The following is a 143,271-nucleotide window of genomic DNA, read 5'->3' on the forward strand; positions in this document are numbered from 1 at the left end:
GAGTTGTATCTTTTTATGATGAGCCGGAGTCCTAGGAACCAGGGGACGGGCTTGTTAAACCCTTCAATGCCCAGCCAGTGGGTCAGACCTGAGGGGACTACCTGGGGTTCAGGATTACAGCTGAAGTGGGGAGAGGCAGGTGACTCTGGGCCCCAAACCTGGGGGATCTGCCAACCTTGGGCAGTTACTGTCAGAACTGAGCTCAATTATAACACAGTGTCTGCAGACAGCGGGAACTTGCTTGGTATGAAAACCCTACACTTCTGCTGAGAGGTAAACGCAGAAGAGGAAAGTTCCCCTGTTCTTCCAGGGAATCATCGCCTCCTTGCTTTGGAAATCCAAGCACAACCTCCCCACTTCTAGACCTCCAAGAGCCCCCAGCAGAATGCCTGCCTTGGCATAGCAGGGTCAGAACTGGCAGGACTCAGGTTGTCTGGGGTGTACCTCTTGACACCCTCACTGGAGACTTAGAAACACGTAGGACAGATGAAAGACCCAGGATCGGTGCATACCCCCAAAGGCAAAATCCCAAGGTGCCTGGCGCATCAGCTGCTCATTCCAGTATTCCTCATAGTCTTTCAGGGTAGTGTCTAGAGACCTTGCAAACGAGTGAGTGCTTAACCTCAGGCGGGCCCCACAGAAGCCTGGATTCCTCCTTACACTGTGTCAGCTCAGAGCTGTGTAGACCCTTGTGCCTTATTTCCCAAGAGCTCAGTCCTGTGGGACACCGACCCAGATACACCGCCTCTTTGGTCTGAACAAATGCAGCTGGCCACCACCCAGCTGGCTCCTGGAGGCTTAAATAAAAGCTGGGGGTGCATTCAGCCTGGGAGTGGGTGGGTGGGTGGGATTTTCCATTTCAGTTAACTGGTTGTGCACAGGACAGAGGTTACAAGCACAGGGCCTGCCTTCAGAATCCAAGTCAGAGGTCTGCTGATTGCTTAATAATGCCAAGAACGGCCTCAGTGTGTGTCAAGGCCATGGCCAGACTTTCCTGCAGTTTTATTAACTTTTCATATATCAGAGGCGAAAACAACTGCTCTGTCTACTCTGCTAGTCATTTTCTGCTTCTGGCATCTGATTTCTTGCCCACTTCCCAGGCCTTTCACGGAGAGGCAAGCTAGAGCTGAATGGGAAGCCGTGACTCTAGTAGTTTTTTCCAGGAGAGGCAGGATTCAGACAGAGGCTGTTCATGGGAACAGCCCCTTGACCTTCCAGTGAAGCTATGATAAGCAGGCCCCACGTCTGGAGACCCACAGATGAGCCTGGGTGACTCTGACAGAAATGAGTTAAGCAATGTCGTCCCTGGGGCCCACAGCCCAGCTCCGGATGTGAGGCGCTAGCAGACACTGGCCTCCACAGCCACAGTCATGGCCAACAGGACCAACGCCTCTGTTCCGTACCCCAGCTATGAATATTACCTGGATTACTTAGACCTCATTCCAGTGGACGAAAAGAAGCTGAAAGCCAACAAGCGTAAGTTGGAACCTGGGAAGGCAGCCAGGCAGAGGCTGGGTCCTAGATGAGGCGGAGTTCCTGGTCTTGTCTTTACTTTCTAACTCCAAAGTCTCACCCGGCAGCGATAATACTGCACACACAGATGGGAAGGAATCAGGCATGGGACTCAGACTGTACCTATAACTTTCAGTAGTAAGTTTAAGAATTAACTTGCTATAAACTAAGAAGAATGTTCCTTTTAAAAATATGCATGTATTCATTTAGGGGATGGGGGTGCCACGGTGCATCTGGGAAGATCAGAGGACAACTTGGGGAAGTTGTCTCTCTCCACCACATGGGTCCCTAGCATGGAAACCCAATTGTCAAGCTTGGTAGCAAGCATGTTTAACCCTCTATCTTGCTAACCCAGCAGAATGTTCTTTTTTTTTTTTTTTTTTGAGCAGAGGATTGAACCCAGGGCCTTGCGCTTGCTAGGCAAGCACTCTACCACTGAGCTAAATCCCCAACCCCAGAATGTTCTTTTAAGACCAATGCACATGTGCACACACATACTTACTTTTACACTTTATTTTTCCATTCATTTTAGTAGTGTATATGAATTGTACAAAATAATGGGTTTTGCTGTAATGGTTTCATACATGTAGATAGTGCAATTTCTTATTTTTGTTTCTTTGAGATGGCGTCTTATTATTTAGCTTTGGCTCCGTTGGTACTCCTTATATAGCACAGATTTTGCTCAAACTCACAGAAATCCTCCTGCCTCAGTCACTCAAGTGCTGGGACTACAGGTGTGCATTGCCATGACCAGCTATGGACTTTGATCATATTCAGCCCCCTGTTACCCTCCCTCACACCTGATTCCTTCCCCCGGCCCTTCTTTCCCCCAAATAGCTGCCCCTCCTACTTACGTGCCCTTTTCCCCTCACCCTGTGATGCTGGGGACTGAGTCAAGCCCTCCAGCTCTCTGCTACACCCCCCACCACACACACACACACACACTTCTCTTTTTGAAGGTCTATTTCTTGATGAAGGTGTTTTGTTTGGGACTCCAGTAAGCTGGGTGAGTTTCTTCAAACTGCAGAGTTCACTTTTTCTCACTGTCCATATTTAGAGCTGGGAGAAGTATTCCTGCCACCGCTAAGGTGGACGTCATAATCTCTGCTAAATTGCCGACAGCTGTTGAGCAGAGGACAAGCATGAGTTAACATCCGTCTCTCATCTGCTTTCATTCATCTCTTGAGCAACTTGGCACTTTGTGGACGATCTTCCCTGATCAGTCCAGCTATCCAGTCAAGGTCAAAAGTCAGCCAAGGTGATGAGCACACAGGCACAGCCCTGGAACTGTGCTCTTGGCGGGGACCTGACTCTGCCTACTCCATAAGAAGTGTAGATATTTCCCCCACTGTAAATGAATTTCTCATAGGGATGGAATGATTTCCATATGGAAGGGAGATAGCTGGTTATATTTCAGCTCAAAACAAATAAATGCTAGTGTTTAAGACAGTAAGCACAAGCCAGGCAGTGCCCCTGAGAACAGTCTTCTAGAATAGCCTGTCGGGCGGAGTTCCGGTTTCATTTCCAACCTGCAGTATTCAAATGCAGGTGCCCAGCCATGTTTCCTGAGGACTTCCCTTGTTCCCAACACTATAGGAAGCCCTCTGTGGGGGCAGGAGGTTTGCTGTGCACTAGACAGCTCTAGTGCAAGGTAGAGTCGTGCCTTCCGGGGGCAGGGTTTTGCACACACGACTCACAAGAAGGAAGGTCTGATCAGAGGGAGAGTGGTAGGGGCTGAAAACACACCCACTTGTAAATATTCTCACAAGTTCAGAGCCCAAGGACACGTGTTGACTGCACAGAAAGTAGGTTTGCCTTCCGATGGCTTTGTAAGACAGAACACTGTTCAGATGCAAAGCTGAGAGACCTTCAGACAATGGAACTTTCTGAATGTGGAAGATGTCCCCTCGGTCACCACCTGCTCAGTAAAGCCGCTCCACTGTTTTGGGTGGGAGGCTTGTTGGCCGTCTTACAGTCTGCGAGCTCACTCAGCCTTGCCTGATGGTTTAAGTTCAATTCCTGGGACCCGTGTGGTAGGAGGAGAGAACTGATTCCCACAGGTTGCCCTCTGACCTACACACACACACACACACACACACACACACACAAATAAATAAATAAATAAATAAATAAATAAATAAATAAATAAATAAATAAATGTGGAAAAGAATATATTAATTTGCAAGCTGAGGAGACGGCTCAGTGTTTGTAGCAAAAGCATGAGAACCAAAGGTTGGGTCCCTAAACCCACATACAAACTGGGTATGGAAGCCCAGATCCGTAATCCCAGAACTCATACGGCAGGATGGGAAGCAAAGAAAGGAAAAAAATCCATGGATACTCATGAGTTAGCTAGCCTGGGGTACACAGGAGCAATGAGACTTTGTATCAAATAGGGTAGAAGGCAAGACCAACAGTCATCTGACCTCCACATGTGTGCCATGACATACACATGCCTTCACACACAATGTTAATTTGCATTTGAAGGGCCCTAGTTTCTTAGGAGGTCAGTTCTAACAAAGGAGAGAAAGGAAGTCAGTACTGAGCTGAAGGCTGTGGGCTGCCATATGCCAGTGACAGGTCAAAATCCTGTTAGAAGCACTTTACAAGGACGTGAGCCTTGTAGTTCTCAATGCGGCTCATGACTGTTTCATAGAGATGTGTCAACCCAGTAGAATATGCAGAGAGGCTTTGGAAGAACCCATCAGAGTTGGAGGGTTTGATTTTGTATCTGTCCCTTCTTGGCTGCCAAGGTAAGAAGAGAACCAATCCTACATTCCGATCTTACAGAGACAAAGGAATTATTCTGATCAGATGAGTCTCCAGTGACTGGCTAGTGTTCCTGTTCAGAGGGCAGTGGGATGGGTGGGGCCTCCTTCAAAAACAGCGGGCTTTAGTGCTCTAGTATCTACCTCCATGGTCCACATGTCTCCTTCCCTTTAATTATGGGTTAGACAGAATTTGTCACAGTACAAACTGACTTCTGCTGCTGCCCTGCCTCTGGCAGTTTCAATAATGCTGTCTATTCACCTGCTTCTCCAAGAGCTCAGGGAAGGAGAGCAGAAACACACCGTTCATCAAACTCTTCCAAAAACAGGGAGCTCAATGGACACATAAAACAAAGGCTGCATAAGACTCTCTTCTTCCATGAGGAACATCAATTTCAGACTTTCCCCATGATTTCAATGTCCTCAGCAAATGGTCCTCAGCAAATTTCAATGTCCCATGCACATGACATAAATCCTGAAAGTGACATTTAAAGAAAGATGTCACAATGTTTGCTTTGGAATAAACTTTCATCAAATGTCCTTGCAAGGCATGACACTTGAATGATTCTGTTACTGGAACCCTTTGATTTGAAACTGATTTAGACACCCACAGCCCAGTTTCTGAAACATCTTTGGAGAGAAATGATGTGCAAGTTTTCAGGGTGATTTGTTTCTGGGAACTAGTTAGAGGAGGGCTCTGAGTATTTGATTAATAGATAAACTTGGGGGAAAATCTCTCTGTGGTAGAATGAGCTTTCATTTGGATTTGTCTTTGTTGTTCTGGTGTGTTCCAGGAGAAAGCCACGGTAAGGACCACTGATGGCAACTCACAGGAGAACAGAGGCAACACAAGTTGGTGGCTCTTTTACACAAGGGCCGGCCAGAGTAGGGTGGTGAGGTGGCCCCACGAAGTCCTTAGGCACTAGGTGACAGGACTCACTTCTCTAGCTTTCCTGAGACATGTCACTCAACTCCATGCTCCAGGCTTTGCTGATGACTTCACCACCCACAGCTGTGCAGAAAAATGGAGAAAGGGAATAAGAAAGGATGCAAAGTACAAGAAGTCTAGCTGTGGCTGGAGGAGGACGCCAGGGCCAGTTCTTCTCATACTCCACTAGATAGAACCTAGCTGAAAAGGAAGCTTGGAAATGTAGCTTTTATCCCAGGTAGCCATGAACCCAGACGAAACAGGGGTAGAGAACAGACCCTAGGATTGATGACTAGCACTCTGTGAGGTCAGAGGACAAGGTGACACTGCATCATTGGCCATAAAACCCTCAACAAAAACAAGGATCTTAATTCTCCTTAGAAATCATAGGCACTGAAGGAGAAACCATACCAGGGACATTTATTTTGTTCAGTCATCTGAATACTTAATATAATAGGCACTATTGGAGACAAACAAGATTTAGAGATGTAAGAAAATGTCAGATTGACCGAGATCATAAATAGGAAATGAAAAGGTCACAATGTGAAATTAAAAGCAGTCTGCCTGGGCTTTTTCCATTTTGCTATTCCCCAACAAAGATAAACAAATAAGCAGCAGCAGCAGCAAGAACTGAAGCCGATTCCTACCAGAACCCTGGAAGGTTGGTGACATCAAACAGAGTTCACTCACTCTTGCTCATACACTGAAGCACCTTCTCTGGGGTGGTTTAATTAACTCCTACGATCATACACTAAAGGTCCAGTCAAGGCCTGAGGGGATGTTGAGCAGTAATGGACCCTCTAAGAGGTGGGGCCTAGCGAGAGGCGGTGAGGTCATTGGCAGTACGTCCGTGATGTGAGCAGTCTTATTCATCATATGCTCTGCACCATGGCCCCCAGCCTCACCAAAGCACCAAAGTGACACACTGAGCAACCCAGACTCAAGTCTCTAAAACTGTGACCAAATAGACCGTGCTCCTTTTAAGCGGTGTGTGTGCTTCAGGGATCTCGTTACAGTGTTGTGCAGCTGGCTGACACACTCAGGTTCGTCAGGGAAGTCCTATACCGTAAGGTGAAGCCCATCCGTGCTTGCTGCAATTTGCCTTAGAAGTGGGGTCTTGCTATGTGGGCCAGGCCAGTCCAGCAGTCCTCCTGCCTCAGTTCCCAAGTATCCGGAACTACAGCATGCAATGCTGCACATGGTTCAGAATCTGGTGAATCCTCTGTGGTGTTCGGTTTTTCACAGTCCATAGTGCAAACCAGGAAAGGGAGGAGTGGAAGGAGGGTGGAAGAGAGGAGGGAACTAAGGGAGGGAGGTCAGGGCAGAGCCGGAGGAGGAAAAGAGGAATGGAAAAGAATGGGCAGGCAGGCAGGGAGAGGAAGCTGGGGGCTCTCTGTATATTAACTGGTTTCATTCCCAGCCCAGCCAGGGGTTCTTTGTAAAAACAAGCCCACGGGTGTGAGAATCTCAGATGCTGGGGATGACGGTTCTTGCCCTTAGAACAAAATGTTCTCTGTGAACACTCAAGATGAACTTTCAACAGAAGAGGAAGAAACTACTATTTTTCTTGGCTTTCTATTTCAAAGGAACATGAGAGGGAATTTAGCATGGAAATTGACTAGTGGCTGCTCATCCTCATTTTGGTCTGACAAAATTTAAATTTCACTTGTCTGTAGGCAATGAATTCCAGGCAAGGGGTCATCTCATTTCCTGCTTGGTATCAGGGATAATGACCAGAGCTCTGGCAGAGGGTTGAGAGGAATGAGGTTCTTGTCTACTAACTGCTTGAAGCTGTTTCCTGTGAATTTACAAGGACCTGTGGACCTCAAATTTTTCATCGTTTTTATGAAGAGGAAAAGAGAGCATGTCCACAGAAATCAGAAATACCCATCCAGAAGAAAATCCCAAATGAAAGTTTCAGAAAGCATATGCTCATACCTGGAAGATTACGAAACAAATTGTAACTCTCTGGAGTATGGGCATGTAACAAGGCATGCTGAGAAAGCCAGAGGGGTCTTTTGAAAGGATTCTGTATAAACTAGCTATGTTGTGGATAAGGAGGTTTTTAGTGTAGATGAGAGAGAGAGAGGACAGCAGCCAGAGGCATTTGGAAGAGTCTAGAGCAGAGAGAAAGATGTAGATGAATGGCCAGCAGATTGGACATGGCCAGGGTTATCTTCAAGAGGGGAGGGAGAGAGAGCTGCAGGGAATAGAGAACAGAGAAAACATAGAGAGAGGCAGGAGCAGAGCGAGAACAAGCGGGGATAGCTGGGCTATAAGGAGAATGAGTAGCTGGGGCAGGGACGCCCATGTGCTGGAGGGAGTTTAGGGTAGGGAGGAGGTGAGGAGGGATAGGGTCCTGGCATGGACTTTGAAATGTGGAACAGGTACTTGCAATGCTGAGGGACCTGGGGGCCAACACAGCATTGATATGTCCCTCCTGCTATAGGAAAGGGAAATGACTCCTTTTGGCAGATTCAGAGGAACTTATCCAACTGCCAGAAATCTTCCTATGGTCAGGTTGAGCTCATTTCTGGATATTTGGACTTGCCTTTTGGGGTTTGGGGAATTGGAGTTTCCTTTGGACTTGACATGTATCAGCTTAGGACATCCACTATGACCTCGTCTCCCACTTCCTGGGAGCCCATAGGTCCCCTTAAACTGTTGAATGTTTCTTAGCTTAGGGGCAGAAAAGGGAAGGATGCAAGAGCCAGCTTGGGCCTTTGCCGTCCTTCCCTTCCTGGAGTATAAATGCTGTAAAGGCTGATAGATTACAAGGCAGGGGCCTGTGTTCATTCTACAAGCACAGCATCTTTTGTGTGAGTGTGTGTGTGTGTGTGTGTGTGTGTGTGTGTGTGTGTGTATGCAGTACAATGTGTAAGTGTGCATATACCTGTGTAACCAGAGTTCAGTGTTGGGTGTGTTTCATCAATTGCTTGCCACCTAACCTATTGAGATAGGGTCAATCACTAGCCCTTGAAGCTCAGCAGCTCATCAGTTGGCCTGGCTGGCTGGCTGGTGATCTCAGGGGATAAACTTGTTTTCACCCCCTAATCCCCAGCAATGGGGTTACAGATGAGCACCTGGTTTTTCCATGCATGCCTGGGATCTGAGCTCAGGTCTTCCTGCTTGTGCGTAGGCTCTTTACCAGATGAGTCACCCCTGTCCTAAGCCCCATTTTTGACATTAACTGTTAAGGTCCAGGGTGTGAATGTTACAGCTCTGGAGGGAGAGGTATCCCGACTTGACAGGAAGCCAGGCTATACCTGGGGCCGCACTAGGACAGCTCTGGAGGCTGGAGCCGCAATAGGTATCCTGACTTGTCGGGAAGTCAGGTGGTACCTGAAGCTGGGGTGCAGAGGGGATGGTCACCCCGCAGGGTATAGCAATTCTGTTCCTCTCCTAGAGAGAGCCCTTACAGCTGAGCTTTGCTCCGCCTCCCCCCCTCCCCCAAGGGGTTTTCCCAGCAGAGCTCTGGTTCTTCTCTCTGGCCCAAGATGTTGCTTCGTCCACTTCACTCTGCTCAAGGGGAAACCCCTGCAGAAATGTAGCACTCTCCCCTACCAGCGAAAAGTTTTACTTTGTTCTGCTCAGCCTTGCTCAGTCCTCCTAGTTTCCGCAAGTTTTTTTTTTTGTTTTTTTTTTGTTTGTTTTTTTTCTGCTCAGTGCCCCTAAGAAATGTCTCAGAATGAAGATCTTCACCCAAGACTCTTGAGAGAGATTTATTTGGGGAGGAGGAGTCCAGGAGAGTGGCTGCCTCTGTCGGGGTGGGAAAGCAGTGTACAACTGAACAGGCAGAGGGGCTTATATGGAGCTTTTTAGGAGCAGAGTTTCTCCAGGGAGATTTTCTGCCCAGGGATTGGTTAGTTTCGTTGGTCAGGGGCAGAGATGGCTCTGATTTCGGGGTCAAACTGTGTTTCGTTCACTGGTCCTTTTTAGCCTTTTGGCTCTAGCTTTAGGGCCAGGGTGTGTTAGTTTCACTAGCTCTGCTGGGTTTCTCTGGCTGGCCCCTTTTCCCTACACAAGGTCCACTTTTACAAATTTTTGTTTTTGTTTTTAACCTGTCTGAGTCATAGGAAGCAGAGATGACACTTTTCAAATATGGCCAGTGCTATATATCCCCAGACTGAAATTATTTTAAAAACAATTGGGCATGTACTAAAAGTGGACAGACCTTTCTCTTGTCCTTATCCCCTCAGAAGACAGCAGCTGTTTGTTTGCATGCAGTCATGTTGAACAGAGTCATCTGGAGATGATTCAAGTTGTGGTAGTCTTGTGCAGGCTATATGCACATACAATGTGGCTTCCATAATGGACATGAGCATCTAAGGACGTTGGTACCCTCGTGGGGGTGGGTGGCGGGGGACAGGGGGGCAGGGCTTGGAATGGCTGGAGAGCCTAAAAAGCAGGGATGCCATTTACAGCCAGAGCTCCACTCCCATCTCCATTTGGATGACTTACACACACCTCACACCACAATCATTCCTTTGGACGGCTGCTCACTTTTTTGTATAACATTCATAAATATCTTTTGTTTTGATATGACACATGGGCCCTTTCGTTTATGTTAGCTTTCACAGCTGTGTAGCATTACAATGCACACTAACAGAAGGTTGCCCTGTAGGGCTCGGTGTGCTTAATAAGTACTTGTTGGATGATAGACTGTCTTAGGGTTTCTATTGCTGTGAAGAGACACTCTGACCACAGCAACTCTTATAAAAACATTTAATTGGGAGTGGCTTACAGGTTCAGAGGTGTAGTCCATTACTGTCAAGGCAGGGAGCATGGCGGCGTGCAGGCAGACACGGTGCTGGAGAAGGAGCCGAGAGTTCTACATCTGGATCTGTAGGCAGCAGGCAGAAGAGTCCCTGGGCCTGGCTTGAGCATCTGAAACCTCAAAGTCCATCTCCAGTGACACGCTTCCTCCAACAAGGCCACACCTCCTCCAACAAGGCCACACCTCCTCCAACAAGGCCACACCTCCTTCAACAAGGCCACACCTCCTCTAAGGCCACACCTCCTTCAACAAGGCCACACCTCCTCTAACAAGGCCACACCTCCTTCAACAAGGCCACATCTCCTCCAACAAGGCCACACCCCCTCCAACAAGGCCACACCTCCTCTAACAAGGCCACACCCCCTCCAACAAGGCCACACCTCCTCCAACAAGGCCACACCCCCTCCAACAAGGCCACACCTCTTCCAACAAGGCCACACCTCCTCTAACAAGGCCACACCTCCTCTAACAAGGCCACACCTCCTCCAACAAGGCCACACCTCCTCTAAGGCCACACCTCCTTCAACAACGCCACACCTCCTTCAACAACACCACACCCCCTCCAACAAGGCCACACCCCCTCCAACAAGGCCACACCCCCTCCAACAAGGCCACACCTCCTCTAACAAGGCCACACCTCCTCCAACAAGGCCACACCTCCTCCAACAAGGCCACACCCCCTCCAACAAGGCCACACCTCCTTCAACAAGGCCACATCTCCTCCAACAAGGCCACACCCCCTCCAACAAGGCCACACCTCCTCACAGTGCCGCTCCCTGAGCTATGGGGGCCATTTTCATTCAAACCACCCCACTACCCTTCAGTAGTCTCTTCCTGTCACTCATTGAGGGGTGTATAGATTCTCCCAGCTTGAACATCTTGTCCTGAGGCTACCATGTAGTTCTCATAGCCATAGGTAACCACCCCAAACCCACCATAGTGACTGTTCCCCCAGCTACCTGTCAAATGATACTGACCAGAGCCTCAGAGACAAACCCTCCCGACCTGCCAGGTTCTGCACAGGATGGAGGAGGCTAAGCGTGTTCCCTGGTTTCCATTTGCCCAGAGCCACACATCTGGCCATGGTGCTGGCTACAACAATCCCTGAGAAAGGGTCACTAGCCAGTTACACCCTGTCCCAGGCCTCAGTCCACTTCTCCACAGGGGTAGGGGCCTTGACCTTTAACAGGACCCATTGGCCCTGTGCAGTTCTCCTGGGTTTCTGAGAATGGAGTCCCTACTGCGGCCTGTCACCAAGGCTCTGAGAGGATCCTTGTTACCAAGCTGCACTCAATGAAAGGGAAGTCATGAAGTCACTACTCAGGATTCTTCCTCCAAGCAACAGTGCAGCTGGAGAAGGCTTGTGGGGAGTCCCAAGATTCTATTTAGTTTGTCATCAAGTGATATCACCCTAAACTGAGGAAAAGCTGCTTGCACACTTCCCTTTCTTTCTGTGGCTGTTACTGGAAACCTTCCCAGTCAACAACTGGAAGAGACCACTTTGGAGACACTGGCTCTGGAATGCCTGGTCTCCTGACTTCTCACTGAGGACGGTTCTGCTGTCAGGCTGACACAGCCGATTCTGTTCCTTCCTGCAGATTCCATCGTCATCGCCTTTTGGGTGAGCCTGGCAACTTTCATGGTGCTCCTCTTCCTGATTCTGCTCTACATGTCCTGGTCAGGCTCCCCGCAGATGAGGTAAGTAGGGAGGCGGGCGTTTGGACAAATGCCCATGTGAAATGGTAGTTGTGTAGGGCATTCGCCCAATGGGACGATACCCAGTCATGCTAAGCATGGCCTAACAATAACCATCAGTAGTTCCACAAGTTTGTGAGTACAGCCTGTGATGTTCGAAGTGGAACCACCTAGTGGTCCACGGCTTAGCAGTTAAGAGCACTTGCTATTCTTCCCGAGGACCAATGGGTGGCCAGCACTCACAATGGGCAGTTTACAACTGCCTGATATCAAACTCCAGGGATCTGGCATCCTCTGCAGGCCTCTTTGGGTGGCATACACTCACTTTGACACACACACACAAACACAATTTTCTATTTTTTAGAAATCTAAGAAGACCCCTGAGACCCTGTGTGAGGACACTCCCCTCCCTCCACACAGATGGGGGGAGGGGAGAGGCAGACAGGAAACAAGTCTCCTATCGCTCCTGAGGCACCTGAAGAGAAGAGCTTTGCTCCCCTCCCGTGCCATCATTTTGTAGCACGGTAGCCACACGAGAATGGTCCTCCAGCTTAGCTAGTCCTGGCCCCTGCTCACCCCGTGCCACTTACGAGGGAGCTCCATCCCATTTTGTGAATAAAATCCAACACAGGCAGAAGCAGCAGCCAAGGTTTATGCCAGGCAGCCGTGTTCACTGCCCCCAGCACTTCCGTGGCCTGGAAATCCAGAAGACAGGTATCCTAGTTAGAGACATAGTCAGTGTAGCCGTGAAGGAGCTGACTCGCTCGGGTCTGTGTAGGCCGCTGTGTGAGCAGAGACGGTACAGAAGCAAGAACGGCACTGAAGGAAGGACTCCAGGCCTGGTTCCCAGGGGCGCAGGGCAGGCATGGGGGGCAGGGGAGCCTCCAGCTGAGAACTACTCTCTAGTCAATCCCTTTGATGTTCTCCTCTGTTTGCTCTGTCCACAGACACAGCCCCCAGCCCCACCGGATATGCCCATGGAGTCACAGCCTCAACCTCCCCTTCTGCCTCAGGAGAGCCTCCCCGCAGACAACGGAGGAACCAGGAAGCAGAACTGGCTCTGAGCAATGGTTACAGCAGCAGAGTCCCTCTGCCTCACCCACTGCACCTCTGCCTCTGCCCTGGAACTAGGCTTGGGATAGGGCTTCCCAGGGTATCAGCTGACCTCAGGAACAAGCAAGGGGGTATAGTGGTGAGCCTGGAGACAGAACTTCTTCTCAACTGTGGGACTGACAAACTGATACACTCAAATCAACATGGACCATTTACAATGAATGTAGCAAAAACTGACCAGGTCACAGCCAAGTCTACAGGGAGGATCATCACACATTGATAGTCCGGCTACAATGCAGAGGCTGCCCCGACATAGCTGATTCTGTTGAACATGCTTAATCTGTTTGCTGCTTACATCTGTTTTGGGATGCGTAGGAAAATAAAACATGGACCAGGATACAGAGTACTAACCTTTGCTTTGCCTCTGTCCTTCCTTCTGCCTGAATACACTTAGCACACAGGTTCTTGAGAGGATGCTGGGGAAGCCTGCAGACCTCCCATGTGCTCTCACTGACACAGAGAGATCTCCAATATACAACAGTGTGTGCCCTCCCAGGCCAGCTCCGCTGGATCACACTTTCTCTTCCCCAGAGCCTTTTTCAAGATAGAGCCCAAAGAGCTTGTCAGAAGCAGGGCCTTAAGCTAGTGGAACCAGCCAGCCTCCAGCACTGTCCCAGAACGTTGACTTCTCCAAGCTAGCAAGTAGCTCCCATTTCAGACGCCGCTTTCTGGGACCATGGCTCTGAGAGCCCCAAACAACTGGGTGTCCAGTACCTAAAGCCCTGGTTGAACAGAGATAGCACGAGGCCCAGAAAACCGGCAGCTGCACCTGCCAGCACAGTCAGGAGCTGGTAGGCTCTGTTCTTAAAATGATGGCTTCCCTTTCCACCACAGCCTTCACGGTAAGGCAGCTTCTTGATACTGACTGGGGTGGAGCCATGCCAAAACCACGATGAGCAAACCCCTGTGTAAAACGGTGCCGCATCTGCACACAGCCTGCCTGCTGAGCATCACTTCTGGCACACTTTAACCATCTCTAGATGCCCTCTATCCCGTGCAATGGGAAGTGAGGGACGCGGTAACTGCGCTGCCTATGGAACGACAAGGCAAATCTTGACATCAGGACAGAGGCAATCCATTTCATATCACAGCTGCAGACTGTGGGTCTAGAAGGCTGCCTGTGTAACCCCATGCCAGGTGTGGAAGACCACGTAGGACCCACTTGCCACAGGGTGGGGGCCAGGCGTGGTCTCACCAGGCTTGGGGGAGGTGAATCTAAACAGACGGAGAGAGCAGGCGCGCTCCTGAGCTCAGGTGCAGCTCTGCCCTGCATTGCTGTCACCACCTAGGGCAGCATCTATCTCCCTGTCTCCAATCTGCACTGGCCACAGACTGCCAGGAGAGGGGAAGGGAGGGAGCATGACCCATGACCTCTCACCATCTCCTATCCAGGGTCAAGGCAGAGGAGGCTGGTACCATCAGACTACATGTGAGCTCCCCTCACAGGAGCAATCAAACCCCACCAAGTCACTGTGACCCATGAATCTAGGGGACGGCTGAGGGCTGGAGCTTGTGAAGAGCTGTGGAAACTTGAGGTCTGGTGGCCCCACTCTGTTGCTTTCAGAGGCCTGGGCTATAGGGACACGCTCCAGATCCTGTCTTTCCAGCCACTGTCCCTCTGCATGCCAGTCAGAGGGACCATAAGTGGGACAGTGTCAATAAACCGTGATCTAACAACACTTTCCACGTCAGTGTCCTTGAGCTTTTGTCCATTCCCTGTCATTAAAGGTAAAGGGCCCCTGTCCTTACACAAGCCTGTCTGTGTGACAGGACGACACACAGGTGCACATAAAAGTGCAAACATTTAAGTTGAGACCAAGGCACTCTCAGTACTACATACACCACACACGACAAACTAAATCACCAGCTCACAAATGGCAGCTAACACAAGGGACCAGCGTAGAGAGTATTTCATCAGCAAAATCTACGAGATTTCATACTGACCTCTACCAGAGACAACGTCTACTAACAGTGAACCATGAAAGTTAAATTCTGACATAAAATGCAGGTCTCCGAAATAAAGTTTGTAAAATGAAAGCAAAGGACAAAGCGACTCACAAAAATGGCTATTTATTATCAAAACATTATAAAACTCAAAATCCTCTTTGAAATATAACTTAGAAAAATAGACTGTCTCCCCAAAGTAGAGGTGAAGGCATTTTACCTTAGGGGTGTAGTACAACATACTTGAATAAAACAGCAAACAGACAGGAGCTCGTCCCCTAGGTCACAGAAGCTACTCCTAGGACTTCTTACAGAGACAACTTTAAACATCTGTTGTGGGCATGTACAGACACAAGGTTTCACATTTCAGCTTTCACACCATGAATCCTTACCAGCACCACTTAGGGAGCTTCCTCAGCCAGGGGCTCCGGGACTCAGGGGATGGCAGCCATCTGAACCCTCCGGGACTCCGGAGATGGCAGCCATCTGAACCCTCCGAGGGCCTCATGGCCTGGCAGTGCCCCAGTCACTCAACTCTGATTATAAGGTCAACACCCAAGCCTCGTGTTGGTCAGTTAAGGCCTCTTAACTTTTCCTGCTGGAAAACAGTTGAACATATCAGTTCACACCTCCTGGAAACCTTGCCCTAAGCTTTCTGGAACCCACTGGGGTGCTGGTGGGCAGGGGTGAGTCAGGTGTCTGGGTCAAGGAGTCAATTGTCCTGCACAGCACAACAATGGCCTCCGCTTCACCATGTGGCCCGTCCTTTGCAGCCTCACAAACCATTCTGACATGATGGAGGAAGGTGTCTGGCTGCTGGGCCCCCAGCCAGATGTCCTTAATGTACAGCGACACCAGGAATGCTGCGGGAGCTGGGGAGAGTTGGATAAGGCCATTAGGATGTGCACTTGCTCAGACGAGAACAAACCGCCCACCCACGATGCATAGGGCTTTGGACAGCTGCCAGATACACTATGCCAAACCTGGGGAAGCACAAGTGAGCTTGTGGATAAACAATGAATTTCCTCTTGTGCTACCCTTTCTCATCATTTTTCAGTTTACTTTCTTCTGATGATTGTGTATCGACCTTAAATACTCCAAGTCCCATCAAGGTCAGAGGCCCCATGCCCAGCGCCATCACTGACTTGGCATTTATCATCTCCAAGGGCATGTTTAGGGAAAGGTGAGGTTCACTCTGCTCCTTCTGCTCTCAGGTGAGGTCGCAGCTCGGCCTGCTGGCCTTTCCATTCTCCCAGATGGAAGACACAGCTGCCACTCCATCTCACAGCCACCACAGGGCAGGTCACTCATCCACTCACCTTTGCATCCAAGCCTCTGGATGCCAGCTGAATGCCAAGCATGAACTGCATGTGTGGGCATGTGCTCACGTGGGTATATCCATGTGGTCATTGTGCAACACAGCAATGTTTTGCTTGGGTGACTTATGGTCAAAACACCCTCTGCTCTGCAGGATGGAGTGTCCCTAAGGTGCTGAGGGGGTGCCTGTCATCATAAACACGAAGGAAGACCTGCTCTCCCTTTACATTCACTCTGTAACTCCCAGTCTTGCTGAGGGCCCAGCTAGAAATCAGAGTACCAACTTGAAGAACTTTCTAACCCACCCTCTCCCACCCGCACGTTTCTCTAGTTCTGACCAAAGAGCCCACATTACCTCGTTGGGTTTCATCCTTTTCGTTCAGATAGTCAAGGCACAGGGCCTCCACCGCTGGATGGAAAGGGTTGTCTATTCGGCCCTGGGCTACCAACAACTGCAGCATCACAGAGCTGAACTCGCAGGCCACATCCTCTGCAGGCTCTGCCAGGCCCTGGGTACTGCAGTGGTGACCATACAGCCTAAAGATGCCACTCTTCACAGCACTGTCCCTGAGAAGGTCAGCCACCACCGCTGGGTATGGCAAAATGTGTCTCTTGAGCCAGTCAAGGAGTCTTGTGGCCTCTGCCCTGCTGAGGGGGTGCTCAGCCAATGACTTCAGCATCCAATTGGCCACCAAGGAAACAGCAGCATGTGTAGAGCCCAGTGTTTTACTTCTGGGGGTAGCCTGTCCGACAGACTCCTGAGTGGGTCCAGGGATGGTCACAACTGGCCCCCAATGAGTCAGTGTGGCCCTCAGGAGGTCTTTGCATGTCTCCAAACTAGACGCTTCCCGCTCAGGCTCAGCAATCTCCTCCACCTCTCCATGCCTCTTCTTTCGGCCTCGTGGGCCTTTGGCATGGGCAGCTTTCACAGGCTTGTTCTTATCCTTGAGCATTTCTGTTAAAGACAGAGAGAAAAGGTGAGGCTAGGGTTGCCACATCCACACAGAGTGTGTGTGTGCGTGTGTGTGTGTGTGTGTGTGTGTGTGTGTGTGTGTGCGCGCGCGCGATGAGGGTGTTGGGGAACAAACTCCGGCCCTTTGACGGAACACTAAGCACTCTTTAGCTAACTTAGTATTTTGAGACAGGGTCTCTCAGAGGACCTGGGCTTACTCATCTGGCTGGACTGGCTGGCTGAGCCAACCCCAGGCATCTACCTGTCTCCATCTCCCCAGCATGGGGATTATAAACATGCTTTGCCATGGTCAGTTCTGTGAGTTCTGGAGAGCCCACTTATGTGTGTGTGACAGTGCTGTATAGGCTGCACTTCCTCCCAGGCCTTCCCAATCTGTTCTTCTGACTTCAGAGCAGAAAACAAGGTGAAAAGAAGCCACTCTCAGGTACCTCCCTTACAGGCGATCGAGTACCTCCTCACTCATATATTACTGTTTGGATCTCCTCCATCCCCCGAAGCCTTTGTGTTTTAGGCTTACTCCCAATGCAGCAGTGTTGAAGTGAATGGTTCAGGAAGGTCCTGATCTTGTGGGCGAAGGGATTAATACACTTATGCACTTATAGCTTAACAGGCTATGGGGAGATGTGGAAACATTGGAAAGTAGGTCACTGGCAGTGTACCTTTGAAGGTGTATCTGATCCCAGGTCCCTTTTTATCTTTTTAGGTATTTTGTCACAGTGCCATAAAGCTAACACATTTGGATACTGACATATCTAAAGGCAAAAAGGCCACCAGGCACTGGGGCTGAAACTCAAAGTCCCCACTTGGCTCTGTGCACGTCAGCTCTGAACTGTGGCTGAGGGAGGGCAGTGAGGAGGTCTAGAACTCACTCATGAGGTCCTTGACTTGGTGCTGCTCAATGACGGCTTTCAGGGCTCCTTGGAGCTTGGTGTCTCTTTCAATGAGGCTCCACTTATATAAGAGGACCAGCACGTCTGGGGTGGAAAGCGTCACCTCGTTCACAGTGAACCGGCCCATCTCCCTGAAGGTCTCTAGGACGGCGGCCCGATAAGTCAGCACAGACTCAAGTGTCCAGAAGAAGTTGATGAGCTGGGCGGAGGCCAAGGTGGGTCTGTTTGGAAGTCAAAGTTACAGACTGAGAAAAGCTGACCCTGTCCTGACTCAGGGTCAGGCTCAGGACAGTCAGGGCCACACAAACTACACTTCTTTTGAAGGCCAAACCAGTCAGGGAAGAGGAAAAGTGAGGCACTCTGGAGAGACCTGGAACCTGAGAAATCTCTTGGAAAGCTAAGCTAAATGGGGGAAGCCAAGAAGGAAGATGGGGGCTGGTCAGGGCCACGGGAGTGCCACACAACTCCACCCTGGGATGCTGAGTCCTCTGCAGCTCAGCAGGCCCTGGTCAGGACCACCTCACAGGAAAGCCTGAGTGGAGGAAGGACAGCTCTCCAGTCTTTTCATGTCATCTGCTACACACAAGGTTGGATGCTAAACCCTCATTCCCAAGGACCACGAGCTGTCGGGAGCAATGTGCCAGACAACCCCAAAGCAAGAGGTCTGGTTGCCAGGCAGTCTTAACTTAATTTGGGACAACTGAAACCAACTGCCCTGTTCTTATCAAAGAATGCCTCCATTCCGAGCCCCATTCTGTCCCCCGACACACGTCAACTCCCAACATGAGAAATCTAAGTACACGTTTTCTCCAACACTGACTCTGAGGAGAATTCAGCTCCCAGTGGAAACTAGCACCCGATTCAAAGAAGCTGCCAGGACTGATGAGCTCGAGGATCCATGTGCATCTCTGCAGGCTGAGAGGTGGTGAGGACTGGCTGAGGTAAGGTCACAGAAAACATGCTCTTCTGTGGAACCTCATTTGTTCAAGAATGTGGGGGTGTGGTGGGGGCGCCACCTAGATGTTTTTCCTGCTAAAATGCCTAGCATGATGCACTGTGGGCTCTACCAGTCTGCTAGGCTTTCAGGGCCTCCGTGAGAGCCGTGGAGACCGAAATGAAAATGAGGATGGAACCACGACACGTCCTGGTGCTGGTGCAGCACTCCGGCCCCATGCACGCACGGCTCAGGCTTCACCTGCCGGGTGCGGGAGAGGTGGTGACCACAGGTGACAGAGAGGAAGAAGCAGCAATGGCCACTACTGCCTCGACTTGCACAGCAGAGTACCTCACGACGGGCTCACCTCAGGTGCTTTGTAAGCGCGATGAGAACATACAGGAACTCGCTGACCATGTGCAATGCAAGCATCTTTTGGGACTCATGGGAGCCAGGCTGGCAAGGTGGCTGGCCGCCCTGCTCCGGTGCTTTGTTGCCCAGGTTGGTCACCCACAGGGTGTGCAGCAAGGAGATCACGTTGGAGAGCAGCCGAGTCTCCACAAATCTGAAAGCAAACATGGCAGCAGGGGAGCCAATTTGTGAAGCTGAGATGGGGGCCACAGAGAAGGCCAGAACGCCAGTGATAGCCCTGCCTTCAGTAGTCCGATCTGTTCATCCCTCACCACAAAGCACATGTGCTAAGTAAAAACAAGGTACCTGATGTAGGAATGCAGCATCAAGCCAGGATGAGGTCGCGAGACCACTTTCTAACCAGAAAACTGTCCCAAGTCCCTGAAGTACAGTAAGAACGGCACTGTGGATACAGTAGCAACTTGAGCTATAAATGAAGTTATTATGGGACAGGCTATTGGCCAATTATGCCTTAAAAAAAAAAAATCTGAAAGTCTTTAAGTTATTGATGTTGGAAGATAAGGTTTAAGCTGTTTCTTTCTTTTAGAAAGATTTTATTCTATTTGTCTTTTTGAGGTAAGGTCTGGCATGGTAGCCCAGACTGGCCTCGAACCCCCTGAAATCCTCTGACACAGCCTCCTGAGTGGCAGGATTACATGCACAAGTCATGAAGTCTGCACAAGAACCTTTAGAAAAGTATCTCTTGAATGCCAATGTCTGGCAGTGCTTATTCCCAGGTATGAACACCCAGTTTTTATATTAGGAGTAAAAGATCATTTAATCTAAGCTTTGGGCAAAAATAAATCAATGAAGGAGCATCTTCGGCAACACCACGCTTATGATGTAACAGTGCCACAAACCTCTTGCGGATGAGGTGCGGTACCCTAAGAAGTCATTTGGTGTGGTGGCAAATAGGATCTTAAGTACGCAGAGTTCCCAGGGCTGCAGCTTGCACATGTGCCCTGGAGTCAGCTTCTCAAAGAGCTGAAATTACTTTGGATAAGAACAAAAAGACCCAGTGGCCCTGGCATATTACAGGTGCCCTGTCACAGACAGAGCCCTCCTGACAGTGTGGCTGTGTCAGGGGCCCCAGCCTTCCACAGACTCACAGTGAGGGAGACGACAAGAAATGACAGACACCTTCTGTCCAATCCTCCACACTGTAGCACCGGCTCCTCCCTGCCCAATCCCCCACCCAGTGCTTAAGAACTCATCTACCTTCACTGGGCATTTCAACAAGCCTTTCAGAACCAGAGGCTCAGGTGACAGGATACTGTGTCAAGCCCTCTATAAAGCTGACCCCAGTGGATGAGTGTGATATAAAGACAGGAAGGCCAGTGGGGTTCTGCCAAAGCAGATGCTGCTGTGCTTCAATCCAAGGCAGACAAGAGACACTGAAAAGCAGGAGTTAATGGAAGAAAGGTCCTTTGGCTGTTACCAGGAGCTGGGCTGCAAGCTCACAGGAGTATCAGTAGGCCACCACTATTGATACTTAAATGCTTAGAGGTATCATGAACACATAGCTCATGCAAACAGTACATACCTGCTCTCAAGGATGTGTAAAATCCATGTTAAAAGGCTATAGTCACGGATGACTTCATAGGCAGATCTGGTGATGTGGGCAACATTCTGCAGAATTTCCAGAATCCAATTCTGCAAAGTCCCAAAAGTCACTCCTTAGTGGACAAACTTACTCAACTAAAAGTGAATCTTCCTTCCCACTGTTTTAACTTTTAATATGGTTTAGATAGGGACTCACACTGGTCCCAGACTCCTGAGGGCTGAGATCATAAGCACTAGCCACTAGGCCCAGCTCCAAAAGAGTGATTTCAAAATGCATCAGTATGCAAATGACAGAAGACAGACTCCCAGCAGTCAGCAGGCCTTGGAGAGAGCCTCACTTCTGATAATCCATCATGGAACTGACCCATAGCAGACATGCACCATGAAAACCACATAGCTCAGATACATGACAGTCCAGGTGGGACACAGTATAGACCCCAGAATTTCCAGCCCAGCTGTGACCTGCTGCCCCTGGGAGCCCATTTTGTCCTCTCCACTAAGAAGGGAGACCGTCAACACAGGACTGTCCTTAACTGCTTCTGAGCAGCTCAGAATTCTCTTACTATAAAAGTAAAGTTGCCATGCTCAAATTCCACTTATCACACTGTGTTTCTTAATCCTGACTGTTACCCCCACGTCTTACACAAGACAGAAATAAAATCTGGCCAGGCTAAGAATTAATCGAGGCACCTCAGTCTTTTCCCATTACTTCTTTCAGCAGCTTGTCTATTTATTTAGAAAACATAGAATCAGCTCTTGCTCCCGGACACAGTGAGGGGTCAGGGCAAACTCAGATTCCTGAGGGGTGAGGAAGGCAGTCCTAACTCTCAATTCTCCCCAAATCAAAGGCAAATTAAGAATTAAATCTTTAATTGAAATTCAGAGTGCCATTTTAAAGCTTTAGTGAAAACCGTAAACTGTCATTTAGTTAGATGACATTGACACTGGACAGTCAAAAAAGATGGATCCAGCCTGAGATAGCCCTCTGGAGCTTATACATCAGTGCATGGTGACAGGGGAAGGGACGCAAGAAGTTATGACCTCACAAAACAACCGAAGAGGCCGTGTGTCCGGTGCTTATACTTAGGGACTACATACAGTGGCAACTTTTGAAGAGTCAGCACAGGAAAGGCAGGAGGGACACTGCAAGTTCAAAGGCAGCCACATGAAAATCAGACTTCAGGCCAGCCAGGGCTACAAAGGGAGACCGTGTTCCAAAAACAGAAAGAATACATCGCAGAAGAATAATATAACTGATATGAACTAACAAAACTGAACACACAGTGTGACTGTCCACAGGCCAACATTTACTTATTTGGAACATGGTTCATCTTATGCATTCCAGGCTGGCCTTGAATCCTCCTGCCTCAGTCTGAGGGCTGGGATCCTTCTGCAAAGGTCTCCAGACACCACCTGAAAGCTGGGAGCTAGAGGGCTCCTGTCACTATGTGGTGCAATTTGCATCTTGGCTTTTTGGCCAACTCCACAGGCTTATGATCAGCAATCAGCACCTTTCCCTTGGTAAAATAAAGAGGCAGAGACCTTTCTTCCTATCACCAGGGGCATGGTAAGAAAGCCACAAAGAAAACTACCTGTCAGGGGACAGACAACTGGGAGGACCCCAGAGCACAGTCCGCTGTGCAGTGGACCCGAGGAACATGCTCACCTGAGCCACTTCGTCACACAAAGGGCTGCTGAAGAAAGACAGGATGATGTGGAGCACCCCTCTCCTGGAGCACAGCTCATAGCACTGCTTGTCTCTAATCCCCTGCCGCAGGATTCCCAACACCCATTCCTGCTCCGTTTTTTGCTAGGCCAGAAAAACAAGAAAGCACTGTTAGGTAAGTTACAGCCCTTTCGTTGGACACTCAAACACCACTGTTTCCAGGCGAGGGCAACAGCTCTGGCCTGACATCATTAAGAGTCTCATCCCATCCTTGATTCCATTATCAGCTCAGAAATCCAAGGGCAAGTCAAGTTAAACGCTGAGCCATGTGTAAGTGGTGGGAGTTTTACGGAAGGGTATGCAATACTTGGTCCAGGGACTCAGCAAGGAAATACACAGGGACGCTTAAGGAAGTTCGAGAAGTGCCAAGACACAGGAGCGTGTGTGTCTGGCTTTGGGGGCAGCACAAACGGTTCCTTCCTGTGACCTTGCTCTGCACCGTTTGTGCCATGGTGCTGGGGACAAAGGAGATGTAGCGGCAGAGCACTCCTGGTCAGGAGTCTCGGGGGCCCTGAGGACTTGGCAGCACTACCTGGAAGTCAGAGCTGTAGAAGAACTGGTAGAAGCCCGGCAGTTTGTCCATGTTCAAGTTGTCGTGGGAGAGCAGGAACTTGCTGATCTTCCAGTACATGTGCTCCTCTGAGAACACAGGCAGACAGTCACTCACAACCTTGTGGCACAGGCTGGCAAGGATATGAACTAGGGATCAAGCCCTACACAGCAGAGGTTCTGCTTCCTTCTCCTCATTACTAATCCCTACGAACCAGAATATGACTGGAAACCCAAGACCACTTCTGGTTTAGAAACCATTCCTGGACTTGGCCATCGACAAGAGCCCAGGGCCCACACTGCCTACTTTGAGTCTCTCCTAGAAAGGAGCTGGCCCAGGAGGGAGGCTCACTCAGACATCTGGCTCCAGAATATAAGGCAGGGATGGTACCCTCCCCCTCTCCCTGCTGCACTGTCAAAGTCCAGCTGAGGGGTCACTGGTCACCAACACATGACCTTCCTTGGCATGAGGATTGGTATGACAGCCATACCCAGGCACTATGGGCTCAATGGAGACTACAACCATGAACATCTGATCTCTGCTCTATTTTCTCCTAACAGCAAAGTGATAATTATTTAACTCCCTCCACAAGTTTCCAAGGCAGGGAAGGAAACCCATGTCACACAAGTTCTATGACAGATGAAAACCAGACCTGACTTCTAAGAGTAACTTGATTGTACACTTGACTACACACTAACTGACACACTATCTCTCCTGGGGGCCTCAGCTGGTGAGGAGGTGGGAGTCAGGTGGGGGCTGTTTTCTCAGCTGAGATTATGACCTTGCTAGACTAACAGAGCCCTGGGGTCCCCAATGGTACCAACCTTCTATTGGTTTTTCTCTGATTAACCCACCAGGGCCTTCTGGTGAATCGAGGCCTGTTACTTGTGTGTCCTTTCAGAGGTGGCCCTGTTCCCCATGAGCTGTGCTATAACATCCTGGGTTATCCAGCTGAGTCCCCGGAACCACACACACCACGGCCTCTGGTAAGCATGCTCAGTGAGTGATAGTGTCAGCAGAGCAGCTGTGAACTCAGATGCGTGTATGCTGTGCAGGCAACCTACAAGGCTTTGAAGTGCACGACTCCTGACGTCTCATAGCAGTCCTAGAGGCAGGGGGTGCTCTACAGTGAAGCCCCGTGGGACTGGCTCCACCAACCTTGGCTCTATGTTTCTCCTCCCCCGGAATCTACGTGGGTACCTGGTTTCAGGATCTGTAGCGCTGCCTTGGCAATGAAAAGAGCCACGGTAAAGGGGAGTCTCAGGTTTGGAGCTTTAATTCCATTACGGACAACATCCAACAGGTACAGAACCTGAACAGAGGGGAAAAAGATGAGCATTTTCAGAATGTGTCTGTTTGCTCACAGCTTTGCAGGGAGTGCCTGCTCCTGCTGGCCTGGGGACAAACAGGAAGCTATAGCAGGACACTGTGCGCCTTCCTCTTGGACTCCCTAAGGTCCAGTCTGCTCCTGTTCTGCTAGCACCATGGGGCGTGGGCTTCTGGGGTCAGATGGTGTGGGTAACAGCTGCCTTCACCACTGAGTTTAGTGAACATTCAACAGAAGGCCAACCATTGTGTCTAGCCACAAGAAAGCAGGGTGCAGGGGAAGCCTTCCCAGTGGGCCCTGGAGTTAGAAGGCAGGCTCCCAAGGTTGAGCTGGGCCTGAGCAGGGCCTCTCACTCACGCCTTTTCCATACTCTTCCTCCTGCCCCAAAGCCTCACCTGCACCTCCACAGATCTATCCAGTTCCTACTCACTTGGGACTGTTCCCGGAAGCGAGCCCCCTCCAGGTGTGAGTAGTAGGCTGCTAGGACAGAGTAGGCTGCAGCTCGCATCTGGGGGTCATGGCTGCTAAGGGCTGCGACAGTCAGACCCAGAGCATTTGAATCCAGAAATTTTCGACAATCCACCACAAACTCTACAGAAAGTAAATTATAGCATTAAACACATGATCCAAATTTCATGATTCTTGTACAACCTACAGGATTTCTTTTACTTCCCACCAATGCCAGCTGTTCGGGCTGGACACAGAAAACAAGCGTCTCTCTCTGACTGCTGAGACTGGACAAGAGTACATTCTCTTCGGTGGCAATGAGTACTGTTTCTACAACACTGGCCAGTTCTAAGCACAGATGCCTCAAAGCTGAGAAGAGCGAGGGCAACTCCAAGACTCACTGTGCAATCTCATGCGTGTGTGGCAGAATGGGACACCACGAGGGGCCTGCCGTCCAGGTCCTACCTTGTCTAGCCCTGGGCCTCTGTCCCACATAAAAGACTAGAAGGGACTGAAAGTTGGGAAACTCAGCCAGCAAACCAGTGGGATCTGGGCCCATTCTGTACACAAAGGACTCCCTACCTCCACTCTGAAGACAACCCTCCTTCCTTTATTCTTTAAACACACAACAAAACTCTCTGTAGAGGGTTCACCAGGCTTAAACAAAAGCAATGGTCAAAACGTCTGCTGGGGCTGGGGGCCTGGGCACAGCTCAGTGGCAGAGTACTTGTCTACCGCACACAAGGCCATGGGGGTTCCCAGCATTGACAGGATCAGGGACAGCCTGATGGCTGACATCCCTTTGCTCTATGTGAGGCCTCAAAGAGCAAGACAGTTGGATCACATACAGGGGAACCAATCCCGACAGCCCAAGGGCTTGACGCTCACCAACAGAACCGGTGTCTTGTCAGCTCCACTTTAATTGGAACTCAGGACTTTCCCCGAGGAACAATTCTGTCCAAGAACCTCAGAGAAGAGCTAGGTTTCCCTTGGTGAAAAAGAGTAACTTGGTGATGGTTCCCCATAAAGACGCTTTTTAGATTGAGTGGTCAGTGACCCGATCAGGAACTAACAGAAGAAAACGGAAATGAGTGTGTTCTATGAACACTCTTGGATACACTATCAATGTGATCAATTTAAAACTGGAGCAAAGATGGCATACGCTAAGACAAAGCCGGAGAGAATGAGGACCCAAGCAGCTTCTGGAGGAGGCTGCTGGGATGCTGGAGATGAAGTTGCTGTGGAATCATTCTTTTCATACACTGTGAATATGTATTACTCTCACTGGTTTAATAAAGAGCTGGCTGACCAACAGCTAGGCAGGAAGAGCTAAGTGAGAGAGCCAAACTGAGAGGATGCTGGGAAGAAGGTGGGACAAGAGAGTCACCGCCAGACGCAGAGGAAGTAGGACATGTACAAAATGAGGTCAGGAGCCACATGGCAACAAGTAAAAAAATAGGAATCGGTTAATTTAAGTTCTAAGAGCTAGTTAAAACCAAATCTAAGCTCTCGGCCGAGCATTTATACTTAACAGTAAGTCTGCATTGTCATTTGGGAGTGGCTGGTAGGACAGAGCTGAAAGTGCACTGCTAGGACCAGGATCAGAACAGGCCAGTGACTCAGAAGACTGCAAGAGAAACTACGGAAAGCCAGATACAGAGAAAACGATCTGAACCCAAACACAGAGGAAAAACATCGTCGGAAAGCTGCAACGGCAGTACTGAGCAGCAGGGCAACCTGCAGGCGGCCAGCAACCAGGGAGGCCTAAAAAGAACCTGGAGACGGGGGCCATGCTTCTCTCAAGCCAACCCCGCTGGACTGTCAGTGCAGGAACTCCAGCAGCACAAGTCAGAAACACAACTGAAAAACCGAAGTAAAAAGAGCAGTCATGAGGGTTATGGGTGACGAAGAAAAGGTTTAAGAAGAGCACAAAAGCCGAGCGTGCCGGCTGGTTTTATTAACCTGACACACGCTGAAGCCATCTGAGAGGAGGGACCCTCGAGTAAGATCGGGCTGCAGGCAGGCCTGTAGGCCATTTCTTAATGAGTGATGGATGGGGAGGGCCCAGCCCATGGTGGGTGGTGCCATCCCCTGACTGGCGGTCCTGGGTTCTATAAGAAAGCAGGCTGAACAAGCCATGGGAAGGAAGCCAGTAAGCAGCTCCCTTCCACGGCCTCTGCATCAGCTCCTGCCTCCAGGGTCCTGCCCTGCTTGAGTTCCTGTCCTGACTTCCTTCAGTGAAGGACTATGATCTGAAAGTATAAGCCAAATAAACCATTGCCTTCCCAACTTGCTTTTTGGTCATGGAGCTTCATCGCAGCAATTGAAACCCTAACAAGACACTCAACTCAGAAAGGAGAAATGGTCTATGCTCTGGTTAGCCTCTTACACATGCATGAAGCAAAGTCATCTGGCTGGAGAGTAAACTGTGATCAACTGCATGACATGAGCCCTAAGCAACCACACTCACCCTTAGCAAAGACAAAACTGAACCAAGCTATGATTTCATTACGTATACATGGTGGACATACTCCAACTAAACCAGACTCAAGTTCCTAAGTTGTAACTTAGCACATGCCGCTTAGGAGACCCCACTTGATGGTAAAGCACAGACTAGGAGCCAAGACTGGGAAAAGAGCAGTCAGGTGATTGTTCCAGTAACTTACAGACTCCATTTCACAATTTCTAACCACTCAAGAATTTGGATGTGGAAAAAGAACTAAAAAGCTTTTTAAAATCATCAAACTCTAGATAAAATGAATACTGCTCTGGAGAACAAATGTATTTAAAAGATAGTTACATAACAAATATTCATGAATAGAGTATGTTTGGGAGAGAGGACAGTCTAAACATTTAATTTACACTCAATGAGGAAAGCTAGAACTCTGATGGCTGGGATAATTTTAGTAACTACCAACATTCTAAGACAAATGAATTTTCCATGTGGCCATGAGGAGAAACCAACTTCCTATTTTGTGACTTTCTCGGCTACTCTATGGTCTTAGCTTCGTACTTATGGAAAAGAGCTGCCCTTGGGTGCTGAAAATATAACAGGTTATTGAAAAGTGGCTATAAATGCTATTCTGTTTTAAGAACCCTTTGAACAGGATTTTGACCTTCTAAAACCAGCTTTAAAATTCTGAGATGGCTTAGCCAGGACAAAGACTGAGGAAACATCAAAAGCACCCAGGTTTAGTGGACATTCGTGGTCCTGTGACTCTGCTCCAGGAGCACCAGGAAATGTGCCTCAGCCTCTTTTTATACGACATCCTCAGTCATGAACTGCAAAGGTTCTTCACAGAGAGCAGAGTCCCAGGTCTGGTGCGCTGGGCCCCAGGCAGTGGCACACAGCTCGCTCGCCCTGTGCCGGCTGCCTTGGCAGCTCCAGCTTGTCTAGCCCAAGAGCTGCTGTGGAAAAAGCATCTGTCACTGCCACTGGTAACAGCCTTGGCTGGCCCTGCTGCTTGGCTAAGCACTCAAAGTGGGCAGGTAGTGAGGTTAGGAAACAGGCTCCCATTCTCCACAAAGGGCCGGAAGTGGGGCAGTAGGACTGGAGAATCACAGGCCTGACTCAGGACAAGGTCAGCAATACCTGGCCATGGCAATACCTGGCCACGGTGGAAGCACAGACTGCTGGGGCCAGGAGCTCGTGTACACACACACACACACACACACACACACACACACACACACACACATTTTTTTTAAATAAATAAAAAGCCATGCCTAGAAGTCAGATGCAGAAATTTTTTACTGTGTGCCTTAAAGTTTTAATTTTATATCATCTAAATTTTAAAATTTGAATGCATAATCCAACACTAAAAATAATTAAATTCTCAATTCTGGGAAAAAAGAACAATATCCCTTGTTCTTCCAACAAAAACAAGGTCTTAAGTATAGCTAAGACCTTGACTGTAACATTAAAGAAACCCATGGGCAGGCAAGATGGCCTGGAGGATGAAGGCACTCGCTGTAGAGCCTGGCAACTTGGATTTGATGACTGGATTCACACTAAAGCCCCAAACCATCCCCTTAAAGTTGTCCTCTGCCCTCCACGTGTGTGCTGTGGCACGTGTGCACAACATCCCATGCACAATAATGACCAATTACAAAACAAACCAACAAACCAAATATTATGACTGAAAGGGAGAGAAAGCAGATCGGCTCAGGGCTCTAGGTCCAAGGAATGATAAGGTGGACTGTGCCCCTATGCCCCTAGCAACATATTCCTAACAAACAAAACCCTGGAAGAATAGTTTTCTGACCCGGGACTGACCTGGGAGCCATGAAACCAATTAACAGCAATCTGACTGCAGAAGGCTGGCACACTCACCTGGCCTGGTCAATTCCCCAAAGAGATGGAGAAGAAAGCAGGGGTCATAGAGGCTGTCGAGGTCCACTCTTACAGTCTTGTCCTTAAACATCAGTGGCTCTCCTGCGTCCTGAAACAGCCCAAGCCAACAACATGCTCATGGATGCTGACCATTTGAATGCTGACCCCACTGTCAGAGATCATAAGCCTAAGCAGTTCTACAACAAGCAGAGTTTTCAGGAAACTGATCTTTGAGACTTACTTCAAGACAAGCTTGGGGGGGCGGGGGGTAATACAGAACAAAACCGTGTGACCAGTGTGGTCCAGCTTCGGTATGGACACTGGAGGTCCAGTCTGCACCTCTGGACAAAATTGGAGTGGTAACAGGGAAGGGATAAGAGCAGCACCACACCTCAGTGGGCAGCAGCCTCCGGTCCTGTGGGAAGTGCAGGATGGTCTGCATCATCCGTTCTGGGTCCAGCAGGCGGAGGATGTCCCCAACGCTTGGCTGCTGCCACAGCGACTTGCCTAGGCTTCGGCATGTCTTGTGATGTTCCACAGCTGCTGGGCCCCACAACAGAACTCTAGAGTCACAGAGGAGAGCAGACTGGTCACAGGACCCACCAGAAACAGAACTGATAACCACAACCCCAACACCAAGACCCAAGTGCCACTCGGGGTAAGCATGCACACTCGATCACTTAATCCTTAAAACGCCTCTGAAATGGACATGGTGAGGGTGCGGCTGAGGTGTGGGGGTTCAGTGGGTGATGGCAGCACAAGTCAGCACCCACACACTACTCTTGGGGTATGTGGCCAGACTCGGAGTCTGTCGCATGCACTAATTCACGGAATCGGTGTGATGACCCCACAGCTTATACTGCCTCCTTCTGTGCAATGTGGAGAAGAGGTACTGAGGGCCAGGGAAGCCGCAGGGCCACTCGCTTGCCCGCTGGGGAGCAGCAGAGCAGAGGTTCCACATGACGGGGTGTGGCTCCAGCAGGCTAAAGCAGCTAGCTTCAGGATGTTGACCCCAGGCTGCCCACAGGAGGAACCAGCCCATCAGGACCAATGCACAAGTCTTTAGTTAGCCCTGCCTGGAGAACCCACTCTGTGCAGCCCAGTACTCTCCTGCAGCTGCCCACTGAGGCCCACAGGACATGGCAACTACTAGAGTGTGGGTCTGGTTCCTGCCAACACTTCTGTGAAGGCTCTGTTCTTGACTTCGAAGTGTGCACCGTGGCACGAACATGCTATGCATATGCCTACATTTATACAAAATAAGGAATATATATGTTGATAATAGTTTAAGACAACAACAGAAAGGAATGAGATGTCTCGGATCTAGAGCTCCCTGGAGAGGGTCTATGTCACTGGGCCAAGTGTCCCCACTGTCCTTTTGTTCATGACCACCTGTCAAGCCAACACTCACCTGAAGCTGATGAGGCTGAGGTGGTTCTGTTCATATGCGCGAAGGAGAAGTAAAATCTTCTGGTCTAGAAGACAAAGGAAGGCCACTTGCAGGAAACTGAACCCTCAAATACACAAGAGGGTACACCCACGAACCCCACCCACATAGCCTGGCCATCAGGTCCTCCTCACCCAAGACACTGAGGGTGGCGCTGTAGGTCCCAAGAAGCACGGCAAAGTGGCTGCTCTCACAGACGGAAGGGCACATCCTCACCACTGTGGACATCAGGTCCACCAGGGTTTCTGGAGGACACACGGACATAAGCACTAAGGAGACACCTTCTCAGACAGTGGGGGAGGGTGCACTGCCTGGGCCTGGAAGCTGGCACTCTCCTTCCAGAGGAAGCCTAGATGGGGCCTCCATCCAGTCTCCGCCCCAGGATCGCACGCATTCTTGTAATAAATACATCTTCAGAATCACCATCCCTCTAGGGCTTCACAGGGCTTCGGCTCGGGGTCTACCTACCCGTTCCCCACATTTTAAAAAACCTCAGATTTTAGAACCTAAGCACACTCCAGTTATGCCGACACAATCTCCAGCAAATATACTCCTGCCTGCACAAGGTGTGGAGCCCACTGTACTTTTTAACTCCCTGCACCAATAATTTGCATCTAACAGTTTCGTCTTTAACCAGGCTGTTTAGGACAGACAGACCCTGTTAATGCTCACCTTGTCTCTAAACTGCTGCTTGGAGTGGGCAGGAGCGCTCAGACTGTGTCCTGACATTCCAAGCAGTCTACACTGCACTCTGCATGCTGACGGAGGTGGAGACACAGTGTAAACCTGGCTGGAGAAACTTCTACAGCACCACCAACAAAGTTCTAGCTCTTTCTGCTTTCATTCAACGCTCCCTGCAAGACCCATGGGGGCTCCACTCCTCTCCGGGCAAATGTCCACACTTACTTTCCCATCCCTCTCCTAACTCCCAGACTATTAACACCAGCTCCAGACAGGGCCACATGAGCCCCCACAGAATCTCTGTACACCAGACAAAGCCTTCAAAACCGGGGGCAACTTCGGTGTCACTTGTCAGACAGAGGAGCATGTCTGGCCCCTGGATTTGATAGACACAGATTCCAGTGCTGCACTCTGAAAACGAATGGTGCATGGCTAGCCGAAGAAACTAGAAGACAGCAGCTGCCAGTGAGCTGGGAGGGCAGAGTGTGGAGCACCTTGAACTCGACTGTCCAGGTTTTCCTGTTCTTCCGACGTCAGCATGGTTGGCAAGAACAGAGAATGCTGGGTGAGCATCATGTGGACCACTGGAAGCTGGACAAGTTTTGTGTGCACAGAGCTTTCGGGACTATACAGGAGCTTCATGGCATCGAGCAGAGTCTTCAAAAAGGTGAGGTCCTGGTACCGAAATCTGGAGGACACGCCAAAGGGAAAAAGTGTCAGGAAGGGAAGTTAATTTTTTAAAGAAATAACATTTGTTCTTAGAATTCCAAAAATACAAAGCTGACAATTTTACAGTGGCTATGTATACATTCATCACCTGGTTCTGATCCTATCTGTCCACCATGACATAGACATCACTGAACGGGCTGACACAGACAAGACGGCTACATCACTCGCTACACAGCCTCGTGTGGGATCACTATCATATAAAGGGTGGTCTTTGACCAAACCATCTTCTGTGGCACATGGCTGAACTTTCTCTGTGGCACAGCTATCAAAAAGAACGTTCTGTTTAGCTGAATCGGCAGGCAGAAGCCTGAGTGTGAGGGCAGCACTCTGCAGTGGGCCCTACCAGGTCAGCCTCCCTGGGTCCTTTGGCCATTTGAACTACACCAAGCTCTTTGTCTTAAATCCCTTCAAACCCACTAAAGGGAGAGGTCTAGGAGAAATTCTTATAGCTCTCTCTCTGTCAGCTTAGGATGTCCCTAGACTTGTCATGAAGAAACAGGAAGCACTGTGCAGCACCAGGAGAGTGGGGCTGTGCAGGGGAGAGTGGGGCTGGGCGGGGGCTGTGTAGGGGAGAGTGGGGCTGGGCAGGGCTGTGTAGGGGAGAGTGGTGGGTAGGCTTGAAACAAAAGTGGTATGGTGGTACACACCTGTAATCCCAGCACTTGGGAAGAAGGCTCAGAGTTGGAGGAAGCTTGGACTGCATAGAGAGACGGTCTCAAAAGGTCAAAAAAAACCCCAAACAAACAAATAAGAGAAGAAGAAAAAGAAGAGGGGGCTGGAGAGATGGCTCAGTGGTTAAGAGCACTGGCTGCTCTTCCAGAGAACTTGGGTGGCTCACAACCATCTGTAATGGGATCCAATGCCCTCCTCTGCTAAGTAGAGGAACATGCAGACAGAGAACTCAAATACATACAAACATAAATAAATAACTCTTGGAAAAAAAAAGAAGAAAGAATAATGATGGCAGTATTGAACCTGGAACCACCCCTTACTTCTTTCTTCTGCGTGTCATTTTCTCTGGATGTTGGACATCACAAATAACCAGGAACGGAAGATTATAGGCACCATACATCATTTCATGATTCTCTGCACACCCAAACTAGAGTGTGACCACAGCAAATGCGAGCGAGGTCACATTAATGCACACATTCCCAAGTGTGCAGATCCTCCACCAGCACTCTATGTAACATGGGGGAGTCACGGCAGGGGTATAAAGGTAGGGAGGGTTCAGGGAATAGCCTAGATGTCCTCCAGCAGGGACCTGCTAAATAAACTGCTGTACACTCTAAAGACGGAATTCTATCCAGTAGTGAAAATGGATGACTTTTAGTCTGTATGTTTTAAGTTAGAAACACCTGAGTAAAAAGAAAGACCAAAGACAAAGACTGATAGGAATGTTCAAAGTGTCAAACCCATGCAATAACACATCATGCCGTGGATACACTCTGCACGCAGAGGCTGGTGGCCACAGCTCAGTAGTGTAAAACACTTGCCTAGCATTTGTAAGGCCCTAGCTAGGTCAATCCCCAGCACTGAAAAAACAAAACTACAAGATAAACAGAGCCCTGGAGGATGACAAATGCATGGCTGGGCACAGAGGGGAGACAAGGATCCATTAGGAATAATACAGGAAACTGTGACATTCATCACGTTTGAGGACAGCTATCATCTCTACACTTCAAATTTTCATTTTTACTTTGTGAGTGTGTGTGTGTGTGTGTGTGTGTGCACACACGCGCGCGCATCACAGCATGCATATGGAGATCAGACCAAGTGAGTCCTGGGCCAGAATCAAACTCCGATTGTCACCCTTGGCAGCAAGCACCTTTATCCACTGAACCATCTCACCAGACTATTTGGTTTTCTTGAGATAAAGTCTCATGCAGCCCAGGCTAGCCTTGAACTTGCTATGGAGCGGAAGAATGATTCTGAAATTCCTCCCAAGTGCTGCATTACAGATATACGCACTATCACACCATTTCCATGTTTGGGTGTTTGAGGTGATTTTCTTCTCTGTAGACAAGGCTGACAGCTGCGCTGTGACTGGTACTCTAATGACGAGCTAAAGAGACCTGCATGGTTGGAGCACCACGTCTTTAGAAGTGGCACCAAGAAAATCAAATCAACTTACTTGAGTCCTGTCTTCACAAACTGCTGCCAGTCACCAGGGTCAACCTCTTTAAGCTCATGCTAGAAAAAAGCAAGCAAAAGTGCACGAGAAACATGTCAGTGAGCTGAACACACTGAGGCTGCCCAGTTTCGGGGGCAGCAGAACTAGCTCCAGTTCTCTCTGACTTTCTGAAGCAGGGTTACCGAGAGCCTGCCGTCCTTCCTACTCAGTCTGTCATCCCCCTGCAGCTGCTCCATTCACCTACTGCAGTCCCTGCTGACACAGGGGCAGAGACAGGCCAAAGATCTTACAACAAAGATTGTCAACTTACAGCAAACAGAAACAAAGTACCCAAACACACCCGCTTCGTTTGAGACGGGGTCCCATGTAGGCAGCCTTGAACTAACTGGAGATGACCTGGCCCTACTTCCTGAGTGCTAGGATTACAGGTCTGAGCTACCATTCCATTTATTCGGTGCTGGTGATGGAACCCAGGGTTTTGTGCATGCTGAGCAAGGGCTCTACCCACTGAGCACAACCCCTTGTTTTGTTATCTTAAAAAAAGTAGTACTGAAATTTTATTAGCACACCCATGCACACCAAACATGCAAAGGGACATTTCCCGAGTGGTCCTGTTGTTTCCAGGCCTGCCTTTTCAGACAGCACTGGTAGATTTGCAATTAGCCTTTTCCTTAGGAACCAGTGCAGAATACTCAGAGGACATGCTCAACCACCCCAGGAAACAGTGTACCAAGGGAACATGAGGCACAACACTGGCCCTGGGGCACAGCTAAGCACAGGTCACTCATGTCACTGCTCCCACCAGGCCAGCCATGCACGGAGACCTCAGTGCCAAAGACGGCCAAGAAAATCACTTGCTCTTTCGGGGATTCACCAGGATGAAACTGATCACATGTACAGAGGACTGTGGCAGTCAGTACTGAGCCTCACAGGGCCTAGAATAATCTAGAAGACAAAAACCTCTGCACTGTCTGTAAGGGAGTGTCTAACACTTAAAACTCAGTTCTATCTCAATACTTGCATGCAGAGATCTACCATCTCTAGGATATTCATGCACCAGATATGGTGGAATGGCCTTGCCATGTTTGCTTATTTTCACATTGCCGGTCTTCCTGGGGCTGGTGGTAGGGTACTATGGATAGAGTAGGGACCTACAGGTGCTAAGCCAGCACTCCACCACTCAGCTACACCCCAGCTCTGCACTGCTGATTTCTGTAGTTGGTATGTTTGTTAGCTTTATAATCACAAAACCCAGTAAATTTACATTGTCATGGTAGTGGAGGGAAGGGTGATAGACATCATACATGGAATACTACTAAGCAACAAAAACCCAGGTACTCGCTGGGCAGTGGTAGCACACGCCTTTAATCCCAGCACTTGGGAGGCAGAGGCAGGCGGATCTTTGTGAGTTCAAGGCCAGCCTGGTCTACAGAGGAGAGCCAGGACAGGCACCAAAACTACACAGAGAAACCCTGTCTCAAAACAAACAAACAAACAAAAAACCAGTTACTCCTTCCCATATCTGTAAAGTACTACTTAACCAAGAAAAGAAACACTGAAGGGTACACACTGAAGTCACGCCATGTTAGGTTCCCATTACTTTAAATTCACAAACTGTGACACAACAAATTAAGCCTGAAAGTACAGGATGTTAAGTTCATATAAATGTACATATATAATCACTTCGTGATTCATAATGAACTCACAAATAAAAACACCAAGCAGCTAGAGTATGGTAGCCACTCAAACCCTTATCCAGTCCCAAGCTCTACACATCTCAATGTACCTCTGAAGCAGTACAGCTTCCATTGGGGTTTACAATCAACAAGTGTATGGTGCATGCCTGGAAGCTATACGGACGGCATGCCTTTGGGGCTACTACTAACTTTTAGGATACTATTTCTATATGGAAACATAACATTTTAAAAGGGGTACTTTAATAGAAGGGAATAAACGTGGACCATTTCTCAACTTTATAACCACCACCAAGCTGCAGACAGACAGATGGCTTACTGAACCCAGTGCTTAAGAAACTAGGGATGGAAAGCCTATAGGCCATCACAAGCCAACTAACTGCTCAATCCACCTTTTCAAAAGGTCCTAAAATCAGCTGTAGGGAAAAAGGCACCATGAAGTAAGAATGACAGATTTCTGACTGGAAACAAAGTAATCCAGCAGATAGGAAGGTGGTATTATAAAATAGTTTAGAAAAAACTAAACTGTCCGCTTGAATTTTAAACCTAGTGAAACTTTTCCCAACTCATCCTCTGCGGCCTGCCTTACCCAACACAGAGCATCACAGAAAAGATAAATCCAACACACTATGCCTTATGCACAAAGGAGCAAAAACCCCTAGCGAAATTTATTAGCAAATCAAATCCAACAACATAAAGCAAGGCTAATATGCTATGATCAAGTAGTTTATTCCAAGAATACAAGGCTGGTTTAGCATTAACTAATAAAATTCACCCTATTAACAGACTAATCAAAAAACAGACATGGGCTGGAGAGATGGCTCAGAGATTAAGAACACAGACTGCTCTTCCAGAGGTCCTGAGTTCAATTCCCAGCACCCACATGGTGGCTTACAACCATCTGTAATGAGATCTAGCGCCCTCTTCTGTATACATAATAAATAAATAAATCTTTAAAAAAACAAAACAAAACAACAAAAAACCCCAGACTTTCTGTAACATCTCAGTAGATGAAAAAGAATCTGATAAAATCCAACATCCATTCCTGACAAAAGACGGCTTACAAGTTCAGAGCCCTCCCACCAACTCTGCCCCGGACGTCAGCCCTCCTTTCCTCTGAGGCCTCCTTCACACACACAGTTTGGCTTCTCTGGCTCCACGCCCCTCGGCGTGTGCAGGGTCTCTACGGAGAGTCACTCACCAACAACCGGCTTACTCGGAGCAGCACCGGCTTCTCTTGTTCCCGGGGGTTCTCATCTCCTGGCTCCCTGCCACTGAAGGACACGGCCAGCCACTGCATACAGGACCCCAGAAGGGTCTTCCTCCAGGCCCTCAGCTCTTCTGCTGACCCCGCCAAGGCTTCTGAGACAGAGTCGGCCATGATCCAACTGCAGCAGGAGACAGGTGGCGGCAGGGTTACGCTGCTGAGGGCTGTCTGCCTACTCTCGGGGCCACTGCGACTTCACATCACACTGTCAGTGGGCTCAGCACACCAGAGAAAGGACAGTCTCCCCAGACCCAGACTCATGGTGTGTGTGTGTGTGTGTGTGTGTGTGTGTGTGTGTGTGTGTGTGTGTGTGAGAGAGAGAGAGAGAGAGAGAGAGAGAGAGAGAGAGAGAGACTGAGAGATTGAGAGATTGATTCACCAGGTATAGAATACTGGGTTGGCAGTTATTATCTTTTTTTTTTTTTTTTAAATTTTTAAATGTAATTTATTTATTGGTTCTTGGGGAATTTGACATCATGCACCCCTAATTTCGCTCACCTCCTGGTCCCCCCATATACTCCTCTCACCCCTGCAGTTCCCCCCAAGAGAAAATTAAAAAAAAAAAATCAAAACAAAACAAGCAAGCAAGCAAGCAAACAAAAACAAGAAGCAAACGAGCAAATCCCTCTTTCTTCTCCTCCTGTCCGGCCTCTCCAAAGCCCTCTTTGTCGTCCTGGAGGCCCTGGGAGCTGTGGTGTGTCACACAGTATGCCCTTCTGTTCTATCAGTTTACCAGCAAATGTTCATTGCAATGAGTCACTGGACTTCTCCAGACTCACTCTTAACCAGGGTCTCCCCACCTCGGATCTAGTGACATACAGAGCCTGGTGCTTTCTTTGGAAGGCTGTTCTATCAGCAGTTAGTGGCACTCTGTCCCCTCGACCCTCTGGAGACCAGAGAGCACACCCCCTCACCTAAGTGAGACACTGCAAAACCACGCCTGGGGGAAGCCACTCTAGCAGAGCGCTGCTCTCAGGCATCAGCCCAGCCATCCGCACGCAGAGATGCACTTCTCCAGCCATAATGGCTGCCCCAGTCAGACTGTTGTTCCATCTACCAGCACAACAGGAGGACACACTTTTCGTTAACCGTTTTATACATACCAAAGAGAAAAGTGACACTAACAAGGGAGAAACCACCCCATGGCTTTGGCTGTCATACCTCCTGTGACTACTCAGAGTCCGAAGCAAGCTGGGTAAATGGTCCATGAGAACATGCAGATCTTTGGTTCTTGCAAATGGAACGAGCTGAGCCAGGGACTCCAGATGCAGCTCATGTTTGGAGAGTCCATCAATATGAAACAACCTGTCTCGCACTTGTCTCCATAGGGCCCTCAAGACAGGAGTGACAGCAGAATGCACTAGGCAGACACAAAGCAGAGGTTACTGTGCACAATGCAGGGCACCTATGGACACGTGGTTGCCTGCGGGGAACCTCCCATTAGGAAGCACTGTCAATAACACAGCACAAAGCAATGGGGAATCACCTTGTGGAGGTGACTGGTGCCAGACCTGAGGCTCAGCAGGGGGAGAGAATTGGATTCAGACTGCTTGGACTCAGTATGAACTTACCAACAACTTTCCTGAAGGAGAGGACAGTGTAATGGGACAAAGGATGGCTTAGCCCCTCAGTTACTTCTGCTCAATCAGAAACAGCCAGAACACCCCAATTACTGCCCGCCCTACCCTGCCTTTCTAATTAGGAATGGCTAGGCCCCTGGAGCTACACCTCAGTTCCTAAGGTCAAGAGACAAGAGAAGCTTTCTGATCCTCAAGAGAAATAAGGAGGTACAGAACGGTACCATGCCCCAGAACACAAGTGACAGGGTTTAAGATGGTAAGCCATTCCGCCTTCCAGGCAGAAACTCCTTGCTGCTCCTTCCATACCTCCTGATGGCCGCACGAAGCATCCTTGTGTCCTGTGCTGGAGATACACATGGATAAGGGGGAGGAAGTCGTCCAGGTGCTCCTGCAGCAGCCCCACACCAGGCTGCCCACACCACAGCTCAAACTTTAGCAGGTGGGTGCTGCTGTGCCGCAGGAGCAGGCTAGCAATACCCAGGGCTGCCTCTGTCCGTCGGAGCAAGCAGTACTCAAGCAGGTCGGCTGGGACCGCAGGGGCCAGCACAGGGTCTCTCTGCAGAGTCTGAAGGAATACAGTGTCCAGCTCATGCTCAGCCAGAATGGGGAGCAGAGCCCCCAGGCCTCGAACATACTCGGCCCACCAGAGGAGCTCACTGCTCTGCAGCTGATCCTGGGGGCTGCTCGCCAGCAGCTGTACCAGTGTCTTTCCAAGACTGCTCAGCTGCCTCTCCTTTCCTGGAGACTGCATGGCTTGCTGGGCCAGCAGGTGGGCCTCTGGCAAGCCCAGCAGGGCCAGGGTGACCTCTCGGATCTGGACACTTTCCATGTACGGATGCAGCTCCCGCAGGGCCTCCAACTGAGGCAGGGTCTTGGGTGCTGTGGCAGATGTCACAGTCCTGGTGCGCAGCTCTCTCAACATACTTTGGGTGATGGCTTCTGAGTACTTCGCCAGGAGGTCCAACCGGCCCAGTTTATGGAGAATGGGGGAACTTGCCACCAGTAGCTGAAGGACACCAGCACTGAAGTGGGCCGCTAGGAGCTTCACAAGGATGGGGCTAAGCGTGTGTGGAGGCAAAGCCTTCTGCTCCAGGGCCAGAAACCAACTCTCCAGTGTGGGGTGTCTAAGGACGGCCACCAGCAGCTCCTCAGTTGTCTGAAAAACGAGGTCAGGAGCACACTTCATGTGTGACACAGGGCAGAGAAGGCCACAGCTACCTGAGAGCACTCTGTGTCCACAGGGAACAGCAGGGACCTTCGCAAACCCGCTCTGTCTTAGCCCCAAGCTTGGATACCACTCTCGGGCAAGCCTGCAGTGTCCTGCCACACATGTGCTACAGAAGGGCCTGTCAGCACAGGACACAGCTACTTGACCCTGACCCTGACCCCTCAAGAGGTTCAAATAAGAGCCCTGGGCTGGCAGGACTGGAAAGACAGAACCCAGACTAAGCTATTACCCTTGGGCAGGGATCCAGCATCTCAGCCACAGCTTTCTACAGTTCTCTGTTCTCCTCTAGTAAACACATTTTTAAACTCAGAAATGGACAGTCAGTATCTGCAACCTGTGGGAAAAGGGGAAGAGGTTCTGGCGGTGGTACCTTGTTAGCAGCCAACTCAAGTGAAGCCACAGACTCCATGTCCAAAAAGAGATCAGACTCGGCACGGGCGGCCTCTGCCTTCTGCTGGTTCTGGGCATCCAGCTGCTCAGAGTGGACAACCAGGTGTTTAAGGAGATCCAGGAGGAGCTGCAGGTGGGTCGGGCCCACACTTTTGCCCAGCTGTAAGAGACACACGACCCTCAGACAAGGAAGAGCTGACCAGCCAGCAGAGTACTGACTGCCAGGTCCTGTGGAATCAGCAGGAAACTGGAAGGGCAGGCCAACAAGGCAAGATTCATACACAGTTTCTAGGGTCCTCTCACACGGGAGACTCTTCCTCCAGGACTGTGAGGCAATCTCCCTCACCATTCTTCCCCAGGTTAGCCAAGCTGTGCATAAGGACGCACTTGTATATATACTCGCTGTTTAGGGGAGCATGGGATAAGGGGACCTTGTCTTCCTAAACCTCAGTGAAATACAAATGTTAACTTTGGCTCAAATAAAGGGAAAGATGGCTCAGCAGGTATGGGTACTTGTTACCTAGTGTGAGTCCATCCCCAGGAACCCCCACACACACACTGAAAGGAGAAGACTCAATTCTTAAAGCCGTCCTCTACCTCCACATGCATGCTCCTGCACATGTACACAAACAAGCACATGCTCATAAACAAACAAGCACATGCACATAAACAAACACATGCTCATAAACAAACACATGCACATGAACAAACACATGCACATAAACAAACACATGCACATAAACAAACAAGCACATGCTCATAAACAAACAAGCACATGCACATAAACAAAAAACACATGCTCATAAACAAACACATGCACATAAACAAACAAGCACATGCACATAAATAAACAAGGTAATAAGTGAATAAGTATAGTAAGTGTGGGTTTTTTGTTTTTTTGTTTTTTGTTTTTGCTTTTTTAAATAGGAGGTACAGGTCAACAGCAAAACCCAAACTAAAGAGCTATAGAGCCCACCAGCAGCAAGTTAAAAACAGTGAGCTACTGGACTCACAAACCATCAAAGTACAGGCCTGGCTCTGCTGCCACTGCTGGGCTACCACAGGAGGGACCTTGTCCTGCGTACGCACACTGGCCCAGACAGATGGGCACCGCTGCCCGCAGAGGGGCCAGCACAGGAGCAGCAGCTGGGTCTGCCTCTGCACAGCTGCCCGCAGAGGGGCCAGCACAGGAGCAGCAGAGCCAAGAGCCCAGGCTCCAGAGCTGGGGTCTGTCTCGTGGCATATCAGGACTCCTGTCCCTGCGTGACCACTGTGGTACAGACTCAGAGAAGAGCACTCTCTGCAGGTGGAGGGCTGGGAGGAGGGGAGGAGGAGGAGAGGTACTGACCTGGCTGAAGTTCTCCACAGTGCTCCTGAGGTACAGCAGCACCTGCTTGGCTGAGCACAGCACCTGCTGCAGAGCTAGACCCGGAACAGCAGCCAGCAGCTGTGTCTGAACGTTCTTGTCCCCAAGTGTGCGGCTCTCATACGCTGTTTGCAGCACGGTGGAGAAGCAAGAAGATGAGGTGGGGCCATGGGGCACAGAACTGCTGGGTACCTGCAGTGGCTGAGGGATCAAAAAGGACAGAATGGAAAAGAACTTACCTTAGAAGCAAAGGTGCACACACCGGCAACAGCTGGGTAACATGTAATGAAGGTAATGAAGGCATTTCACACTAAACATTTGGTGCAGTGTGGTGCTGCACTCAAGGAAACCCCAACACTAACAGCCTGATGTCAAGCCAGAACGTGCCTGCCAAGAGTGCAGAGCACCTAGCGTTCGGTATGAACAGACCTTTCAGTGAGGAGCCGACTGCCACCAAAGGGGGTTTGATCACTGCTGTTAACTAGGAAAGTACCACCCAAAGCAAAGCCTGTGCAAGCTACTGCCTGCCCCGAGTACCTTGTCAGAGGACAATGAGTAGAAGGAAAAGAAGGATCCAGAACAGTCCTGTCTAAACAGAAACGATTCACTTACCACCACCAAGCTGCTGTCTAAACCTACCCCTGGGACTTTAGAACACTTGACTTCCTTCAGCTAATGAGCTCAAGGCCACTGTGTACAGATGTCCAGTGGTTCTCAAAGTACGGTCTGAGGACCAGTGTGGCCACATCATTACTTGGGACAGTATTACAAAGGCGGATTCTCAAGATCCTGCCCCATAGCTGCTAGCTGGGTCACATTATGGTCAGGGTCTGACAGTCAGGTTGAAAGTCAGGTTGAAATAAACACCATGAAGGGTGACTCCCAGCTGTGATCACTCCGCAGAGGATGGACACCAACACCAGCACACAGGAGGAGCAGGACTGAACTCTACTGCCTGCTGACTGGTGGGGACCATGCCTCTGTGCAGAGGAAGATGGCAGTGGCGGTCTAGACATCAGCTCTGGAACCAGACTCATCAAATCCTGCCCCACCATTAATTGCTGTGCAAGTTCTCTGCACCTCAGGTTCCCTATGTGTATATAAATGGTGATCAGCATCTTGACCTATCTCTCAGAGGTGGTGAATCAGAAGGTTTAAAATATACATGGCACACCATTAACATGGCTACCATCACAAGACAAAGGCCCTAAGCTATCTGCATTCTTAAGCACGCTGAAATGGAGTGAATCCATACAAATCCACAAGATTTACTTGGTGCCCCAGACTGTTTAGACACAACATCACAGCAATTTCCTCTCCCAGTTTTAGCATGGAGCTCATGGGGGTATTGAGGGGCAGGTCTGCTAGCCGAGCACACTAATGTCTGTAAGCACTCCACTTTACTGAGTAAGGGGAAAGAGGAAGAGGCCACTTCCTGTCCTAGGCTGAAACAGTGATGAACCAGTTACGATCATTAGGGAGCTGCTCCACTCACGCCAGCTGAGCAGAGGAAACGGGAAGGTTCAGCTCACTCTGTAAACTACACAGCATCTGGACCATGCACATCTAGCTATAGCATCATGGAGAAACACTTTGGAGGAGCAGTGAGTGCAGCTCACCAAGACCTCTTGGGCTTGCTCAGGAATCCAGAGGCGGTAGTATCTGTGAAACCGGGCGAGCTGCTGACGGCAGAGCAGGCTGGCAGTCTCACACTTATCGTAAGCCTGGAGCAGAAGACACAGAGCTAGGGGGTCCCTCTGGGTATGGAGAAGGTCTGTCAGCACCGCAATCAGATATGCCAGGACGCTTTCCCCTGCAAGGGATTGGTGGGCGGGTTAGGGAGGAGAGGTAGACTGCCTCTACAGCACGCTGACGCAACCGCTTCCCACACACACCAGACTCAGGGAGACTGAGTGCCAGCTCCACGAAGGGTCAAATGCCCACACAAGAAGGTACACGCTCCTATGGTATCCTGGCTTCCAGTTCAATACATAGAGGGCACATGCATGGTCTGACATCAGGTCCTCCGGCACATGTACAGCTAGACCAAAGCTACCTGTGGCTTTCCTGTGCCTTCCTCTGCCTTGTCACCTGAGTCCCTCTCCAGGCACAGCACTTGCTGCTCGATCAGAGGCTCTGGGATGACCAAGATCACCTTCCCCAGTGCTCCTAGCTACATGCCATCAGATGGTATAGCTATGAGAACAGCCTATATCCCTGGGCCACGTCCTCGAAGACAACCACCACGAGAGCCACCTGACCTGGACTGGCCTATGACAAGGTCAGGAGACTTTGATCCTCAAACCATTGCCATGGGGCTTCACATGTTATGGTAAAGTCTGGGTACTCCAGACTACTATGATCTGTGAGTGCTCTCAGGTCTAAGATACTTGGGAAACCCAACAGATAGCCAAGATTCATCCTTATTCCGACAGCAGGACTGAGCAGCACCGAGAAAACCTCAAGGGGATAGCTAGCTGGTTCCATGGAGCCATGTGAACACATTCTTCTAGACTCATCCCTCAAGGGGATAGCTGGTTCCATGGAGCCATGTGAACACATTCTTCTAGACTCATCCCTCAAGGGGATAGCTAGCTGGTTCCATGGAGCCATGTGAACACATTCTTCTAGGCTCATCCCTCAAGGATTGCTCTGCCAGTAGCCTGGTCGCCTCAACATCCGTCCCTGTGCTCTGGGCCCCAGGCTGAGGTCCCATCGCTCTGGGGAATCCGAATGTTGGCTCTTCATACTGGTATCCCAACCCCAACCTCCACAGACACTCTGACTAGGCACAGGTACCTGCTTTACTTTCTGTCCCAAGGAGCAGCTTATTCCTGGCTTCCAGAGCTGCAGGAACCAGAGCACTGAAGGGGAAGGTGAGCAGAATCATGTCTTCATTTAACAAGAACCCGATCTCCTCATCCAGGCCCTCGCTGCCTTCCACCAGGACATCCACCATGTCCAGCACATCTGAGACAGAGGGAGAGGCTAGCTTAGGAAGGAGCCACCACAAGATCCCACTGTAAACAGCCCAAGACAGCCCAACTTCTCTCTGGGGAAAATGCTTCCTAGAGGTTGACAGATGCAGACACTCCTGCAGTTTTTAAGGCCCTTGATGAAGCACAGGTACTCAGCTAAGGTGGTAACTACAGCCCAGGGATGTTACCACAGATGTCCAAACAAGCAAGCGGCACCCGAGAGGGCCACAGCACAGACCAGCACCTGGGCATCTAAGTTCAACTCTTGAAATTGCTAGGAAGTCAATGTGAGAGCCAAAGTGACTTGGCCTCTCTGTCCCCAGCTCTCTCAACTGTATATTAAAGAAGGACAGCTCTACTTCCCTCACCTTAGAGCTCTGAGGAGGTTTCTGCGGTTTCTGTGAGATCTGTAAAGACCTAACAGTGCCAGCGCACAGCAGACAACAGACAAACAGAAACTCCCAGCAGGTAAGTTCTCCATACACAGCGCAGTGTGGAGTAGCTTCCTCTCCAGAGTTGCTGAAGGGCTCGTACTTCACACAAGGAAATGAGCTGTCTGCACTCTGCCCGAAGCCTCGGCACACGCCTCATTCTGTCTAACTTGCTCCTGTAGCCCGAGACTCGGAGCACAGGCAGTAGTCTGGGCACAGAACCTACCATCGATGTGGGAGATGGGAATGCTGACATCATCGGCGTCTTGCTTCCCCACAGTGGCCTGCAGGGTGCTGGCTTCCTGGACAAACTCAGAAGCTTTGTCCGTGTATGAGTAAGGACTCACCACCAGTGTCAGTAATATCTAAATATAAGAGGCAGGTGAGGACAGTCAAATGTGACAAATAAATAGAAAAAAAGTCCCAAATGCCCTTGGTCAAAATTAAAGGAAGGAAGAAAATGCTAAATGTCCTTATTATTATTATAAATAATAATAATAATTATTATTATTATAAATAATAATTATTATTATTATTATATATACAATATTTAATAATATATATATAATATTAGTAAAAAAAATTTTTAAAGCTTTTTGTTATACAATTTTAAAAGGATCTCTTCCATTCTAGTTACTTTGTAACTTGGCTTTTTGGATAACCTTATTCCTTCCTGCAAAAACAAACTTCCCAAGTGAGAACAAGAAGCATGCAGTAGCATACTGCTATTTCAGATGCTAACATTGAGTGGGCTCTCAGTGTCAGCAGGATTAGGAAGTGAGTCATGGCAGGAGCCTTCTGGCATGGGTGCATCTAGAAAGGCTCAGTTTGGTTGAATCAGCTGCCCCAGAGCACACTCCGTTCCATGGAGCGATGCACTCACACGCTCCAGGAACTGAATGATGGTTTCCTTGTGCTCTTCTGAAGTGCTATCTAGGTGCTCCAGCCACAGCTCCAACTCTCTCCACGTGTGTTCGAACACACCTGTGTCCCGAAGAATCTGTTGGCGGCAGAGGCATGCAAATGTCAGAACAAGACCTGCTTTCTGTGCAGCTGCAAGCTTCACACCAATGTGCCGCCAGGTTACAGCGGGCTGCATGCACCAGCCTCATGTGTGCTCCAAAAGCTGCTCTCCTAGGATGGAAGCCCACTGCTGAGGACATGACTCCAGGCCCCGTTGGGAACAACACAGTTCCTTTCTCACTGCTCTGTACTCCCTTTCCTAAACTTGTAATAAGAAGGAGAATGAACCAGGTGGTTCTTGGGGAACTGTTTTTATCTGGATTTTCACAAAGACCAGATAAGCATGTGTCATGACCCCTCACATGACTCAACCCTTAGCCTAAGGGAACTCCAAGTCTAGGATACCATTCCTACCAGGGGAGAGCTTAGTGAGACAGGATCTCAATTTGCCAATATGATACCCCTAAAGGTCCTCTGACATAGGAGACTCAGGGGCTAAGTGCTATTGTGGCACAGGCCCTGCAACAGTGTGCACCAAACACCCCGACTGTCAATCCCACCTCTGCAGCTACCAGTCATGACATCTGGCTGGGGTGGAGCTCACAGCTGAGTGGTCGGTAAGGGAATGGCTACACAGGGCAGGGACTCAAACAGGGTGGCCTTCAAGCAGCTCAGACAAGAAGCGGAAAATGCAGCAACATCAGCCTTTCCAGGAAAACCGCAAAGAAACACCGGGGCACTCCAAAAGCACTGGCTGCCACGGTTAGTGTTTCTGAGACAGGGTGTGAAGATCTGGCCTCAGACCCCCTGAGTTAACTACAGGTGAGTACTATGATGCCTGCTGGTCAAGGGACCCTGGAAAAGTGAGTGCCACATGTAGGAAAGAGAAGAGAACCAAGTCCTCACTCCTGCACACTGCCTCTGCAGACACCTGAATATAGGCGATGGACAAGGTCACAAAGTTGGAAAGCCTGGAGAAAGTCCAGCATGGGAATGAGGGACAAGGTAGAGCTCAGAAACAGTTTCCATGGGAACAGACAGTTCTCTTTCTGACACCCTCCCCCACACGGACACACAGTAAATACATGAAAACATTATAAAAATTCCAAATGTACTACACCCCAAATAAGAACCCACACAAATCTACTGTTCTCCTACCACATTCTAAATCACCCCCATAAGGAAGGCCACGTACACCCTTGTCAGATGAGAAACTGCTGCAAGATACTGACCTTCATGATCAGAAGTTTAGTGGACGACTTGAGCTGTAAATGGCCACTGTTCACAAACATCTTCATCAACAGGTAAAACACTGAGCGCTCTCCTCCGATGATTTCTGCATCGTGGCCTTCCTAGAGTTAGGACATCATCTCAAGTCGTTAAAATGTACAATTAACAAGGGCACTACTTGCTGAGAAACATGTGACTGCATGCCCAGGACACTGCCAGGCCTTTCACTTCATCTCATTTCAACTACCACTCAGTGAAGAGTGCTGGATCTCACACATAGAAAACCTCAGGTTAGACCACTCATTCAAAACCTCCAACAGCCGTGGTAATGAGCCAGCAGTAACAACACAGAAGCATTTCAATGGGCTGCAGTTCTAGGATCTCCATGGAAACGGCTCACTGAATCCTCCCTTCAACCTAGGAAGTGGTATGTATAGCTGTGACCTGACTGACTCCTAGAAGTCAGAGTCGGAGAGCTAACTATGTCCTGGAAACCAAGCTCTGGTGTAGACGCCGTGCCCAGGTGGGAAGTGCGGAGGCCCCTCAACCGAAGCAGCATGGCTGTGTTCCACCAGGGCCCTGTGTAGACACAACCAACCACTCAGCGGATACATAACAGAGCCCTCCAAAAAGGCTTCCAGATGTCGAACACATGGCTTGGCCCAGAGCCTGGGCCACTCTCTGTCCTAGTCACAGCCCTTGGTGATGAAGTGCTGGAGATAACTGGTCCGGTACGCACGCCACACAGAAGATGTGCTTTGGAAACACGGGTGGGTGGAGCTCGGAGGTCAATTAGCGTCTTGATGCTGCCACTTCTTCCACACCAAGAGGCCTCTTCCGGGGAATTCCCATGGACAAAGACTGTGGTGAGTGTGTCTTGGTGTGACCGTTCTTGTGACACTCATGATACCATACCACAGAGCACCAAAGGAAAAGCTCCACAGCACTGTGTCACTTGCCGCCCTCTGCCTGGTGCCTGCTTCCTGCCTCCATCCTGTCATCTGCCATCTTTAAAGACTCTTCTGAACGCACTGGGCAGCACATCTTCACAGCGGGCTGTCTCAAAGGGCTCACTTCTTGACATCAAATACGAACGACAGTGTGGTTATCCACTAGTGTCCTGCTAACTTGGGGAGGATACGTCCACCCTTTCACTTGTACTTCTTCCCCAGGAAACAGGAGCATAGGGACAAAGCTTCTCTTCTTCCATCCTCTATTTCCTCTAGAGATAACAGGTGTCCTGGTCTCTGCCTGTCTTTCTAGTGATCTGTGCACATACACACGTGAACGAATCGTTTTGTGAGAATGCAAGCACATGTGCACACATTCATGCTTGTATTCCCCTTCTAAACATTAATGATATCATTAATTTTTCTTTTATTGTCTCAATGACACATCTGCATTGACTCCCATATTCTACATATAAGCTGCCCGCTACTCCACAGCGTATTATGATTTGGATTGCTGGTGCTACCACGAGGCCCAGGTTTCTTGTATTTAAAAACAAAACAGTGTGAAGAGAAGCGGCTCAGTGGCGTAACCAGCAGGCACGGGCTTTGGGCTCCAGCCCTAGCACCAGGGTGGAAGAAGACAATGTTTCCAACTTCCTACGTGTAACATCAAGATCTACTGATCTAACGACATCTAACATGTCACTTCAGGATAGAAATTGCTGGAGGCTGAGAGGAGGGCTCAGGGCAGCACTGCCTGGGCCCACCACACAGAGCTGGAGCACTGCGGAAGTATCCTGAGCACTCTGCCACCCCAGCACCTTGTCTGATGTGGTTTGGGTGGAGAGGCCAAAGCACAGCCTGCCACGTGGTAAGTCCTTATACAATTATGAGTTGTCCTCAACTCAGAAAGAGAGCATCATGCAAATACACACAGACCCCAGGGCTGCAGCACTCTTAGACTTTTCTGGAAATGCTGTGTGTAGAAACGCCAACATGTATTTCCATGCTACTGGTTCCATATAAAAATTGTACATAAGAACCAAGCCATTATACGACCTGAGCTACTCAGAAGCACACTTAACCTTGTTGGTCATGCCCTCAGTACACAGCAGGAACGGATCTGGGGTTCAAGGGCATTGGTGAGCATCCAGGGCCTGCTGACCTTCCCTCCATGCGTAAATAGTCTGATCCTGGAGGATGTTACTGAAGATGTGCAAACACAGTACCTGCTGGCATGGTGGTACCCTCGCCTTGACCACTGAGTTCCTTCAGGGTCAGAACAAAGAAAAGTGCTGTGCTTTATCTCCAGTGTGCTGACAGACAAGAGCCTTGAAAGGAGAGGAAGCCAGCCCGGGAGTGGGTAGCAGAGGACTGCAAATTCCACTTCCTACCTGTGCCTTTAGCCACAAAAACTTGTTGGCAGGCAGTTCCAGGGCCACCTTCAGCATGTGGTGCTGCAAGATGGGAGGGACCTCCTCGGGAGGGCCCTGTTCAGAGATGATGCCTGCAGACAGACAGGAAAACACAAGGTTACCCAGAGCTGACACCCTGACCCAGAGAAGAAAAAGAAGGAGATAGTCTGTTCTGTGTTCCATGCTCCCTCGCCAAGGCTGTGAGAAACACACCTCACCTGACATCCTCTACCCCATGCCTAGCCAAGTTTTTCAACAAAAGTCCAAATTCTATATGCCCACAACAGCCCTTGTCTGTCCCTCAGCCAATTCCCACCTATCCTATAACTGCAGTCCCCATACTACATCACATCACAGTGCCTCCAAGTGTGGCTACTAACTCATTCATGTTACAACCCTCCATGACTCTCTGCAGGGCATGGGCCCTATTATCCAGGCCATAAGTATTTGTGGACAGAAACTATGACCACTGAGCCTGAGCCTGGATCCTGGTCTCTAAATTCCTCTCTTGCTTGGGAAGGATTTCTTTAAGTTTTATATTCTCATGGAAAAGACAACTTTTCACCCTTGATGATTAAAATGCTAATTACAAGTCTCAAAAATATATTTCAATAACATATAAGTTCCAAGAATGGCATTTTTGCAAGTCATCTTCTGCAGGCCCAATTATAAAGTAAATTTTATTAGGTAAATTTGACCATCAAGGAACCATGTCCAGGCAAGCGTGATGATACTCTTATAGCAGGTGGTTTGAACCTCACTGGGGTAAATCTGCACAAACAGGATGGTACCCCCTCCACAGGGCTCCCCTTTCTGCTGCCCACGCACCCTGCCTTGAGTACGAATCTTGAGGGCAGCCCTGAGCAGCTCACTCAGCATGGCTTCCCTTCTCTGCTCTCGCCGCTTCCCTAAGGGTTCACTTCATGGGTAGTCATGGGGCCCAGCTATCAAAAGAAATAGTGGTACAAATAAGGAACGGTGATGGGTCACATCTGCTGGTAAACAGCCCACCACCCCTTCCGGATCCTCAGCTCCTAGACTCTGCTGTAGTCTACTGGAGTATCCTTTATCCCTACTGGCAGAAACAGAGGCAGCTTGCCTGCAGTCCCTTAAGACTCACCTTTTAGGAGTTTGCTGAAGTCAAAGTTGTACTGCATGACCATGTGGGGAACAACCTGCTGGTAGAGGCATATGACCTGGAGCAGAACAGCTTTCAGAAGAATGGTTTCTGCATCGTCTGCATCAAAGGGAGACAGTTTGCATTAGGACAAATCCTTGCCCTTTGTTCCTGATCAGGTGAGCATTCATGCCACAAGCCCTAGCCAACTGCATGCTGAACACTCAGGCAACAGAAAATGTAGTAACTAGATTTAAGGGCCAATGTGGTATCAGGGCTGATACTGCTCCACGGAGATGGTCTTAGCCCACTTCCCTGCTGCAGCCTGCTCAGGTCGAGGTTACCAGTCTCTGGGCTCTCCAGTCCTCATCTAAGCAACAGAGACAAACAGCAAGGACTGCCCTGGGGTGCTGCCATAAGAACTAATCAAGATGTAAATATGGAAAAACCACACCTGCCAACACCAAATGTTAACACCAGAGTGGCCACACAGCTCACCTCCATCTGCACAGCACCAAGAGTCCTCATCCATTCACACAGCACCACCAGCCAAGTTTCAGAGAGACATGGTGCAGGCAGAAGGACCAAATGTAATTCTAACAGATACTACAATTCAATCTACAATTCCATCTAATGCTTCTCCCTGAACAAGAAAGAATACAAGATCTCTTCACAGCCAGAGGGGACTTGATCCAGAACTCCTTGAGGATTCTCTCAGAGGAGCCACCCCAGGCTGCCTGTCATCTGTGTGCCAGGTCAAGAGCAGAAGCAGCTGAAGCCCTCACCGTGCTGGACAGGCTCTGAGGCAGCAGGAGTCTTGCTACCGTTCTTCTTCCCGTTCCCATGGTCCTGCTTAATCTCTTGCTTTTTCAGTGACTGCCAGACCCAAATAACTGTGTTCAGATCTGGCAAATTCTAAGTGAGAAAGAGAAGCAAAGAATAAAAACCAGTCACTTGAAACACAGAAATAAATCATTGAACTGAACACACTACAGGGAAACAGCAAAAACAGAGCCAGAGAGGGAGGAGGAGCACACACGCATGCACGCACGCACGCACGCGGGAGTGCAAGGCTAGTGTACACAGCACAAAGGGGTGAGAACAGGCTCCTGCTCTAAGCTTGCTCCTGCAGTATATCCTAGAACTGAGCAAGCACGCGGGAGTGCAAGGCTAGTGTACACAGCAGGAGGAGGGGAGAACAGGCTCCTGCTCTAAGCTCGTTCCTGCAGTCTATCCTAAAACTGCACTTGCTCTTAAACCCAGACCAGACAGTGGAGCAGGAAGAACCCTTCCTGGGAACAGCTCCAGTAATTGGCCAAGCACCACCAGGGTGCTCTGCACTGCTGGCCAGTGCGTAGAAATCATACCTTATTAGCAGAATTAGCCATGGAGGAAACAAGGGTCCCTCCAGCCACCCACCTGTATTTGCTTTTCCTTGAGCCATATACCATCAGTAGGTGCACTTACAGGCATAGGACAGCCACTGATGAGCCACAGGTCCACCAGAACCAGAGCCCACTGTTTCTATGCCAGCAAGTGCATGGTCTGACTCTTAGCTCCCCCAAGGACCTTGTTCTAAGTGAGACAGAAGCAAACATTTATCAGCTGCTCCTGCCCACTGGCTTACTGTCCAGCAGCTGAGGACACATCCTGTGGCTCCCACCCCACATTCCCAGGATAGCCCCTCTCTCTTCTGTATTTGGTGAAGGGGTATGCAGAGAAAAGTCAAACTGGGACCTACACCCACCTTGCTCAAGGCTTCTCTGAAGAGCTGAACAAAGTCTCCCATCATCTCAGCTGTGTACACGCCTGAATCTTGCCAAACCTCTTTATCCAGACAGTGGTCAACTGTTTTTAATGCTCTCTTCAAAATGACCGAAACAAGGGCTAAGGCTGCGTGTCTCACAGGAATGCTGTCCAACTGGGAAGGGAAGAGTGAGATCCGTCATGTCTACAGATGGACGCCTGGGCTGGTTCCTCGGGTCGCTATGGGGAGGCAGAGGAGAGGCTAGACTCTGCACTGAGAGAGATGGTGAGGACCTTCCCCTTAGACATCAATTTGGTCTGACTACAGCAGTCCCCAGGAATTCTCGGGAAGCCTTCTCGGATGACCACTCAGCCAGGACAGATGGTCTGCGGTGACAGCCCTGGATCTCTCTAGCGACCACTTGGTGTCCACAGAAGCACTCACCTCAAGAGAGGCAGAAAGAAGGTAAGAAAAGATGTCAGGCTGTTCCTGATGAAGCCTGCCTTTAGGATGACGAAGCATCTGTATTGGCTTGGATAACATCTGTCCCCCAGAGGTTCATACGCTAGAAGCCTGTTCCAATATGGTGGTACTAAGAGGTAACAGAACCTTTAGGAGGTAGGATCACTGAGCATTGAGTAGGTTTCAGTCATGAATTAACACAGTTCTCATGAGAGAGTTGATTTCTAAGATGAGCCAAGGCTAGTGGTGAATGCCTATAATTCTAGCACCCAGAAGACTGAGGCAGGAGAACAACCAGGAGTTGAAGGCCAACCTGACCTTCACAAAAACAAAGAATTAAACCAGCCTGTCCCTGTCTCTGGCTTCCTTTCTCACCATGTGTCCCCACCTCACTTCTGCAAGCACTCTACTTCTTTCTGTTCACTCACCCTGTGTCTGTGACAGCACGGTGAGCGGGACCTCACTGAAGCCGAACCACGAGGTCCCTCACTCTTGGACTTTCGGCCTCCACTGGTGCTGTGACAGTGACAGAGGACCGAGTACGGCAGAAAGCACCCCACACTTCTGACAGCCAGAGCCCCTCAGTCAGAGGACAACCAAGAAGGGTGTCAAGGTCCTCAATGACCTCAGAGACTGAGTGACGCTCAAGGCCCATAGATCCTGTTGTCAAAGAGGGGTGGGTGGGCCAGAGCCCTGACCGGGGCAGTGCATTCTTGAGCCAGCAGCCTGCTGGTCCCTGGCTCTCTACCGATTCTAGCAGAATATGCACCTTCCCAGGACGCCCCCCCCCACGTGCTCCCATCCATGTTGGGGCGTGTGGAGCTTGGCTGGGACAGTAGATATTTACCACAAAACACAAAAGGCCTTCTGACTTAGCTTAATAACCATGACGGCCTAGAACTCCAGCCTTCCACTTAAGAACAGAGACATGTTCTAGACCCAGCAATGGCTCCATGGCTGGGACCCCTTCAAAGGCAGGCCTTAAAAAGCGCTCCCAAGTGCCCACAGTGGAGGGAGCACGGAACTACTTAGGACTCCAAACCCTGCAGCCAATCCTTCTCCTTCCCATTCTTCTCCTCCTTCTGATTCTGAAATACACACTGCTGGGACTTCTCAGAGGAAAGCATAGGGAACATAACACACACAACTCCTAACCGAAAGCCTAGAAGCCATTGTTCACATCCATGCGTTCACATCCATGCATCCCCAGCAGTGCGAGGTCTCAGCTCTTTGGGGGCATGTGAGCATGGGGACAAGGCTGTGGCTCGATGGTCCTGGGCCTGCACAGAATGACTGCCACTAGGGGAGACAGCTATGTGCTCAGCCACTGCTGAGTCACTCAGTCCAGGAGCTGGGAGTAAAAGGCAGCCTTTCATCTGACCGCAGGGGCTGGGCAGGGAGAAGTGCATATGAGGCTTCCGGGAGGTACATCCGCTGAGTTCTTTCCCATTTCCTTGAGGCCCCTTGGGAAACGGTAATCATTCCACAAAACAGACGGGACCTAATTTTGCGGATGATTTGTCAAAGAGAACAGAAGGCCTTTCTGCCCAGTCCCACACAGGCTACCTCTCCTCACACACTGCACACACTCAGCGTGAACCCTGGATGGGGCATCAAAGTATTCACTGCAGTCTCAGGAGGTGACAAAACCTTCCAGTGGTTTACAGCCCCCACCAACCCGACTGTGCAGAGCACCATGGCTGACCCCATCCCTGCTCACGTCACACAACCGCCTGGCCTCTCGGGAAGGCTGGAGATGGCTCTCTGGTACCAAGACTCTCAGTGGATATCAGGCTCCCTGGGCTTAGGATGGGCTGCCAGAGTCCAGGGGCAGGTGTGTCAACAATCAACAACCACTCACATAAAACTAGGACACGGTGGTAAAGAACAGGACTCCTCAGAATGCCGCTTCTGACGGGAAATGCGGACATCCACCGGAAGTAAAGATGTGAATTGTTTTGAAGTTTATTTTATGTGTATGTGTATCTGTATGTGGATATGGGCACATGAATGCAGGTGTTTGCAGAGGCCAGGAGAAGGTGTCAGATGCCCTGGAGCTGCAGTTACAGGCAGCTGTAAGCTGCCCAACATGGGTGCTGGCAACCAAACTTCCTCGGGAAGCAAAGCAAGTGTTTTTTGCCACTAGGTAATGATGAGAAATTTAAGTATCATTTTTTCCTCCAGCACAGCCAGAAAAAAGCTGCTCCTCAAAGTAATGTTCCCCAGAAATCTTAGCACCTGGTCCAAAAGGCCCTTGAAAGAAATGGAGATTGGCTGGAAGTTTTGGCCCCACTATATCCCAGTACCCTGAAATAGTGAATTTCTACTGCCAATCTTCCCGCACCCACACAGGACTCCAGAAGTGTGGAGGGACGGGTTCCCTACAGCATGCTGAAGCAGAGATGAGGACACCATGCTAGTCACCTCTGGAAGGAATGCTAACCCCAGCTGACTAGATCTGTCCCTCACAGCTGACTTTAAACCCAAATCCTGTCTGAGAAAACAGTCAAATGCAGTCAGCAGCTCTTCTCAGGAATCATACACAGCAGAGGGCTCTGCAACAGAAAGCTGTGTGTGCACGTGTGCGCATGTGACTTACCTTTGTTTTTAAATTTTAAATTTCTTTTCTTTTTTTTAATGTGCACCACACATAGGCAGTGCCAACAGAGGCCAGAAGGCATCAGATCCCCTGAAACCGGAGTGTGTCACAGACGGTTGTGAGCCAACATGTGCTGGGGAAAACCCAGGTCCTCTGGAGGAGCAGCCAGTGCTCTTGACCACTGAGGATTTCTCTACCCCTGTGACTTACATTTAATGCCTGAGTGAACATGATCTTATTGCACACCAGAGGCACTGTGGTCACCATCACCATCGCCAGGAGCCTTGGCAAGGGGATAAACTCTCTGGTCCAAAAGGCCTGGGAAATCTCTGGCTGGGCCTCATAGATCTAAGGCAGGGAAGAAAGAGACTGGGTTATGGATGGAAGAAGGTATTGCCTGTAAGTACCCCCAGATCCACTCATACATAATCACTACGTAAACTACTAGAGTAACAAGGGCTCCGTCGCCAGTCACTGCTGCACTTGACAGGTGCATGACAAAGCACATCGTCCTTGCCTTTTCGAGACAGGGTTGCTCTGGGTGTAGTCCTGGCTGGAACTCGCTCGGTAGCCTAGGCTAGCTTTGAACTCACAGAGCTCCAACTGCTTCTGGCTCTTGAGGGCTGGGATTAAAGGTGTGCACACATTGCCCAGTTAACCACACTGCCCTTTTAGAGCTCCATGAAAATACTTCAGAGAAATCCTTAACACAGATATGTTCATGGTGTCACAGCTGGACCTCAGTGGTGACAGGCCACATCATAAGGACTCACACCAGGCTATACAACCACACAAGTGTCCCTTCAGCAGCATGGGGCTAGACAGGGATTAATACACAGCACTCAAATACTTCATCACATCCTGCAAGTGCTACTGTCCTCGTCAGACTTCACCAACCCAGCCTATCCTGTGACTCCCAAGATCAGCAATGACTTCAAGTGAGTCAAAGGGAGAGTTCCAAATCCAGCTCAGTGAAAAGCCAATGCTACCAGAGGGCAAGACCACCGAATCCCATGGTCTAAAGTAGCCCCGAGACAGGGCCTCATTGCACATCCCAGCAGGCCGGCATGCACACTGGCCCCAAGTGCTCAGACACTGCCCTGTCCAGCTAACAGCTCCGCTGTGCTCTCTACCTTGTTCAGCAGCTTCACATTATTCAGCCAAGTGGACTTCACTCTTGGGAGAAAGGAAAATGTAACTTCCTTGAAGTATTTGGTCAGCAGGTCCGGGCACACCTTCAGAATGTTCACCACAAGAGTGGCCACCAGCTCATCCCCAGCCGCAGTTTTCAAACTCAACAAGAAGTGTAAGAGTGTCAGGTTGCCTCCTCTGTTAGGAACAGGGACAGACCAGAGGGTCAGCAGGAGGAGTTCAAATACACGGAGCACCAAGTCCTCTCGGGGAACACGGCAGTCACATGACAGTGAGTACACTTTCTCCAGGGCACCTGATGTGGTATGCCTTGGCCTGCAGGAGAGCCCTAGGGAAGGAATACCCTGGGAAAGAGTCCTGGTGTCCCCAAATACGAAAGCATCTTCAAGCATGAGAGGAAGACGAGAGTAAAGCCTGGCATGGTAACATGCTCCTGAAATGCCATGCTCAAGAGTGAAGTGGGAAGGTCACCTTAAGTTAACGAGCTCTGGACCAGCCTGGCCAATAAACAAAAGCAAGCAGAAAAAACCTCAAACAGGAAGCACAATCCCAGGATCTCTACAGCTGAAGCTCCAGGGCTCTAGGCCTTATCTGCCCAAAGCCTGAAGACAAGACTACTTTTCACAGCTGCTTGACCCCGGGCAGTCAGGGCATCCAGATGTACCCGGGCTCTGCCATCTGCTCATTAGTTAGGCGGCTCACCAGCATTGCCATACTATGGCTACCACCTGCCTTTGAGTCTTACTTGAGGTTACAGCATCTGTCTTCCCCTACGGACACTCATGTCAACGCTGGGTAGTCAGACTGGCCTGTCAAGTTAACACACTCTTCGGCCCTTACAGAAATAGGCTGCCACCCCTGATCCACACTGGCACCTTGTCTGCTGACCACTTACTGTACGGCAGCCACCGTCCTAGGCAATGACCAGCCTCTGCTCTCACTTCTCACCAACCAGACTATGAGCAGAGAGGCACATGGTGGAGAGAAGTCGCAGAAGCTTTGGCCTGGCAAGAGAGCAATGACAGCAGAGGGCTATGTGAGCAAGGGTCAGCAGGGGAGTGTCCCTGAGGTGGGACTTCGTGAGGGAGGAGCCCTGCGCCTGCTGGCCACCTTCCTTCAGTTCCTCAGCTCTTTCCACTCCCAACAGCACAGCGTTCCCTCCCCAACCCCAAATAGAAACCCCATTGTTTGCCACATTAACCTCAGCTTTGAAGGCCGCAGCGAGAGAGGGGAAATGCTTGGGGGTGTGTGGCGTTTCCAACAGTTGTAACATGGTAGTGGATTCTAAAATCCGTAAGTTGCATTTTAACAGGGAAAGGAGTTCATCCTGATGGGAAAAAAAGCTACGATTAAGTTTTTTGAAAGTTAGGACTAGGGATACAGCTCAGGGGTAGAGTACTTGTCCAGAAGGCTTAAAACCCTAGTTTGCTTCCCAGCACACAGAAGAAAATAAAAATAGGAAATATTACAAAGTGAAAGAATGTAGTAAATTAAATCAAAATAATCTCAAAACAAATCCACAGTCACACAAAGAAGATTTCCCACCATGCCACCACGCTGAAGGACTCAACTATGTCCCTACAGCCATTCCAAGTTACAGGTAACTGAATTCTTTTGTGTGTGTTTGTTTTTTGAGACAGTCTCTCTATTATGTAACTCTGCCTGTCCTGGAACTCACTATGTAGACCAGGCTGGCTTTGAACTCTGAGGTTCAAGTGCGTCCACCTCCCAAATGCTGGATTAAGGGTGTGCACTACCATACCCAGCCTGACTTCATAAAAGAAATGCTATGCAGCCAAGAGGAGTCTAAGGACTAGAAGACACGCTCGTCTTTTACTGTTGTGAAGGAGGGCCGACTGATCATTTGCCTTGTCAGAGGAAACAAGCAAAGACATACAGTTATCCGACTACAAAAACACATTCCTTGCTGATAAAATCTTGTAACTGTGAATTAGGAAATACACAAAACCACCCCTCTGATGTCCTACCCACTGGCAGCATGTTGGAGGAGCAGGGGCCATTCAGCTATTACATAGAGCAGGTCTGGAATCAGATTTCCTGCACCCAGTGCAAGCTCTGCTGCTCATGGGGCAAGTGCCTTGCCCTCTATGTGGCCTCCTTCCTTTCTGCAAAAGTGGGGCAACAGAGCTCAGGGCTACCATAAAGCTGGGGCCAACAGCTTTCCCTCCTGGGGAAGGCCCACTCTAGGGAACTCTTTCTCAGATCCAGAGGACACTACTGTCTTTAAGTACATCCAGACACTCTCCAGGTGCTCCAGGTCACCCCTAAATTAAGTTTAATCATGTCCATGATTCTGACTCTAAGCACCGGTGCCATCGCTTAGCTGGTTTCCACTGGATGGTCAGGACGTGCCACCACCCTTTACAGAACACACACACATGGGTTCACACAGCAATGTACTTTACCTGCCAGAAGTTCCCAAAGAGGCATCATAAAAACTAATGCCATGCTTTCGAGAACAACAGAGATCTATCAGGAAGTTATGAACGAGGTCCCTCACCATGGCTTTCCCCGCCTCTTCAGCAGACACCTGGAAAGTTGAACAAACTATCAATTCCAAGGGCCTAGTTCAGAATAAAGACTGGGCAGCATCACTAGAGGGTGACAGCTAAGAAAATACTGTAAATCAAATACCTGAGGTCAACGAAAAAGCAAACAAGTAACCCAGGAAACATACACTGATCACCAAGAAACTATACTCTCAAGAGGGCCAAGTTCAAACTTGTATTTTTAAAAAGTTAAAAATGACTTAATTTGTCTCATGCTTTTGAATAAAGTGCTTTCATCAGCTTGTGCAACTTCCTGATGAGGAACACACAAAAACATGTTCAGAACAGGAGGACATGGGCAAGTTACCAAGATGAAAGGAAGCAACCGTAGGCTCTCAGGAGGCAAATGACCATCAAGTTAACAGGGAAACTAAGCCCTCACCAGGTAGCCAAGTCCATGTTCTGCAGCATCCACAGAAAACCAAGATGAATGCTAGGCTTAGGCCAATGTGAGAGTGACTGTTTTAATTTAGTAATGAATTAACAATTGTAACATAAATTATCTGTCGATAAACAAAATGTGAGGCCCTCTAGACAGAGTTTTTAAATACAAAAGTTGCACTATAAAAGCTGGGTACTTTAAAAGGAGAAGAGCAGGCAAGAGGAGAGGATGCAGCCTGGAGGAGTCCTGCAAACCCACCAGACAGGCATGGCAGGGCCAGCCAGGATGTCACTCTGCGGTGGTGACTGTTTTCTCATGAAAAACAGAAAGAGGTTTACTCTCTCTCACTGCTCCACAACCAGAATAAAAACCTATAGAAATTGTGTCTTATCTTGCAAAGAGTTAATCTACTTATCTAACCATAAGTCAAAAGAAACAGATGGTATGAGATTTCTTTAAAGGTCTGGGGTAGGGATGCCTTTTCCTCCTGGCTGTGAGGTCACACACAAGGACTAAGTGAAACCTGGCAACTTACCTCAGCGCTTTCTGGGTTTTCTGGACTGACATCTGTGATCCCATTCCAGTTGTAGAGAGAAGCTATATGGTTTAGAAGCTGCCCAGTAAAGAAACGCACCTTCTGGGTTTTTGTGATGTTTTTATTGTGAATTACCTGGATACAGTCAGAAGACAAAGAAAAAGGAAGTCTATCACTTTTATAATACTGTTCACTGTTTTCTACTATTAAAAAAGCATGTATGCCAAGGGGAGATAAATTACCAAAGAAATGGAAAAACAGAAAGAGAAACAGGATTTGCCAACATTCCCAAATATCTCAGAATACCCACTTACCATTTTGGCGTGTTTCCTTTTAACCCTGCTGACCTTCCCCCACAATGCACATGTGTACTAGCTGGTTATCTTTTTTTGCATGAGGTTATATTTATTTACAGTTTGGATGCTTCCTTTATTTACAAGGTTTAGCTTTTCTCACACTATTCAAAATTGCATCAGAGTCTCATTTTGGAGGGCTTTCCCTTTCTGTGCCTGACTGGACCGTAACTGACACCACTGTTCCCTATGGTGTTTGTAACAGTGGTTCCCAACACGCTAGCTATTCCCCCAAAAAGCCATGATCAGAATCCTGTTAACAGTTTCCACCACATCTCTGTCTAGGGAGCAGGTGCTGGTGCTTACAAAAAGGATCCAGATCAAGATCTCAGCCCCTCCCAGAGTTTCCCCCTGTCATTGTGGCCCAGGAACATGTATTCCACATGGGTGGTTCTAATGCAAAGAACAACCGTAAGTTCAGGTACAAACATATGTAAAACTCTGACACACCATGCCAGAGAGGCTGTGTCCCTCAAGGCTCAGTACTTTCTCCAGGAAAGCACTTATTTTCACAGCCTCTTTGCTAGCACTGAGAACGCTGTTATAAAAAAAAGAGGCACTAGTTTGGTAGGTGAACAAATCCCTCTCGTTATGGTTCACCTGACTCTAAGGGTTTCTCGGCCTCCACTCTGGGAGCTGTACTGCAGGATGTTGTAACATCACCAATCTCATTCACAAGGGACAATCAAAACTACCTCCAGACATCTCCAAATAGTCTCCCTTGGCAGAGAAGGAGTCAAACCCTGTTAGTTGAGTCCCTATGGTAAATACTATCTAATGTTTTGTCCATAGTTATTAGCCTTTTTTAAAGCACCGGCTTCCAACTTTTCATTTTGGAGGATCAGTTTCTTCACTGATCACTGAAAGTATCTCTAGATAAAAGCCATGATCCTTCCACCAAGTTTTAAAATGTCTCCTAAGATACCTGAAAATGGCAGAATATCAACATGACTCGAATGAACACTTGTAAAGAAAGCATCACTTGCATTTATAGCCCAAACTACTGCAGCTGAGCTACCATGAACCGCAGACTGACAGCTTCCCTCTTACGGTAACAAAAGGGGCAGGCTGCCGAGCTCTGGCTTCTCTTTAACTTCTAGTTCCAGGACTAACTCCCCTCAAGACCAAGTTTAAGCCTAAGAAGCTGTTGTCCAAACTACCTCACCATAAGCTCAACTCTGAAACATATAGATGGCGGAGAAGCAGGCTTGTAGGCATTCTCAAAGACCAACAAGACAGACAGGTACCTTTGTTTTCAGTGTAGACAACAAAATGTTGATGGTAGAGATCTTATCCTCCTTTATGCCTGAGCTAAAAATGCAGGGGATCAATTCTGAAAATAAAAGTTGCAAAGAATTAAACCCCCAGGTACTTTGAAATGAGGAGCAAACCCCACCACACCTGGTTCAAGTTCTGTACTAATCACACAAGTTTTCAACATTAAACCTGCTCCACGGCCTAGGGAATCAAGAACATCTCAGGGTACAATGAGCTCAGGACGTGCACGATGCTTGGTACTGGCCCAGCACCGTTTAATGCTTTCTTACATGAAGTAAAAGCAAGTCGGTACTATTGGGAGAGGACTCGGAGTGACAGTCCTTGAGAACCTGTATCCCACTTAGACAAGCTCGGGCTGCTTGAGACAGCTGTCATCTTGGGGTTGGTGGGCGTGGGGAGTAGTTCGCTTGCCTTTCTCTTTGACTCACCCTTTCCTCTACCAAGAACAACTCAGACCTAGCGGTGACACAGAAATGTCAAAGCAATGACAGTTTCACCTGCTCCACACAAGCCTGAAGCAACACACAGTTTCTACAAAAGAAAAACGCATCTTTTTTTTAAAGTCAAACCAAAAGTCTGTTTCAAGTCAACAATGACTCTCTAACTCAACTGCAACACTGTGACATCCAAGTTGACTGACTGCTGTTTTTTGCTGGGTCCATATGCTCTGTCCAGTGTTCATGAAATGCTATTCTACACTCAACCACTAACATCAGTGTGTATTTTCCACCCGGACAACTAGTACTCAATTTGCTCACCTCCTCCCTTGCTAATGGACAGTCAGGTCTGTCAACCAGTTATAAGGCTTTCTCCTAACCAATCCTCTATGCGCATCCTTAAACTATTTCCTTGGACAACTGACTTAACACAGCATGGCTGGGCAAACATCTTTAGAGTCTCGATGCACAGGTGCTGTGGGTATCGCTCTGTGTGCTGTGAATGTGTTGCTGATCGGTTAATAAATAAAGTCTGGATTGGCCAGTAGCCAGGCAGGAAGTATAGAGGACAAAGAGAGAGGAGAAGGCTGGGAATAGGAGGGCTGAGTGAGGAGACGCTGCCAGCCACTGCAATGAGAAGCAAGATGTGAAGGCAGAAATGGGAAACGGTACCAAGCCATGTGGCTAAACATAAATAAGAATTATGGGTTAATTTAAATGTAAGAGCTAGTCATTGGTAGGCCTGAGCTAATGGCCAAACAGTTTTAATTAATATAAGCCTCCGTGTGTTTACTTGGGTCCAAGCGCCTGTAGGGCTGCAGGACTCGGGCAGGAACAGGATAACTTCATCTACACACAGGGCCCAACTGCCCTGCATAACCTGTCTACAGCAGTGTGAACAAGCACTTGCCCATCCTTTAGAGAGAGGCCAGGTAGATGAGATGACCCACAGGGGAACCCTAACATTCCCAGCCTAATGCTGAGCTAGTTCCTGGAAGGAGCACGGGGAAACTGAGGCTCTATGATGGCCAATTCTCACTGTCAACTTGACTAGGTTTAAAACTGCCATGGAAACAAACCTCTGGGCACATTTATGAAGGTGCTTCCAGAAGTTTAATTCAAGAGGGAAGACCACTCTGTTTGTGAACAATACTATCCCATGGGCTGGGCTCCCAGACTAAATAAAAAGGAGAAATCGAGCTAAGTACCAGCATCCATCTCTCTCTGCTTCCTGACCATGGACTCAATGCCACCAGCTGCCTCACACACCTGCCACCATGCCTTCCCCGCCATGAAAGATTGTCCTAAAGAACACAAGCCAAAATAAGCCCCTCTGTCCTTAGGCTGCTTCTGCTGGGCACTCTGTCACAGGAACAAGAAAAGTCACTAATGCAGACCCTAAGCAATTCAGCATCTCTCCTTCCATAATGCTCTGCCACCACAGTGCCCAGGCTGACCACTCTTACCCTCACCTGCTGAGTGACGCCCAGGGCCCCTGTCCTGGGGGAGGCAGAGGACTGGTTACTGAACACTTAGGCTGTTGCACAAGGGGATTCCTCCAAGGACTCAGCCCAGTGTTCTGCCACGACGTAAGGGTGTGACTCTGGAACTCTGACTGAGCAACTGTCATGTGCTACCCCAGGGAAGTCATTCACCAACCTTCTGAAATGCTTAATAAAACACTAATATTCCTAATAAACTTTAACAAGCCTTTCACTAAGGAAGCAGTCGTCAGAAGGTGTCAAACTGGAGCTCCCAGTGCCTTGATACTCTGATAACATGGAATGCAGCCATTAAGGCAGTTAAATGTGTCTATCTATGTTACCTATTAGGATGCAAAGAACCAAACTCCTTGTACATGCCAAGAAAGTGCTATACCACTGAGCTATATCCCAGCCCTTACACTCCACTTTAAAAAATGCAATTACTGTTGGGTGGTGGCACACGCTTGTAATCCCAGCACTCGGGAGGCAGAGACAGGAGGATCTCTGTGAGTTCAAGGCCAGCCTGATCTACAAAGTGAGATCCAGGATAGGCACCAAAGCTGCAAAGAGAAACCCTGTCTTGAAAAACAAAAAACAAACAAAAAATGCAATTACTGGGACTGGAGAGCTGCCTCAGTGGTTAAGAACACAAGCTGCTCTTCTAGAGGACCCAGGTTTGATTCCCACATTAGCAGATTAAAACTGTTTATAACTCCAGACCCAGAAGATCTGATGCCTTCTTCTGTCCTCTGCAGGTAGCACATGCATATGGTGTACACATACACATAAAAACATAAATACAAATGTTAAAGCCGCAAAGGCAGAAGTCAGGCAGTCAGGGCTATGATTCTGTACATCCTCTTCCGCATCAGCCTCAGGCTGTGCTCAGCACTCCAGACAGCCTCAAGGGACACCAACGAGTGGTAAAACACACAACTGCTCAAGGCCTTGCCCCGCCTTGCCCCACGTCCTCTGAGCATGGCAGTGAGGAGCACAGCTACAGAGGCTGCAGACTCTTCTGGAGGAAACCACTTGCGGTAGGTTGTTCTCACTCCAGACACTGCCGGAACACAGCGGAACACCCACCTTTTAGCTCCAGCACCTGGCCTATGGTGTTGTCGTCACCCGCAATGAGGAAGGAGAGGGCGAACTGGATGTAGGCAAGCCGGACGTCATGCACTCCCTGGAGGACAAAGGAGACTCACATGTCACATGCATTAGACAGGAACACAGAAGGCATGCTCACCTCCCAGCTGGTGTCACCAGCCTCCTGATCCTGTCTCCAGGCACAGCACATGGATTCCTCCTTCTCTATGGAAGCAAATTCTCTTTACATTCCCCCAACCAGCCCTTCAGTCTCCTCTGCTTTTCCCTCTTCTTCTATTTCCATTTCTACACAACAAAAGCATGGCTGAAAACAGTCTGTGCCCCTTCCTTGCCTTACGACATCAATTTCTTTAGTTCACTCTGGGATAAGGCCAAAGATCCTTAGTCCTGCTGGGATCCTTTCCCTCTAGCTTGCTAATGAAAACAATCTATTGTGTTTTAGAAAAGCCAGAGATAATGGAGACACGGTGCTGCTTTTGATGAGAAGCCAACATGGTGAGATCTGGTTTTTATTAAATATTATAAGTAAGTTATTAAATCACACTAAAAACCAAAGCCCAGATGCTTCATGTTATATGCACATGGACAACGCAGCATACAGCCCACAGACATCAGCATGACCCAGGGAGGCAGGACACAAAGACCAGTGAAGACAGAGCAGCTGTCTGAGACTCCCGGGAAGTCAGTGACATCCAGCAGACACGAGGTATTTACCTGCTGTATCCTGTGGGTCCTAAGGCTCGCTGGCTTTCCTGAGAGTGTGGCAGGCTGGACCTGCATTTCGTCTCTATTTTTCTGCCATTTACTTGTAGGATGTGAACGGCTTTCCCTCCCAGTGTTAAGATACATTCACATCTCAACACCAGGAAGAGAGGGAACAGATCTCCACAGCTGCTCCGGCACTGGAAAGTGTACTTAGAGTCTCCACCACTTAAACTGAAAACCTTTCCAATTCCCAATTATTCCAAGGTGCCTTACTGCATTACCAAGGAATATCACGATAGAAAGTATGGTTTTGAATGCCTGGCAAAACCAAGAAGTCAGCATCCCTGCTCCCCAGACCATCCTGGCCCACTCAGTAGCCACAGAAGAGGTGGTAGCAGCTGTGATGGCGGTGAGGACAATGACAATGTTTCCTGAGCACCTGCTCCATGCATGCCAGGCACTGTGGCAAACACCAGCCAAGGGGGAGCATCGCACTTTGACTTGGAAAAGCCTATCATCATCATCACCATCGCCATCACCACCATCACTGAAGTATTAGTCAGGGCCCTGGACTCCCTGGCCCCAGGGTGCTGTCCCTCTAGATTGTTCTAGACTGTGGGCACATAGCAGAGTTGGACTAGCTCTTCCTGTGGACTCCTCTAACACAGGATTTCTAAATGAAAAGGAATCTGGTTACCACCTGTTGGTTCCCATTCTACACCCCAGCCAACCTCCAATCTCAGGTTCCAACACTGTAGAGAAACTAGCCTGACAAATCTCAGGGACAAGGGTGCCATCCTTCCTAGGCTGGCCACTGCCAGGCCTCCATCCCTACTGACCCTTCAAAGGCACCCCACTCCCATCAAGACGGCCTGTGCCTACTCCTCGTTCCCACCCGATGACCTCACAGGGTTGTCATTCCAGAAAGGAAACATCCTGATCTTCCCTGAGCTTGTTCTGAAAAACACTCTCTAAAATAGACTGAAACACTGGCAAAAGTGCTCTTTGGCACAGCATTTAACAACACTTTCATTGGCTGGAGGAGCAGAGCCACGATCCGCTTTCTTCGGGAACACTGAACTACACCTTATGAACCAGAAGTGATTCTCCATCTTCAACTACAGGGCATCAAATAAAGAAGGGGAAGTCAAACGTTTAAGATCCTTAAAGACCCCCAACAGACTTATCAGCCAAATGCAACAACCAAATGGATCTTGTTTGGATCCAGATGGAACCAAGAAGTATAAAAATGTTTTTTGAGACAGGAAGATCCAAAGACAAAACTGGGTGTTCAGAGTAGGAAATTATTAATGGTGACAGTGCCATATCGGCATTGTGGTTTTGTTTTTAAAAAGACATTTTTCTGCTGAGAGTACATGCTGAAATATTTATACTGAAGAATGATTCACATCTGGGACTTGCTATAAAAGTCAACTGAAAAGGTGGGGTGTTGGGTGGGTGAAGGCGGCTGACACCAGCTAAATCTAGAACACGGGGTTCCTTGTGCTGCTCTATTTTTAACGTCTCTGATATCTTTAAAAAACCATGATGTCTGGACGGCACTGACCACACATACAGTAGCTTATGTAGATCACATAAGAGAAGCACAAGCACTTTCACCATGGCAGAGCCTTCCATTTCACAGATCCTGGAGGTAACACAGCCCATCCTGAGGGCCTGAGGTGAACCAGCTGCTGTAGCTGGGGTTTGGGAGGGGAAGCCCTAGCTGGGCTTTGCCATATTGTCCAGGCTGTCGGGGTGGCCTGGGTACGTCAGCCTATTTCATCAGACAGCTTGGATAACTAATCAGAGGAGGGGAGGACAGATCATCTGGTAGATAATCACTGTTGGCTTACTGCCAGACAAGAGCAAAGAACTTCGACATTTGCCTTATTGTGCAAACAGCAAACACTCTTTTCATTATAAATGCATTTTACATCCAAAGCCATTACCCACTGGTGGGAATTTGTTGACATGTTAATAAAGCATAGTATCTAAGAGACACTAAGATCTGGGCTTTCTTCCCTCAGAGACTGCGTTATTTGTATTCTGTAAAACTTTCAATACCAGGCTGGTCTTATAGAGCCAAAAAGTTACATGGCATTATTATTAACCCTTCGGTCTACTTCCTAGCAATTAAGATATTTAATCCCAGGCATACTGGGACAACTAGCTGGCATGCTGTTACACAGGAGATGTAGAGCAATGCAGTACTCCACCTCAACAAGTGGGTGGTATGTGTTCACTGTGCTCTCAGGAGGGGAGCACGTGGGCCTTGGCTGTGCACACCACTGAGCACCATCAGGAGCCAATCTGGCAAGCAGGAACAGGCGCTACCAAGACCTGCAGCTGGTCCCTGTGTTGGGAACTTAGATGTCTTGGTTGTGTTTTCTTCCCCAGAGCCCTGTCAAACCCAAGTGTCACCTCTAGAGCTTCCAGTGAACTCTTGCAGTGCTCTGAAAACCGAGCATTCCTGTTCCCATTCTCACTTGCCTGTTTATCCTCTACCCATTACAAGACTATCACAGAGCCGGGGAGCCCTCTCGGGCTAAGTTCCAAAAGACTTCTCTAGAGTGGACAGAATGGCAAGAGGCCTGGGAGCTATATAAACTCAGAGCTAGGGCAGAGCGAGGCTCGTCTAGTCACTTAGAAGAGAGGGTGCTTACAAATGATCCTCTCAGCCCAGAGCCCTACGCCACCCCACCAAGCCAACCTTGTCCCCTAAGGGAGGCTCAGATCTTCCTGGATGTACCAACTGTTGAGGTTCTGTTGAGGCCCTGGCCCATCAAAGCCAGGGTGGGAAAGGCTGCTGCCCTACTCACAGGCATGGTCTCCGCCCATGTGCGGACCAAAGGGAGGGAGGAGGAAAAACGACCACCAGAGCCTCCCCAAGGGCAGGGAATTGTGGACAGGCACGACACTGGGGGTTCTCACCTTTGAGCCTCTCTTGGTCACCAGAGCATACAAGGCTTTTTTATTCAAATCAAAACAGCCGCACACATCCCTGGCGGCTTCAGGACCCTGGGTCACCATGGCAGCCATCAGGTCCAGGCAGGCTCGAGCCAACCTGCACAGAACAGTAGACCCAGTATGAGGAAGAGAGGCACCACCACCAGGACCCAGTGCACTCCTGGCTTAGGACCTGCCCCCAAAACCGGGGAAAAGAAGGAAACACGATGTTCTTTTCATCCATATTTTTTAAGCACAACAAAAACTTTAAAAGGAACTAAAAAGCCAAGGAAAGATTCTAATACAAAGATGAGAAAAATTATCATTATTATTTGAGACAGAGTTTCACCATGTATGTAGCTTTGGCTGAAGGGAAACTTACTATTTAGACACTAGGCTGGTCTTGAACTCACAGAGATCTGCTTGTCTCTGCCTCTTGAGTGCTGGGATTAAGGTGTAAGCCATCATGCTCAATACTAACGATGAAAATTTTATCTCTTAAGTAACCATCAGTGACTGAGTGCCATATCTCAGTCACTGCGTTTTGGGGACAAAAAGGACCACTTCAAAGAGCTATCTCTAAAAGTGCCCTCCTGGCAGCCTTCTGCTCTGAGCTTGCCCGCATTGGTGGCTCTACAAAAGGTGATGCTCTAGACACTGGAAAGTAAGATGCTATCATCCTCTGCATACATATTGGGGAAGAAGACAGTCAACAGATGTAGACCACTGTGTCGCTGCACAGGTATCTGTCAACTTACAGGAAACTAAAGTGGGACATGGAGACAGAAAAGGCCAGTGGACTGTTATTGACCTAAGACCCCACAGGCTTTTCCTCTGCTGTGGAGAAGAATCATCTAGGCAGGACAAGCGATGTAAAGCATGTCTGAGCCCCAGGATAGTGAAGAAAGCTAGAAGGTGGCTGAGTGGAAGGGACACTTGGTGTAAGAAGTCTGCAGCAGTCCCTGCTGGTCACTGGCAAAGGAAGGGCTGAGACACAGTCCCAATAGGCAACACAAAGGCTGGTGTCTGCCACACAGGCAGGCAATGACTCACCTGTAACCAGATGCATACAGGGATTCACACAGGAGCTTCATGTGGTTGTTCAGTAGCTTCTTCACAATGTTGATACCCACCACATGGAAATGCGTAAGATCACTGGCTGTCCTCAATAATATGGCCTCAAAAACTTGAAATATTAACAGCATCTGCAAAGATGTAATTGAATACTATTGATCATTACATTCTGGACTTACAAAGTTACGAAGTCAGGCCTTCCCCAGACCCTGAACCAAATAACAGAAGGAAGCAGGTGAGAGTTTAACAGCCTCACCCACACAGCCAAGACCCAGGCTCTGAACTAGAAACAAGCAAGAGGCTGCTTAAGGTTTCACGAGATGACAGCAAAGGACAAAACTCTATTGAGACTGGAACTCACTGCTCTGAGGACACTCAGTTCTACAGCCTTCCAATGTGAGTCCTGAGATCAGCAAGCTCAGAAACAGTTCCAATTTTCCACCTCTGTGACACCGATCAACTCCACGTGCTCTGATCTGTAACAGGGCATACCGCTAAAGCAAACCGAGGGCACTCTAAGAATCCATAATGCTGGGCTGGAGAGATGGCTCAGCAGTGGAAAGCACTGGCTGCTCTTGCAGAAATCTGAGTTCAGTTCCCGGCACCCACTCGACAGCTCACAACTGTCTGCACTCTAGTTCTAGTTCTGGCCTCTGTGGCACTAAGCATGCATGTGGTACGCATGCATGCATAAAGACAGACAGACAGACAAAGCATTCATACACATAAACATAAATGAATAACCATTTTTTAAAAACTCTAACTTTGACTTAGGACATTAGTTATAAACTATTAGGCCATAGAGGCAAAGCACTGGGACAAGAGATCACTTTCTGAAGGAAGCTGGTACTGCCCAAGACATGGGTATCACACTTTGCCAAGCTCTGTGCCACACAACACTGACTTCTCTTCAATACACAGGTAAGAAAGAACGTACTTCACTCTCGGGCCGCTTCTCTCCACTGAGGAGCTGGAAAATTTCTGCACACTCCATGGAAATCTTGATGTAGCCCTCAACGACATCACACACACCTTCCTGCGGCAGCTGTTTGGCAGCAGAGACAAAGGCTTCCAAAGCTGAAATAAGAGGTAAGAGATCAACAGGACTGCAGACACATCACAGCCACTACTACACCCTTCTTTCCTTGTTCTGAGATTCCCATACCTCTACTGTACCCGAAAAGGCAGAGAACCCACTGAATGGAAGGTTCCTGTTAAGACTGCAATTCCTACAAGACTATATGAAGACAGGGCTTCTAAGAGACAAGGAAGGATGACTGAGGTCATCGGGTTGATGTCCCAATCCCTTGGGAGTGGTGTCCTAATGATAAGAAGGGGGATGCCAGAGAGATCCTCTTTGAAAAGGTGAGGTCATATGAAGCCTCCAGGCAGTGCAGGGTATTCTAGCGTGGGAACTGCTGATCTGTTACACTTGTCAGCTCTACACCCATCTTTCCATTCACTATTTACCACACCTGGGATGTGCCAGACCTGGGATGTGCTGGTAAATGAACTGTAAAATGGTCTCCACCAATGTGGTACAAGTGGAACGAGTGAGGCCAAAATGCATTCCATGGATATATACTGTGGACCTCCCATTCACTTAAACAGACATGAATTACAAACTAAAGTGAGTGCTATGAAGACAAAGGGGAAGGCTGCTGGTGAGAGGTTATAACTGTAGAATGTGATTCTGACCAAGGGCCAGGAAGGTGTCTGCAAAGTAAGGCTGCACCTGATAATCAAAGAATGAGTTGGGGGGAGGGCGAGGCAGTGCTTCCAGTCAATATGAAAAGTCCCCGGCCTGGGGAACAAAGCGAGGGTGGGTACAGTGGGCTGATATTTGGGTGCGTGGGGAGGATGGCCTGAGATAAAGACAAACAAGTAGGTAGGCTAGGTGGAGTAGACGTAATGACTTTGGTTATCAGCCTACGTGCAGCAGGATCGAACCACAAGATGCCATGAGAGGAAGGACACAGAGTGGCAGTTTTAAAAGATCACCCCATGCTGCACATGGAATGGGGTCTAGAGAATGAGCCCAAGCCTGGGCAACTCTGGCCACAGCAAATGACCATGGAGGAAGTAGAGGGCAACAGACAGACTCCAGACAACCACCAAGCCAAGGGATGGACTGGGGCACAAGGAGGGCTCCGGAAGGAGCATCTAGGTGATGAGGAACAGGGACAAAATTTAACCTTTAGCACACTCATATTCACAGTATGGCCTTTTCCATCACCAGTGAAGGGCAAACATTTTTAAGAGAACCAGACTTAAGCAGACCCTTTCTTGATCTAGAATCCTGACTCACTCATCATCACTTTGACACGGGTCCACTGAGTACCCTCTGCTAATGGAACCCCAAAGCTCCACTTCACAAGGGGAGCATAACTTCCTTCATGACTACATGAAGAAAAAAATCCCTGCCACCCACCCACAAATCCTATCTTGGTAGCATTTCTATCACAGGAAGTCAACAAGTACCAAGGGGGTGGTGGGGGGTGAGAATCTGAATTAAGAGTCAAACACAAACCTACACATTCCCACATTCATCCACTAACTTCAGCTTGTCAACCTAGCTGTCCCTTTGACACCTGTTCAGCTGGCATGGTGCTCTCTAGCTGGACCCCGAAATACAGACAAAAGCTTTTCTGTAACCAAGCTTGCTCTCTTCTTCTGCCAGAAAGGCTCTTGTCCCTGTACCTTTCTGCAACTCTTGAAAATCTACTTCCTCGGGGAAGCCTTCTTCGATCTCACAGATTAGGATCTGAGGCCCATTAGACAGAAAGCGTAGCTGGGCTCCTCTAGAAGACTTGTGACTGTGTAACTTTATGGAGCACCTGCTTTCCCAAACTGACTATCAGATCCACAATGGCAAGACCAGGGTCAGATTTGGATCCACCCATTTTATCTCTACCTAACAAATAACAGCCACTACTAAGTGGCAAATAAAAGGTGGGATGCTGGATGGTGTGCTAAAAAAGAAGGCATCATCTTCCAAGCAAACTACCAAGGATGGGCACCAAAAGTTTAAAGATAAAAACTGTAAGAAAAAATTACTTGAGAATCCTTTTTGAAACAGTCTCACTATACAGTGTTTACTGAGTCCCTTGGCTGTGAGTCAGCCCAGAGGAGTTCAGTGACACAGACAGCTTACTCTTCTTTGGGTTACCAGCAGCAGCTCCTGGAGGGACGTCACTTGTAACAAGTTCCAATTCTGTCCCTGACCTTCTACCATTTCTAACTAGTTAGGAAGTCAGGTGTACTTGGTTTGGAACTTGTTGGGTAGATCAGGCTAGCCTCGAACTCACAGAGATCCGCCTGCCTCTGCCTCCCTCTCAAGTGCTGAATTAAAGGCGTGGTAACATCAAGTCCTGTGACAGTTCATTAATTTAGTAATTTACTTAACCTGAGAGAAATATTTCATTATCTCACTTTACTACAGCGTTGATGTCGGAACAGGACAACATGCTCAACTGTAGTTTTCCTCCTAACCAATGCAGTCCTTACACGAGTGAAATTAAGCTACAGAATCTGGTCCATCTCAGTCACAAGTCGAATCCCAGTCACTGGTCAAGGACTGGTAGGTCCTTACGGACTTGTTACCCGTGACATCCCGCCATCATTAGGGTTGACAGTTGGTTAGGAGTGCCGAAGGGGAGGGACGGCAAGCTGTCTGTCTGGCTGAACCACTCTGGGCTGACTCCCGGCTAGGGGCTCGGGAAACGCTTGCAGTGTGGACGAGGACCCTTCCTTTACTTTCCTGACAATCACAATCGAGAGGTTTTGCAGGCTGTCTAGGGTCGCTGCGCCGAAGAGGAACGTGTGGCCGCACAAGCACCGACATGCAGTGTCGGGAACCCTGCAGGCTCCATCACCGGAGCCTCCGTTTCCCCGCAGCCAGAGGCGTGGCTGTCACTGCCCGGGAGCTGAGAGGGGTCCGGCTGATTGTCTCCCCCAGCCCGCCGGCCGCACTCACCAGGCCCTGGGCCCTGCGCGTCCCTCAGCTGGGTCTTGAACCGCACGCCCGTGAGCTCCTCCGCACGGGTTCGCTTGGCTGTGCCCGCGGGGGACGCCGCGCCGCCCGGGCTCTCTGAGGCCTTCCTCTTCGGGACCCCCATGGTCCAAACCCCGGGCCCCAGACAACCGCACGCTCAGAAAACCCACGCGACCGGAAGCACTGGCGGCAAGGAAGGGGCGGGACTGGGGGAAAAGGCGGAGCCTGAGTGGGTAAGCCGGTGGAAGAGGCGGTCTTCGGTGGCAATGGCGGAAAGGGCGGGGCCTGCTGGAGGTAAAATACCTGAAGGGCGGGGTCTTTGGAAGGGACTGGGCGGGGCTTAGTGCTGGGGCGGGGCCTGGAGGGAATGGGAATCACTTCTAGCTTACAACTTCTAGTCCCCACGAATCGCACACGCCTCAACACATGCCCTTAGCTGAGGCAATCTGGGGCGGATCAAAGCGCTTCTCCTGTCTCGGCTGTGCTGTTGGGGGTCCCTGAGCGCGGGAAGAACTCTCAGACCCTTCCCGTACGCCACCTCCCTGACGCCTACAAAGAGCAAAAGGCAGCACAAAGCTCAGGGTTTTTTTGTTGTTTTTCTTTTGTTTGTTTTTGTATCTCTGGGCACCTTAATGGTATCCCTTAAATTACTCCATGGGATCAACCCTTTGCCAGTTCAAGCCCCTGCGTGTAGGCCGGTGATTCGGTGATTCTCGAGAGCCTGATGTCAAGTGGATTTAATGCTGAGAAGCCCTACCTTGGGAATGCGGTCCCGGGAGATGGGCTGAGTTGGTAAATTGTCACTTCAAATAACTTCCAACCAAGCTCCCCCATACTCATGGGCTCACATGCACTCCTTCTTGTAGTGCCAAATGTGAAGGGAGATCAAAGAAATGTAGGGTGTCCGCACCTCAGGTCCCTCGCTAAGATGGAGACAGCAAAGCGTTCTCTCCCCAGTTCTGGGCTAGAGAACACTAAGTAATGCAATGTTTTGAGAGTGAAAGGGAATACAATGTGTTGTTGTTGTTGTTGTTGTTGTCAACTATTAATTCACAAGCTGCATTAAACTCTCTGGCATCATGTGGAAAAGTAAAAATGAGTAAAAACAGGTAGCTACATCTTTTTAAAAAACCAAATCTTATCAATAACTGGATATGTATTTAAAACCCCGAACAAGCCTGTTAGTTGGGCAATCTGATGGTTCCTGAAATTCTCTGTCATATTCTTCTAGTCTGAGGGGACACTGCCTTATGTTTTGGAGGCAAATATCTTTTAAGCATCTAAGAATGTGGTCTCTTGTGGCTACTATGATTTCTGAGTCCCTAACAGAAAACAAAAACAAAAACAAAAACAAAAAAACAATTGCCTTTAATTCTGAACCTATAGCCTAGAAAGACTATTGCACCTGTAGAAATCCCTTGGTCATAGGCCTATCAGAAAAATAAAGATAACTGAAGCCATGTAATAATTTTAAGAGAAGAGGATAGAGACAGATTTGTAACCAACTGTCCACATGGATCCTCCTCACTGATCAATTAACACTCATCAACAGACACCAGGACCCCCTCCCACCAGGAAGAAGTAAAAAACAGTCAAAAACCCTGAGTTCAGTATATGTGACATTGGGGGAAATTATCATCTCTCTGTACTGGTGTATGCTATAAAGAATTAGAGAGAGGGGCTGATAAGATGACCTCCATTCAACCCCAGAACCCACATGGTGCAAGGAGAGACCCTCCCCGACAAGTTGTATTCTAGCCTCTGTATGCATGCTGTGGCAAGTGCAACACACACACACACACACACACACACACACACACACACACTAAATATTTTTGAAACCACAAGAATTAGAGAGACTGAGGAACTTAACAGTATACCCAGCAGGCTAGCTCCAATTACGTGGAAGCTGGCTATGTCTGACTAGCCTTAGCTAAAGAAGTACTCAATGGCAGGTAATGACTCAAAATTATGGATGGATGTTAAAACTGGCTCAGAGCAAGTCTCTAAATCACCAATGCCAGGTCTTTGTTACCTTGTCCAATGCCAAGCTCACCAGCCAATAGTGAGTTAGCTTTCCATGAAAAGCCCTGCCATTCCATCCCTGTGCTGATTCCTTTCCTTGTGACAGTGACTAAATACCTGGCAGAAACGAGGGAGGAGGATTTCTTTTGGCTAAGAGCTTCAAAGAATGTTAGTCCATTATGGGAGGGAGGGCTCAGTGTCTGGGGCGGCTCACCCGTGGAGGTGGGGGCTTGCTACACAACTTTTTCATACATTGGAAGATCAGGAGACAGAAAGCATGGGCCACACCCAGTAGATATCAAGGCCTGCTCCCAGCAACTCACTTCTGCTAGCTAGGCTACAATCTCAAAGGTTCTCCCTAAATAGAGCAAGCAGCTGGGGACCAAACGCTGAAATACATATAGAGGGTGTATTTCATACTCAAAGAGTAACAGTTTGCAAGCTTGCTGTGGTTCGTTGGAGGCTGAGCATCACTGTTCTAGGACATTCCAGGTTGGTATCCTTTTTTTAGAGCCTTTGAAACTTCAGCCTGACCATTAGCGGCTCAAACTTCTCTTCACTCAGGCTCTTGTCCATTTTTTGCTCTATCTTTTACCATCCTCTGGTTTCTTGTTTGTTTGTTTCTTGTTTGTTTATTTTGGGGGAGCTTTTTGTCTTTATTACCTATTGGTGACACAAACTATTCTTTGCTAATGTGCACTAAACATAATGGCCAAGTCCAATGTTCATTTCTATTGCCTAGAACACATAGAGGGCCAATAAATTCAATAAGTATCTATACAGATATAAATATGAATGAATGCATGAATCTGACTTTTTTTTTTAAAAATCTTGGTTTAAATTCAAGTTCTGGTAAAAGGAGATGCTCAATCAGAATCCATATCAAGTTTATACTAAACTATGTTTATCACAGATACAGGATGTGAGGATTAGAGCATCATCATCCATGGGAGGATATTTTCACAGTATCATCACTATTGTTACTGTCTTGAAGTGCAGGGACTCAAACCTAGAGGCTCAAGCATGTTAGGCCAGCCTTTTCCTAACAGATCTATGTCCACAGCCCTGAGGTGAATTTCTCAATAGTTTGAACTGTATTCTTTCACCTTGATAAATATATCTCATTGTCAGAGTTAAATTCTAGAAATCAGAGGTGTGGAATTCCTTTCTCCGTTCTGATTCAAGTTCTGATCTCTTCAGTTGATATGTGTTGACATGTATTTTAATGAAATAGCTACTGAAATCGAGACAGTTTAATCCCCTGCATGATGGGCAAAGAGAACTCTCTATGTTATTTCAAAGACAGCGTCCATGAACGATAGTGAAGAACACAATATACTTGGGCCAGAAAGGGAAGCTAGTATTTGGATCCTCACTTCCAGTCCACCAACAAAAGGCCATGGCATTGCTGTTTTTTTTTTGTTTGTTTGTTTGTTTGTTTTTTGTTTTGTTTTTTTGGTTTTTCAAGACAGGGTTTCTCTGTGTAGCTTTGTGCCTTTCCTGGAATTCACTTGGTAGCCCAGGCTGGCCTCAAACTCATAGAGATCTGCCTCCCGAGTGCTGAGATTAAAGGCATGCATTGCTTTTTATAATCAACCATAACAGATTTGAGGAACTATAACGCAGCCCACTTACCCCACTCAAGGGTCACTAAGGATGTAACACATCTGATAAATTCAGTGAAAATAAACAGTTTCTAACAAGAATCTGAATAACCAGGAATCCAAGCTGAGAAGCTAAGGGTCACATGGCATAATAATGAATTATTTGAGCAATGACTACATTGTGGTCATAAACTCCAGCTTATTTCATCATAGATATCTTATTGAAATGATAGTCAAAGAAGAGAAAAGGCAGAAACATCGATTGGTCGATTTTTTTCCTTCTCTGGGAAGAAAAATTGAGGGAGAATAGAAAATATTCCTGTTATTCAATGTCTTCTTGGACTCCCGGTTCGTGTTTGTTTTCTGTTGCTGAGCAAAAGCAACAGAGGAAGAAGGGTTTGTGTGGCTTCCATTTCCAGGTCACAGTCCATCACTGAAGGAGGTAAAAGCCAAGAACTCACAGGAGAACACGAAGCAGAAACCGTGGAGGGGTGCTGTTGGCTGGTCCCATCACAGGCTCCTGCTTACTTTGCCTCCTTATATAGCTCGGGACCACCTTCCTGGAGATGGTGCCCCCCACAGTGGGCTGCACCATCCTCCACCAATCAACAGTGAGACAGTTCCCCAAAGACCTTCCAGGGGCCGATCTGATCCAGGCAGTTTCTGGATTGAGATTTTTCTTCAGGTGACTCTACAGTGGGCTGCACCATCCTACATCAATTAACAGTAAGACAATTGACCTTCCAGGGGCCAATCTGATCCAGGCAGTTTCTGGATTGAGATGCTTTTCTCAGGTGACTCTACGCTGTGTCAAGTTGACAGTTACAGCTTACTCGGCCACTGCTAACCCACCCAACTCTGCCCACAGACACATAGCGTCTTCCTGACACCCCATCCTCTGTAGACACAGCTTTCCCAGATCTGATCACCCTGGGGAATGTCTGTCCTTGAACTTACTCCTATTTCCTCCTTCCTCCCAATGCAGGCTCATCATTTCTTCCCTCCTCCAAAACTCCTTGCCTTACCAAAGTTCCCTGGGCTAACCATCAGAAAATACGGACATTTGATATGTTTACCATCAGATATTGGAGAACAATTGGATTTTGAAGTTGTCTTTCCATGATTATTTTTATACTTCAAAAGAACATTTGAAGTGCGCTAACCAGTGAGTTTGGAGTGTTTAGTCACTATGTCATTAAGGAGGGCATAGGTGAGAATGAAGAGCCAGGCCACAGGCAAAAAAGAAGAAGAACTTCAGAACATTGACATCGATCTGCTTGAGTTCTGGCCACATGTTACATTTTACAATCTTGAGACATGCACATTTTCAAAGATGGACTTTCAAATCCACTCAGAAAGTACATAAGTATCCCACTAAAATCCTTGTTGCTGAGGGCTACATCCTTAGTCAGCTCATATTATGTTGAGGGCCATTGCCTTAGACTGGGATGTTCAGAAATGCTAGGTCATTGAGTTCATGGCCAGAATCTTTGAAGGCCAAAACATAGCAAAAAGCTACAGTAACTTTAGAAATTAAAATCTCAACTGATAAATTCCACCGCTGTTGTATAAACTGTGCTGGCATCTTAATTATTAGACAGAAATCTTAAAAATATGAGAAACATAAATAACGATGTTTTAAAATTAATAGACTCTAAGAGAATTTGTTTACCCATAAGGAATACATGTTGTTTTTATGACAAGGAATGCTCATAAAAGCTGACGACTTTAGGCCACAGAGGAGGCATTATAAATTCTGGAATAGCCACAACAGTGAGAGGCCATGTTCTCTGACCATCACCCAGTAAAAGTAGGTCTTGACATCAAGAGGTTTTCTCATTGCACGAGGGATACAACTTCTACTAAGTCATCTTTGGAAAGTATATAAACTAAGTTGGGAGAATTGGAATGCAACACATGGAACCCTAGGGAGCGACCTCTGCTGGGCACATGTGTGTACAGGAATGCTTTCTGCTTTAAAATCCACCTCTCAGAAGGCAGGGAAGAGGGAAGTGAGCACACTGGTGATGAAGTGTTCAATCCCAAGAGTGGGGAAATGATAAATGGAAATGAGAAGTAAAAGGAATAAACGAGCTGGGAAACAAACATCTTAAAAATACCCCAAACTTGCAGGGAAGCTGGTTGTGTCTCTTTTCATAATAATACTAACCTATGACAACATTAATTAGGAGAATAAAATGAAAGATTACAAAAACTACAGTAGTAGAGGAGGAAATAGGCACACAACATAGGTATTTTAAAAATATTAATACATTTTTATTGGTATGGATGTTCTGCCTGTGTGTATGTCTGTGCAACATGAGCAAGCTTGGTCCCTGCAGAAGCTAGAGGAAACATCAGATCCCCTGGAACTAGGGTTATCTATGGTTGTGAGACATTATGTGGGTGCTGGGAACTGAACCCTGGTCCTCTGCAAGAGCAGCCAATGCTTCAGAGTATTTAAAACCACTGAGCCATCTCTCCAAATCCAATAATACAGGCCTTAAAATTATAAATACTCAAAAAATGTAAAGCTAAAAGAAACGCACAAGCTGGTAGAAAAGATAAGAGTCCCAAAGCTGGCACAAAAACAAATGAGAACAATTGGAAACATAAGCAGTCGTTAAAATTATACAATAAACCTTTCCCATGATACTGATGACTTTTCCAAGTTCTGACCATTTGTAATGGCACCCACAATCCCTGGTTCCCTTCTGCTTTTTCCACAAAAGCAGACAAGAAAGGAAGAATCTCAACACATTTTATGAGGCTGACATAACCCTAGGTCCAAACCAAAGGGATGGGATGTAGCTCAACTGTAGAGCATGTGTACAAGTGTTAGGACCTGAGTTTAATTCCCAGCACTGAAAAAAAAAAAAAAAGCTACAAAACCAGTGAAGGCAGATTGCCTGGAGAGAAAATTCAGCAATAGTCTTACCCAGCTGTGAACCCCATGAACTGCCTCAGTGACCAGCATGGCATGTGCCCATGGGTGCAATGGCACATGTATTATGAGGGTAACCAATCACTGTCTGACCAGATTTAAGGCCTGCTGTGCAGAAGGAAACTCATGCCTTGTACTAGAACTTGATTAGAGTCTAGTTAAGAACTCAAGGCTGGAGAACTCTCTTAGACCCCAGGGGTGAACATATCATTTTGCTTAATAGATGTAGTGTCGAAATACCTCTAAATTTCTATCTCTGTACCCACAGGTTAGTACTGCTCTCAGACCTTATCAGAGAAGCTTCTTTGTGCAGTGGGCAATAGGTAGTGCAGAAACTCACACTTAATTAAAGTGCAGAGAAAAGCTATCTATGGCATGCTCCGCTGTCAATGGGATAACTACATCACATTCCCCTAAGAGACTATGAAGGAAGAAGGGCAGAGGAGATTGCAGGAGTCAGAGGTTGGGGAGGACCAAAGTGAAAATTTGGGGGAGGACCTTCTGCACTCATGAACTCCCAGCAGCCTGGTTACCTGCCCAAGAGCAAGTCAGTTAACATTTCAGCGTGGAGTTGTGTTTCATGACACACACACCCCTACACACATATGAGAAATTATTGACATTTGATGATGGCTGCTTGGGAGAAGGAAAGTTTTTGTTAAGGGTGTGGCCCTTGGTAGATCAGCCATCTTCATATGGGCAGTACAGATTGAACTTAGTGAGTTACTTAAAGAGGAAGAGAGGGGGCAGGGTAGGGTGTATGCTTTAATCCCAACACTTGGAATGCAGAGGCAAGCAGAAATCTGTGAGTTAGAGGAATTCAGGTCTATGTAGTGAGTTCTATGCTCGCTGAGTTTACATGGTGAGACCCTATCTAAAAGCAAATAAACAAAACACCAGAGGACATGAAGTCAAGAGGAGTTACAGGGCATGGGTGGATCTAGGGGGAGTCAGGAAGAGGGGGCGTAAATTATCAAGATACATTGTATGCATATAAGAAATGCTCAAAGAATTGATCAAAACATTATACACATTAAAAAAAAAACAGCTAAAGGAAATTCAAAGTAGGAAAATGATGTTCTTACTTCAATTATGGACATAGATTTATATAAATAAAACATTAGCTAACTGAGTCCAATACTGCACTTTAGAAACGGGAGAACAATATAATATCTTGTTTATATAATTTACCACATTAATGGATTAAAGAAAAACAACTATCTTGAGAGGCAATAAAAATGAACATTCAGAAAACTATCTATGATTGTTTTCAAAGTTCACATAGAACTTGGGGCCAAAGGAACGTCCTTAGTTTGAATATGGTTGCATATCCTCAAACATATACCAATCATCGTGAATGGAAACATTTTGAATTATGTTAGAGAAAAATAGGAAAGATAGAGCTCTTCACTGTCTATACTATTGTCTATTATGTATATGTGGAGGTATACACATGCCATGGCTTAGGTGTGGAAGCCAGAGGACAACTTGTAGGAATCATTGTTCAGGTATAAAGGATATGTGGTAAGTTTCACATAATGACCATATACAAACAAATAAGTTTAGGCGTGAAACCATCACCCCCACCAAGGTATCAGACATACCCAGTTTCCTCATGCCCCTGGATGGTGTTTAGAGCTGTGAGAATTTTAGGGACTGTCCTGCATAACCTCAACTTTATAACAAATTCCCATTTCTTTCTCTGCCTGTGAGACAATCTCACTAAACAGCTCATCCTTGCCTGAAACCCAGTATGTCCATAGGCTGACATCAAATTCATGGCAATTCTCCTGCCTCAGCTCCTGAGTGCTAGGGTTGCTAGTATATGCCATTACATCCAGGCATGAACTTATTTTTGGTTTTGTGAGCTTTACTTTTTAAATACTGCATGCAAATATAATAGCAATACTGTGTCTGTCCTTATGTGACTTGCTCATTACACTTAGCAACAGGAATTGAAATCAGGATCATGAAGTAATATCTGTACTCTTGGGTTTATGATAATAACATCATTGACAATAATTGGCTTGCAGAAGTCAATGACCAGATGACTGTATAAAGACAACATAGTATGATAGACACATTCAGTGGAATATCACTCAGTCTTTTAGAAGAAGGAAACCGCCAGGGGGCAGTGGCGCACGACTTTAATCCTAGCACGCGGGAGGCAGAGGCAGGCGGAACTCTGTGAGTTCAAGGCCAGCCTGGTCTACAGAGCGAGATTCAGGACAGGCACCAAAACTACACAGAGAAACCCTGTCTCAAACACACACACACACACACACACACACACACACACACAGAGAGAGAGAGAGAGAGAGAGAGAGAGAGAGAGAGAGAGAGAGAGAGAGAGAGAAACCTTTCCAGATTTGAGACAGAGAAGACTCTGGAGAACATTGCAGGTGTTGGACAGATGATAAAGACAGCACCCAAAACCCACTGGATGAAGTTGATGTAGGATTCTGCAAAATGCAGTCATAAATTCCTCCCACCAGGGCAGCGTACGTCTTTGCATTTTAACCTTGAAGTTCTTCCTCTTGGGATGTGGCCACATCTCTTCACTTGTAGGGAAGCAGCCTGGACTTGTGGGTCTCCAGGAGTACCTCAGCACCAGCCCCGACACTGCTAGCGTCTCTTTTGGCTTGTCTCAACGCTTCTGGCTTGTCTATTTAAATCCCTATGATCCTGTGTGTTCACATCGTTTTCTGTATTTACTTTGGTCTTTACTGTTCTTCTTCCTTTCTGTGCACCGATATTTTAACAGCATCAAGTTTTGTCTTGTTATACTGAAGAAAGCCTGGACTTCTAAATCCAACTGTAATTGTGTTTGCACATGGTGTTTGGGGGAAGGTGTAGGAAGATTGATAGAACCGGCCGGCAGGTCACTAGGAGTGCTCTGCAGATAGAGAACATGGATCAGGGTGACTGGGATGAACAGACCAACAGACACCATAAGTTGGTTAGGGAGAAGGGCCAAGGCAACCCAGGCGGAAAGAGGGTTAGTTGTCACAAAACATTGAGAGGTACATGATCAGAGTGGGGCAGCTTTCCAAAGGCCAGTTTATACATCACTGTAACAAAATCCTATAAAGAGGTTTACTTAACTGTTCAGAGACTGACCGTCCAAGCCGCATGGCGCAGATTCTCGCAGGCTCCTAGCCTGCAGCACACCATCCAGGTAGCCCCATGCTAGGGGTGCATGTAAGGTGAGAGCTCACATGTTGAGACTGGTTGGTGAGACCATCAGCCCCGGAAAGGCTCACTCAGCATCCGCAGGACTAGACAAGGTCTTGGTAACATTTGAATGATTGCGATTTCTAGTTCCCAAACTGAGCACCACAGGGTCCAGAACCCAGGGAGAAACACAAAGGCTGTCTTGAAATGTCAGTACATATCAAAAGAGACAGACTTGGCAGCTCTTGGTGGCTCTTTGCCCACCCCCCCCCCCCCACACACACACACTGCTAGTTCAAGCTGGCTGTTTCAACACCTGGCACTACTTTCTTTTCATCCAGATCACAGCTCATCAATCTGGGTTTCTGTGGGGATGGTGATTGAAAAGGGAGGAGGGAGCAGACAGAAGTCGACACAGGACAGGAAATGCTGCCCCCATAGGACATCCACTGTGACACACCTCACAGGCGCACACACCCCATTAGTAAATAACTGCGGTTATTTATGAATACAATAAAAATATTTCTCCTTTCAACTTATTATACGGTAAATTTTTTCAAACTGATACTTAGTGATTATAACACAAATACACACTGAGCTCTTTGGATCTGTTTAATAAACACAAAAAGTTCAGTTTGGTGTTGGGTGTCTGTGTGTTTGACTAGGACCACCATGAAGAATTATCAAGACACAAAGCACATTGGGAACTGGAGAAATTTGAAACCTTCTGCTCTGTGCCCTTAACCAACCAGAGATGACTTTTGTTTGATTCTGAATTGTCTTTGTTGGGTTCTGATTGACCTTGATCTGAGTTTCCATTGATTTCTATCTTCCATTGAAAACAATCACTTGTAATTTAAATTTTTCGGTACACCCAGTTTCGTAGCAGGATTAGTTGCAAATGATCAAAATGTAGAAACAACCCAATTTGCCAGTGAGGGATGAATGGTGGCATGGTGTGGTAGTGTTGTGACCGAGTCCAGAGACCCCAAACAAGACCTCCACAGAACCGATATCCGATGCAAAACACACAGGGGTTTATTGATAACAAGCAAGCCTGGGCTTGGTTGTGTCCAACACTCACACAGCGGGTGGAGGAGGATGGCCCCGAGCTCTCAGGGTGAGGGGTTTTTTAAGGGAAAAGCCACAAGCAGGGTGGTACAAGCCTTTGTGTCATATGATTAGGTGAGGGTGTGTAACCTTTGAATTTACTGGTTGGGGGTTACAGCTATCATTTTGGGGCAGGCCTGAACAAGTCCCAGGCTTTGTCCTTGAGCTGCCATGGGGGCTGGCTGGCCTCGAATGTTCACGTTGACCCATGCACGTAGCTCTAAGTTGGTGAGGGGTCCCAGACAGTAAACACCTGGCTGAACCTTGAGCAGACAGAGTCCATGCAGAAAGGGAGCTACTCAAGGACTGTGTCTCTTGTTCACGGCCCTCCCAGAAACTGCTTGCTCATCTCAGGAAACTGAACTTGAGGCCTGCTCTCTGAGAGAAGACTGACAGCCTGTTATGGCATCTGCTTGGTCCTTTCAGTGGCAGATCCACAGGCTGTTTCTCAGACTATGTGTATAATGGCTGTTTCCCACCTTAAAGATGAAGGAAATTCTGACGTACAATACAGAATGGATAGCTCTGTAGGACTCGGTGGGACAACCATTTAAATGAGGTCCATAAAGCATTATCTCAAATTTGTAGTGACGGAAAGTATTTACCAGGGAATGGGAACAGAGGAGTGTGGAGCTATCATTTAGTCACTTCTTACGGGTTGAGTGTAAATGTCCCCCACCGGCTCATGTGTTTGGGCATTCGGTCCCCAGCTTGGTGGTGCTATTTTGGGATGTTACGGAACCTTTTGGATACGGGGTCTTCCTAGCAGAAAGTGGGCCAGGACTTGAGAGTTATAGGCAGGCTCAGATGCCTGCTAAACTCTCTGCTTGCTGATCCCCAAAGATGCGGGCAAGCTGCTAGCCCTGAGCCCTTGTCAGGACAGACTGCACCATGGATAGTGCTATGCCTTCTCCTCCATGAAACTGTGTAAGACAAAGCCTCTTCCCTACATCGATGGGTTCTCGTCAGATGTCTGGTCCCCAGGAGGAGAAAGGGACACAACAGACACTATAGATTTGGGGCGATGAAGGGCTGTGGAGGTGGACAGTAGCTCGGACGCTCAGTGTGGACGACCTTGGTGAGGCATGCATGTCAAAGACATAGGATGGGTAATTTTACGTTGTATAGTTTGCCATAGTGTATGTTTTTAAACTCATGGGCCACTGTAAACATTGGTAAGACAGGGATTGAGCTTCCCACCTACAGAGAGCCCCACTTGTGGTTCACTGCAGCGTTCACTTCCCTGCTGAGTGTGCAGGACCTCCAAAGCCAGGCATCTCCATACGATGCATCCCACCTGGACACCAGGCCTGGGCCTCCCAGCCTCTCCTTCACCTTTTCCAGACCTTTGCTGAAGTCTTTTACTGCTGCTCACCAGGAGCAAACCCACTGGATTGGCATGTGCAGTGTGTGATTACCTTTATTCTCTTTTTATTTTTATTTTTTTAAGAACCAGTCACTGACTGCAGCAATCTGAAGCGACCCAGCGGTTCTACCCGCCCCGCCCCACTCGAGACACCATGGTGGCGAACTGGTGGCACGCTGGACTCAGCTACATCCGGTTCTCCCAGATCTGGGCGAAAGCAGTGAGGGATGCCCTGAAGACCGAGTTCAAAGCAGACTTTGAGAAGACTTCCCGCAGCAGCATAAAGATCATGAAAGTGAAGAAGGAGTAGCCGGCCCTGACTGAAACATGAACTGCCGAATCGCCAAGGTGAAGACATGTGGGTACCTGTTACAGCAGGTTGAAATCAACCTCACCTCCTGGGGACAAAACTACCCTTGTTGATAAATTGACTAGGCCAATAAATTGGCATGGTTTACTCTCAAAAAAAAAAAAAAAAAGAAAGAAAGAAAGAAAGAGAACCAGTCACTGCCTTGTTAATGTGGTCATGCTTGTGGACTGTCATCAGTAGCACCATGCATCTTGATCACCCCTAAGAAGGAATGAAATCCTGACTTGCCTTCTAACGGGGATGAACAGAGAAATGAGGTGATCAAGAACAGGAAAACTCTGTATGATTCTGTTTACATGAGGCTGCTAGGGTTGTTAAATACATAGCCACAGAGTGGGGTGGTGATCGCCTCCTCAGGCTAGCAGAAGGGAGAGGAAAGTCACTGTTCTGTGGGCTGGAGTTCCATCCTCCATGATGAACAGAGCTCTGGAGATGGATGGTGGTGATGGTTTGACATGGTGGTATGGTTAAGGTCACTAAACCGACATTAGAAATATCCATGGTGGCCAGAGGGATGACTAGGCAATTGAGAGTACATACAGCTCTTGCAGATGACCAGAGTCAATTCTCAATGTAAGCTATCAGTTGGCTCACAACCGCCTGTAACTCCAGTTCCAGGGAGATCTGACACCTCTATCCTCTACAGGCACTGGCTCTCACAGGTACATACCCACACATGAATACACACAAGTTGTAGAAAGTGTGTGTTTTTGTTAATTCTTGCATATGCTATCCATTGGTTTATACGTGAATCATATCTTCTTGGTAAAAGAATACCCGAGGAAGCTTTTGAGGGTTCATGGAGTATGGTGAACAGTTTGACTCTAATTCACAGGACTCTCTAGGTGTGATCATTCTCAGGTATTCAGGTGGTGAAGTCTATGTCTGGGGGAGAGCAGGACTTGGTTCTGGAAGAAGCAGACACCCAACTCCCTTCTCGGCCAAAAGGTAGAAAGTGTCAGGATCCAAGGGAAGCCCTGAGGCTGCTGAAAGAGACTCTGTAAAGGTAGGTGTGCTGCTTGCAGGGCCCTCAAAGGTTCATATGTTTCAATGCTTGGTCTGTATTGGTGGAACTGTTTAAGAAGGATTAGGAGGTGTGCCCTTGTTGGAGGAGGTATGTCACTGGGGGCGGGCTTTGAGGTTTTAAAAGTTCACCTAGGCCCAGTCCTGCCCTCTCTCTTCCTCAAACATGTGGATCAGATGTGAGCTCTCAGTACTGCCCCTGCAATGTCTGCCTGCCTGCTGCCACACTTCCCACCATAATGATCATGGGCTCACCCTCTGAAACTGTAAGCAAGCCCTCAATTAAATGCTTTCTTTTATAAATTGCCTTGGTCATGGTGTTTCTTCACAACAACAGAACAGTAATTAAGACACTGGGCCAACTTGATTCCTATCTAGGCTTTCAGGGACCTCTACGGTCCTCTTTACACCCTTCTCCCAACTTCTGCTTAGAGACCAGGGACAAGTTCTCTGAGGCTGGAAAGCAAAGATGATGGGAGTAAGTAAGTGCCTTTCACAGCAGAAGCTGCAGCCTTGATGCCAGCTTAGTGGGGAGTGGTGGTCTCTGTGGCCAATGAACAGAGTTTCAAATCCCAGCTCTGCCTAGACTGCTCCCTGTGCTCCCTGTGCTCCCTGTGCTCCCTGTGCTGTAGGATGTGAAAGAGTTCAGTAAAGGAGCCAGTCAGGGTCGGGGCTTTGTATGCGAGGAGCCATGAGGAGGAACACAATCTTTTTATAGACTTATTGTTTATTGGGCATACAATGCTATTTAGTTTTAATTTGAACCCCTAGGATTACCTTTTTTTCTTTAAGACTGACCGGGTCTTGAGCATCCAAGGATGGCCTCAAACTTGCTGGTTAGCCCAAGGATGACCTTGAACTCCTGATCCTCCTGCCCCTACCTCCTAACAGCTGAGAGTGCAGGCATCCTTAACCTGTGTTTGTGTGGTGCTCTGAACTCAACCCAGACCTTACTGGGTGCTCAAAAGCAACTACCAACTGAGCCACATCCACCAAGTTTTGGGATCAGATGAAGATTTTCCTCCTTAGGCCATTATGGAAACAGCTTCCGGAGGGCTCCTCTGTACAGTGACAGCTCTGGTTCTATGGAGCACCAGGACTTCGTCGTCTTCTGGTTCATTATCCAGGAACCCTGTCTGACCCCATTTCTCAATTCCCAGTTCTGAATCATCCTCCTCTTCTCTCCCATCATCTTCCCCAGGCCAGGCACGCTCCTCCTCTCTACTGCAGCATCCCTGTCTTTTAGACCCTGGCTTCTCTTGGAAATGCTAATTGAATGTGACTTTAGCTTTTGAAGTCCCCCCAAACCTAAAAAAAAATATAACACACATTGCATCTTTTTTTTTTTAAGACAAATTTATTTTTTTATTTCGTGTGTTTCCCTGAGTGTATGGATGTACACCATATGTGTGTGTGCCTGGTGTACTCAGAGGCCAGAAGAGAGTGTTGGATGCCCTGGAACTGGAGCTACAGAAAATCATGAGCCTCCATGTGGATGCTGGGAAACCAACCTGGGCCCAAGAGCAGCAAGAGCTTTAAGCACTGAGCCATCTCTCCAGCCCCTAAACCTTGAAAACCATGTTTTAATTTAATATGTACCTATCTGTATGTGGGAATGTGTACATGTGAGTTCAGGGGCTCACACTCACACCTCCCTCCAGGGAAGGGTGTTGGATCCCCTGAAGCTATAGTTACAGGTGGTCATGAACCTCCTGATGTGGGTGCTGGGAACTGAACGTGGATCCTCTGCAAGAACAGTCTAAGTTCTTTACTATTGAGCTATCTCTCCAGCTCCACAAAATGGATTTTTACATTTAAAAAATAAATAAAATGGGTCGGGTTTGGGGATTTAAGCGCAAGTCCCTGGGTTCAGCTCTGAAAAAAAAAAAAAAAAAAAAAAAAAACGGGTCTGTTGTAGTCCAGGTTGGCCTCAGACACTTTGTAGCTGAGGATGACCTTGAACTTCTGTTATTCCTATATTCACCTCCCAGCTGCTGGGATTAGAGACACACACAGCCACTCCTGGTTTTTTATGTAGTGCTGGGTATTGAATCCACACATAGGTAGGCATGAACTCTACCAGCTAAACTACAACCTCAGCCTCAAATAGACTTTCCATGTTGTGAATTTAAAAATGTGAGGTGCAGTGGGATCGGACACCGTCACTGGTGGTTGTCTCTCAGCAGAGCTGGAATTACACGGAAGGTCTCCAGAATGGCTATTTGAGTATCAGTGGATGCTATACTTCTGGACCCCGTGCATTTGGCTCTTGACAGACCAGAGGTACAGGGATCAGTTAGGCACTGCATACTTGCTCTTCCTTTCTTTTTCTCCATTTTACATGTATGTGGGTTTTTCTGCATGTATGTCTATGCACTAGGTGCACCCTGGTGCCTGGGAAGGTCAGAAGAGTGGATCCCTTGGGAGTGGAATTAGAGATATTTGTGAGTTGTTATGTGAACGATGGGAATTGAACCTAGGTCCTCTGGAAAAAATAGCACAGGTGCTCTTAACTGATGATCGGTCTAGCCCCAGTACACATGTTCTTTAAGACCTCCGTCAGTAGACTTTTGGGCTAAACATTGCCTACACACATTTTCTAGTACATTCTAGCTTCTGTTGCCCCCCCTAGTCAGGCTCTCTGCTATTGATGTGGCTCTGTGGTACTGCTCTAAAACAAGCCACTATTTGTTGCTTTCTAAAAATAAGTCCTTTTAGGCCTGGAGGGTATGGCCTCCCTCTTCTGAGCTGAAAGGTTGGTTTCTTTGAGGCTGAGAAATGGCTGCTTATATCTTCTCAGAACAACCACAGCCCATCTTTATTGGAAACCTGAAGTCTTACCTTGATAGCCCAGGTGAAAAGACCTGATTAGACCTGGAATTTAAGTTCAAAGCCCTCCAACATCTTCTGAAACACATTTAGGTATGTGTGGAGGTGAGCAGCCAAGGTCTCTGGGGAGAAGAGAAACAGGGCTGCAACCTAGAGCTAGCAGAGTGCACAGAGGTTGTTTTAAAAGGCAAAAAAAGGAAAAAGAAAAGGAAGCGAGACACCCAATTTATAACGTCCCTTAGGGGTGCCTGTCCCACAAAAGATGAGTGTCTTAGATATAAGAAGCATCTCAAACTCATTCAGAGTGAGGTGAGCTTGTCCAACAGCACATGGCAGACAGAGGGGTGCTGTTATGTTGGCATCTGTTCCTAATGGCTGTGCCTCTCAGTACAGGGGCTTCCTTCAGCTCCTGGCTCTGGGCAAGTTTGTATCCTCAATGTCTCTATCATTTTATAACAGACAGATAAATGATATCTTTTATTAGTTACCATGATTCTCAAAGGGTTGGGAACCATTTATCATTTGGCTCACTCTTATCACACTGAATTCACTCTTTTTTCTTCTCTCCAACCCTGGGGTTGAACACAGGTCTGTGTGCATGCTAGGCGGTGCCATTCATTGAGATACATCCCCTGCTTTTCAGACTGAATTGATGTAAATTCCACTGTCTATAATCTGGCTGGATAATCAAATGGTTGTAGCCACTTCTTAGCTTTCAAATTCTATCATAGAAGAAAGAGTGCAGGGTGTGTGTGCCTGAACTATTTTCTTTCTTTCTTCCCTCCATCCCTCCATCCCTCCTTCCCTTCCTTCCTTCCTTCCCTCCTCTTTCTCATCCTCTTTTTTTTTTTTTTTAACTAAGTGACTTACTGAGGAGTTTATTTGGCTTATACCTCCAGAGGGAGAGTCCAAAACAGTGGGAGAGCTATGACAGCAGGCAGCCAGAGCAAGAAGCTAAAGGATCACTTCTTCTTGGTTTTTTGTTTGTATGTTTGTTTGTTTGTTTTAGCTGAGGATCGAACCCAGGACCTTGGGCTTGCTAGGCAAGCGCTCTACCATTGAGCTAAATCCCCAACCCTGGATCACATCTTCAACCACATGCGGAAAGCAGAGAGCTAAAACTAGAAGTGGGACAAGATCATAATCTCTCCAAGCCCGCACCCCGGAAAGGTGAGGTACTTCCTCCACAAGGCTGCACTTCCTGTATAACCCCACCTCAAACAGCGCCACCTATTGGGGACCACGTTCAAAGTGAGTCAATGGGAGACACTCCACATTCAAACCACGGACTTTACAAAAATCTACAAGGTCCCCCCATGATTGAACCACGCAGTCCTCTCTGCAGGCCTTTTTGGAGTGCCACATTTGAGATGTTTGACTCCCTAATGCTTGGCGGTAAGGAAATGGGGCGAGGTAGAGTTTCCTTTTGGTTGGAGGTACCAAGGTACTGGGGCTGGGGGAGGTATAGAGGGAGATGGATGGATGAGCTAAATTTTCTTGCAAGGGCTAGCTAGCCTGGGTGTCCAGGGAGCCTAGGAGAAGGGAGACTCCTGTGCTGGCTCAGACTACGGTCCCTTCTTCCAAGGCAGTCAGTCACTCTCAGACCACTCTTGGGGAACGCGGCAGAGAGCAGAGCCACTGACAGACACTTGGGACTGACCCTCACAGGCGCCTTTTGGCTCATTTGGGAACCACACATGTGCAGACGGAAGACTGGCCTGCTATCCAGTGAAGAGCAGCTGAATGCTGGTACCTCTGGGGTACCACTCTCAAGCCCATAGGCCAGAGAGATGGCTCAATTGTCAGGACTCACATGGCGGAGTGTGTCCTGGTGACTCACTCAGGTTGTTCTCTGACTTCCAAACGTAAGCATGACACATGTGCATGCATACAAACAAACAAATAAAAAATTTAATTTTTCTGCAAGTTAAAAACCTTTTCTCTAAAGATATGTTTTATTTTTAAAACAAATTCTGTGCATGTGTTTGTTCCTGTGTGGGGTGCAGGTGCTCACAGAGCCCAGAAGAAGATGTCAGAAGCCTTGGGAGTTGGAGGGATTGGCGGTTGTAAGCTACCGGACATGGGTGCTGTGAACCAGACTCTGGCCCTCTGCAAGAGCGGTACATGCTGTTAGCTGCCGAGCCATGTCTCCAGCCTCCTGAAAAATTCTTAAAGGAAGCAAGTTAGGAATGAAATCCTCCGTTTTGACGGAAGAAGCTAAGGGGTGATGCAAAGGAAGGCAGGGAATCACCTTCAGTCACCTCTTTCCTGTGCCTCAGCTGCCAGTTCCCGCCACATATTATCCGTCCTTGTGAAAATCTTTCCAGGGCTGGGGAGACAGTTCAGTTGATAAAGTGTGTAAGTGTGAAGACCCGGGTTCCATCCCAGCAGTGGGGGATGAAGACAGGAGGTCCCTGGGACTCACTGCGCAGCCAGGCGAGCTGAATCATGAGCTCCAGCTAATGTGAGACCTCGTCTCAAAAGTAATAAGAATGTGGATGGTACCTGAGGAACAATATTCAAGGCTGACCTCTGGCCTCCACATGAATGCGCACGCGCGCGCACGCGCACATATATACACACACACACACACCATGAATAATAACATTTCACACAATAAAAAATAATTTTCACACACACCCCAAAAATTGCAGCTGGAGCAGTCTCCAATGTATATTGGAGGAAGCTTGGATATTGGCCATTTGTCCAGGAGAAAGTAGAACTTAAGAACTGAGCTATGCATCATCCTGGGGTGTGGAAAGAAGAGTTGGAATATGGTCGTGTCTGACCCCTTGCTCTCCCCTCCCAGCTTGAGTGGCACACACAGAAGGAAGAGCTTGGTAGACACACCCCTTACTCCTAGAGACAGACATAAGCCAGCCAACACTCCAGTGGGCTCTCTACAGGGTCAGCGGCAGGGCAATGGCCAGAGAACTGGGACCATCAAGCTTCAACTATCAGGCTACCATCAGAATGAACAATTAACTTCCCAACACACACACACACACACACACACACACACACACACACACACACACAAGCACACCCTCTCCCAAACACACACGACCTTCCCCATTCTTCTGCTCTCCTCCCTCTGGGCTCTCCTCATGACCGACTCCCTAAAGCCACTGCTACTGTGAGATCTTAAAAACAGCTCCATTGAGAGATACTTCACACACTATGAACTCACTTGTTCAAAAGGTATAATCCAATGGCTTAAGGCAAATTACATTATTAAGTTTTTAAAGCTGTGATGCACTTATGTAATAAAATTTTTTCCCGTTTTAACGGTTTTCAAACGTACAACTCAGTGCCTGTAATTATGCCGTTACCACAAATTCCAGAACTTAAAAAAAAAATCACCCCCGACAGAAGCTCAAGTACTTATTAAGCAATAATAACTCCTGCCCCGCCTCCCTCAGCTTCCCCTCCAGTCTGCATTCTGCCCTGTGACCCTGCTGACCAAACGCCTCCTCTGAGTCAACTCATACTCCACTTGTCTGGTTAACTTCTCTTAGCATAATGTCTGCAGGGTTCATCCATGTTGCGGCACATACCAGAACATCTCTTTTTATTGCCAAATAGTATTCTGCATTTTGTTTATCCCTTCATCCATTGATGGGCACATGGATCCTTCTGTCTTCTGGCGACTTCACATAATGAATACTGGTGTGCAAGGATCTATTTCAGTCACTGATTTTGATTCTCTGGGGTGCATACTCTCCAGCCCCCTCCCCCTTTTATCCATGACATGATATCGCTATGTACTTAAGCTGACTCAAACATGCAATCCTCCTGCCTCAGCTTCCTAAGTGCTGGTATTGCAGGTGTGCCCCACCACATCCAGCTGGACCAGCTGTGGACGCTTCCAGTTTATTCGTGCCCAGTTGCCTCAGGAATCTTTTTGACCCCACAGTGTTGGGGATCCAACCCAGGGACTTGAACAGCCTAAGCAAATGCCACTGAGCTAACCTCTCAGCCTTATCCATATGTTGGTAGAACATTTCTACCAACATGTGCCAGCTCACACCACTTCTCTGTTCATAACCCTTTGCCAGTTTAACATAAAGATGTCCCTTGAGGTCTGAGAAGATGATTCTGTCCATAAAGCAGCTGAGTTGACCTCCAGAACCCACAAGATGAAAAACATGGCAAGGTAGATAGCTTGCGATCCTAGCAGGGAGATAAAGACAAGTAGATCCAGGCACTTGCTGGCCAGCCAGCTTAGCCTTCTTGGGGACTTATAGGCTGGTGAGAGGCCCTGTCTCAAAAAGAAAAACAAGTGGATGGTACCTGAGGAGTGACCCCCAAAATTGTCCTCTGGTCTCCTCACGTGTGCACACATGTGTACCCCACATACGTACCCATTAAGCAAGGGGTTCAGACAGAAACTCTAATGCTGAGCCAGGCCTTTGGAACCTGAGCTGGGGCCTGCCAGAGTCTCCAAGGTTTCATACCCCCTTCCTCTGCTTTAGATGCCCTAGACTTCCCATCCTGCTCCGGAGCCATGCTCCTTTCAGATTTTAACCTTCAGGTCTCTCTTTCTCCCTTTAATATTTTATTATTATTTATTTATGTGTACATGTGTATGTATCCATATGAGTGAGACAGACAGAGGGATGTTGGATTCTCTGGAGTTACAGGCGGTTGTGAGCTTCCAGATGTAGGTGCAGGGAATCGAACTCGGGTCCCCTGCAATAATAATAGTATGTACTCTTAACCACTGAGCCATCTCTTCCTCTTTCTAAAATGTTCACACACCTCCAAATCCCTAAGTCTTGCTAGTCAGTCTTTCCTATCTTTTTCATCTGTTTTATAGAAAATCTCCCCAGTGTCCACAAGCCCGCACCCCAGTCCCCTGTCAATCTTTCATGCTCTTTCAGCCCCTTGTCTTTTATGACTTGGCATGGATGGTGCAATGTCTTGTCTTCCCTGCTATAGTGATGACTCCTACAGACTGAACACCTACTGTGTGTCTCAGGCTGTTTCACGCACATCTCCTCTATTACCTTATCACAAGCCGACACTATGGAAGCATGGGGATCCGGTCACAGTGTTGGTGACATCTGAAAACCACTACTGCCCCCAGAGGCATCCCTCAAGGAGCGTGGTGTTCCTGTGCCAGCATCTTCATGCCCTACCAAAGAACCTGGCACACACTGGTAGCCTAGATGAGGGGATAATAAGATAGAAGTACAGGAGGGACTCGAAGTTTGAACACTCTTTTTTCCCAGTAGTCTCTATGAGTTGAACAACCTTACCTACTCTCCCAGCCTCAGTTTCCCCCAATGTAAGATGTTCATGTTAAAGTTATGTCCCACGATCCCACGATTATTGAGGCTTAAAAAAATTTGTGTGTGTGTGTGTGTGTGTGTGTGTGTGTGTGTGTGTGCCACGTGTGTGAGGGTGCCTGTGGAGGCCAGACTAGGGCTTGGTGTCTCCCGGAGTAGAGAGATTCGGGAGGTTGCAAGCTCCCAGCACAGGCTGCTGAGATCTGAACTTGGGTCTTCTGTAAGAGCAGCATGCTCTCTTAACCGCTGAGCTGTCTCTCCAGCCCAAGGCTGTGCTTTTGTTTTAACATGATGTTTTGTTTTGTTTTGAAGTTCAGCCTTGCCCACTGGCTCCCTCTATACAAACACTGATAGCTAGCATTTTCTTCCCATCCTCAGGATCCCAATTTGGCCGACCTAGCCCGGGCAGGATGTGTGGCTGTCCTCTTCCTTGGATTTTAGTGGTCCACCTCTGAGACAGTGCCACAGGGAGGCAGAGCGTCCGCGTGCTCTGCTGGCCTGGCCTCACTCACACTGGCTGCTCTGCTCCGGGAGTCGGGCGGAGCTGTAAGCCTGGCCCCGCCCTTGGGGCTCGTTATCTACGTTTCCGCGTCAGGCGCTGGGTGAACTTGGCAAGTCCTCCCGGCTGTGGATGGGGAACACTTTGTGCCCAGCGCCGGCCCGCTGGGCCCTCCTCCTTCCCGCCGGCGCCGCAAGGCCTGGACGCCTGCGCTGTCCCTAGGTCTGGGGTCTCTGGAACCCGAGTACCTCGCACCTGGACCGCAGCTCTGAACTCCCACGCTTCGTCCCCAGTGTCGTCACCAATCTCTTGGTCTACGGGAGTCCAAATGTGTGGACATCGCGCTTAGTCAAGGGGGTCATATAGGTGCCGTGGCCCATTTTAAAACAAAGCTCAATTATAAGCGCGCAGCGGCTGTTTATTCCAGCCCAGCCTCTGATCCCCGAGGGCTGATATCAACTAGTACCCACAGGAAGCTCCAATCCGACAAAAAGAACCAGGCCCGGAGCCTAGGGACCTGTTTGAGACCTCAGCTCGTTCAGGTCCAGACTACAAGAACCTAGGCAGATCGCGGGTTGGTGGGTAGGGGGTGGTGGACCCAGTCTCCCCTTCTGTGGAATGGGACGCACTGCGTGCTTAGTGGCTGTACTTCAAGTACTGAAGGTGGCAGGGGCAGTAATGCCTCTATCTCCGGGACCCCCATCTTCCCACGGTCCCCGCTCCCCGCTGTCCACGGCTGCACGCGCGGCGCTGGCTCTAAAGTGCGTCACGGACCGCACCGGCCGCGCTGCTCCACCGGCCTGGGTAAGGTTGGCGCCCGGCCAGCGCAGGCTGGGCCAGCAGCGCCTGGGCCATCACCCCGCCTAGAGACCCGGGCGTGGAAAGCGCTCAAGTTGCGCAGCACCGGGATCGCAGCCGGGACACTCTCCGCTAGGGGCTCCGCGCCCCCGATCCGCCTCGGCAACCCTCCGGGGCACGAGGTGACACCCCCTTGGTTCCCTAGGCGCGCTGAGCCCGGAGATTTCTTCAGGATCAACTGCGCGGCGGCCTCCTTGCGCTCCTTGCCCCGCCCCGGGTCTCCGCCCCCTCCCCTTTGGCTAGGGATCTTGGACCCGCAGGCGACCGCCTAAGAAGCTCGAGCAGCCTGGACCCGGAGGCGGGCTGGGGGCCCCGGAGCCGCTGGCCACCGACTCTCCTCGCCATGTGACTCGGTCGTCCTGCCTGCGATCCCAGTGCCAGCGCCCGCGCCCTGCCGCGCTGCGCATCATGCTCCTGCCGGGACACCCGCGCCCGCCGCCCGCGCCCCAACCCGCGCAGAATCCCGGCCTTCGCAGGCAGGTAGAGCCTCCGGGGCAGCTCCTGAGCCTCTTTTACTGCACGGTCCTGGTGTGCTCCAAAGAGACCTCCGCGCTCACCGATTTCTCCGGTAAGAGCTCCCTTGCTTGCCATGAGCCCGCGTTCCCGTCGGTTACCCAGGTGAGAAGTAGGCAGGGGTTGTCTCTGCAAGGGGCAGGAACCGGATGGATTAAAGTTTAAGTGGACTCCGTAAAGCAGTTTTCTTGCCTGGTGGGAGTTTAGGTGATATTATCAGGGGAGTCGTCTCTTCCTAACGATGAACCTGTAAGATATTTCGAGTTTTTCCGCGGTGCTCTTGACCTTTGTTAGTTTCCTGGACATCAGCCGCACAGCCCTGACCTTCATGTGTTCACTAGAGGATCCCTAAATTGAGCCCGGTACCACGCCCAGCTCTGGAAGATAACCGTGTTCTGGACGAACAGTTGCGCTTGGCTGGCCACCCACACGGTAAGGGTGCGCCCAGCCAGACTCCAGGGTACCCATGTAAGGAGACTAGCCCAGGGCACACTGGACCTAAAGTCCAAGCCAGTCCCTAGGGAGGGAGCCTAGGAAGATTGGAGGTCTGGTGGAGATGCCTTGAGAGACTCATAGGAGCTGACACCAGAGAACATGCAGAGGCATGACTTTATAGCAAAAGGTGCCAGCACCCACCAAACACACACACACACACACACACACACACACACACACACACACACACACACACACACACCCTGACCTCCTCCTGCCAAATCAAAGATCTTTGGCGAACTCCAACCTCTGGCAAAAGATCTTAGCAAGGTGTGAGGCAGCAGGTGGCAGGTGTAGGGAAGGTTTTTAGAAGGTAACAAATGTCTACAGCTGTTAACAGCCCTGAGTCTCCATAGGCTCAGCAGCTTTCTCCATCATTCCCAGGACGAATCACCTCTGTGCCTCTCGCTCCCCTTCCTCTCAGGACAGACACTAACACGGCCCTTGCTACAAGGTCCCCCCCCCCCTTTGTTCTTCAGTGTGATTGTGGTAAGTAGAGTCACCCCTCTGTTCTGCGTGTGTGACAGACTCCCGGGCAAAGACACGGAAGACCAGACTTGAGTTGGGTTTCTGGTTTGCTTACAGAGAATGTCATTCATTGTTAGCTGAGAGCCCTTAGCTCAGAGGTTCTTTGCCTAGAATATTTAATATCAAGGCAGTGTTCCTGCCTGGCCAAGGAAGCCAAGATATGCCTGTTTGGCAAGCACACCAAGGCCCTTAAAAACAAGCTGCAGAGAATCAAAACTGTGGTAAATGTGCTGGGGAAATGCATCGTTGTTTTTTGTTTTGTTTTGTTTTCTTTTCTTTTCTCCAAGCACTATTGACTTTTTTCTTTTTCTGTAACAGAATTTTCTTGGCTTCCAGAAACATTCAGCATTTGCTGATTTAAGCTACAGTGAGCAGCTCTGAGGGTTTTTGTTTTGTTTTTGCCACCGTCTTGCCCTGATTATTGTAAGGAAAGAATTAAAAGCTGAAACCCCCACTCCACCCCCACTTTAGTGACATCATTGCAACTGAACAAATATTGCTTTAGGCAAATTGCAGTGGAACTCTCCCAACCCCCAGATGATAGACTTTTCGAGTTTGTTTCTTGAGAGAAGCAGGTGTAGTCCTGACAGCGTGCAGGTTGTCTGTCACACAGGTCTGGAGATGGACTGTGCGGAGTAACGGCATACAGTAGATCTAAGCTGTAAACAGGGAGGCAGCATCCTGTGAGAAGCAGGTGCTTGTAGAGAGGTCCCTACGTCGTGAGGTGGATGGATGGCTTTTCCCGCTGCTTCCCAGGAGATGTGGGGCCTCTAACTCAGAGTCAGTGGCAGGTGGTGGCATTGTCAGGTCACCTCACCTTCCCTCTGCTGTCTACGGACTGTAAGGAAACACATGGAACTCTCTTCCCAAGCAATAGGCACTCTCAGGTTTAAAGCCGAGTTCTGTAGAATGTGGCATGGGCAAACCTCCAAAAGGTCTCAGAGGGGAAGAAAGGTGAAGTCTTCCAGCGATGGCCCGTTCAGCTTTAAACCGAAGCCAACCCTCCAACCATGTAACAGAGGGAAAATCCTAAGCTCCCAAATGGACAGTTTGAGTGTCCAGTTGAGTGTGGTGGCCTCTTTGATTGATTTCCTGTGGCCTCAAAGGGTACTGCCTGCTTTCCTGGGGATAGGCAGGCCTGTTCCCTTTTATGAGTTTGGCAAGGGTGTAGAAAGGGAACAGAAATAGTGGGCTCTCCCCTGTGGAGCCATACCACAATAGCCCCGAGCTAGGGAGAATGTTTGACAATACAGACACTTGTTTTCTAAATCAGAGAAACATCAAAAAGGTGTGGAGGAGAGAGGGAGTTCAGGACCACCCCCACTGCCCCCCCCCCCTTTGCAAAGAAGAACAGAGAATGTGTCCATGCGAAAGAAAGTCCCAGAATGCTGTGGGCCCCCATTGGAGGGCCCCCGTCAGGGTCATACAGTGCAGAACATTCCTGCAGTTTCGGAACATTACTTAATGTCTCCCCACTTTGCAGCTCTTTCCCAGGCTATTGCCTAAGGCTGTCAGCTGGTGTCATTTTTCCTGGGTCATTGATTTTTTTTTTCCTTGCCCTGGAGATTCTAGCATCAGATCTCTTAATAATCCAAAGGCTACATGGTGGCCCTTTTTCCCACTCTGTGCTTGTGACTTGGGCTAATCATCCCCAAGGCTCCCTGGTACCCTCTTTTCTCTGAAGATTTTGGGCTTCCAGGCTGTGGTGGCCACTGAAAGGCTAGCTTCACTGCATTAAAAATGTATCCCAGGAAAGACAAGATGGCTCAGTGGGTAAAGGCACTTGCCACCAAGCCTGATGACCTGAGTTTGATATCTGGATCCACACGGTTGAAGGAGTCTTTAGTCCCAGCACTAGGGAGGCAGAGGCAGGCGGATCTCTGAGTTGGAGATCAACCTGGTCTACATAGAGAGTTCCAGGACAGCCAGGGCTACACAGAGAAACCCTGTCTTGAAAAAACAACCAACCAACAACAACAACAACAAAACAAAAAACAAAAAAGAATACTGGCTGCTCTTCCACAGGACTCGGGCTTGGTTTCCAGCACCTACATGTTATAACTCCAGTTCCAGAGACTCTTCTAGTCTCCTTAAGAGTCAGACATGCATGTGGTGCATGTACATATAAGTAGGCAAACACACACACACACACACACACACACACACACACACACACACACACAAAATGGGTTTTTTTTTTAAGATTTATTTATTTATTATGTGTACAGAAGAGGGCGCTAGATCTCATTACAGATGATTGTGAGCCACCTCGTGGTTGCTGGGAATTGAACTCAGGACCTCTGGAAGAGCAGTTGGCGCTCTTAACCACTGAGCCATCTCTCCAGCCCAGCACATAATGTTTTAAAAAGTAGTTTTTAAAGCTTTCAAATAAAAATAAACTAAAATGAATACTTATTTAAAGAAACAGTTTGACAGGCTGGGCCTCTAAGATTAACACTGAGCTTCTGTGCTTGGCTTATAGGCCACTGACTTCTCACTTATGTGTCCATCCTCTGTGTCTGTCTGTGTCTTCATGGCCTCTTCTAAGGCCAACAATCAGATTGGGTCAGGGCCCACATGAATGCCTTTATCTTAACTTAACCTCCCATTTAAAGACTATACCTCCAAGTACACTCCCAGTCTAATGTGAATCTAGGTGATACATAAATCCATCTGTAACATAGGTCATCTGCAACCCAACATACAGGCCGGACTGGAAGCTCCATCGTGGCCAGAAGTTTCTCCGGTCCTGCCCGGCCCCACAGTCCAGACAAATCTCTCCCATGCAAGGTCCCACAGCTGCTTATAAAATAATCACTCTGAGGTTTAATATTAATTATAGATTGTTTGTCCTATGGCTCAGGCCTCTTGTTATCTAGCTCTTATAACTCAACCAATTCCTATTAATGTATGTTTTACCATGTGGCCCGAGGCTGTGCCGTTACTGATCTGGTGACATGTTGCTCCTTGGGTGGGCTTGAGTCTCCCCGACTCCGCCCTTCTTCTCTATGTATCTCCATTTGAATTTTCTGCCTAGCTCTTATCCTGCCTTACCATAGGCCAAAGCAGCTTAATTTATTAACCAATGGGAACAACATGTATTCACAGCACACAGAAAGACATCCCCCAGCACTCCATGTTCCACTGGCCAGAATTTCAGGACGTGATACAGTGGATATTAGGAGCCAAGTCCTGAAAAGGGGACTGGGCACACATAGTCACCCATTTTCAGGAAGCTAAATTTTCCTATTTTGCACCCAGACAAATAATGTGTAACCCTAGATGTGTATAGAATGACCTGGGGAACTAAATGTATGGTGTTCAGCTGTATTTCAGGGTTTCTGATTGAAGTGACCTGAAGACATGCAGGCACTGGGTTCTTCTATGGTTTCCTAGGCAATCCCAAGGTGCAATCAGTTACGAGGTCACAGGACGGAGCTCCTCCTGTTCATGTGTCAGCCCACCCAGAGGATGACTGACCGGGGTCCCCTTCCTCATTAGCCCGAGGTGCCCAAGCCTGTGTTTCTCCAGCCACCACTACCTCCCAACACCTACGTGCACGCACACACGCACACACGTACACACACCCTGTCTGCATTTTATTATGCCTCGGTTAGATTGTCCTTTTACCTAGGAGTTATTGTCACTTAAAAAAAAATGTTATGGCATGAAAAGTCAGCTCATGCCAGAAGAAAAACAAGCTGAATGTCTGAAGTTGTCTGGCTCTCATGGAGAAAGAGAGGAAGGACAAGGGTCTCAAACTTCCTGGCTGTTTCCGTGGAAAGCAGCCCCATCTGAAAAATGCCCTGCCAGCCCCTTCTGCGGCAGAGCCGTCTCAGCTCACAAGTGCGCCGTTATTGATGGCTGTGGTCTCCCAGGTGCTGTGTTGTAAAGGGCAGCCTAGCAGCAGCCCTAAGGAAGAGGCAGCAATGGAATTAATTGAGCTCAGTGTTATTTGATTTCAGCCCTGTAGCAGCCCCTGCTGAGTAGTAGTCTCATTTACAGACAAGAACTTGGCCTTGGATAGGGCAACTAACCTGCCCCAAATGCTCCAGCTAGCAGAACAAGAACTACCTCCAGCAGGTTGGGCATTTAGCTCAGGGGTAGAGCACTTGCCTGGCAAGCTCAAGGCCCCGGGTTCGATCCTCAGCTCCAAAAAAAGAACTACCTCCAGCATTGAACTGGGGTTAGCCTAGGGGGACTTGGCCTTTGATGGTGTCAAGGAACAGGACAACAAGAGCGCATCTACAATTTGCCCAGCCTTTCTAGACAGTTCCCGGAGTGATCACTGCTGCCTCAGTTGGTCGCAAAGAGGCTGTGGTTATGGGAGATACACACAGTTGTTCGGTCATCTCTCAGTGTCTCCTGGGGAGTGATTCAAGGACCCCCGTGGATGGACATCAAATGCTCCTTTCCATATACATTTCTGTATAAATTGTCTGAGTATAAACTACACAGCTCCCAGTGTGGGCCTTCAGCCACCGCTTACCATACCCGAAACAGCTTGAGCTCTAGGTTGACAGTTATTTATATTGTTTAGAGAACGGTCACAAGAAAAGGAACCTGTACCCATTCAGAACAGGCACACACTGTGTGTGTGTGTGTGTGTGTGTGTGTGTGTGTGTGTGTGTGTGTGTGTGTAGTTTTGAGAAAGAGTCTCACGTACCTCAACTTGCCTCAAACTCACTATGTAGCCAGCTGAGGATGTCATTGAACTCCTTATGTTTTTACCTCCTGAGTGCCGAGATTACAAGCATACACCACCAGAATTAGCTTCAGGTGCGCGCACATGTAACTGAAGGCCAGGCACTCAGGAGCAGCAGCAGGCAAACTTCTTTGAGTTTGAGGTCAGCCTGGTCCACATAGTGAGTTCTTGTCCAGCCAGAGCTCGATTACCAACAAACAAATTTTTGATCTGTAGTATGTTGAATCCTTCAGTATTTCCCATGCATATCGGGGGCAGGTGATATTTGCTGCTCCATCCTGAAAAAAAGAGACACTTTTGTTTATAATTGGCATTCACATTGACAGTTGAACAGTGTATAATTGATAGATAAGTATACATATATTAAAGGTATGTTCTCAAAATGCTTTGATTGGTGGGTCATGATTATAAAATGTGGAGGTCACTAATCTTCCCTGGCATCCTGTCAGCTTTAGCATCCTTGAAAAGGGACCAGTTGAAGGATAACAAGACATCTGCCCCCTGCCCCATGGCCCATCTTCTTCCCAGCTGTCAGGACTTGAACCCAGTACTCATCTGGTTTCCGAAGTCCACACACTTATCATTTGAGTGAAGGGATGGTTCAAGAAAGTAGGGCAAAGGTTCTTTGAGCTTTTATGAGTGGCTGTTACTGTTTAAATGAGGCTGGTGTGTTTGTGTCAATAGGTAAGGAAGTATGGCTTTGGGGCATAGCTCACAGAGTGGCACAGATTGTTAAGACTGTAGCGCTACATGCCCACATGGAAGAGACTGGCCCAGTTATCCTCCCCTCAGATGGGGAGCCAGTTGATAGGCCCTAGGTGTGGCCATCTCCAGTTAAAACTCCGGCCTAGCCCAGGCAGTGGCCTGCTCACTTGGCTTCCCTCTCAGCACAGGTGAGTGATACTGATGGGTTAAGAGCACTTTTGTACCAGATGAGAAGCAAATCAGAAACCTCTACTGTAGATGCTAATCCAAGAGTTTCAGGTTCACAGCTCACTTACTCCTCATGACTTTCATTCCAGTATGATGATATATAATGCTCAGGGATTTTAGTCTAGGCAGTGTTCTAATATCAAGGGAAGGAAATAATATAAATAGATCACAGTGGTTTAAAGTAACTCCACCTTGGTAATGCCCATTGCTTGTTTTACCAGAGCCTAATCTTTCCCAGGACTTACACATATTTCTTATAACATGTCCTACCTGGAAAAAATGAGTACACAGATGCTCCCTACGTGGAAACATCAGCAACACAGGTCACTCAAGCTTCATATGAACACACACACACACACACACACACACACACACACACACACACAATTAAAAAAGACTCATGTAGGTGAATTCTGCTGATATGAACAAACAATTGAAAACAACATTATACAAGCATTACTCAGCAGTAGCCACAGAGCTCTTAAAAAGTGAAGGAGGGAATCCCCCAAATGAGAAAAGAACAAAGTCCGCCATGAAAAACAATGTCCAACTGAAGGAAAGCCAGATGTAGCTATTGACACGAGGAAACATTGACTGGGATGGACATCTTTGTAGACAGGTCGGTGAGTGGATTAGACACAGCCAAAGACAGAAACAGTGACATGGAAATACTGGAGGAATTGTTCAGGATGAAGCAGATAGGGTAAAGGCTTAGAAAAATCTACAGAAAATGTTAAGAAAATTAATCCGCATACGGGATGGAAGGGAAAATTAACACACACACACACACACACACACACACACACACACACACACACACATACACTCGAGGTAAATTCTTCAGAGAGAGAAAACGCAAAAGAAGCAGTACTCATCATAGATTCACAGGATTGGTTTTCCAGAATTGCTGAAAGATTGTTTTTAAGCATCTCAAGTGAAGCAATTCATATATATATAAAACCTTATGCAACTTATGGAAGGCAACTTATGGAAGGAAGCATTTCATGGGAGGTTCGATTACAGTTTCAGAGGGTTGGTTAGTCCGTTGTCATCATGGCGGTGGGGAGCACAGTGGCATGCAGGCATGGCATGGTGCTGGAGAAGCAGCTGAGAGCTTTACATCCACAGGCAGCAGGCAGGGGTGGGAGGAGACTGGTGTGGACTTTTGAAACCTCAAAGCCCACCCCACAGTGACACGCCTCTTCCAACGAGGCCATACTTCCTAATGCTTCTCAAATAGTTTATCAACTGGGGCCTGAACATGCAGATAGCTGAGCCTATGGGGGGCATTTCATTCAGACCACAAGTGGCATCCGTCCTCCTGATCCTTCTTTTTTCTTCTTCAATAAAGTCTCATGAAACAGACCTATTGGCCTAGAACTCATTGTGCAGACTAGCCTGGCCTCACAGAAATCTGCCTGCTTCTGTCTCCCAAGTACTGAACTGTGTGCTACCATGTTGACGTGCGTGTCTTTATCTTAAGAGTGATGTTCTTTTTGGTATCTTTTTTTTTTCTCCAAGTGCTGGGTATTAAACCCAGGACTTCATACACACCAGGCAGGTACCCCGCCCCTGAGCTGCATCCCTAGTCAAGATATCTTGTTCTTTTGTCTGGATTCATGCCATCCTTCATTCATGCATGCTCGTCCACTCACTGCAAGCCTGAGACACTCACATACCCTCCCCAGATGAGCCTCAGTCCCAAGGCATCCTGTGGGAGAGGAAAAGGAACATTCTAAAGTCTCTCGGGCACCAGATTCCAGGTCTGATCCATGACCACTATGGTGAGCTGATCTTGTCCTGTCTTGTTTTCACTGGACCCATGGACATACAGGTCATAAGCGAGGAATTTGAGGATAGATAATAGAATCCCCAGGCCACACACTCTAAAATAATAATCAATGCACGGAGCTAGAACCGAGTGTTCACTGTTGTCCCCCCAGACCTGGCAGACGGCTATGCACAGATTTTACATTTTCATATGTGTCTGACTCACACTTTCTCCAACACCTGTACCTGTAGAGGACTCAGGCCCCAACACTGAACTTTCTCTGCATTAACAAATTCATTAACAAATGAAGTGGTGCTTGGGGCTGGTAGTTTCAACTCAGCAGCCAAGTTTTCCAAACACAGAGCCACGTAAGTCCAGGCAACCAGGCAACGTTGAAATTCACGACTTGGGCTGCTGAATCTGAAGCATGTTTGCGAATGGTCTGATTTCATGCGTGCCTTGGATGTCCCATGAATACAAATGGCCTCATTTGGGGTCAGGGGAACAGGGAGGAAGAAATCGAAGAAAGATCTCCGAAACAAATCTTGAATTTGGATGAGTATAATGGAGCGTAAGCCCATTTCGAGTCTCTTAACATTCCTTTGATGATTACAAATGAGTCCCCTTTCCCCGGCAATGTGGGGAATAATCCGGGTAAAATAACCCTTTTTGTCTGCCAAGGCCCGTGTGCTTGCTGCTTCCCCTGGCAGCTGTCAGAGTAGTGTTTCAGAGTCTAAGGGGCGCTCACCAGGCCACCCAGCCATCTCTTTACTTAGAAAACTTTTCCTGTTTGGCCACTTCTAAACTTCTCAGGCTTGAGATCATAAATCATTATACTGTCCCAAGGAACAAGAGACCTGTCATTGAGTCCCCCACCCTCTCCCCTCCCTTGCCTGTTGGATGGAAGACAGGTGGAAATGAGAATGAATGATCTTATCTAGAAAGCCAATCTGTATGGCCGCTCAGGGATCTACTTTAAGAAATGCAGGCTACGTGGCAGCCCCTTCCCATGAGAAAAACAAAAACAAAAACAAAAACAAACAAAAACAAACAAACAAAACCCCCTGCAAGTTCATGCTTCTTTTGGTCTCTTTGGTTGTGAACACCAGGGATGGTCAGTGGCAACACTGCTTTCTGTGTTTTGAGGCTCAGATAACTAAACACTCTTCCAAAGCATATGATCAAAATGACCCGTGGGTGGGTCAGACTGGAGGCGGAAGCCCCCTCCCCAGCCTTGGAAGGAGGAGCGATGCTGCAGGCCCCTCTGATCTTGTTTCTCTGACCTGTCTTACCTCCTCCACTTCCAGGGCCGAGGTCAGAGGTCCTCCTGTTCCGATTCCATCTTTTACTTGACTCAGAGACCCACAGCTGTCTGGCTCTTTGAGGTGGTTAAATACAAAACATCACTGGGCAGTGGTGGCGCACACCTTTAATCCCAGCACCCAGGAAGCAGAGACAGGCGGATCTCTGTGAGTTCCAGACTAGCCTGGTCTACAGAGCAAGTTCCAGGACAGGCTCTAAAGCTACAGAGAAACCCTGTCTCTAAAAACACCTCCCAAAAAGAACCAAAAAATGTCTCTCATTGTAGCAGGAATCTTAAAAAGTTTTTATTAATAAAAACAAACCTGGAGCCAGGTACTGGGGTCAATGCTGGAAGGTCAGAGAAGCAGAACAAGCTACAGCTTCCTCACCTTGCCACTTCCTCAGCTAAAAGCCTTTGAGTCGTCATTCAAATGAATCTCAGCCGCACTGCTGCTCAAAAGCCTAAAAGCTTAACCAGCCTAGTTCCTGGTTTTTACGCCTTATATACCTTCCTGCTTTCTGCCATCACTTCCTGGGATTAAAGGCGGGTGTCACCATGCCTGGCTGTTTCCAGTGTGGCTTTGAACTCACAGAGATCCGGATGGATCTCTGCCTCCAGAAGGCTAGGATTAAAGGTGTGTGTGCCACCATTTTCTGGCCTCTGTGTCTGTCTAGTGGCTGTTCTGTTCTCTGAGCCCAGATAAGTTTATTAGGGTAGACGATATATTGGGGAACACAGTACCACCACATCCCATGGACTCATGTATTTGAGCGCTTGATTCCAGGTGGTGATGTTGGGAAGTTTAGGAAGTATGGCCTTGCTAGAGGAAGGGTGTCCCTGGGAGCGGGCTTCTAGTTAATGCTCTGCTTCACGTGTGTGGTTGAAGATGAGATCCCTCAGCCTCCTGTGTTTGCCGACATGCGGGCCTCCCTGCCATAACCGACAATTCCCCCCACAACCATAAGCCAAAATAAACTGTTTCTTCCATAAGTTGTGTTTGGTCACAGAGTTTTACCACAGCAACAGAAAGTAACTAATACAGCCCTTAAAAGCATAAACCAATCCCGTGAGGCTGAAGGGCCCTCGTCCAGGGCCTCTGTGTTCCTGTGTTCTCACAGAAGGTTGTTTGAAATGGTCAGCACTCACCAGAGCGCCTCATGTTTGCAGCCAGTGTCTACCTACCCAGGGAAAGTGTGACTCCCTCGAAGGGTTAATGAAAACCAAATGGATTTTGCATCTAAGTAATATTTGGCAATGCCCAGATTTATAATTTTGAGGGGTGCTAGTGGAGCTGAGTCTGGTCACCTGAGGATGCTGCTAAGCATCTTCCCATGCACAAGGTAGCTGTGTCGATGAGGAGTCACCAGTCCCCTTGCTGAGGCAGAGGAAGCTGGAGTAGCCCAGTAGAGTTGTCCCTGTCTCGTTCACACTCTGTTGGAACTTGAAGAAATCAAAACACTTCATTCTTTTCACAGTATTATTTCTTTCTGTGTGTGAACCCATGTGTGCACTATACATGGGAAGGTCAGAGGACAGTCTGGGGTTCTGGGATCTTTCTATCATGTAGGACCTGGGGATTGAACTCAGGTTGTCAGACTTGGTTGCAGGTGCCTTTGTCTGCTAAGCCATTTTGCCAGCCCTTAAAACACCAAGAGTTTCCAGACGCTGACAGCTCATGTCCTGAAGCCCAGCTTGCCTTCTCAGACAGGGGACTCTTCAGTTCCTCCAAACTGGGGGGATGACAATCCCTCTGTTAAGGTGCTTCTCCACTCTGCCCAGGAGTCCTCTCCACCCACTTCCTTTCCTCTAAGGGACTAGCTTGTGTCTTTGGGCCCCTTTCCTTCCTTATTTCACTGTGCCAGCAGCCGCCAGCCACAATGTTGCGCTGGAGAGATGTCCTGGCTTGAAGTCTCTGCTTGCTCAAAGCATGAGCAAGGATGAGTTTGCAACACACCTCAGTTATCTTGGAATCTCAGGCACGCGGGTTCAATTTGATCCGAATCTTAAGAGGGAAGAGGGAGAGGAAGTCATACAGACCACGTGGAGATCTGCTTTGCCCTGGCATCTCCTCGTGGGCGTCCTTCCCCTTCCCTGCAGACATCCCTCCTGTCCCTATGCCCACAGCCACACCCACCTCCACACACCCACGTGCAGACAGCTCCTGGCACTCACATACAAACACGTTGCTTTTAAGCAGCAGTGTCCTCCCTGTGCTGTGTGTCACATACTTACTAGGACACGTGTGGGACTCATGTGGCCTGGAGCTAAGTGACACCGTAGGGCTCACCCTGAGTAGAGGTGAGCCCACCACCACCTCCCACCCAGAGGCTGCAAGACCTCAGGGTGGTTCCCACTTTCCGGCCAGGCTCGCGCCTCTCACCTCATTTATAGACAAGTCACAACGCTACTCAGAATATTTCCTTCTCTCTGACACAGAAAATCTACTATTGTTTCCAAGAGAGCGAGTAGGGGCACTGGCAGGAACGGGTGTGCAGTATTTGAACAGCTTTGTGACTCAGTCCATCTGAATTTCCAAGTATTTTAAGAGCTTTGTCCAAAAAGGAAAGAAAAAAAAAAAGGTCTATTGTATGGTTCTTGGCACTGAAGAAAATAGCGAGCCTGTCAGAACTCCGCATCAGATGTGATATTTGAGTGGGCGATGTAGGAATGCTGTCCCACGGCAAGAACTTTGCTCTTTTTCTGATTCCTGTTCATTCAGGGGCCCTGGAACTTAAGTTTTCAGAAGCAACTCTTGTTGACATTGAAACATCTTTTCGTGTGATTCCCTCTTAATAAAAAAGGCATCCTGTCCTTAGGCAAAGATCAGGATGTCTTTTAGATGAGAGGCTCACTGAATAGAAAGAAAAGCGCACTTGAGTATGTATCCAATATATATTTTATATATTACATAAAGGGTAGTCCCTTCTTAGCAACCTTCCTCAGACCCCGAACTCTGGGGCGCTCACGTTCCTTCCGTAATGTGCCATGGACTTTGCGTGTGACCTGCACACCTCCTCCCATGTGTGTACACACCCTCCCACTTATTTCTCGACAACAACATACAGTACAACAGAATGCTGTGCACAAAGCTGATACACTGTATTATTTGGGAGCTAATGACAAGAAGATGAGTCTGTAATATTCAGTACAGACACTGTTTCCCCACAAGGGTTTCGATGCACAATTGGATGAGCTCTTGGGTGTGGGATCCATGGTTACAGAGACCGGCTGCATACATTTTCAGAGCTGGGTCTTGTACTTTACTTATTCCCCGCCCCCAATGCCGTTTGAAAAGGTAGAGAGCTTACTGAGCTTCCCTGACCCCTCATAAATTCAGTGCTCACTTCTGGGTATAGATGTCATAAAAATGAGCAAGGAAAATTGAGTGTTAAACCTACTCTTCCTTTCTCTGCTTCCCTGGATTTGAATAGTGAATGGTGATTTATTTTTAACATACACACATTTTATGAGTACATATGTGGCCTCCCTCTGTTCTGTCTTTTCCTGTTATTAACTGTTATGTACAAAGAATGGAACATCACACTCAACCTCTGGGTCCCTCTGAACCATGATGAACTGGGGCCACTCTGGCTGGGGAACCTTGTCAGAGTGTGACCAACAATCTATCCACCTGATAGGAGTGACTCATTTGAGTCATTTGAGTTCTCTGTCTAGTGCCTCACATCCCTAGCAAAACAACTTGGATATCCTTCTTTCTGGCTTCCAGAAAGTTCCTTATAGTTCTGAAGAAGGTTTTGGTTTTGTTTCTACAATGAGAAATATAACATGGTGCCATATGGAGAACCCATGCTACAAAGATTACTCTGGACTGATTCTCATATAAAATAAAACAAGATGAGTTTCTGGAAACAGATACATACAATCCTCCTAGCCTAGGTCATTTGCTGAGAGACAAGCTTGACCAAAAGAAACATCTCAGATCATTACTCCCATGTGAGTAGATAAAATGAGTGAGAAACTTGTATCTGTATGAGATATTCAGTAGTGCTCTACACACCAACCCAACAGCCTTCCCTGGATCCTTGTGGAATGTTCTGGAATGTGACTTATTACTGATAAAAGCCTACTCTGTGCCATTTACCTTCACTGCCCATGTATTTTCTCCCTGTGAGAAGGTAAATTATTAGGTAGGGCTTAGGCAGACTGATGTACTAATTGAGAGCTTTACTTTAAAGAATGTTAAGTGTTTTTGATTCGGTCTCACAGACTAGGAGGTAGGTTGCACATTAGTATAATTATCATTATTATTCTCCTTCAAGAAAGTGGTGAGAAATGAGTACAGTCTGACACTCTCTGCACTTCAGTGGGCTGGGAGCAAGAGTGAATTCCCTGCGGTTAGGGAGGGCTGAGAACCACAGGGGAATTCCACAGAACAGTCAAAGCTTGGGCTTATTTCACCACCAACTCAACCCTTTATTAAACCTGGACCTTGATAAAACTATCACCAAGGAAATCACACGTTAGAATGGAGCTGGCCAACAGAGATACAATACAACCTGAATATGGAAAATTAAATATCCTAACAGCCACTTTAGGGAAGTAAGGAAGGAGGTGAAGTGACCACCCACAGAAAATGTCATTTAACTCAGTCTATGTCAGACAGCATCATTTCAGCACAAATCGTGCACCTGTTCATATAGTGTGCCTGTTCGTGGGGCACATATGGGGAGGTCAGCAGGTAACCTCGATGGTGGTCCCTGCCTCCCATAAGGGTCTCTCTAGCTGTTTGTGGCTCTGCACACCAGGCTAGTTGGCCCAGGAGCCTCCAGGAATTCTGTTTCTATACTATAGGACCTTGCACCACAGGACCGCTGGGATTACAGGCATGCCCTACCACTCTGGCTTTTACATGCCTCCTGGGGATGCAAACTCTGGTCTTTATACTGCTCCAGCGTTGAGCCATCTCCCAGACCCAGTTCTCATGTCTCTTTAGTCTCACTTTAAGCAAGAGTGGTCTTTATTTTCATTGCCCTGGCATTCTCCACTGTCCCCTAGAGTCCCATGTGCCAACAGTTGTTAAATCACCTGTCACCCTGAAGGGAAGAGTGTTTGATCAGGGTTGGGGACAGATGTCTTGTAGGGCCAAGAAGCATCATCAGCCGTTTTCACTCTGATGAACTGATTCTCACTTGGACTAGAACAGTCTTGATTTGGAATAGGCAAGCATTAAAAAGGACAAGACATGAAGAAAGTTCCAGGACCTGGAACTTTGGGCTAGGGAAGAGGGAGTAAAGGAGTCAGCCTGTGAATCTCTGTGACTCCACTGAACACTGCACTGTACCCGAAGAATTCACTGCTTACTTTAGTTAATTTATTACTTAACTTAGTCATTATGCATGTGTGCATATGTAGCAGCCAGGGCCAACTCTGAGCACTGTTCCTCAAGAGATGGTCACCTTGTTTTCTGAGACAATTTCTTTCATTGGGACCTGAGGCTTGCCAGGATTAGTTTTAGGATGTCTGGCCACAGAGCCTTCTGCCTCTGCCTCCCCAATGCTGGATGGAATTGCACCACATGCCACGTGCCTGGCTTCTCCCCCAGTATTTCATGTAGGTTCTGGAACACAAACTCAGGTCCTCATGCTTGAGTGGCAAGCCCTCCATCACCAACCAGCCCTCATGACTCATTTTGAAGATCTTCAGTCCCCCACCAGAACACAGCAGCTTCCTCTGTCTAAACTTTGGCTTACCTCACAGTCCTACCCACCCTATCCTCTGGGAATGATGGCTTCCAGTTTAGCCCCAGTGAAGATTTCTGTTAAGGTGATGTCCAACTGACCATGTCCGGCAAATCAATTTGTCCGGCTAATGCTCAGCCCCAGGTCAAATGCAAGTTCATGGTTTCCAAGAGTCCTTGAATTTGTCAACAGGAGGCAAAGAAGATCAGCCCCACAGTTTAAACTGACTGATTAGTAACTGATCAAACTTGGCTTTCCTTCTGTCTGTATGGAGCCATGTGTTGGCACAGGCTGAGGGGGGGGGGTGCTGTTCATTTCTGCACACCTGGCATCATCTCAGGCCTCCTGCTGGCCCCTGAGAGACAGTGGAGGAGGACAGGCCGTGAGCTGTTTCCTTCTCTGCACATTGCTGTTGACGTGTCTGCTTGTGGTTGTCTTTAGCTGCTTATCGGAATGTGTTATTCCTCCTTCCCTGTTCCTTCTTCTTACTTCACCTGTTTACTTTCACCTGGGGCTCAAGTGCTGCTGGGAAAACATTGGTTGTTGTGGAGATTGTGACCACAACAGATTCAGACTCCTGGCCTCAGGCTGTCCTTTGCCTGGCTCTCCCACATACCTGGGAAGAAAGCAGCTGAGCAGTGGGGTTAACAACAACAAAGATGAACCTTTCCACAGAGCTGAGGCAGGCAGGACGGCTGTTAGGCATTGAATTGTGTCTCTAGAAAGAGCAGTGGACTCCTAAGCCCCAGGACCGCAGAAGGTGGCCTTATTTGGAGATGGAGCCTTGGCAAAGGTGATCCAGTTAGAATGAGGTCATTGACTGATGCCCTCACACAAGGAAAACTTGGACACAGACACGCATGCACATGGGGAAGATGCCATGGAAGACTGTCATTATATTACCATGAACCAAGAACCTTCCAGAAGGTGGGAGAGTGACCCAGAACTGACCCTTCCCTACACCCTTCAAAAGAAGTGTGGCCCCAAAACACTGTTTTGGACTTCCGGTCTTTAGAAGTGAGAGAGAATTGGTTCCTAATGTTCCAAGCCACCCTGTTTCTGGTTCCTATTTGCAGCAGCTGGGGGGATTTCATACTGCAGAGGTCTGAGCACTTCACACACGATGTTGTCTTTCTTTGAAAACTGCCATCTGTGGTGCGGAGCTTGAAAGGTTGATCTGAGGTCGCGGGAGCTAGTGAAGCCACATTCTGTCAGATCAGTAATTCTCCCTTACCTGCCTCTGCTGCCACCGTATTCCTTCCCATCCCTCCTGTCACCCCGTCCCCTGCACGTTTCTTTACTGGAGCCTCCTTTATTGTCCTATCTCCTACACGTTTGCCTTTCCAAGTGTCCCCACCCAAGTCTTCATAGTAGCTCTTCCCCACGGCTCAGCCCGCATGAACATACCGGGGACTTGTTAGCCCCTGCTTCATCATCCATCTCAGAGCTTGTGACCTTGGGCCTCATGGAATGTCCTACGGGCTCAGCCAAGGCAGGGAAGAATCGCAACGCTTGGTCCTTGTGTACAGGCTTGCCCAAGCAAACAGTATCACCAGCTTAAACCAACAGCCATCCTGCCGAAAGTCTTCTCTCTCTCTCTCTTATGCCCGGCCCCCCCATAATTCCCTCCTGGCTCTAGGGCTAAATTGACATCTTTATACTCAAGATCAGCTGTGTAATTTGTAGAACACAGTGCAAAATTAAAATGTAAACTCCACATTCCTAAACCAAAGAAAAGAGACTATTTTTGTTATACACACACACACACACACACACACACACACACACACACACACACGGTTTCAGTATGTAGACCAGGCTGGCCCTGAACATACAGAAATCCACCTACTTCTTCCTGGAGTTCATCAAGTAGGCTAGGCTGGCTGGCCAGAGAGCCCCAGGGATGCACCTGTCTCTGGCTCCCCAGTGCTGGGAATACACATGCATGCTGCCACGGCTGGCTTCTTTATGTGGGTTCTGGGGCTCACACTCAAGTACTCATGTTGTGAGACAAACACTTTACCCACCAAGCTATCTCTCCGGTCTTCAATGAAGTCTCCTTTCAGCTTGATTAATTTGTGCATGGCCCCCACTCCGCCTTCTCTCTCTCTCCCTCTGCTGAGCATAACTCTGAGCATGCCATTGAAACCATCACTTATAAGGGCAGTGAGAGGTGGTCAGTGATTCCTATTCAGAAATCCCACTCCTGTGCCTAATTGAGGAGCCCTGTCAGCCTGGGAGGAGGCTGGACCGGAAGTCAGGAATTCATCAGAACCTTTGTCCAAATGAGGCTTCCTGAACCTGTAGTCCCTATCAGTCACACCACTATTATTTGTCTGATATGAAGGCAATGTGGCCATGTGGACATCACTCAGGAGGTATGCATCAGGAAGTTCAAAGTTGTCGTCTCTCTTTCTATAGCCAGAAAATCCCTGGGAATAATAGTTCAGTGAGTGGGCAAGTTTGCAAAGGCCAAATCCACCAATAGTGGGACTCACTTGGGTATACATCAGCAAACAGGATCTGGTGTTCAACTTATCCAGCCTGAAGGTGGCCAGGAACCAAGACCTGAAAACAAATTCCCCGGATGGTGGTGGATAGAGGAGACATGGCAGGGGTGTTGGTCTCTCAGCTGTCACAAACAGGTGGAGAACAGTAAGTGTAGAGGAGCGTGGCCAGGGGAGCTGGGCTCCGAGAAAGATGTAGGAAGCACAGGGTTCCGGGGCCACTCCCTGCCCCAGAGTCGGCTGCTGGAGGAGGAGGTTAAAGCCAGCTCGGGTGTGTGTGCCAGGGAATCAATTAAGGATGAATACAGAGCTCGAGGCCAGCCCGCCCTAATTACTGTGCAGGCGCCCGGATTTCTTTTCATTTGCTGACTACCAATCCAGGCTCCCGGTGTCTATGAAATATACAAGGGGGGGGGGGGGGGGGGGGAATGCGGTGGGTTATCTGGGCTCTAAGACAAAACCAAAGAACTGAAGGCTGAATGGTCTGCCCAAGTCCTCCATTGCGTCCAGGTGGTGTCTGTGGCAGACACAGCCAGCCATCTAAGCTGTACTGAGGTACCACCATCTTTTAGATGACACTGCTTAGAAAGGATCCAAGCCTTAGGGACCACGGGACGTTGGTTTTGTGATCTGCTTAGGAATATGATGGGTCTGGTCAGGAGCACCAGAAACCTGCCATGCCTCCCACATTCATGTGTTTCTACCCTCAAAATAGCTTTTCAAGGTTATTTAATGCTACTGTCTAAACATCATCATCCCTAACGTGCAAAAAGGAAAAAAAATGCTTCCATTTACATGAGAAGTGAGATTACTATATCATTTTCCAATTAACTGAATGAAGGCACAAAATACACGCCCTTAGGTCTTACTTTCTGCCTTGATCATCTTACTCATCCCGAGGCTGGCCAGAAGGGAGCAGAGCCATCAGAACTGAGAGCTGTTCAGGAATGGGCGGGAGACAGCACCTTCCTGCCCCCATGTCTGGGTATTAGGCCCTGCAGGTCCTGCTGATTGGTCGGTGACCCTGAGCGTGGTTTCTGAGAACCTTTTGTTGAACACAGGGAGAGAAGGCAGAGTTGGCCAATTCCAAACAGAAAATGATCACGGGTAGATTTCATATCTGAGTTTTAAGTGCTGGTAAAAGTTGCATCAAGTTATCAAGTTCACTGCAAACCTGCCTTCCTCGCCAAGCGGCTGTAGTTTAGGGATTACTCTGCATCCCGAAGAAAAGAAAAAGTGTTTTGTTTAGATGCTGGGGGGAATGTGGGGATTGATCCAGTTTCTTTTAAACTAATCTAACCCAGATGGTGCTCACTGAATAACTTTCTGGGCTTGGTACCTGGTCACAAAACAAAGTGCTCATTCTATAAGGACTGAGGTCCTTGGTTGGAGCGGCATAGAGGGCCTCCTACCAGACCTGTTTGGGATCAAATAGTGAGTGTAATCTAAAGATGGTCACTTCAGACTAACAGGCAGAGCACATGCAGAGGAATTGTTTGGGGTAATAATTTAATTGATTGATTCATATCCTCTTCCCCTGTAGCACATAATCTTTCCTCTGTATTTATGGTTCCTGTGTCTGTGGATTCAGCTAACACTAAAAACAGAGACTAAACACAGAAACAAAAACAAAACAATAAACTCACATGCATACTGAGCATAGACAGACTTTTTTGTTCAGCACCTCCCAAATAACACAGTATAAAAACCACAGAGGAAGCACTTTAGCTGTGTATTATAGTCGGTGTCCCGAGTGATCAGGAGATGGATTTGCATACACGCTGGTATATTTCATGCTATATGAAGGCATCATGTGTTTTTTGTTTATTGGTTTGGTTTTAGAGACACGATCTTGCTATGCAATTCTAACCCACTGGCTTTAAACCCATTCAGGGGCCCTGGCCAGTCTCCCCATCTCTCCGTGGTTTCCTGCAGTTTCGTATAAGGAAACTGAGGTCTGAGGACTTTGGTATCTGCAGGCCTTTCTGGAACCATTCTCCTGTGTGTACCACACATACATGCAGCATGTTGTAGAGAGAAATCTGCAAATATTGAGGGCTCATGAGGACTCACAACCTGCCGCTCACTCAGCTCTGGCTCGCAAGTCTTCCTATGCTGTTCTCACGCTCATTCAAAAGCAATTTACACACACACACACACACACACACACACACACACACACACACACTTCTAGGTACTAGAGATATGGCCATAGATAAAACAAAGCATTCCAAAGGGAAAAACTGACCATATGTCCCCAATAGTAATTATGGCAGAGTTGGGGTGCTGGCTAACACTGACCATGTGCAGTAGTAATTATGGCAGAGTTGGGGTGGCACCAGCATGAGGATCTGAACTCCACACAGATGAACCCCATTACATTTTGCACAATGACATCAGTCAACAATGGCCTGCAGATAGGACAGTGGTTTTGTAACATTTTAACATAACCTAGGTGTGTCATAGCTAGGTGTGTATGAGTATACTCTATGATGTTTGTATAACTCCAAAATTACCAAATGGCATAATTCTCAGGATGTATCCCTGCATTTGGCGAGGCTTTACTTTAAAAAATTTAAATTATGCGTCTATGTGGAGGGTAGAATGGGTATGTGCACATCTGGAACAGGTGCCTGAGGCGTTCCAAGAGGGTATCAGAGCCCCCGGAGCTGGAGTCACAGGCAATTCTGAGCCACCCTGCATAGGTACTGAGAACTGAACTTGAATCCTCTACAGGAGCAGAACATGCTCTTAACGGATGAGCCATCTCTCTAGCCTGTATGCCTATTTGAAAGTGATGCATAATTGTGTATGTGTGGATGTCCACCAAGAAAACATCCACTCAGACATATGTGACTATAAAGGGGATGTGTAGGACTCAATAAGTCAGTGGGTCAGTGTACAGAGAGACAGAAGAAGGAGAACTCCAAGTCTGGGGAAATGTGCGGAGGCCTCCAGGTGGGAAGACAATGCGGCTGCATGGGACCTGGTGCCCCTCAACCATGTGAAACACTCATAGTTTAAGGCAGAAAAGCCACATAACCAAGAGTTCTGATCACAGGAAAGCCCATAATGGTTAGAATTATTTTTTCCATATTGAGACATTTGAAAATACTTGAATTTTGAGTGCTATTGAACAGCATATGGGGAAAGTTTATGTTTTATGCCTTTGGCAGTAAGACTGTTTGGCTTTAAGACAACCAAGCAGTTTTATTGTCAAAGGGAATAGTTGTTGTGTTGAGGAAGGGTGCCTGAGAACCAGACATCAAGCACTTGAAAAGCTCATCTCTCTCTCTCTCTCTCTCTCTCTCTCTCTCTCTCTCTCTCTCTCTCTCTCCCTGTGTGTGTCTGTGTATGTCTCTGTGTGTCTCTGTCTCTCTGTTTTTCACTCTGCGTGTACACATGCACGAGTGTGTGTGTCTGTGTCTGTGTGTGTGTGTGCGCGCGCCTTCTCAGCATCCTAAAACTGGAGGTAAATGACCCACGACATTACCCCTCCTGAAGTTGAGCCCCTTCTCATCTACTCTTCCCCAAGACTCTGCAGTCCACTTGGGTGCTGGTCGCTCTTCCCCTCTTTGGTTCCTCTTTTCAACAAACCCTGGATGGCGACCCTCTTTCTGTTTTTCTGCCTTTGTCTTACTAGCTCATTTTTCAATATTGCAACCAAAATACCTCAAGCTGGGTAACCTTATACAAAAAGATGTTTTAGATGGCTCACAGTTCTTGTTCAAGGTCAAAGGCCAACATCTGGTGCTGATCTTCTTGCTGGAGGAGCCTTGAGGCATCACGGGGCATCACATGTGCAGGGGTACCTGCTGGTCTCATCCTCTTCTTATGTAGCCTCCAGTGCTGAATTGTGTGTGTGGTGGGGGGAGGGGGCGCTATTCTAATGACATTACCCAAGCTTAGTTACCAGCCGCTGAACTCTGTAGTCTGATTAAGTGTCTAACCCTTAATCCCTCCAGATAATAATTAAATTTCCACCTGAACCCATGGGGGACACACACAAACCCCATGCAAACCATAGCCCTCATGTTCTCCCCAGGGAATGAAATGGACATCCTCAGTCACTGTATATGATGCTCTCCCCAGCTCTCTACCATCTGCACACAACTGTGATGGATGGATGCACAAGTCTCCCGTTCTACAGAGGAGGGCGAGTTGCAGCAGCAGGGATGAATAGCTTTTTAATAAGAGCTGACTGGGGAAGGTTCTGGAGCTTGTGTTCGCTCCTCGGGGCTCGCAGCCTCTCTGCTCCCTCCTCCGGCACCTTTTATTCAGGCCTGAGGCTCTCCAGAGTATCCTCCGAGGCCACCCTCCATCCCCACCCCTCTCCACACTCATCAGTATGTATTCCCTTAGCATTCCATCAGAGGCTCCAGTTCTCCAACTTTGCTCATATCGCATAGTGGGTATGGTGGCTGGAGGCAAGACACTGAGGTCTCTTCTCCATCCTTTGTAATTTAACTTACCTCACTTGAGGCTTCCCAGCAGCGAGATCTTTGTTGCTGTTGTCTGTTCTTTTGGGTTTTGTTTTCAGGTGGGTCTTGCGGGGTGGCCCTGGATACCTGACTTGCCTCCAACTCCCAGAGGCCCTCCCCTGCACACACCCTGCATGCGGGGGCTACAGGCGTGAGCCACATTGCCTAGTTGCAAGTTGTTTGTTTGTGTTTTAAGATTTATTTTTATTTTTCACATCTCTATATGTGGTGGTCTCTCTGTGTGTATGTTGCCTGCATTGTGGGTATCTGAGGAGGCCAGAAGAGGTAGTTACAGAGGGTTATGAGTTGACCAATGTGGGTGTTGGGAACCAAGCTCAGGTCCCCTACAAGAGCAGTAAGTGCCTTTTAACCACTGAGCCATCTCTCCAGTGCCCTTTGCAAGTTCGTAATTCAGAGAAATGGTTTCCCCAGTGAGGTTTGGAGAGCTGGCTGAACGGGATCAGGAACACCATCACAAAACAAAACAAAACAAAAACCAAGCAACCAAACAAACAAAAAACAGTGTTTTGTTACTTTTCAAAATCTCATCAACTTTTAACTTAATGTAAGCATCAGCTATAAGGATTCCAGATTATTAATGCAGAGTAAGCTAGCGGCTAAAACCAAGAACTCCCCTCTTTGTGCCAGAACAGAACAGAAAGATAGTTCCTGCTCTGGTCATTGTCCTGTGAGATTGGAAAATCAAGGAAGGTTTACTCCATGTAATCACTTAAAAATCCACGCTCCTTCCCTTTTAGGACAGCCCCATTTTGGGGGATCCTAGTCTGCACATTGTCCATGTAGGATAGCCAGTGGGAGAGCAAGAACGGAGGCGTCCCACAGAGGCAGTTTCAAGGACCAGCTTTCCAAGTGGCAAACATCACTTGTTTGTCCTCGTCCCATTGCCCAGCACTTCCACCGGCCAGTTCTATGGCAGGCCCCAACCCCTAGAAACCACCAGAACAAAGGTGGGCCTCCTCCCATGCCGAAAGCACCTCCGACCTAAGCTTCAGGTCTCCTATCTGATGGGCTTTGGGACTGAACTCAAGAACAGTAGTCGCTACCATGGCCACCCCAGCCTCCTGTAACTTTCCCTCTGGTAGCTAAGAAACACGTGATGGGTCTAGTTTTCTCTACCTTAGGCCTCCTTCTAAAGTGCTCAGAGACGGTTTCCTCATGGCTTCAAGCATGCTAGGCAAGTACTCTACTTAACCACACTGGGCCCTGACATCACTGTTTTTGTTTGGTTTCGGTGGTGCTGGGGCTTGAACCCAGGGCTCTGAGTGTACCAAGCAAGCACTCTACCTCTAAGTGGGTGTTCCTAGCCACCACCACTCCCCCCCCCGCCACTCCCCCCCCTACCCTCCCTTACCCCCCTGCCACTCCCCCCCTACCCCCCTTACCCCCACCACCACTCCCCCCCTACCCCCCATTACCCCCCCCCCTAAGTTCATTTTCTTGGTCTTGCTGCTCTTGGCATGCAGGGCCTAATGGTGGGCTCTTTGCCTGCAGAGGAGGTCCCCCCAACACCCATAAGAGCACCAACTCAGGGCACTAAACACACCCAACAAACACAAAGAAAAACTACCTTTTCTCCTGGAAATGGACTTCAATCATGCAGAGACACCTCTGGAATGTGGGAATGGAAGGATGCGTCTCTTATCAGAAGCATTCAGTGGAGGAGGGTGACACTTCAGTTGTTTTTTTTAAAGAGATGAGAGGAAGGCCAGGCCAGAACAATTGAATTCCATTCTCTTTCCAGAATGGTTGTGAAATTGTCCTCTGGTGATGTGGGGACTTCAGCATCTGGATGTGGGGCCGATGGCTGATGAATCTGCATACACAGTGACTCAGGCAGCCTTAGCCCTCAGGAAAACTTGGAGAGTCTCTGGTTTCAAAAGAAAAGAAGCCGGGCAGTGGTGGCACACGCCTTTAATCCCAGCACTTGGGAGGCAGAGCCAGGTAGATCGCAGTGAGTTCGAGGCCAGCCTGGGCTACCAAGTGAGTTCCAGGGAAAAGGTGCAAAGCTACACAGAGAAATCCTGTCTCAAAAACAAACAAACAAAAAAAGAAAAAGAAGAAGAAGAAAAAAGAGAAGAATCACTAGGCCGTCCGGCCTCTTCTAAACGTGTGTGATGCTCACGTTTGATTGTTGACTCGACAGTCTAGAATCACCTGATGTCCTCATTAGGGCTTCTGTGGCTGTGATGAAACACTGGGACCAAAAGCAAGCTGGGAAGGAAAGGGTTTATTGGGTGTACACTTCCACGTTGTAGTCATCACTGAAGGAAGCCAGGACAGGAACTCAAGCAGGGCTGGGGCAGGAGCTGACAGAGGCTGGAGAATACTGCTTACTGCCTTGCTCAGTCTGCTTTCTTATATAGATCCCAGAGCCACCAGCCCACGGATGGCATCACTCACAATAGGTTGGGCCTTCCTCATCAATCACTGATGGAGAAATGTCCTACAGCAGGATCTCATGGAGGCATTTTCTCACTTGAGGGTCTCTCCTTTCAGATGACTCTAGCTTGTGCCAAGTTGACATAAAACCAGCCAGGATACCTGGGAAGAGAGTCTTAGCGAGGGACTGTCTGGCCAGGTTCACCTGTGAGCATGTGTGGTTTTGTCTTGATGGTGTTAACTGACGTGGGAAGGTTTAGGCTGAGGGTGGGGGTGCCATTCTCCGGTGTTAGGCCCTGGACTACGGAGAGTAGAGAGCAGTCTCTGAGTGCTTAAGCAGGTTTCACTCAGACTGTGGGTGTCACGTGACCCGAAGCTTCCCATTTCCACTGCCTGTCAAGTCCATCCTCTGCAGTGGTGGACTGGAACCTGGAACTGCAAGTTAAAATAAATCCTTTCTCCCCAAAGCGCTTTTTGCCAGGTTTTTTCTTGTATTTTTTAAAATTTTTATTTTATCATTTTATATATATATAAAACCACAGTAACAGAAATGAAACTATAATTAGGAACATTTGAACGTTACTTAAAGGCTGTGAGTGAGAAGGGGAAAAAGGGAGGATGAGGGGAGGGCGTCTGACCCTCTGGAGCTCAGCAGTAGCCGCTCTGAACCAGGAGAGCAGCCACTGGCCTGGCTGCCTGTCTCTGCGTTGTCTAGAGACCCGAGGGATAACCCGAAATGCATGGAGAGAGGCTGTCCTGCATCCCACCAATGGGGACACTATCCTAATTAGTGTTCTTCAAGATGCACGCTAACAGGAACACCTCAGAGTTGTACAGCAGTTTATGATAAGTAAAGGATGTTTATGCCTGTTACATCATTTGATTCTACCAGCAAATCCTGGGACACCAGTCTTGAGAGGTGAGCCTCTGGGGTGGTTTGAAAGGAAATGGCCCCCGAAGGGAGTAGCACTATTAGGAGGTGTGGCCTTATTGGAGGGAGTGTGTCACTGTGGGAGCAGGCTTTGAGGTCTCATATGTTCAAGATACTGCCCAATGAAACAGTCCACTTCCTGTTGCCTTCTGATCAAGATGTAGCCAGCACCATGTCTGTCTGCACGCCACCATGTTCCCTACCATGATGATAATGGACTGAACCTCTGAACTGCAAGCCACCCCAATGAAATGTTTTCCTTTATAGGAGCTGCCATGGTCATGGTGTCCCTTCACAGCAGTAGAAACCCTGACTACCACAGCATCACAGTCGAACCCCGTTTGAACCTTGGACTTGACGTAATCTCTTGCTCCCCTCTCACCTTCACTGGCTTGCTCACAGGTGTTCCGGAGCTTTATGGAGCTCTGCAACTATGCCAGTTAGATGTAGGTCTTGGCACTGATTGTACTTTATGGGGTGCCATGATCACTTAAGTGAATGATCACTTAAGAATGATGTGTTTAATGCACTAGCACAAGAATGACACATTTAACTCATGCCCACACCTATGTTTGCGCGCGCGCACACACACACACACACACACACACACACACACACACACACACCACGAGTGATATGCTTAAACACATCCATGTGTGCACGCATGAATGTGTACACACACACCCAAGAATGGTGTATTTTGTCTGAGTCCTTAGATGCCTCATGCGGCTGGTGGGTTTGTATGCCTGCTCTGATCAGGAGTCTCACTGTCTGTGGCAGACCTGGCTTGGGGGAGTTCTGCAAAGAAACACAAAGCTAACTAACCTTGGTTTGCCCATCATGCTCCTGTGAAACCTCCCTCCTGCCCCGTGTAACACCTGTTACTCTCATGGGACACTTGTGTTTCTCAAGAAACCTGCCATTTTTAGGATTCTGGTCTCCAGTCACTGCACTGTTTCTATACAAGCGAGTTTCCCTGTCCGTGTCATGAGGGTGCTCTCGAGAACAACTTTCAGTAATGAAGACCTGGCTTCTTCAAATCTTTACTTAAAATGTTTTATTACATTTATTTCTTTGCGTGTGAGGGGCACACAAGTGGTGTGGCACTTGTGTAGGCACCAGAGGACAGCTTGCAAGGGTTGGTTCTCTTCACCACGTGGGTTCTGGGCCTGGAACTCAGGTCATCGTCGGGCCCTGGGCACAGGCATCTTTACCAGCTGAGCCATCCCACCTCCCTTCTCTGTATCTTCCCATGGATGGAAGGGAACCCCCAGCTACCACTGCTCTTTAGGGACCCATTCCCCCACAAGCGCCTCATCTTTATTTATAAAAGGAGAACATAAAAACCCTTTATCTAGTCTTCTCTGAGATCCCCCAGGCCCAGCCTTTTAAGTACTCTTTTGAGGAAGCTTCTGCTTGGGGAAGCTGCTGGACTTCTGATAATTTAGTGTGGCCATTTGCTAGGGAAGAAGATCTGGGCGGTAATCACAAGATGTGCCCAGACACCCGAGCTGACGGGAAGCCTGTACCCACTGCACAATTAGCCCACACCCACCAGTTTAACCAACACGGTGTCTCAGGGAACACTTTAAAGACAGAGTTTTCAGAAGAATATACATTTCTACTTATGCTGGACATTGTGGCTCATACCTGGAAACCCAAAATTTGGGTAGCTGAAGCAGGAGGATTGTCATGAGTTCGAGGCCAGCCTGGGCAACATGGTAAATGATGAGGCAGGCTGCTGGGATACAGTGTAAGAGACCCTGTCACAACATGAAATAAGAAAAAGGAACAGGGTGTGGTGGCATCCCCCTGTGACCTCTGCACTTGGATCAGGAATTCAACATCAGCTTCAACTAAACAGTAAAGTGGAGGCCAGCCTGGGCTACTTAAGGCATTGTCTCAAAAACCAAAACCAAACAGTTTGCTTCAGTTTTTCATTCTGAGATGGAAAACAGGGTTAGATTCTAAAATTCCTGCCTGAAACTATGAGGAGATAAAGCATGTTGACTTTGACCATCCAATATGGTCCAGAGAGAATTTGTAGCCAAAGCCAGCAGTAATAGATATCTCTTGAGAAATGTTGATGGAGAAAGCACGGGGCGGTGAAGCTGAGTGGTGAGTGCACAGCACACTGGAGAGAGTGGGCTGGTCCCCACCCCAGAGAAGTGGATACACCCAGGGACATTCTTGGCAGCAGGCTGCCCCATTCCTCTTTCTTTTGAGGTGCCCTTGATCCAAAGGGGATCCCCATTTATAGTACAGAAGCTTCTCCACCTTTCCTTTCTCTTCTATGACTGCTCTGGGATAGTTCTCTGTCTATTATTTTAACATTTCTTCAGTGTGTGTGTGTATGTGTGTGTGTGTGTGTGTGTGTGTGTGTGTGTGTGTGTGCGCGTGTGTGCGCGCGCCTGCTGGTGTAGGTGCACTCTTGCTATGGCATTTGTTGTGGAGGTCAGAGGACAAGCTGTGGAACTGGTTTTCTCCTCTACCACGTGGGTCCCAGGGATTGGACTCAGGTTGTCAGACTTGGTGGCAAGCGTATTTACACACTGAGCCGTCTTCTTGTCCCCTCTGGGACATTTCATTGCTTTGCCTTCAAAGGACTCTTTGGCCCACAGTTGTGATTGTTGATGACCCTTCTTGGCATGATCCCAATGCGTCTGGATTGTACCCCCCTCCCTGCTCATTTCCTTTCCTGTATTTACACTGGGACCCGTGAGCGCTCATTTCAAGCAGTCTCTTGTCCATATTCACTTTCACATGTGTTGAGCACAACTCACAGGAAGAAATATAGTTTGCACATGATCTAGAATTCATTTGCTATATATATTGATATATACAAATACATACATGCATAGGCTTCTCCTGGCTTGAATCCAAACATACTTAGTTTAAAAATCTTTCCTTAAAAACAGTCCTTAAATCTATAACTCTGTGCCTCTCATTCCAACAGTTGCTGAAACCAAATCGCCACAAACTTCGTGTCTCAAAACAGCCACAGAGGGGCTGCAAGGATACCTCAGCCAGTGTGAATATAACAGGCCCCCATAAGCACAACAGGAGCGGCACTGTTAGGAGGTGTGGCTTTGTTGGAGTAGGTGTGGCCTTGTTGGAGGAAGTGTGTCACTGTGGAGGCGGGCTTTGAGGTCTCATATATGCTCAAGCATATATGTCTCTCAGCAAGACAGAACACTTCCTGTTGCCTTCAAGGCAATTAGGACTCTCAGCTCCTTCTCCAGCACCATGTCTGCCTGCACGACACCATGTTGTCTCATGATGATAAAACTAAACCTCTGAAACTGTAAGCCACCCAATTAAATGCTTTCCTTTGTGACAGTTGATGAGGTCATGATGTCTCCTTAGAGCAAGAGAAACCCTGACTAAGACAGTCTTTAAAGCGTGTGCTTGATTCTCAGAACCCATGTGAAAAAATGCTGAGCAGGCAAGGTAGACAGAGCCCCTTGTAATTCCAGCAACTGAGAGGTGGGGACAGGCAGATCGGCTGCCATCTCACTAGGCTAGCCTACTTGGAAAGCTCTGGGCCAATGAGGGACCTTTTCTCAGTGACAAAGGTGGACAGCCCCCCAGAGGAGACAGCAGAGGTTGTTTTCTGGCTTCCATGTGCATGTGAACACAGGTACCTGCACTCACACTGTGTGCATGCACACACACACATGCGCACACAGAGAACAGATGCGCATGTGCCCCTGTGACAGACAGTCTGTGCAGCGGGCAGTTTGTACTTGTGGCTTTCCTCATTGCTGTGGACAATGACCAGAGGAGGGGCAACTCAAGGAGGAAGTGTTTATTGGGGCTCATGCTTTGAAGGTAGAGTCCGTCGCGGCGGGGGAGGGTGGCAGCTGGCGTGTGACACAGATGTTCCTGCTGCATCCATCCTGTCGGGAGGCAAAGAGATGGGTGGGGAGAGCTTGTCTGCCTTTCTCCTCTTTTCTTTTTTAAATTTGCCTTTCTTTTTTCTTTCTTCTTTTGCCTTGGTCTCCGTGAGTGTATGTGCGTGCATGCGCTTACGTGTATGTGTGTGTGTGTGTGTGTGTGTGTGTGTGTGTGTGTGTGTGTGTTAGTGCATGAATCTGTGTGTGTACATGGAGCTCAGAAAAAGGCATCAGCCCCCCCGCCCCATCACTCTCTACTTATTTCTCTGAGGTGGGGACACACAGGGCTTACATTTTCTCAGCTACACTGGAAGTCAGTGATCCTGTCTCTGGCCCACTTGAAGCTGGGTTACAAGCACACACTGAACACCTGGCTTGTTATGTGGGTGCTGGAACCCGTACTCTGATCCGTCCCGTGGAGATGGTGTAGCCAGTGCTGCCACCTCTATAGTCTCTCCTTTTCCTTCTTGTTCAGTCCGCAGACCCCATCTGCACTCAGGGTGGGTCTTCCCCCTCAGTTAAACCTTTCCAGAAGCCTCACAGACATGCCTGCGGACGCTCTCAAATACTATCACGACTATTACAGAGCACTTCCGTCCAGGACCCCAGGACCCAGAGCTCTGCTGTCTCGTGACTCCACCATCCCCAGAAGCCTGTCCTGTCCTTTATCCACTAGAGCAGCAAACCATCTTTCGCATAAACAACGAGCTTTAAGCCGAAGTCATCCTCTGAGAATTACTTTGAAGTTGCAATCAGCTGGCCACTCAGCAGGGTTCTGGGAATTGGGGTTGATGGGCAGGAAGTTTTAAGGAGATGTCCAAAGGGATCTAGACAGTGGAGTCCCTGCCTAGCACATTTCAGGATAGACGCTGGCCCTTCCAAAGTATCCACCCTGATTTCCTGCCAGTAGAATGTGCCCCACAGAGTGTTGAGACGCCATAAAGAAATCCTGAACTACTGGTACTTGTCACTCTGTCAGAGGCTGCCTCCCAGCATGCCATGCAAGGAGCCTATGAAGTTGAGGCCTGGAGGTAGACGAGCAACAACCAGATTTATCCTGTGTGGGATTTCCTTTTGCTGTTCAGGTTAGACTTTGCTTCTCTGAGCAAGGTAGACTGCCAAAGCGGGAGGAGGAAGAGGGGGAGGGGAGAGAGGAGAAGAGGAGAAGAAGAGAGAGGAAGAAGGAGGAGGGACAGAGAGGGAGAAAGGAAGAGGAGGAGGAGAGAGAACAGGAGGAGAGAGAGAAGGAGGAGAGAGAGAAGAGGAGGGAGAGAAGAGGAGGAAGAGAAAGAGGGAGGAGGAGAAGAGAAAGAGAGGGCTAGGGTAAGCGGGAATTTGCAGCCTTCTTCAGAACACTCAGCTATGAGTGGAATGACTCCAGGCCTCACCTCTTTGCCTGTGAGCTTCCAGGAAGCCCAGGTACCTTAGTCAGGAATTACACTTCTGAGATTTTCAAACCAGAGCAGGACTCACATAGGCGTGGGTCGTCTGTGTGGGGATCAGTCACTTCTGGAACTGCCCTTCCCACCCCCACTAATGCCTCCCTGTCAGAGTCTGCCCAGCGCATCCCACACACACCTCAGCAGAAAGTCCCTGGCTCTGCTCCCGGTAGCCTTGCTGTTGACCTTATGAGGTGTGAGAAGGAGGAAGAGAAATCTTCGTTCTGGCCAGAACTCACTTCCTCATTTCTGAGAACCCACCCATGCTCCAGACATGCCAGGCTATAGGTCCTCAGAGCTTCTCAGAGCCCAGGCCCAGCCTGGCTCCTCCAACTGCTTGAGAAGTCGTCCTCAGGGAGACTGGGATGCGGAGCCTCTTCTTGTTCCTGAGGCTGCTGGAACAACTTCCAAAATGGGTGGCTGTGCACATCAGAATCCCTACTCCTGTAGTCCCAGAGCTCTGAAATCAAGGCATCAGCGGAGCCACACACCCTCTAAGGGTCCCCCTGTACCCCTCAGTTTCTGCTGGTGGCCTGCCATCCTTGGCTTCCCTGTCCAATCTTCTCATCAATGCCTTCTGTCTTTTTTTTTCCTGATGGGGACACTAACCACATGGCGTTAAGGATTCTCTGAGTTCAGTATGCCTTCCTTTCAACTAATTATGCCTGTACCCTTGTCTTCAAATGAAGTAACACTCTGAGGCACAATAGAATCTGGAGATGCCCTGTTCAATCCACAGCAAAGATCCTCCTCCCCCAGCTTCTTCCTGGCAAACCTTCACCCAAGCAGGCAGCCCTCCCCAGCTTTCCTCTCTGGGGTGAGGCAGGCCCAGGAGTGGTTTCCTGAAGTTGAATGGCACCCCTCACTCCAGGAAGGCCTGGAGATCAGAAAAGTCTGTTCTCCCTCGGAACGGGTGTCCACATGCCCAGGGACACCCACTCAGCATAGTTTCCTGCTGTATAGAAGCTCTTCCAGATTCCCTGGGCTCATGGCCAGTCCCTTAGTGCGCTGCCTGAAGGGATGGAGCCCTCCAAGCCTCGCACTAGGCCATCACAGACCAAGGTACCTGGTCCACACAAGAAAGTCAGCATCTGGCCCCACAGCACCTGCATGACCTCATTGGTTACCTGCCTCAGATCGGCTGTAGAAGTTGCACCCCACACCTTCTTAACCCAGCTGCTCCTGCCTCAGAGAAACTAGCACCTCCTTGCTATGAAATCTATGCAGGAATGGGGAGGGGAGCTTTCTGGGGCCCCTGTAACCCAGCTGAATATTTTTCAGGTTATTTAACCAAACTCCTGCAAAACCACACCGCCTATGCCTGTGACGGGGACTATTTGAATCTACAGTGCCCACGGCATTCTACAATAAGTGTCCAATCGGCATTTTATGGGCAAGATTACCAAATGTGTGGTTCCCAGGAGCCCGCCTCCCAGAGGGAAGACAACCTGACCTGTGTGGCATCCACCACTTTGCAGGTATTGCGTTTCGTGGATGTGCTAAAATCATGAGATAGTTTTTTCCTCTCTCCTGTCTCTCTTTGCCTTTCTCTCTCTTTTTCTATGTTCATATATGTGTGATTCTATGGTTCACTCAAGTCAAAAATTCATGAAAACCCCAATTACTATGCATCACTAATTTTTATAGGTGAGCTATTACCAGCTTCTCAGAGGTCTTTGCCATATAGTACAAATGGAATCCCTATGTGATGAAGAGTTCCCTTAGCATCCTTAGTTCTTAGTTCCCTTAGTTCTTTCCATATGAAGTTAGTCACAGGCACACTCTTTACTGTAGTGAAGCAAAGCAGCCATGTTGGACTTCAACCTTCAGGCCCACATCTCTGATAAATCCCCCAGTGGGAACCCAGTGACTCTGATGCTGACATTGGCGATCATGATGAACTTCTCCTTAGAGAATGGCCATAGTTGTCTTCTGTTTCTCAAGGCTTGCTTCTCTCCCTGTAGACAGCCATGCCATTCCCATGTAGAGCTATTTTGAGTAGTCTTGGTTGAATTTTTTTTCTTCTGAAAAGTACTTCTTCTTCCTCCTCCTTCCCTCCTCTTCCTCCTCCTCATTCTCTTCATCTTTTTCCTCTTCTATTTCTCTTCCTCTTCCTCTCCTCTTCCCTTTCCTTCTTCCTCTCCGCCCCCTCTTCCTTCTTCTCTTCCTCCTTGGGCACACTTGGGGAAAATTGGGACATATAGAAGTGGAATCGTTCACTGGTGGTTTTAGACCATGGCTGTTAGTTATACATACAACTTTTTCCCTTACTGGGAATTGACCAAACCTAGGCCCTCCTGAATGCATACCACTAGGCAAGCTAGAGCCTCAGCCCTTTTTCATTTTTCATATTTGAGACTGTGTCTTGCTAAGTTTCTCAGGCTAGCTTTGAGCTGGCTCTGTAGCCCAGGTAGCCATGAACCTTCCATCCTGCTGTCTGTATGCAGTAGCTGGGATTACAGGCCTGTGCCACTATGGTCTGCTTTATCCAAGCAATTCATAATCTGTTATCTCAGCTCCCTGGCCTGGGCTTTATTATGATGATGATTTGTAATGCTTCTCAAGTTCTTTACAGCAAGTGGCAAGTTAGACGTTAGCTTGATTATGGCCAGCATAGAATATGTAGAGGAAGTAAATTCATCAGAAGGTCTAAGGAGACTTCTGTATGTTTTTTTAATACCCACAGAGAAGCAAAAATATTAGATGATGTGAAGATTTTTCTATTCTTCATACTACTTTGCTTTTAGTCTAAAAGCTGTAGCATGTGGATAGTCATGTAATTAGGCAACAGCTGAATTCCCTTGACATGGCTTCCACACTGTGATGAGAGATAATAACACGTTTCTTTGGAAATCAAGTGTAGTGTCTTTGAGTGCCCCTACCCTGCCTCAGTTTCTCCCTTTGGAGCCTCCCCTCTAAGAGCCATACTCCTGCTGGCCACCTGACTCTCTCCTCACCCAGCCCAGGTGCCCAGACTCTCCGCTGCCCTCTAAGCTGCATAGGAAGAGTGCTGGCTGGCTGGCACCCAGAGGACCGAGTATCTACTTGGTGAAAGTATGGACTGCTGGTGCTGAGGCCTACTTGCTGAGCCTGGTGCCCTGAGGAAAGAGGAAGTTCCATTTAGGCTGACATGTCAACATTTATGAACACGGTTCTGATGCTATTCAGAGGGTTAGCTTGCCAGAAACTTTGCTATGCATGGCCCTTTCACTCTGCAAACGGAGTTCCCTTCTGCTGGGACTTCACACCACACTGGGTCAGTCTATGTCCCAAGGGGCAGTGGTGTTTAAGGTAGGAACAGGTTAACATCCACCAAGGTAACTACCATGGTGCCTCTCTGCATTTTGCAGTTGGTAACAGGGTTTGAGCCTGCCCTGAGGTCACAATGGAGGGGCCTTACAATAACCCCCGAAGGCTGTGTGATTTACCAAGACCATTAGCCATGCCAGTGTGGACCATCATCCGAGAGCTGTGCCTCCCAGGGGCCTAAAGGGTTCCCCTGGGAAATCTTTCTGATGGACAGATCCACATCTCCTTGAGCCCTGAGGTGGCAGGGTGGGTGACATGGCAGGACTGGTATCCTTCATGGAAACACATGATCCTTGAGCTGTTAGAAGAACATGGCAACTCAGAAAAAAGCTCAAAAATCTGCAAGGCAGTCAATTCTAAAGTATGAGTAGATTCTCAGGAACTTTTCCTCTTCTGGACTTGGTGTCTTGTTCATCAGAATCAAGGCCAAGACCTGAATTCATTCTGTGTAGAGCTTTCTCTGGGAGCCATAGCCCAGAGGGGCAGTAAGAAGTCTGGATCTTTCCATGATGCAGCATAGGGCTTTTCACAAACTTCCAGAGAGAGAGAGACAGAGACAGAGAGACAGAGACATAGATAGAGACAGAGAGACACACAGAGAGGGGAGTTTTCCATTAAAGAAATCACTCAGTAGCAAAGTCATGGGCCCATGCCCTTGAGTTTGTCTAGGGTGGGCATCGGCTTTAAATATTTTATTTGGTAGAAAAAGTTTGGGTGTTTGAAGGCTTTCCCAAGTCCCTGGGGCCTGAATGGGGCCATGTCTAAAGGTAAGGAGATGTGCCATGATTCTTGGCCACCATGGCTCTCTAGTTTTAAAGCTGGCAGTGCCCTCCAGCTGAACGATAAAGGTGACTTGATATCACTCAGGACTCTAGATCCTCTGAGGGACTGAACTTTTTAAGACTAGCCAGAGTGCCTACCGGGGCTGGTTGAGGCCAGCTCTCCCATGGCCCTGGCTCTCTGGACTAGGTTCTTTCTTCTAAAAGTTACAGGGAGCTGCCCACCACCCACGTGTGCTTCCATTGTAGACACCGCTCAGGCCAGACAGGGAAGCCGCGTGCCCTCAGAGCCCAGAACAAGCCAGGTTTGGGTCCCAGCAGACACTGTGTAGTTTACAAGTCTGTGCTTTTGTACTCCTCCTTCCAGAAGGTGCTGGATGAATGCCAGAACCAGCGGGCCTGCCACCTCCTGGTCAATAGCCGCGTCTTTGGACCTGACCTTTGTCCAGGAAGCAGTAAATACCTCCTGGTCTCCTTTAAATGCCAGCCTAGTAAGTAACTTCTGAGGGGGGACAGTGTGCTTGGGATGGGCCCCTTGTTCCATGGACACTCCTGACTAAAGTCCTCTGCCATGGTGTTCCTCCAGCCTCAAATCCCTTGGAATGTCAGAGAGAAAGACACATGTGTGTGCTCATATGTCCAAATCTATGAATGTAAAAATCTTTCTCTGTGTGTAAAACTCGACTGTTACGATGCTGAAAATATCCACAGAGGGGAAGGAACACAAGTGGTGTCCCTCAAAGTGAAGAACAGATTCTGCTTTTCAAAGGCAGTCAGGTCGTGAGGCTTGACGCCCCCTGGGCTCAGTGGCACCACCTCCAATGTCTATGAACCAGCTGCCCGCCCCCTCCCCCTTGTTGACCAGGGTGTGTTGGAGCAATCTCCTCCACCCCAGTTCCCGTGCTTTCTCCGTTGATTCTTGCCATCCCTAATGCACACAGGCTTTGTCATCGACTCTCTTCAAGGAACCCAGGTCTCATTCCCAGGTACCTGCGCCTGCAACACACTGAGGGGGTCAGCCGCTGGAGACATTCTCTTCTTAGTTTCTTTTAAGTCAGCATACAAAGTAATGGCATTTTCATGCAGGATTTGGTTGATCCTATTCCATTTCTTCCCTCTCTGTCCCACGTCCCCCTCTGCCTTTCCACTCCCTGTGGTCATGGTCCCCTCCTTTCCACCTTCATGTCACAGGAGTTCTATTACTAATTTTTCTTCATGTCCTTAAAATCTCCCTGACCCCACGGTCCCCTTTCTAGCTTCACACTCTCCATGCACACCAACGTATACACACATGTGTAAAATTAACACCTAGGATTCTCAACGTTTGTCTTTCTGGCAGGCTTGCTTGAATAACTCCTTGAAAAGAAATTGTAGCAATAGTATGTGACCCTGTGTTAGGAATCGTAGTTTTGACAACTTTCTCTCTGCCACCCCAACCCAACTGTTCTACTTTTTGCATTTTGTTCTCTGTGGGTTCTAAGACGCGGGTAGTCTGGTGCTGGGGTGGGGCCACAGGGGATCCTGCTGCTCTACTGCATGTTGGGGAAGCAGTCCCCAGACCTCAGGTTTTTCCTCCAACAATCTCCCAGAGACCACAGGAATACAACAGAATTGCCCCTTGGTGCTGTCCCTGCAAATACACTCCCATCCACACCCACTTGAACCTCAGTGATCGTGCACACACCCACACACTCACAGCATGCTCAAGAGACTCTCCTACACCTTATCACACACACCTTGCCACAGCTCTATGCCCTGTTGTACATACATACCTAGTCACATATATACATGCACTTGTGTAGGCACACACAAACACACTGTCTTATACACTCACACATACACAATCGTAAATAGCCACAAACAAGCCGAAACATTGAAGAGCAGCTGAACATCTCTTTGTGAGCCCCTTCCCATCCCCCACCATATCCCAACAACCCCTACCTCCGCAAACAGATCAGGAGCATCACTTCAAGATCTCTGTGTTCTTCATGGGCCTCCTGCAGCTGATGCTGAAAAACATGACCGTGCCCCTAGAGGTCGTTAGATTTGCCCTCTTTTTCTCTCCCCACAGTTCCCACCTTCCATGATGAAAGCAAACACTCCTTCCAAAAGCAGTTGTTCAAACTCTCAGCCGCTGGAGGACGAGGCGGTGAGAGCGTAATTACTATGGCCTGGAGACAGAGAACGTGGATGTACCTCCATCCCCCACAACCTGGTTAACCTTTTCTGATCCCAATCACCTAAAGGTCCCGTCTCTCAACACCAGAGTTGGTTGAGTTTCCCCCTCTTGATACTTCCCAATGGGGACTGTACAGCGTGAGTTTGGAGGGGACAAACCAGGGCAATGTTTACACAGGGAGGTGCCGGGTAGGTAAAGCCCCACTGTGATTGCCCCAGGGAGAAAGGGTGAAGAACAATGAAGCTCAGAGTTGCTGTGTGATCCAGTCCTGAGGAGCCAGAGTCATGGCATCATGGAAGGGGGAAGTAAGCCTTTTCTCTATGGCTTCTGCCCCCCACCCCACCTGCAGAGATGCCTCTGTTTTCCACCCCCTGCCCTGCCCTGCTGGGATACTTGCATTGCTCACAGCTGCACCTAGTGCCAGCATACAGAGTGATCTGTGTGTCTCTTCCCAGTTCTGTGTTCTGAAAAGTCCACACCACGAGAGCATGGGCACAGGGAAACTGGCAAGTACTGCAGACTGGTTGGGTTTTGGCGAGTTAGTTTGCCAGCTGGCCTTCCTAGATCTCTTCTTGCTGAATGTGCCGCACATGCCCCATTTCCCTTCTTCTCTCCTCCATGGAATGTGGTCTCAGGGCAGCTTTGGATCTAAGCAGTTCTGGATAGGTCACTTTCTGCTATGGGTTGCTGTGTGTGATCTTGGACACCTCCAGAAGCTCCATTGCTCAGTTGTGAAGTGAGGATAATGTCCCTTCCACACCACCAGGGCTGCTGGGAAGACAGGATGTTGTTTGTGAAGTTGAGCCGAGTCATGGCTCGATAGTATTCCAATAAACAGTCTAATGTAATTCTGGCCAATGATGCGCATGACTGACAAGCAGTGATGTATCCAGGGCTGAGGTGGAGGTGATATTGGCAGGGCCTGGGTGCTGGCGATGGCACGGTGCATTGTCAGTACAGAGTCGTAGGACACAATCCAAGCAAGCAAGATGTCTATCTGAATTTTAATATTGCCTTGCAGCCGCGGTTGTAAGCAAGGCCAGTAATAAACTGCTCCTGTCAGGGCAGATCACTGCCCCGCCCACCTCTGTGGGGCCTCTGCTGAGATGTAAAAGTAGACTGGTCCCTGGCACAAAGTGATGTGCACTGGGGGGAAAGACTTGACTTTGAAATCTGTGTCTGGTGCTGGGAATTAAATCCAGTGAATTTTGATTTTGTATGTTTCCTCGAGCCAATCACGTGCAATGCAATCCTTTCTTGCAACACTTAGCAGGAATGCCAGTCAAAGCTCCAAGCTGGCCCTTTAAGAACATCATTAGAGTGAGTAGGGAGGGAACACACCAGGACATGTGTGAAGACAATCTGCAGGAGTCGACTTCCTCCTTCCAAACTATGGGTGCCAGGGATCGAACTCAGGTCATCGAGCTAGACAGCAAATACAATTGATCCATCTCACTATCCCCCAATTGGTCATTTGATTGCAAGGAGAAGCTATGATGTGTTTGTAGCTTAGGTGTGCTAAATGTATTACAATCTTTTTTTTTTTTTTTTTATTCATGTAAAAAAGTGACATCTGTATTTCCAACTTGATGGCTTTTCAACTCACTGTGGGTTTATTTGGACACAACTCTTTGCAGGTCAAGGACTCTGTGTGCACTGTTTAAGAGAAAGAGGGTGCCCAGCATGACTCTCTCTTGGTAGAGATTTGCAGGAAGTCCTGACTGCCTTCTCAGGCTCCTGCTGCTCTCTGCAGATGTGTTGGGGAAGCTGCCCAGAGCTCTGAGCTCGACCCCAGCTCCTACCAAATTCTGCTCCTCTTAGAAAGCAGCAGATAGGTTAGGAGGTCCCTGCTCCTTTAGAACCAAAAGAATGTGCTTTTAGGTGCCAGCACATTTGCAAGGAGTCAAGGGACTCAACAGAGCACAGCAGGAAGCGCTGTGGCATACACCAGCTCTCTACACTGGAAGATGAGTCACCTGTGGTGGGGACAGGGTGTCTGGAGGCCTGACCCATGGTCCTGTCATCTTAAGTGGGTCTTGCTGGCCTTGGGAGAATGAGCTTTAGTTACTCCAAGAGACATGGCTAATATTCATTCCACGGTGTGCTTTTTTAAAAAAAAAAAAATTGTAATAAACTGGGGCTGGAGAGATGGCTCAGCAATGAAGAGCACTGGATGCTCTTCCAGAGGACCTGGGTTCAATTCCCAGCACCCACATGGAGAATCATAACTGTCTGTAACTACACTACCAGGGGATCCTCTGTGGGCCTCAAGGACACTATTATGCCCAGATCGAGGGGACCCCCAAAAGACCATCACGGAAGCAAAGAGCCTTTATTTCAAGCTTGGAGCTTGATCTCTCTGTCCGATTCAGCGGTGAGAGCAGGGTGGGGTTGTTTTTATTATAGCAGAAGTTGGGGTGAGGGGATTTCCAGGGTTCAGAACCCCGATTGGCTGACATTTGTCTAGGGGTATAGGGAATGTTTGGAATGTCAGGTATTTCCCCTTAGATGCAGTGCCCCCCACGCCCAGGTCATGGCTTCTGGATCCAGGTGTTGCCTGCCAGTAAGCCTGTCACAGAAGCTGTGTCTGGGCCTCTAAGCCTGTCATGGCAGCTGTGTGGTCAAGCTGTTTGGGGCCCGCCACATACACATGTGGTGCACATACATACATATAAGGGAAACACTCATATACATTAAACAAATAATACAACACTTTGTAATATTTTAAAGTGCTGATTTAAGGAGAGACAGAGACAGAACTAGTACTGTTTTCTGTAGCAGGAATCTTAAAGAGTCTTCTTAATAAAAGCAAACCTGAGGCCAGTTATTGGGGTGAATTGTTAGTTATTTAGTGGAGCTCTTACCCTGCGAGAAAACGTCCCAAACACAACAAGACCACAGAAGAGTTTTTATTAAAGAGGATAGAGGTGACAAGCCTGTATGAAGCACACAGGTGGGTGAGGAGACAAGAGAGCTCATGCAAGATGGCGCCGGCTTTATAAAGGTTGGGCCATGCATGCATACAGGAACTCATGTGGCTACTCCACGCATGCACGTAGATTACATGGCCGCGAGCGCTTTACGCAACCATGTAAAGCCACAGAGTCCCAGTCCCATGAGATGTCTGACCTGGAAATGGCTATTTTGAACCGGAAATAATTAGGCGGTCCGACGGCAAGCCCAACCGTGTGGACATGTTGTGATTTCCTATCATGAATGCTGGAAGATTAGAGAAACAGAACAAGCCACAGCTACCTCATCTTGCCCATTCCTCAGCTGATCCTGTTTCCTCAGACTGGAAGCCTCTGAATCCTCAACCAGAATGGGTCACAGCCTAAAGGCTTAACCAGCCAAATGCTTCTAGTTTCTGGTCCTCACGCCTTATATACCTTTCTACTTTCTGCTGTCACTCCCTGGGATTAAAGGCTCACTTTCTGGGATTAAAGGTGTGAGTCACCATGCCTGGATGCTTCTAATGTGGCCTTGAACTCACAGATATCCGCCTGGCTCTGCCTTCCAAGTGCTGGGATTAAAGGCGTGTGCTACCACTGCCGATTCCCATGTTTAATATTGTGGCCGTTCTGTTCTCTGGCCCCATTATTAGCGTGCACAATATTTCGGGGAACAAAATACCACCACAGTTTTTATAAGTTTCTAAAGCTGGGCCTGGTGACACAGACCTGGATCTCAGCACTTGGGAAGTTGAAGAGGAAGATCTTTAGTTCAAGGGTAGCCTGGCAGATATAGTCATTATCTCAAACTATAGAAACCAAACGAACAAAAGTTCAAGTCTGCTGAGAAGTCTGGTTGTCCCGGCTCCTCCCACCGTTTGGAGGCACTCCACCCCCCACCCCCCAGGCATTCTGAACACGTAGGCAAGTGTTCTCCGGATTGCAAAGCTCGCTGGTGTGTCTTATTTTATCCATCAAAGGCAGTTATCACCCTGGGCCTTTGAAGTCAGAACTGTCAGCGTTGGTGAGATTGACATCTACTCAGACACAACACAGAAGAGCTGCAGACTCGGCTCACCCAAAGTCACAGTCAGAGTCAGCAATCTTTAATTTAGAAAAAGACAAGCTTTTTCTTGCATCTAACTGCAAAATGTTATGCTGAGACTCCAGTGAGCCAGCCAAGGGTCTTTTACATCTTTACTATGACACTGGCCCCTTTGCTTCACTGGCTCTTCTGTGTGTCAAATGATCAGAGAAGATGAGGGTCCTGTGAGCACTGACGGCCTGATTTCTGCTCTGACTGCATGCTGGTCACGCTCAAAGCACACCCAAGCCTTTAAGACTGCTGCATGACATTATCATCTACAAATAAGCTGTGATTTTGTGTTGGCTGTACTCATAACTAGCTATATATGGCCCACAGGTATCAGGTTGCACACTTGCCTGGAATGTTCCCCATACATAGAGAGATAAATATAGATATATAGATATAGACATATATGGATATGATATAGATATAGATAGGTAGATAGGTAAATAGATAGATAGATATAATCATCTGTCCTTATACAGAGGGGACATGGTCCAAGAGGGCTGTGGATCTCTGAAGCCACAGATATCAAACCCTACATATACTATGATTTTCATATTGATGCACACCCATGAAAAGGTTTAATTTGGACACAGTGAGAGAGATCTATAACAACCAATAATAAAACAGAAGCTATAATCATGGTTATAATAAAATAGCCACCATTAACATTCTTTGTACTTTGGGGGTGTCAGGAAGTTAGATCAGGGTTATTTGAATGTAAATATTTCCACAGTGGATCGGATAACTAAGACAATCAACCAGGTAACTAATGGGCAGGTAGCATATACAGGGTGGATATGCTGGACAAAGGAAGATTCATGTCTTGTATAGACAGAGAATGCTTGCCGAAGAGTACCACACAACTACTTGGAATAGGGAACAGTTTAAAATTTAGGAATTGTTCACTTCTGGAATTTTCTATTTACTGTTTTCAAGCTGTGATTGGTTGTGAATTACTTAAAATAACCTGCAAGCGGGGGGGGGGGGGGGGGGGGGAGTGGGGGTTGACTATATTAAAAACCAGCCCCAGGGCTCACTGCCAAAGCTGGTGGGCATCTTGGGACCTGAAGCGTCTTTCTGCCTGTGACCCAAGGTTTCTTCTTTCTCTTCTTCTGGGCTTTTGGTGAAGAATCACAGGGACTTCCAAGTCATGGGAAAGGGGAGGGGGACTCATGACTGAATTGTTTTCTCTCATGGTTTAAATTTGGAGCTTAAGCATTGTTGGTTCTGTGGGAAGTCATCCAGCTGTCCTAGCTCTGGTGTGTGTGCATGTGCTGTTCTGGAAGGTTTATGATGGGAGCCTCCAAACCGCTGGGATTCCAACCCACAGTAAGAAAAACACTGTACTCACTGGCCCAACATGGCCTGCACTCGCACAAACACAGCCGAAGGATGATCTTTTGAAATCATTGCCACGTTTCTTCTCATGGATTGCGCTTTAATGTTTTTGATGATTTCTAATCATTCTTTTTTTGTCTTTGTCTTTTCTTTTCCTGGAGAGAAGGAAGAGTTGGGACTTCTATGTAGCTCAGACTGGCCTCAAACTGCCAACCTTCCTGCCAGAGGGCTGGGGCCACAGCCGTGTGCCGCCACTCCCAGCTGGTCTGTAGTGTTTAAATTTGCTGGTCACAATTCACTAACCTGATTTCGAGACTCATCAGTGAGTCTTGGATCACACTCGAGAGAACTCAGTCTTGAAGTGTATCAGGATACGGAAATCAGACAGAGTGGAGGAAAAATGGAAATCAGGCAGAGTGGAATTAAAACAGGAGCTCAGGAGGGACATAACAAAGCAAGAGCTTTCTTGGGGAAGCTGGTTCCCTCCTGACAACCAGCCCAGGCCAGCCCAGGCCAGCCAGAGCAGCTTGCCATTAACTCTTGCTGCCTGTGATTTTAGGAAGCTTTGAAAAGATAGCACATCAAAAGGCTGCTTTGCATGAAGTTCATTACTACATTTAATGTGCTTAGAGCAGGACTGAGTGGAGGGGAAGCCCTCGATACCAATTAGCATTATTTCTAAAGTATGTTGAGGTGTAAATTATATAGCATGAAATCCATCCATTTTAAGTCAACAGTTCAACTACAGTTAGTAAGTTTACTGAGCCGTGTCCTCTCAACCACAGTCCAGCCACAGAACATTGCTGTCTTCTGTCCGATCTACTTCTTGATCATACTCACCATCTCAGGCAACAGTGCATCTGCATTCACCTGTAAACATTTGCCTTTCCTTGATATTTCACGTATGGTCATGCGACATAATGACATTTTGTTCAGTGACAAGTCGAATACGTAACAGTGGTCCTTAGAAGATTATAAGCGAACTGAAAATATCCGTCACCTAGCATTTGTACTGCATGCATCCTGCCTTTCTCAGTGTTAAATACACATATACTTGGCAGTGTGTTACAGCAGGCTTGGTCTTCAGGACAGCATGCTGTGCAGGCAGACAGCCCAGGGGCTGGAGGGTACCACGTCCTGTAGGTGTGTAGAGCTGGGAGTATAGCTCAGTTGTAGGGTGCACCTAGCATTCAAGAGGCCCTGGGTTCTCCCCATATCACTACAGCAAGCAAACAACCCAAAGAAGTATCACAGGTGTATAATAGACTATATCATTTAGACTCCTGTACGTGTAGTCCACAATGTTCACTCAAGGACATATTCTCAGAGCATATCCCCATTATTGATCCATAATATATATAACATGCAACTATACATAAGCATAGTTGTTCCTTTTGGTGTGTGCGGTATACAACCCAAGAACCCAGTGGATGTTCCAAACCAAAAAAAAAAAAAATCTTTTTTTAAAGATTTAATTACAAAATGATGCATGTGTGTGTGTGTGTGTGTGTGTGTGTGTGTGTGTGTGTGTGTATGAGGGGGGAGGGTATGTTCATGTGAATTTAATTGTACACAGAGCCAGAGGTGTCAGATCCCTCTGGAGAAATTGTGATCTGTTTGATGTGGGTGCTGGGAATCGAACTCAGGTCCTCTACAAGAACAGTCCATGTTCTTAACTGCTGAGCCATATCCCCAGCCCAACTATGTCTCTTCTTATACACTCATGTTTATGGCCAAGCTTAGTTTATAAGTTAGGCAATAATAAAGTAGAATAGCAATATCAATTACTCCAATGAAAGTTATGTACATGCAGTCTCTTGGAATTTTCTATTTAGTGCTTTTTTTTTGGTTTTGTTTGTTTGTTTGTTTGTTTGTTTGTTTGTTTGTTTTTCGAGACAGGTTTTCTCTGTGTAGCTTTGCGCCTTTCCTGGATCTTGCTCTGTAGACCAGGCTGGCCTCGAACTCACAGAGATCTGCCTGCCTCTACCTCCCGAGTGCTGGGATTAAAGGCGTGTGCCACCAACGCCTGGCTTATTTAATGCTTTTAAACTGTGGCTGACTATAGATAACTCAAATCCAGGAGAGAGGAACTTTGGATAAAGGGGAGAGGTAGTATAAATGGAATCAGATGCTGCACAGTCTTCTGTGTCTGGACTGTCAGAAATTAGTACTTTTTAAAAAGCACTTGGGAGGCAGAGACAAGTGGATCTCTGTGAGTTCCAGGCCAGCCTGGTCTACAAAGGGAGTGCCAGGACAGTCAGGGCTATCTGTTTCCAGAAATAGATCGATCTCTCTCTCTCTTTCTCTCTCTCTCTCTCATAAACTTTGAATCAGCAAGATGGCTCAGTGGGTAAAGGCACTTGCTGCCAAGCCTGATGTCCTGGGTTCAATTCCTGGAATGCACCTGGTGAGTTCAGGTGTCCATAGTGCATTGTGACACTCATTCTCACACAATAAAACAAGTTTAAAATGGATGGTTTTTTACCATATGCGCTATTTAAAAAATAAGACTTTTTACCTTGGCAGTTCGTGGAAATGTCAACTCTGTATGACATTTTAAAGAGAGATTCCATTGTGGTATCACAGAGATCTTCCTGCCTCAGCCTCCTGAGTGCTGGGATTACCAGAATGAGCTACCGCACCCACCCCCTTTTGGAAACAGGGTCTCATATATCCCAAGTGGCCGGAACTTGCTCCACAGCTGGGGATGTGGGTGTTGTCTTGAGCTTCCGTCTTCCTGCCGGCACTGCTCCCATGCTGTGATCACAGGCATGAGCCACCAAGGCGGGTTTATGTGGTGTTGGGGACTCAGTGCAGGACTTCATGTATGCTAGGCAAGCCAACACTGCCAACTGAACTCCATGCACCCCAGCCACGCTCTGTACTTCTGTGAACAAAGTACACCAGATTCAGAGAGGTGGGGAGGTGCTTGTGGAGTTGGTGGCAAGGGCTTGTAGTACATGAGTCTCTAGCCATCACTTCCTGGGGGCTTCCTCCTATTAATCTTTGCTCTAAAATGAAGCAGGAGAAACTTTCCAGGACCTGAGCGGCCCTGTCCCCTGCCTTAAGCCTTTTTCCCATTTGCACATTACTGTGACTCCTGGGGTCTTTGCTCTGTCTTCTGGTTGCTCCCCACCTCCTTCCAGCAGGGGCTCCTTCCTCCCTATCCCGCAGGGCCTGAAACACCAGGCAGGCAGGGCCATCCTGCTCTGCCCTTCTCAGGGTGCAGGTCCACAAGGGCCCAGCAGCTGCGACTTAGCTGGTCCTGGGGCATTCCTTCCTAGCCAGGCTAATC

At 48.2% G+C, this 143,271-nt stretch overlaps 4 protein-coding genes across 6 annotated transcripts in view; 3 read left to right on the forward strand and 1 right to left on the reverse strand.

The window, feature by feature from the left end:
• The first annotated feature begins 924 nt into the window (after positions 1 to 924).
• LOC118593771 (melanocortin 2 receptor accessory protein) lies at positions 925 to 14,438 on the forward strand. Its single transcript, XM_036203291.1, has 3 exons — positions 925 to 1,476; positions 11,584 to 11,683; positions 12,628 to 14,438. The coding sequence occupies exons 1-3, from the start codon at positions 1,371 to 1,373 to the stop codon at positions 12,809 to 12,811; spliced, it is 390 nt and encodes a 129-aa protein (XP_036059184.1). The 5' UTR covers positions 925 to 1,370; the 3' UTR covers positions 12,812 to 14,438.
• Positions 14,439 to 14,847: 409 nt separating this feature from the next.
• Positions 14,848 to 73,853, reverse strand: Urb1 (URB1 ribosome biogenesis homolog). Its single transcript, XM_036203290.1, has 39 exons — positions 73,616 to 73,853; positions 70,577 to 70,716; positions 69,619 to 69,770; positions 68,551 to 68,683; positions 64,891 to 64,987; positions 61,853 to 61,938; positions 60,253 to 60,387; positions 59,192 to 59,316; positions 56,747 to 56,942; positions 55,824 to 55,961; positions 52,553 to 52,726; positions 51,591 to 51,720; positions 50,809 to 50,925; positions 49,668 to 49,780; positions 47,326 to 47,445; positions 46,014 to 46,130; positions 45,357 to 45,495; positions 44,521 to 44,691; positions 43,341 to 43,534; positions 41,704 to 41,922; positions 40,336 to 40,515; positions 39,044 to 39,893; positions 38,319 to 38,517; positions 37,092 to 37,278; positions 34,197 to 34,255; positions 31,831 to 32,024; positions 30,790 to 30,900; positions 30,620 to 30,683; positions 29,600 to 29,771; positions 29,209 to 29,317; positions 24,859 to 25,019; positions 24,302 to 24,413; positions 23,084 to 23,190; positions 22,492 to 22,635; positions 20,806 to 20,915; positions 19,219 to 19,416; positions 17,897 to 18,138; positions 16,410 to 17,009; positions 14,848 to 15,609 (listed from the first exon to the last, which is right to left on the reverse strand). Exons 1-39 carry the CDS (start codon positions 73,755 to 73,757, stop codon positions 15,356 to 15,358), a joined length of 6,891 nt encoding a protein of 2,296 aa, XP_036059183.1. The 5' UTR covers positions 73,758 to 73,853; the 3' UTR covers positions 14,848 to 15,355.
• LOC118593772 (ATP synthase subunit epsilon, mitochondrial-like) lies at positions 73,848 to 87,320 on the forward strand. The gene is made up of 2 exons (XM_036203292.1): positions 73,848 to 73,927; positions 85,941 to 87,320. Exon 2 carries the CDS (start codon positions 86,011 to 86,013, stop codon positions 86,164 to 86,166), a length of 156 nt encoding a protein of 51 aa, XP_036059185.1. The 5' UTR covers positions 73,848 to 73,927; positions 85,941 to 86,010; the 3' UTR covers positions 86,167 to 87,320.
• Positions 87,321 to 96,307: 8,987 nt separating this feature from the next.
• The window catches only part of Eva1c (eva-1 homolog C), a 72,576-nt gene continuing 25,612 nt past the window's right edge, over positions 96,308 to 143,271 (forward strand). For 2 of the 3 annotated variants that reach the window (XM_036203135.1, XM_036203136.1), the window contains exons 1-3: positions 96,308 to 97,294; positions 129,609 to 129,805; positions 132,783 to 132,906. In XM_036203135.1, the coding sequence (XP_036059028.1) occupies positions 97,135 to 97,294; positions 129,609 to 129,805; positions 132,783 to 132,906 (481 nt within the window). In that variant the 5' untranslated portion in view covers positions 96,308 to 97,134. The remainder of the gene's footprint in view (positions 97,295 to 129,608; positions 129,806 to 132,782; positions 132,907 to 143,271) is intronic. The other variant, XM_036203137.1, reaches the window with a different exon arrangement.

This window comes from Onychomys torridus, chromosome 12 (assembly GCF_903995425.1).
Source record: "Onychomys torridus chromosome 12, mOncTor1.1, whole genome shotgun sequence".
NCBI classification, from domain to species: Eukaryota; Metazoa; Chordata; class Mammalia; order Rodentia; family Cricetidae; genus Onychomys; species Onychomys torridus.

Coding starts and splice junctions, on each gene's coding strand:
- Urb1 (XM_036203290.1), bottom strand. CDS start 73,757: ATGGGGGTCCCGAAGAGGAAGGCCTCAGAGAGCCCGGGCGGCGCGGCG. Junction 43,535..44,520: donor TGGGACAGAAAGTAAAGCAG/GTACCTGTGCCT, acceptor AATCCCTTGCAG/GGGAAAGCGTCCTGGCATAT. Junction 29,318..29,599: donor GGAGGCTGCTGCCCACTGAG/GTGTGGTGCTGC, acceptor GGGCTGTTTCAG/GACGCAGGAGAGCCACTGAT.
- LOC118593771 (XM_036203291.1), top strand. CDS start 1,371: ATGGCCAACAGGACCAACGCCTCTGTTCCGTACCCCAGCTATGAATAT. Junction 1,477..11,583: donor GAAGCTGAAAGCCAACAAGC/GTAAGTTGGAAC, acceptor TCCTTCCTGCAG/ATTCCATCGTCATCGCCTTT. Junction 11,684..12,627: donor TCAGGCTCCCCGCAGATGAG/GTAAGTAGGGAG, acceptor CTCTGTCCACAG/ACACAGCCCCCAGCCCCACC.
- LOC118593772 (XM_036203292.1), top strand. CDS start 86,011: ATGGTGGCGAACTGGTGGCACGCTGGACTCAGCTACATCCGGTTCTCC.